Source organism: Theropithecus gelada, chromosome 13, assembly GCF_003255815.1.
Source record: "Theropithecus gelada isolate Dixy chromosome 13, Tgel_1.0, whole genome shotgun sequence".
Taxonomy (NCBI): domain Eukaryota; kingdom Metazoa; phylum Chordata; class Mammalia; order Primates; family Cercopithecidae; genus Theropithecus; species Theropithecus gelada.
Window position 1 is genome coordinate 30,014,275 of NC_037681.1, and position 101,396 is coordinate 30,115,670.

General features: G+C 43.7%; 1 protein-coding gene across 3 annotated transcripts; it reads right to left on the bottom strand.

Moving 5' to 3' along the window:
- Positions 1–26,377: 26,377 nt before the first annotated feature.
- Positions 26,378–75,152, bottom strand: YWHAQ (tyrosine 3-monooxygenase/tryptophan 5-monooxygenase activation protein theta). 3 transcript variants are annotated; one of them, XM_025405725.1, is made up of 6 exons: positions 75,023–75,152; positions 74,241–74,616; positions 33,739–33,862; positions 30,502–30,665; positions 29,745–29,840; positions 26,378–27,733 (listed from the first exon to the last, which is right to left on the bottom strand). In XM_025405725.1, exons 2-6 carry the CDS (start codon positions 74,532–74,534, stop codon positions 27,674–27,676), a joined length of 738 nt encoding a protein of 245 aa, XP_025261510.1. In that variant the 5' UTR covers positions 74,535–74,616; positions 75,023–75,152; the 3' UTR covers positions 26,378–27,673. The 3 variants fall into 3 exon arrangements, with proteins under 3 accessions (XP_025261510.1, XP_025261511.1, XP_025261509.1); XM_025405726.1 differs by lacking the exon at positions 75,023–75,152 and adding an exon at positions 74,895–75,022; XM_025405724.1 differs by having other exon boundaries at positions 27,669–29,840.
- Positions 75,153–101,396: the final 26,244 nt, after the last annotated feature.

Sequence of the window (101,396 nt, forward strand, 5' to 3'; positions counted from 1 at the left end):
AAAAAAAAAAAAAAAAAAAAAAAAAACAGAACTATATACCCCCTAGGTATATCTTTAAAGTTTTTCATCATTAATGTAGTAGTAGCAAAGTTTGAAACTTTCAGCATAAATACTGACCTTTAAAATTAAAGCTGTTGGCCGGGCGCGGTGGCTCACGCCTGTAATCCCTGCACTTTGGGAGGCTGAGGCGGGCGGATCACGAGGTCAGGAGATCGAGACCATCCTGGCTAACACGGTGAAACCCCGTCTCTACTAAAATACAAAAAATTAGCCGGGCGCGGTGGCGGGCGCCTGTAGTCCCAGCTACTCGGGAGGCTGAGGCAGGAGAATGGCCCGAAGCCGGGAGGCGGAGCTTGCAGTGAGCCGAGATGGTGCCACTGCACTCCAGCCTGGGCGACAAAGTGAAGACTCCGTCTCAAAAAAAAAAAAAAAAAAAAAANTTGGGAGGCTGAGGCGGGGGGATCACGAGGGCAGGAGATCGAGACCATCCTGGCTAAAACCGTGAAACCCCGTCTCTACTAAAATACAAAAAATTAGCCGGGCGTGGTGGCGGGCGCCTGTAGTCCCAGCTACTCGGGAGGCTGAGGCAGGAGAATGGCCCGAAGCCGGGAGGCGGAGCTTGCAGTGAGCCGAGATGGTGCCACTGCACTCCAGCCTGGGCGACAAAGTGAAGACTCCGTCTCAAAAAAAAAAAAAAAAAAAAAATTAAAGCTGTTAGGTCATTATTTTAAAGTTTTCCAATAGAGTATAAATACCTCAAAGACTTGACAGCCACAGTGGTAGCCCAGCCTCCAAGATGGCCCCCATTGACACTTGCTTCCTCTTCTACACTGAGCCAGAGTTGGTCTGTGTGACCACTAGCATGCAGGCGAAGTGATATCACTTCTGAGGTTAGGACACAAGAAACTGTGTCCTCCATCTCAGGTGCTCTCTTGCTTGCTTGTTTCCTTTTGTATCACACGCTCTGGGGGAAGCCAGCTTTCATGTCATGAGAACACTCAGGAAAGCTATGGAGAGGCCCAATAGAACAGGTCAGCAGCCACAGACACCAAGGAGCTGCCAAAGACTCTGAGTGAGCTTGGGAGGAATTCAGCCCCAGGCAAGCTTTCAGATCGCGGCAGCCCCTGACCTACAGTCTGACCACAACTAAGCTCCTCCCAGATTCCTCAGCCTCCGGAGCTGGGAGATAAATGTTTGTGGTTCTAAATCTCCTAAATTAGGGGTAATATGTCACACAGCCACTATCATCTGTTCAAAAAAATATGTAAACAAGTTGACCTGATCCTGGGTTCTTAACACCTGAAGTGATGCTTTTCATTTAGGATTTAATAAAGATAATTAAAAATATTTCTTGAGGTTCCCCAGTCCCATGCTGTGGAATGAATTATTCATAATTTAGATACTGCAAGTAAATTTAAGAGTAAACATTTGCAATTATTAAACACATATAGGCACATATGGTTCTGCAGTTAACTACCAAACCCACACAAGTATTGGTAAAACCTTGTCTAAATGACAAGAGAACGAACTGGTTCTGGCTGGGTTTTTTGTTTCCTTCTGTCTATTTCTCTAGCTCTATTTCTCTTATTAGCCAATTTTGTCTTACACCAACCCCACCAGTTCTTGTAGATGGATAGAGCCATCCTCACTGTTTCTAAAATGCTAATTATTCCTACATTTGTATGCTTTTTTGCTAATGAACAAATCTGTGTAAAGCGATCCCTTTAAGAATGAGTCAACCCACAAATAAGACAACAGATGCCACTTAATGAAAAATAGGACTTTATACAAAGTCGTGTACCAAGAACGCTAGTTTCCAAAGTTTTAGTTAAGAAATTTTAACCTATTTTAGAAAAAAAAATCAATCATTTTTTTTTTTTGAGACGGAGTCTTGCTCCGTTGCCAGGCTGGAGTGCAGTGGCACGATATCAGCTCACTGCAGCCTCGACCTCCTGGGCTCCGCCTCCCAGGTTCAAGTGATTCTCCTGCCTCAGCCTCCTGAGTAGCTGGGACTACAGGCATGTGCCACCACGCCCAGCTAATTTTTGTATTTTTAGTAGAGATGGGGTTTCACCATATTGTCCAGGATGGTCTCGATCTCTTGACCTTGTGATTCGCCCGCCTCAGCCTCCCAAAGTGCTGGGATTACAGGCGTGGCGTGAGCCACCACACCCGGCCAAAATCAACCTTTTAGAAAGATGAAAAATATGCATGGGACAAAGCAGAGACATTTGCAGATCCTTGCTGATGAGCAGATGTTTTTTGGGGGAATTTTTTTTAAATTTTTTGTTGTTGTTGTTGTTTTGTTTTTTGAGACAGTCTCGCTCTGCCACCCAGGCTGGAGTTCAGTGGCGCGATCTCAGCTCACTGCAGGCTCCGCCTCCTGGGTTCACACCATTCTCCTGCCTCAGCCTCCCAAGTAGCTGGGACTACAGGTGCCCACCACCACGCCCGGCTAATTTTTTGCATTTTTAGTAGAGATGGGGTTTTACCGTGTTAGCCAGGATGGTTTAATTGTTATAAAGTCTCTTCTTTCTTTGTTTCTTTTTTTAGAGACAGGGTTTCACCATGTTGCCCAGGCTGGTCTCGAATTCCTAGATTCAAGCGATCCAACCACCTCAGCCTCCTAAGGTGCTAGGATTACAGGTGTGAGTCACCACATCCCACCGATACGGACCACCATTGTGTGCAGAAGTACCATACATCCTACGTATTGTATGCCATATAAAATATGGAGCTGTGTCGGTTCTTTTCCTTCTTAAATCCCTGCCTCTCTCCCTTGAGATCTCAGGGTAATTGAACCACATGAATAACTGAACATAGAGGGCAGACTAGATAAAGAGAACAAATGGAAACTTGTGCTGGTTTGAAATTACCTCAGGTCTGAAGTGGCCAGAAGTCATTACTCTGGGGTTGACAGGCCCCAGAGAGGAGACTCACCAATTACCCTCCAGTTCCACAGCAGCCAGAGACCTTAATTGAAAAGCTGTTCTACTTAGGGCTCTTCAGAAAAACCCAACTCAACTGTTCAATGTTTAAATTCTGAAAATTTTACTAACATTTTAAGAATTGTACCAAAGAGATACACATTATACCTTTGGCCTCAAAGGAATTATACCTAAAAGATAGATACATATATAAGCACACAAACACCCAAATGCATCAGGACAAATAAGGATCATGGATTTTTTTCACATTAACTTTTTGGGTTTGTGTTTTTTTGAGACAGGGTCTCTGTACCACCCAGGCTGGAATGCAGTAGCATGATCTTGGCTCACTACAACCCCTGCCTCCTGGGTTCAAGCCATTGCTTGTGCCTCAGCTTCCAGAGTAGCTGGGACTACAGGCATGCACCACCATGCCCAAATAATGTTTATATTTTTATAATAGTGGAGATGGGGTTTTGCCATGTTTTGCCCAGGCTGGTCTTGAACTCCTGGCCTCAGATAATCTGCCCACCTCAGCCTCCCAAAGTGCAGGGATTATAGGTGTGAGCTATCATGCCTGGCCTACATTAACTTTTTAATATAAATTTTAGATTTACGGAAAAGTTGCAGATAGTACGGAGTTCCTGTTTCCCCCGGCTTCCTAAATGTTGACCATGATGATCATGGTATGTTTGTTAAACTAAAAAAATAACATTGGAACAATACTAGTAACTAAACTGCAGACATTTGGGTTTTTTGTTTGTTTGTTGTTGTTGTTGTTGTTTGAGACAGAGTCTTGCTCTGTCGCCCAGGCTGGAGTGCAGTGGTGCGATCTTGGCTCACTGCAACCTCCATCTCCCGGTTCAAGCGATTCTCTTGCCTCAGCCTCCCAAGTAGCTGGGACTACAGGCTTGCGCCACCACACCTGCCTAATTTTTGTATTTTCAGTAGAGATGGGGTTTCACCATATTGGCCACGCTGGTCTCGAACTCCTGACTTTAGCTGATCCACCTGCCTCGGCCTCCCAAAGTGCTGGGATTACAGATGTGAGCCACCACACTGGCCGGATTTTTTTTAATGTGTCTTGTGGTCTTTAAGAAATTATGAGGCCAGGCACAGTGGCTCATTCCTATAATCCCAGCACATTGGTAGACTGAGGAGGGATTGCTTGAGCCCAGGAGTTCAAGACCAGCCTGGGCAACAAATAAAAAAAATTAGCCAAGCATGGTGCCACATGCCTGTGGTCCCAGGTACTCAGGAGGCTGAGGCAGGAGGATCATTTGAACCCAGGAAGTCAAGGCTGCAGTGAGCCATGTTTGTGCCACTGCACTCCAGCCTGGGCAACAGAGTGAAACCCTGTCTCAAAATAAATAAATTAAATTTTAAATTGTGATAAAATACACATAACACAAAATTTACCAGCAACATTCCATACATTTATAGTGTTGTGCAATCATCACCACCATCTGAGTCCAGAACATTTTAATCACCCCAAAAGGAAACCCCATACCCATTAAACAGTCATTTGCCATTCCCCCTCCTCCCAGTCCCTGGAAACCACTGGACTGCAGTTTTGCCACTAATGTCCTTTTTCTGTTCTAGGATCGAACCCAGGATACTACACTGCATTTAGTTACATTAATGTTTTACTCTTTAGGTCAAATAAAGCTATTTTAAATATTTCATTCTCGGCCAGGCATGGTGGCTCATGCCTGTAATCCTAGCACTTTGGGAGGCTGAGGCAGGTGGATCACCTGAGGTCAGGAGTTCAAGACCAGCCTGGGCAACATGGTGAAACCCCATCTCTACTAAAAGTACAAAAATCAGCCGGGCACGGCAGCATGTGCCTGTAATCCCAGCTACTTGGGAGGCTGAGGCAGGAGAATCACTTGAACCTGGAAGGCAGAGGTTGCAGTGCCAAGATTGTGCTATTGCGCTCCAACCTAGGCAACAGAGTGAGACTCTGTCTCGAGGAAAAAAAAAAAAAAAAAAACCTCTGCAGAAGCAATGGTTAATATACTTACTTGGTGTTTGAGGAAACTGTCCAGTTCAATCCCTTACTCTCTGGTCTTTGAACTAGTCCCTCACTGCCACTCCCATAATACCTAAAGTGACTTTCTTACCTCTGCTTCCTCTCCACCAGTGCTGCTACCTGTCTTCCGTAACACCAGCTAAATGTCTCCTATCCATGGACTTTTTCTTGGTTTTCTTATAGTTCATCCTTCATTTTATCCTGCATTGTTGTCTCTTGATGGTATTTTGGTATTTTCTACCAAAGCATAAGTTCCTAAGGTAAGGACCCTTCCATATCAAATAAGTGTTCTGCATAAGGCAATTAACAGTATTTATGAAACAAATATCATTATCTGACATACAGCCAGATACCTCACAATTTCCGCCATTTAAATAAATGAGACAATGCAATGCTTATAGCAGGTAGAATTGTGTCCCCCTCCCCTACCCCAAGAAAATAAGTTTAAGTCCTAATCCCTGGTATTATGAATGTGATCTTATTTGGAAACAGGGTCTTTGCAGATGTAATCAAGTTAAGATGAGGTCATACTGGATTAGGCTGGGCCCTAAATCCAATGACTGATGTCCCTGTAAGAAGAGAAGTGACACAGAGACACACAGGGAGAGCACCGTGAGATGATGGATGCAGAGATTAGAGTCGCACACCTACAAACTAAGGAACACCACAGAGCGCCACGACACCAGAAGCCAGGCAGAGGCAAGGAAAGACTCTTCCCCTGGGTCTTCAGAGGGAGCATGGGCCTGCAGACACCCTGATTTTAGACTTCTGGCCTCTGGAACTGAGATAATAAATTTCTCTTTGTTTTTATTTATTTTTATTTTTTATGTTTTGGTTTGTTTGTTTTGTTTTTTTGAGACAGGTTCTCTCGCTCTGTCACCCAGGCTGGAGTGCAGTGGCACCATCTCGGCTCACTGCAGCCTCGATTTCCTGGGTTCCAGCAATACCCCCACCTCAGCCTCCTGAGTAGCAGGAGCAGGCACATGCTAGCCACCATGCCTAGCTAATTTTTTTAGTTTTGGTAGAGACAGGGTTTTTCCATGTTGCCCAGGCTAGTCTCAAGCTCCTGAGCTTAAGCCATCTACCCACCACAGCCTCCCAAAGTGCTGGGATTACAGGTGGAGCCACCGCACCTGGCCATTTCTCTTATTGTAAGCCATCCAGTTTGTGACAACTTATCACAGCAGCCCTAAGAAAAAACATTACAATGCTCATGGAACACAGCCTAAGGTTACCTCCCCTTCTGCCCTTCTGCCCTTCTGCCTTTTCTCCTGAAATTCCTCTTGCCTGGAGTATCTTTGCTGTATGTATCCAGCTATGAAAAACCTTCTCTGGCATCTGAACATTCTGATTTGTAGATTGCAGGTCTCCATCATTTTTTAGTAGTCTTAATCTTGTAAAGATCCCATTTATTTTATCACAGTTCTGGAGGCCAGAGTCCAAAATCAAGGTGTCAATTATGCAAATATTTGGTCCTTCAAAGCCATTCTTTGGGGTGATGGAGTCAGGTAACCAGCAGAGAGCAGGGAGACCATAAATTTACATCTTTTTCTACTCATGTCTACTTCTGAATTCTGATAGTAAATCTCTTGTGATTTAATCATTATTCTTTTTTGCTTTTGAGACAGGGTCTAGCTCTGTCACCCAGGCTGGAGTGCGGTGGTATGAACATGGCTCACTGCAGCCTCGACCTCCCGAGCTCAGTGATCCTCCCACCTCAGCCTCCTGAGTAGCTGTAACTACAGGTGTGTGCTACCACGCCCAGCTAATTTTTTTTTTTTTTTTTTTGAGATGGAATCTCACCCTGTTGCCCGGGCTGGAGTGCAGTGACGCGATCTCAGCTCACTGCAGCCTCCATCTCCCGGGTTCAAGCAATTCTCCTGCCTCAGCCTCCCGAGTAGCTGGGATTACAGATGCACCACCATGTCTGGCTAATTTTTGTTTTTTTTTTGTTTTTTTTTTTTTTAGTAGAGATGGGGTTTCACTGTGTTGGCCAGGCTGGTCTCAAACTCCCGACCTCAGGTGATCCACCCGCCTCAGCCTCCCAAAATGCTGGGATTACAGGCATGAGCCACCGTGCCTAGCCAATTTTTAAATTTTTTTTTGTAGAGATAGGGTCTTGCCTTGTTGTCCAGGTTGGTCTCGAACTCCTGGGCTCAAGCAGTCCTCCCGCCTCAGCCTCCCAAAGTGCTGGGATCACAGACATGAGCCACTGTGCCTGGCCTGATTTAATTATTATTCTTCACCGGATCCAGTTTTCTCCATGAAGTCCTGAGACCAAGTCATAGTAGGTTTAGACCCAAATGTGTGCTGCTCCTCTGCCCCAATGCTCTTTGCTTCTGTTCTTAGCTTGGGGTTCCCCCTTGTCTTGCGCCAGACATACTGTCAAGAGAAAGCTTGGCATCGGGCTCACTCCATTTAAAGAACCTTATTCTGTGAATCTGTCACAGGAAAATAAAATATAGTAACTCGTTAACAGTTTTGAATGATTTGTTCTTTGCTTTTTGGCAAATTTCAGTTTATCCTTGCTAGAGGGAAAACAATAAAATCCACAAGTAATTCCCAGTTTTCAACCTAGCCCAGCAATTTAACCTCCTCACTCACTTTGCCAAGGCTACTATCAAGTAGCTGTGTGCCTGGCCTGCTTTCCTTCTCTCCTCTCCCTGGTCCTGCCCATTGGCAGGGAGCCTCTTGCGAGTCATAAGATGACCAAGAGATCACACGGAGAGAGACTGAAAGAAAAGCAGCAAATCCTGGGTAATCAAGGCCCTAAATGGAAAATGTCAGGATCTTGGGGGAAGTGGCTTTTATATCTTTGAAACTGCTCAGTAATTTTCCAGAGAGATGTTGGTTGGGACCCAGAGGAGTTGTGCCCCGCCCACAGTTAGTGCTCAATAAGTTTATTAAGTCAAGAAACAAATTTAGGCTTGGTGAGTCCTGGTTAATGACAGGTAAGCCCCTCCTTCTTATACATGAACGGATCATTTACCCACCTGGCTTAGGAAAAAGAGGCGGTTATCAGGTTGTTAAGAATCGGGGCTGGGTCCAGGGCCAGGGCCGGGCGCGGTAGCTCATGCCTATAATCCCAGCACTCTGGGAGGCCAAGGAGGGTGGATCACTTGAGGTCAGAAGTTCGAGACCAGCCTGGCCAACAAGGTGAAACCGTCTCTACTAAAAATACAAAAATTGGCTGGGCACAGTGGCTCATGCCTGTAATCCCAGCACTTTGGGAGGCCGAGGCAGGCAGATCACCTGAGGTTGGGAATTCAAGACCAACCTAACATGGAGAAACCTTGTCTCTACTAAAAATGCAAAATTCGCTGGGCATGGTGCCACATGCCTGTAATCTCAGCTACTTAGGAGGCTGAGGCAGGAGAATCGCTTGAACCCGGGAGGCAGAGGTTGCAGTGAGCCGAGATGGCGCCATTGTACTCCAGCCTGGGCAACAAGAGCAAAACTCCTTCTCAAAAAAATAATAATAATAATTAACTGGATGTGGTGGCATGTGCCTGTAATCCCAGCTGCACGGGAGGCTGAGGCAGGAGAATCACTTGAACCTGGGAGGCAAAAGTTGCAGTGAACCAAGATTGCACCACTGCACTCCAGCCTGGACAACAGAGCAAGACACCATCAGGAAAGAAAGAAAGGAAAGAAAAAGAACGAGAGAGAGAGAGAGAAAGAAGGAGAAAGAAAGAAAAAGAAAAAGAAAGAAAGAAAGAAGGAAAGAAGGAAAGAAGGAAAGAAAGGAAAGAAAGGAAAGGAAGGAAGGAAGGAAGGAAGGAAGGAAGGAAAGAAAGAAAGAAGAAAGGAAAGAAAAGAAAGAATCTGGGCTGACACAGTGGCTCATGACTATAATCCCAGCACTTTGAGAGACCAAGGCAGGAGGATCACTTAACCCCAGGAGTTCAAGACCAGACATAATAAGACCCTGTCTCTACAGAAAATAAAAAAATTTAGCTGGGCATGATGGTGCATGCCTGTGGTCACAGCTACTCGGGAGCCTGAGAGGTCAAGGCTGCAGTGAACCGAGATCGTGCCACTGCACTCCATCCTGGGTGACAGAATACAACCCTGTCTCAAAAAAAAAAAAAAAAAAAAAAGACCCTGCAGACCCCCTGCCTTGAGGACAGTGGCATTCACATTGCAGCTATTGTGAAAAATGTCCCTAGAATTTACAGGCTACAAGCTAACAGTGGCATTCCTACTGGGAGCCAACAGGTCAGGGTCTAGGATCCTGATCAATGAGATCTGCTTATGAAAACATCTTAAAATCTAGACTACAGAAAAAAGCACTCTTGTTTCCATGCTGTTCAGATTATGTATGCAAAATGAGTAAGAACTGCCTGTCCGGTGTGCCTCTTTGCCAGTACAGGGCTTAGAAGTCCCCTAATTCTATTTTGTTTTGTTTTGTTTTCTGAGACAGGGTCTCACTTTGTTACCCAGGCTGGAATGCAGTGGTATGAACATGGTTTACTGCAGCCTCGACCTCTCGCACTCAAGCGATCCTCCCACCTCAGCCCACAGAGTGGCAGGGACTACAGGCACATGCCACCACGAGGTTTTGCCATGTTGCCCAGACTGGTCTTAAACTCCTGGGCTCCAGCGATCCTCTGGCCTCAGCCTCCCAAAGTACTAGAATTACAGGCGTGAGCCAGAAGTTCCCTAATTCTGGTATGTGTGATCACTATGCATTTCTGTGCTTTGCTTCCAAAGGACTGATCACCTTGAAGAACCAGAACATAAAGAGGTTATGTCGGGGGAACATTACCATTTATTTATTGGCTTACTCTGAAAGACAAGTAAGTTAGTGCAGAATCACAACATTGGCTCATTATTGGTATCCTGGGCAGCCTGCATTGTTTGATCATCATGTCTATCTAGTTATGTATTGATTTATTTACATTCTGCTTTGTTCAAGAAAGAATTTGAAAGCATACATCCATTAAAACCTTCAGTTAGGCTGGGCAGTGGCTCACACCTGTAATCCCAGCACTTAGGGAGGCTAAGGCAGGAGGATTGCTTGAGCCCAAGAGTTCAAGACTAGCCTGGCAACATAGCAAGACTCCCATCTCAAAAAATATTATAATAAAAATAAAAACTTCAGTTAATAACATAGATGTGTATTTGAAATATACAGAGGAATGTGGTTGCCATCTAGTCTAATGATGTTTTCAAGCCCTTATGTTCTTTTTCTTTTAGCTATAGCTCCCTGTCTGCAAAATAAATCTTTTGCAGAATCTTATTGTATAAAATTGGTCAAAGCAGAGCTATTGGGTTTGAAGTACTCCTGAACCATCTCATAGAACCCTATGTCTTCCTGGAGTTTACAGAAAAAGAGATTCAGAGATTTTGCCAAAGCATACTGCAAGTTAGGGGCAGGAATCACAGCCCAGACCTCCTGGTTTCCAGTCCAGGGCTCAGCTGCCTAAACAGTGGCATCTCTTCAGGCAGGCCCTGGCAGAGGCAGCTTAGTATTTTTATTTTACTTCTTTTTTTTTGGTAGAGACAGGGTCTTGCCATGTTGACCAGGCTGGTCTCAAATTCCCGGCCTCAAGTGATCCTCTCACCTTGGCCTCCCAAATTGCTGAGATTACAGATATGAGCCACTATGCCCAGGCTAGTTTTGTTTTTGTTTTTGTTTTTTAAAGAAACTATCTTGCTCTGTCACCCAAACTGGAGTGCAATAGCATGATCACAGCTCACCTAGTCATTCCCTAACTGCCACCTCCAGTGTCTCAATAACAAGGCATTCAAGTTGAGCATTTAAGGCAAAATTCAAAGAAATGAGACATCTATTTTGGGAGACATGAGAGGGCACAATGCTTTCCTACACAGATGAGAGCTCTTAATGCTTTGTGAGGTAGAGGGATATTTGCCCTTAAGAAAATAGGCGGATGAGGCCAGGCACGCTTACACCTGTAATCCCAGCACTTTGGGAGGCCAAGGCGGATGGATTGCTTGGGCTCAGGAATTTGAGACCAGCCTGGGCAACATGGCAAAACCTCATCTCTACAAAAAACACAAAAATTAGCCAGGTGTGGTGGTGTGCACCTGTAGTTCCAGCTACTTGGGAGGCTGAGGTGGGAGGATCACTTGAGCTCAGGGGGTGGAGGTTGCAGTGAGCCGAGATTGCACCACTGCACTCCAACCTGGGTGACAGAGCTAGACCCTGCCTCAAAACAAACAAACAAAAAACCCTGGCCTGGCGCAGTGGCTCACGCCTGTAATCCCAACACTTTGGGAGGCCAAAGTGGGCAGATCACTTGAGGTCAGGAGTTTTGAGACCAGCCTGGCCAACATCGTGAAACCCCATCTCTACTAAAAATATAAAAAATTAGCTGGGCATGGTGGCAGGTGCCTGTAATCCCAGCTACTCGGGAGGCTGAGGCATGAGAATCGCTTGAACCTGGGAGGCGGAGGTTGCAGTGAGCAGAGATCATGCCACCGCACTCCAGCCTGGGTGAAAGAGTGAGACTCGGTCTCAAAAAAACCCCCAAAAAACAAAAACGAAAAACCCCAGAAAGTAGGGGAGTGGCACAGCTTAATTTGGGTATAATATAAGCACTCTTCATCTGATTTTAACCTATAAAGGACTGAGAAGAAAATCATTAGTACCCATTTTTACCTAAGAAGTAGTATATCCCCCCAAGCAAACAGGAACTTTCTTCGCTTAGGACTGAATAGGTTAGCAATAGGCTTTCCTTCACTTTAGGGAAGCTGCTCATTCTGCTATCTGGACAGTAGGAAGGAATTCATAGCTGAAAATTCAGAAGTCAAGGGCAAGCCAAATCTTCCAAACCCTTACCACTTAGGCCTTCTAGTCATGCACAAAAGGAACCAATTCAGGCTAAGCAGAAAAAGAGCTTACTGGAAGGCTATCTAGCAGTTCACACAATTGACAAGAAAGCTGAAACGCCAGACTCAGAAAACAGGAGTCATGGGAAATGGGCAGCGGAGACTCAGCTAAAGCCGTGCCCAGTGGTCTGGAAGGACATCACCACCAGCATTGCTACCATGAAACACAGCCTTCTAGACACCACTGGACTGTCCATATCACCAAGAGCATATCCTCAAACATTCCTGCATTCTTTAATCCCTTCCCTCAGGATTCTGAGTCCTGGGTGGGAGCATCCAGTCAGCTGAACTTAGTTCACAAGCCTGCATTCCAATGGCCAGGTGATGGGACTCGGGCTCTGTCTCCTGCTAAGACTCATACAACGGCACTGAGGAACAGAAAGTTTTCAGATGTTCGGTAGGCAAATATCAGCAATGTCCACTGGAGTTCCTTCTAACTTTAAGTCTTACAGCCAATTGATCTGAAAACAGGAAAAGGATGAGAAATAACTTGAATAGCATTCCAGGGACCATGCTGTAAAGAATCAGATCCTATCTCTGGTGAATCCCTCCAACCATCTCCTACAGATCTGATTAATTTTGCCCATCACTAGCAAGGGAGACTAATGTCAAATGAGAATCCATTTCTCAGGCATTTCTTTTTGAGGCAGGGAAATGTACCAATCTAGCTTTTTTTTTTTTTTTTTTTTTTTTTGAGACAGAGGCTCACTCTGTTGCCAAGGCTGGAGTGCAGTGGCACGATCTCAGCTCACTGTAACCTCTGCATCCTGGGTTCCAACAATTCTCCGGCCTCAGCCTCTTGAGTAGCTGGGATTACAGGCACGTGCCTAATTTTTGTATTTTTAGTAGAGATCGGGTTCCATCACGTTGGTCAGGCTAATCTCAAACTCCTGACCTCGTGATCCACCCACCTCGGCCACCCAATTTATTTTAAGATGGAGTCTCACTCTGTTGCCCAGGCTGGAGTGCAGTGGCACCATCTTGGCTCATTGCAACCTGTCTCTCGGATTTGAATCTTGACTCTTCATAGTTGAGTAACTTTGGACAAGTCCCCTAATCTGTAAAATAGGCATCATGCTTCAAAGGATTATTTTAGACTATATGAGATCATTTACGCATTTTGCATGCAACAAATATTTGATTACTCTATGACAGACATTAGGCTAGGTAAACAAAACAGAAGGACCTTGTGCCTAGCACATAATAGGAACACAGTAGGTACCTCCTAAATGTACCTAGTTGTTTCATGCCTTTCTAGTATTTTAATTTTTTTTTCATTTTGAGATGAATTCTCACTCTGTCGCCCAGACTGGAGTGCAGTGGTGTGATCTCGGCTTACTGCAACCTCCGCCTCCTGGGTTCAAATGATTCTCCTGCCTCAGCCTCCCGAGTAGCCTACAGGTGTGTGCCACCACGCCCAGTTATATAAATATATTTATTTTAAAAAATATATTTATATATTAATATATATTTACATAAATATTTGTTTCACCATGTTGGCCAGGCTAGTCTCAAACTCCTGACCTCAGGTGATCTGCTCACCTTGGCCTCCCAAAGTGCTGGGATTACAGGCATGAGTCACTGTGCTAGGCTGCATAGTTCTTTAGAAATGTATGCAGTTTCTTTTTTTTTTTTTTTTTTTTTTTTTTGAGGCGGAGTTTCACTCTTGTTGCCCAGGCTGGAGTGCAATGGCACGATCTCGGCTCACCACAACCTCCGCCTCCCAGGCTCAAGCAATTCTCCTCCCTCAGCCTCCCTAGTAGCTGGGATTATAGGCATGCGCCACCACGCCCAGCTAATTTTGTATTTTTAGTAGAGACGAGGTTTCTCCATGTTGGTCAGGCTGGTCTCGAACTCCTGACCTCAGGTGATCCACCCGCCTCGGCCTCCCAAAGTGCTGGGATTACAGGCGTGAGCCACTGCGCCCGGCCCTAAAATGTATGCAGTTTCTAGTAGTAATGAGAAGTAGTAATGAGAAGACATAATGTCTGTTACCTGCTTTGAAATATCTCAGCAAAGAAAAATAAATTACTGCATAATAAAGAATTAAAGGCTCGTCGCCATGGCCCATGCCCGTAATCCCAGCACTTTAGGAGGCTGAGGCGGGTGGATCACGAGGTCGGGAGTTCGAGACCAGACAGACCAACATGGTGAAGCCCCGTCTCTACCAAAAATACAAAAATTAGCCTGGCGTGGTGGCACACGCCTGTAATCCCAGCTACTCGGGAGGCTGAAGCAGAAGAATCACTTGAACCCGGGAGGCGGAGGTTGCAGTGAGCCAAGATCACACCACTGCACTCCAGCCTGGGCTACAGAGCAAGAATCCATCTCAAAAAGAAAAAAAAATAAGAATTAAAATACTATAAAGGCACGAAACAACCAGGTACATTTAGGAGGTACCTACTGTGTTCCTATTATGTGCTAGGTACAAGGTCCTTCTGTTTTGTTCACCTAGCCTAATGTCTGTCACAGAGTAATCAAATATTTGTTGCATGCAAAATGCGTAAACAACCTCGTATAGTCCTATAACAATCCTTTGAAGCATGATGCCTATTTTACAGATTAGGGGACTTGTCCAAAGTTACTCAACTATGAAGAGTCAAGATTCAAATTCAGAGACATCTGACTTCACTTTCCTTCATAACAAGCATCTAAGGAAGTTCCTATAATTTTGGGAACTCCTATTAGCAGCTGGTTAAAAAAAAACTCCTGGACAACATACTATACGATTTGAATCATCCTACTTCTTATGCATTCCTCCAGGATGCACTCTTCTCCCATTCTGAAACTGAGAGTTCTCTTTACAGACTGTGTGTATTTCCTTCCTGGATTGCATCTGAGCTGCACCATGGAACAGCCTTGTGTTTTAGCATGTGTGATGTTTCATGTGTTCATTTTGTCTCCCCACACCACAAACTTGAGAGTCAAGGCCAGCTCTTTTATGTCTTCAAATGCTTTGCTTCCAAACACAGGATTGGAAATGGCCAACAAAGACTTAAATACTACTTCTCTATCCTTTTCACTATTCCATCTACTGGAAATTTAAGCAAGACTTGCAGAGATCACTTCAGGTTATCTGTCCCCCCACAAGAAACACTTGTTGTTTGGCCTGAAATAGTTTTCTGCTGATTCTTTCTCTACAGCCCTGAACCCTAAAAACAAATGAAATGCATCAACACAACACAATACTAAATGCCTACATATTATTTCTATTATGTCTTTAAAAAAAGAGTGAAAGCTTTTTCATGTTTGCTTTAAATCAACCACGTAGGAACTGGAGGGACTGGTGAAGAGGAATAGAGGGAACGAACTCAAATGCTCTAACTTGCAACAGGACAGTTGGGCTCTTTGACTCACCTGACCTTTACAACCATTAGCTAGCTCACAGGAAGCCCAAACAACTTGCTGAGCCTCCTGCCCATCCTCGGGATATATCCCTGACTTCCTGTCTCAAGCTTTAGGCCAGTCTCCCATCAACACTGACCTCACATGAATACTAAATGCAGATGTCTGACCTCACATTTCTCTGCCAGCCAGATCCCCGGCCTCTTTACCACAGACCTTAAGAACCAGTTCTCAAAATCATCTCATTGGCATCTTCTCACATCATGAAATCTATCTGGTCAGGATTCGAATAAAACTGTATTTTTATTTTAATACAAGAGAGTCAGCGTGGGCAGTGACGAAATAAAGGGGGTGGGTACAGAGTTAACACAGGCCTCATATGCTGTTATATATATATAACCCAATTAATTTCAATTGGTGAAAAGGAAGACCCTAGAGCACAGATTTCAACAATGTGCTGGACTCAAACCCAAAATCCTTTGACTTATTTTTATTTTTTTTAGGGATGAGGTCTCGCTATGTTGCCCAGGCTAGAGTACAGTGGCTATTCATAGGCACTATCATAGTGCAGGGTAGCCTTGAACTCCTGGCCTCATGATCCTGCCATCTCAGCCTCCCTAGCAGCTGGTAGCTGGGACTACAGACACAACCAGCCCTCTGACATATTTTTAGTACTCAGATGTGAAACTCACCCAATCTTTACTTTGGCCTTCATTATTGAGGTTTCCTTAAAGCAGTGGTTCTCAAAGTACCAGGTCCTGATCAGCAGCATCAGCATCAATTTGTTAAAAATACAAATGCTCTATGGGGCCCTACCTCAGACCTACCAAATCGAAAATCCTTAGTCAAGACTTAACTGCTGGTAAGTGACTGAGTTTTTGGTCAAAGGCATTTCCTTTTAGCACTCGTTCTCTGGGTCCTGATTTTTCTTCACTTATTTCAACAGAATGACCTTTCCCATTGTATTCCATCAGAGAGTGCTAATTAGAAGCAAAACCACGGCTTAATTTTTTTTTTTTTTTTTTTTAACTTCACATTCCCAAGTTACACAGTCATTTTCTTTTTGTGACTATGTCCTTGAAAATCTAGGGCAATAGGTCTGCTCAGTGTTGTTGATTCTCTTATCCACAAGACTCGTTTCACTTTATTAGAACTTTCCAGTTCCAAAATTAGGCTATCCTGTTAACTTCCTTCCCACTTGAGTGTTCCACTACATATATTCCACAGCCCTTTACCCTTGGAAATACTTTCACACATTGGCTTGCAGGCTAGTTAGTCTACCTTTTATCTGTAAAAGGTAAAACGGAAACTCAGTGAGATTAAAGCCATAGCTATAAAGTAGTGAAGTTTAAAGTTCTAGTACCTAGTTCAGTCCCTGACTCATAACAAGCACTCAACATATTTAACAAGTATGTGAATGACCACAGAAGCCAGATCTTTGACTTCTAGGCTGGTTTTCTTTCTCTTTTTTTTGAGATGGAGTCTTGCTCTGTTGCCCAGGCTGGAGTACAGTGGCACGATCTCGGCTCACTGCAACCTCCACCTCCCAGGTTCAGGCGATTCTCCTGCCTCAGCCTCCCAAGCAGCTGGGATTACAGGCATGTGCCACCATGCCCGGCTAATTTTTGTATTTTTAGTAGAGACGGGGTTTCACCATGTTGGCCAGGCTGGTCTCGAAATCCTGACCTCAAGTGATCCGCCTGCCTTGGCCTTCCAAAGTTCTGGGATTACAGGCATGAGCCACTGTACTCAGCCTCTGGCTGGTCCTTTCTATCACTACATCATACCATCTCTCACGTTATATAGTTGTGGGAATAGACAAGTCTAACTCCAAAAAGGGTTAGTAATCTTGTCCCATTTATTTTCCTGGCTCCCAAGTTGTGGTGTTGCCACCAGTATTAGAACACAGTGGTCTTCAAAATCTTTCCAATGAATCCTCCAAGGTGCCTACCAAGTTCCAAAATAACTGAAAGAACATCACATACACAGGCTGAGTACAGTAGCTCACATCTGTAATTCCAGCACTTTGGGAGGCTGAGGTGGGAAGATTGCTTAAGACCAGGAGTTCAAGACCACTCTGGGCAACATAGTGAGACCTCGTCTCTACCCTCCCCCGTACCCCCCAAAAAAAGCACCATGTGTCAAGGAGAATGGCATGGCGGCATGGTTGAAACACAGAGCCTTATCTAAAGACCCACAGGGCTAGAATGGAGAAAGAGCTCTCAGAACAAATTTCAGATGGTAAAAAACCTGGTAATATCAGCAGAAAATGAGAAACAAATAGTCTGGCTTCCTTCAAGGACTAAAGGACCTGAATTACTCCCATAAAATGGTGGAGAGTAGAGTCCACAAGATAACTGAATGGCAGAGATCTTTGCAATGAATGCCACTTTCAGTACACACTTCCACAGAAAAGTGAAGGTTAATCTAAGCCTAATTAAGTGCTTTAACTTGTCTACACCTCTGATAGTAGAAAGAAAATCAGGCTACACTGGAATTTAAATCTCAGTTGGACTTAAACTTTTTCTAGTTTTTTTTTTTTTTTTTGGGACACGGAGTTTCACTCTTGTCGCCCAGGCTGGAGTGCAATGGCATGATCTCGGCTTACTGCAACCTCCGCCCCCCGGGGTTCAAGTGATTCTCCTGTCTCAGCCTCCCAAGTAGCTGTGATTACAGGCACCTGCCACCATGCTGGCTAATTTTTATATATTTTTTTAGTAGAGACGGGGGTTTCACCATGTTTGCCAGGCTGACCTCAGGTGATCCGCCTGTCTCGGCCTCCCAAAGTGCTGGGATTATAGGCGTAAGCCACCGCGCCCGGGACTTTTTCTAGTTTTCAACATTGTTATCTATACATCCTCAAGTGTAAGCTGTCACAGAAAGAAAAATACATCTTTTTTTTTTTGAGACGGAGTCTTGCCCTGTCACCCAGGCTGGAGTGCAATGGCACGATCTCAGCTCACTAAAACTTCCACCTCCCGAGTTCAAGTAATTCTCCTGCCTCAGCTTCCTAAGTAGCTGGGACTACAGGTGCCCACCACCATGCCCGGCTAATTTTTGTATTTTTAGTAGAGATGGGGCTTCACCATATTGGCCAGACTGGTCTTGATCTCCTGACTTTCTGATCCGCCCACCTCGGCCTCCCAAAGTGCTGAGATTACAGGAGTGAGCCACCATGCCCAGCCAACTCTTTTTTTTTTTTTTTGAGACGGAGTCTCAGTCTGTCACCCAGGCTGGAGTGCAGTCATGTAATCTCGGCTCATTGTAACCTCTGCCTCCCGGGTTCAGTGATTCCCTGCCTCAGCCTCCTGAGTAGCTGGGACTACAGATGCATGCCACTACGCCTGGTTAATTTTTGTTATTTTTAGTAGAGACGGAGTTTCACCATGTTGGCCAGCTGGTCTCAAACTCCTGACCTCAGGTATCTGCCCGCCTCGGCCTCCCAAAGTGTTGGGATTACAGGCATGAGACACTGTGCCTGGCAAAACGTGTAATTCTTTTACATGGGCAAGTTTCTACTATTAAAAAAAAAATAACCATGACAAGGCATCCTAAGTAGCCTAGCTAGCAGTGACAGCTACTACCCTCAGTAGCACGTCATAAGCAAGAGCAAAGTAAACATCCAGATAAAATGAACTAAGCCAGCTTGCCACAGCCCAGCATTGCAAGTCTACAGTATGCAACTTCACATGTCAAATCAGCGAGAAAATTCCTAAAGTCTTTAGCTAAAATTACAGTAATTAAACAACTCTTTTGATAAGCACTTGAGTAAGAACCCCAGATATTCCTGAAGAAACTGTGTTACAGCTCAGAAGAATTTAGGAGCCTAGCGTAGTAAGGCCCATTGTATTGCATGATTTTTACTCAGGGCTCAACCCAGTTTCAAGTCTGCTTAATAATTTGTATCCCAAGAAAGCCCTTATTAGCCTCTTTGCTAGCTGAATAAATTCTAACTCCACCATGGCTTCTGTGGAGGCCCAGGCTATGATATGTTGCAGAAATAGTATCTGAGGACAAAGAACAGATAAAAAATTAATCTCTGCATAACCCGTTCAGCAATGTGTAATGAAAATATCACTCTCAAAAGTGGAAGTCTCCCCTTTCTTCTAAAGGGCATTAAGGGATACTCATGGCTCAGCGGATTCTGAAGTAGAAATAGTCACAGTGCTGTAGGCAGAAGAGACTCAACAATCCCATCATGAAAAAACCTCTAGCATTACTCACAACAGTAAAATTAGGACCAATTTACAGTCCTAGGACACGGATTGCAGAAACCTTTAAGACCATCCATAAGAAATGTCTTTCACACTTATTTGAAATCAATTTTTGACATCACAACCCACTTTTCATACATGTATAAACTCAAATTGGTTTCACAAAGTATAATTTCCTTTATAACATGCTACATATTTTCCCTCCTATTAAAAGTTGGCTGTCACCCATTAATTAAGTTTGTTACCAGTTGGTCATGACTAGAATTTTAAAAAGCACTGATCTATTGCTTTAATCTTAAAAACAAACAAACAAACAAACAAGGCAACATAACACAGTTGCTGAGAGTACCAACTTTGAAGTAGGACTGCCCAGGTTCAAGTCCTGACACCACTACTTGGCTATGAAGCCCAAGTCCTAGGTCATGTCACTAGCCTCAGTGCTTCAGTTTCCCCCTCCAGAAATCAGGAGAAACCTTCTAATAAAACTTTGTTATGAAACTGAGTTTTATTTGTGAAGATGCCTACACAACATTCCTATTAAGGAGTGAAGATGCTGGCCCCAAGATTCCATGTAGCTTGCCAGTGAGTGGGAAGCTTGGCCTGGGACCCTGGCTGATGGCCTTTCCACTATATTGCAGCATTGAGCATGCAAATAACATTGATTATATAAGGGCCTTCGGTGTAAAGCATGTAAAATAAATGTGACAAGCAATGCTGGACAATAAATGTTTATTTCCTTACTTTCGCAAAGCAACTAGAGGGCTCATGCCTTTAAAAAATAAAATAAAATAAAAACTTACCAGATAAATATGAACTAAAGCCTTCATTTTCTGAGTGGCAGGGAAAAATAAAAATGATTTTCATTGAGAATTCTTTTTAATGTAGCCAGTAGAGATTGAGATTTGGAGTTATTTGCCTCTGATTCTTGTCTAGTTTCAGGCCAAACACTAGCTAGTTGCTAGGAGCTTGGGCAAGTCTGCAGTCTCTTTGGGCTCATTTCTGGAATCGTAAGATGAGAGTTAGGCCCAGGATGGCATAGCACTGCCCCTTTCGAGGTTTTCCCCAAAGGGCAAAACTGACAGACTAAGGGGAAAGTCAAAGAAAACAAAAACAAAAACCATCTCCAAAGATGCTAGGAAAAAAAGATAAACAGCGTTATTTACTTGCTATAGTAAGGAGGGTGACGCACTCAGAGCAGGCAACAGAGACACAGAAATGAACTTGGTATGGTATCTTGAGTTCAAACTCTAGTTGGCTACTTAATAGACACATACATAAATGTTTTTGTTTTAGGACAGGGTCTCGCTCTACCACTGGGGCTGGACTGCAGTGGTGCAATCACGGTTCATCACAGCCTTGACCTCCCCAGCTGAGGTGATCCTCCTACCTGAGCCTGGCAAGTAGCTGGGACTACCGGCGTACATCACCATGCCTGGCTAGTTTTTTTGTAGAGGCAGGGTTTTGCCATGTTGCCCACTGGTCTCAAATTCCCTGGTCTCAAAAGATCCACGTGCCTTGGTATCCCAAAGTGCTGAGATTATAGGCATGAGCTATGGCACAAGACCCACATACCTAACTTTGAGCTAATAATTTTTTTTATTTTTATTTTTTTTGAGACAGAGTCTCGCTTTGTCGCCAAGGCTGGAGTGCAGTGGCGTGATCTTGGCTCACTGCAAGCTCCACCTCCCGGGTTCATGCCATTCTCCTGCCTCAGCCTCCCTAGTAGCTGGGACTACAGGTGCCCACCACCATGCCCGGCTAATTTTTTTGTATTTTTAGTAGAGAAGGGGTTTCATCGTGCTAGCCAGGATAGTCTCAATCTCCTGACCTCATGATCCCCCCGCCTCGGTCTCCCAAAGTGTTGGGATTACAGGCATGAGCCACCGCGCCCGGCCATAATTTCATCTTTTTCTGATCAGATGTTCTGTCACGTAAGGGCACTTGAGAGGATTAAATATGAACGTGCATAGTACATGACCATGTACCAAAAAGACTTCAATAAACGTTGGATCCTTCTAACTAAAAGTGCTGTATAAACATGCTAAGGTGTTATAATTTTAGGGGAAGTCTCCAGCATTTCCTCCCAGGTATTATTACTTGCCCCCTTTAAAGCGTTAGCTCTGAAGGCATAATCTTTTTTTTTTTTTTCTTTCTGAAAGAGACAGGGTCCTTGTGTTGCTCAAGCTGGAGTGCAGTGGCTATTCACAGGCATGATCATCAAGCACCACAGCCCCAAACTCCTGGGCTCAAGTGATCTTCCTACCTCAGTGTACCTGGTAGCTGGGACTACAGGGTCATGCCACTGCGCCTAGCTGGCATAGCCATTTTATTTTTTTAATTATTTATTTATTTATTTATTTTGAGATGGAGTCTGGCTCTGTCGCCCAGGCTGGAGTGCAGTGGCGCAATCTCGGCTCACTGCAAGCTCCGCCTCCCGGGTTCACACCATTCTCCTGCCTCAGCCTCCCGAGTAGCTGGGACTACAGGCGCCCGCCACCGCGCCCGGCTAATTTTTTCTATTTTTAGTAGAGACGGGGTTTCACCATGGTCTCGATCTCCTGACCTTGTGATCCGCCCACCTCGGCCTCCCAAAGTGCTGGGATTACAGGCGTGAGCCACCGCGCCCGGCCAGCCATTTTATTTTTTGAGACACGGTCTCATTCTGTTGCTCAGACTGGAGTGCAGTGGTGCAATCACTGCTCACTGCAGCCTCAATCTTTCAGGTTCAAGCAATCCTCCCACCTCAACCCCCCGAATAGCAAGGACTAAAGGCGTGCACCACCATACCCAGCTAATTTTTGTATTTTTCATAGAGACGGGGTTTTGCCATGTTGCCCGAATGGTCTCGAACTCCTAGATTCAAGCAGTCCACCCACCTCGGCCTCCTGAAGTGCTGGGATTACAGGCATGAGCCACAGCGCTTGGCCAGCATAGCCACTTTAAAATGAAGTGTGGGTTAAGCAGTAAATTGGAAAGTTTGCCCCAAATTGGATTTCATGATGATCTTCACATCTACACAGTGGTGTCACTTAACAGGAATATGTTCTGAAAAACGTCTCATTAGGCGACTTCATTGTTGTGCAAATAGCACAGGATGTACTTAAACAAGTACATAGTAGACCCTACTACACACCTAGGCTATGCAGTAAAGCCTATGTTCCTAGGCTACAAACACATACAGCACGTTACCATACTAACTACTGTAGGCAATTTCAACAACACTAAATATTTGCTAAACATAGCTAAACACAGAAGATACAGTAAAAATCACCGTTGTATATTCAGTTCTCGATAAATGTAAACTGTTCAGCTAAGTAACATTAATTCCAGAGAAGGCAAAGCTTACCAAATACAAATTCTACATGGGAGAGTCATAGAGATATAAGGCAGAATAAAACATGCAAAATTGTGGCCCGGCGTGGTGGCTCACGCCTGTAATCTCAGCACTTTGGGGGGCCAAGGTGGGCAGATCACCTGAGGTCAGGAGTTCGAGACCAGCCTGGCCAACATGGCGAAACCCCATCTCTACTAAAAATACAAAAATTAGCCAGGCATGGTGGAGGGCACCTGTAATCCCAGCTCCTCAGGAGGCTGAGGGAGGAGAATCGCTTGAATCCATAAGGCAGAGGTTGCAGTGAGCCAAGTTTGTGCCATTGCACTCCAGCCTGGGGAACAAGAGTGAAACTCTGTCTCAAAAAAAAAAAAAAAAAAAAAAAGTAAACATGCAAAATTGCCTTTATAAGTTTAAAGTGAAAGTCTTTCTAAACCATAAAGAATGATTGTTACTTTAAAATATATAATGACATGAACCTACAGTGAGACTCATCATTGGACAAAAAGTCACATCTGTTCCTGTAAAAGGCCTAATATTTCTGAATGAATGACTCAACTCCTAAAAATTAGCCCATCTCAAAATCAGTGACCAAGATTCTGCTCTTCTTAAATTTACTCTCCAGTTGTAGTTTTTATGCATCTTTAAATAGCCTTCCTAATATTTTTCACCATTTTTTAAAAAGTCTCTACTGACTTTTTAAAAAAGTCAGGCGCCCGCCACCATGCCCAGCTAATTTTTTGTACTGATACATGCTTAAGTTACAAGGTATAACTATATTCTACCAACCGTGTCAAAAGAAAACTTACTGATCTTCTTTGCCAACCAAAGATTAACAAATGAATGTACAAATATGTTGAAATAAAAAATCTGATTCTATTCTCGTCAGTGTTAGAATGCAATTTTAAAAATTTACTACTATCTATCTAAATGCCATTTTTTCTTTTTTTTTTTGAGACGGAGTCTCGCTCTGTCGCCCAGGCTGGAGTGCAGTGGCCGGATCTCAGCTCACTGCAAGCTCCGCCTCCCGGGTTCCCGCTATTCTCCTGCCTCAGCCTCCCGAGTAGCTGGGACTACAGGCGCCCACAACCGCGCCCGGCTAATTTTTTGTATTTTTTTTAGTAGAGACGAGGTTTCACCGTGGCCTCGATCTCCTGACCTTGTGATCCGCCCGCCTCGGCCTCCCAAAGTGCTGGGATTACAGGCGTGAGCCACCGCGCCCGGCCAATGCCATTTTAAAGAAAAAACTGCCAAGTAAGTTCTAACTACAAAATAGATGCAATGTTTAAACTTTCTGATCTCAGAAAGTAGTTTAAAAAGCTAAAGACAAAGCTCCTAGATTTAAATCCTCCCCCCACCCCAAAACTTTACTTACACTCTTTTCCTCAGGAAAGGCGTCCTCTCTCCTACTGAGTTCTTAGCAGTGTTCTATATCCTCTTCCTCTAGTACAAGGAAGCCCAAAAAGCAGAGTCAAAAGGAGATACCACAGGCTGAGCCTGCTTTTAAAAGATGCAGAGTTTTTCTAAAGCAAGGAGACATTTCAAGTTGGGACAAAATGTTGAGAATAATTTTTTTTTTGAGACACTCTGTCACCCAGGCTGGAGTGTAGTGGCATGATCTCCGCTCACTGCAACCTCCGTCTCCCAGATTCAAGTGATTCTCCTGCCTCAGCCTCTCAAGTAGCTGGGATTACAGGCCTGTGCCACCATGCCTGGCTAATTTTTGAATTTTTATTATTTTTTGAGACAGTCTTGCTCTGTCACCCAGGCTGGAGTGCTGTGGCGTGATCTCGGCTCACTGCAACCTCTGCCTCCCAGGTTCAAGCAATTCTCCTACCTCAGCCTCCTGAGTAGCTAGGATTACAGGCGCCCACCACCACGCCTTGCTATTTTTTATTTTTTTATTTTTTTTGGGTTTTTAGTAGAGATGGAGTTTAACCATGTTGGCCAGGCTGGACTCGAACTCCTGACCTCGTGATCCACCTGCCTCAAGCTCCCAAAGTGCTGGGATTACAGGTGTGGGCCACTCTGCCCAGCCTAATTTTTGTATTTTTAATAGAGACAGGGTTTCACTATGTTGGCCAGGCTGGTCTCGACCTCCTGACCTCAAGTGACCCACCCGCCTCAACCTCCCATAGTGCTGGGAGTACAGGTGTGAGCCACTGCGCCCGGCTAGAAAATAATCTATTTTTTAAGGCCACTTTGATAACATAATTCATTACTCAGCACATACCATTTTACTGGTCTTAAGACATGATCATTTTTTCCCAATTCAAAATGTTATTTTTACTAATATTTTTATTTAAAAAATAGTGTCCAGATTTAAATTTTGGGGTACCAGAGTCCTATTGAATTCTGCTTTTTCATTTCCCCTTAAAAACAAGTATAGGGGCTGGGCGCCGTGGCTCATGCCTGTAATCCCAGCACTTTGGGAGGTCAAGGCAGGTGGATCATGAGGTCAGGAAATCGAGTCCATCTTGGCTAACACAGTGAAACCGTCTCTACTAAAAATACAAAAAATTAGCCGGGCGAGGTGGCAGGCGCCTGTAGTCACAGCTACTCGGGAAGCTGAGGCAGGAGAATGGAGTGAACCTGGGAGGCGGAGGTTGCAGTGAGCCGAGATAGCAGCACTGCACTCCAGCCAGGGAGACAGAGCAAGACTCCGTCTCAAAAAAAAAAAAAAGAAAAAAAAAGAAGAAATAAACCCCAACAAATATAGGTCGGGCATGGTGGCTCATGCCTGTAATCCTAGCACTTTGGGAAGCAGAGGCAGATGGATCACCTGAGGTCAGACGTTCCAAGACCACCCTGCCAACAGTGAAACCCCGTCTCTACTAAAAATACAAAAAATTAGCCAGGCGTGGTGGTGGGTGCCTATAATCCCAGCTACTCGGGAGGCTGAGGCAGGAGAATCGGTTGAACCCAGAAGGCGGAGGTTGCACACCACTGCACTCTAGCCTGGGGGACAGAGTGAAACTCTGTCTCAAAAAAAAAAAAAAAAAGAAAGAAAAAAAAAAGAAAGGAAAACAAGTATAAATGAAGCCTTGTTTCATATTCACATTTTAGGATCAAGAATCCTACATAGCTATTTTTTCAGATTATCTTCTGACTTAAAAATCAGTTCTCAAGTCATTCAGTCTCAGTTATTTTTACTAATCTGAGATCGGTTAGTAAAACAGCCATTGTGATACTATAAAACCAAAATTATTTTGAACTCACTAATAGTAAGATTGAATGTTTACCAACAGAAGTATAGAGTCCCCAACTTAATTTTTTGACTTTACAATGGTGCAAAAGTGACAGGCATTCAGTAGAAAGCATACTTCAAGTACCCATACAATGAATGTTTTTCACTTTCAGGGTTCAAAATTACATGAGAAATCCAACACTTTAGTATAAAATAAGCTTCATGCTCTTTGATCTTGCCCAACTGTAGGGATAAGTGTTCTGGGCACATTTAATGTTGGATAGGCTAAGGTATAATGTTCATTAGGTTAGGTGTATTCAATGCATTTCTGACTTAGTATTTTCATCTTACAATGGATTTATCAGGGTATAGCCCCATTTTGAGTTGAGGAGTATCTGTATCTGAACTCTTACATTCCTTTTGACTATCCACTGAAGCACAATTCTAATAACAGCCAAGGCACTCACAATCACATAATTAACTCTGCTAGTTTTAAAATGTCCACTTTATTCCATATAACACTTAACCAGATATCATTTACATCTGAGGAAGAGATGGCCCATGAGACTGATCTATAGTAAAACACTCTAAGAAATGCAGTCCAATTTTATACATTTCCAGGCATCCCTAGACAAGTGTGTCACAATGCACAATGCAGAAATATAGGTATCACTACTACATTTTACATAAAAGGGAAGTATCAATAAACTTTAGAAAGTAGTAAATTCACCTGTCCCTTAAAATATGGGTATGCAATTGTTACAAAGCCATAGTAAATGGTTTATAAAATGTAATTTTATTTTCTGTTACTCTGCTGTTACATAGGGCATAACATTTTCACAAGGCTTTTTTGGGACTACAGTCAATGATTAGCAACACACAATAGTGGTCCAACTCTCTAAATAACAATCACTAGACAAACTGGACACCCTCTCACATGTGCACAAATCTGCATGGAAAAGTACTAAAGGTTTAGACTTGGACTTGTGTACTTTATTTCCCCTTTCTAGTGTATTAAGAAATGACATGCACTTTAATTTGCCAAAAGCAATGTTTGTATTCTGGCAGCAACATGCTACTTCTATCACATAGTAAAGTGAATACCAGAACTACAAAGGCAGGAGGTGTAAGTGAATTTTTATCGGGAAGGGAGGTTGGCAACTTAAACAGCAGCAAATAAAGAGTGAATAAGGAAACTCCCTGTTGCCACAGATATACAAGACCTCCTTATGTGATATAGGAGCCATTTCAATTTGTGACCCCAGCCAGAGATGGCAAGTGCTTTTCCATTCAATCTAATACTTCCGGATTCCTACTAAAAAGGAATACATTAAGAGCATGGAAAAGTTGCTTACTGAAAGGAAACCCCTGAAGAGTAAGGGAGGGAATTAAGAAGTTATGTGGAACACTGTTTAAATTGTAATTAACTACATTTTCTTATCTTCACAGTAATACAAAACACAGTCACTTGCAGAACTGGTTCAGATTACTTAAATACCAGATACATTTTTAGTCCTCTACATAAGTGTTTGGGAGTTACTTATGTTTATATGAAATGAAGCTATTAATACTTTTCTACAGCAGTACTGCACACCAGGAAGGCCAAGACAAACACAAATCAAGGAATGAAGTTTTCCCAAAGCTGCAGTGTGAAAAGACTATAAACAGTTGATTCCATACACATGAATGGGTTTCTTTGCTATAGGAAATCCAAGTGGAATAAGGAATGGAGATGTGTAAAAAGGTTTCTTGAAGGAAAGAAGGATGACACCCTGTATGGATTTAGTTTTCAGCCCCTTCTGCCGCATCACATTCTTCTCCTGCACTGTCTGATGTCCAAAGCTAGAAAAAGAAGAATCATATTAAGTCATTATTTCTAGATTAGGCCATTACACTAAGTACTACTGTCATATCAAAAATAACTACAAGAGTAGTAAATTCCTCAAACAATGGAGATCTTGACTAAGACTGAAGTTCTCTCTCAAAACCCCAAAGACCATCACATCCTTGCAGACCTTTCACTATGCATTTACAAAACGGCATACACACATGTCATTGGATATATGGTTTTATAGCTTCCTTTTTATTTAAAAAGCACTTGGCCAGGCACAGTGGCTAACGCCTGTAATCCCAGCACGTAGGGAGGCCAAGATGAGAAGATCGCATGAGGCCAGTTCAACACCAGCCTGGACAACATAGCAAGATCCCATGTCTACAAAAAATTTCAAAAACAAAATTGGCCAGGTACGGGGTGGTGTGTGCCTATAGTCCTAACTACTCAGGAGGCTGAGGCAGGAGGACTGCTTGAATCCAGGAGGTTGAGGCTGCAGTGAGCCATGATTACGAGACTGCACTCCAGCCTAGGTGACAGGGTGAGATCCTGTCTCAAAAAAAAAAAGTAACTTTTTTTAAAAAGGCACTCTACTTTCATAATAAGCAAAGTGACAGTCTTAGAATTTAATGCTGTCTCTATTCCCAGCAGCCCAATGCTCTTCTTGAAAGCACTACTGCAGTATTATTACAGACTAATAAAGCAAAAAATTTTCACAGGGAGGAAAAAGCCACAATCATGGTTAACAATTTTAAAGTGTGTGAAGAGCTAAACTATAGCAAAAGCAGACTTACTTTGTGTTTCTCCAAGAATTAAACAGAAGTGGGTGATGGAAGCTACAGAGAAGCAATGTGTGCATGTATAGACAGGGTTCTTGAATTAGACAGAATGTTAAAACTAAGCGGATCTTCCATGATCTCTCTATTTTTAGGACAGAAAGATGAAGTGAAGAAGAGAAATATTTGTTGACTATAAATGTACTTTATTAGACCAACACCAAGACATTAGTGTTAATTTCAGAAAAGCTAGAATCTTACATAATCCTTAGGTTATTATGAAGATACTAAAATAAATAAAAATAAACAAAACAAAATCCCCCAAAGACCTGTCTCCATAATAGAGAAAACAAAACTGATTAAAAGATAGTTAGCTCCAAGGTACACATCTGGGAAGAGGTATAACTGCCTAATTTGCTCTTCCTCTGCAGAACTATTTGCTGATCATCTTCCATTGTCCCCTCACAACCACAGGGACTTCTTATGGCTAGAAATGCAGGGTCTTTATTTCCCTTTCAGTGGATGCATAAACACCCTATTCAGCAAAATTGAACAGACATGGTGCTAATTTAAAAAATACTATCTAGTAAATGATAAAGCACTAAACAAGGGGGCTGAGAGGACGAGATTTATATTAAAAGATTTGTTCCCTTCTTTTTCATTCTGTGAAGTCTAAGATTTTACCTATCAAATTTACTTGAACCTACAAAAGAATGTTAAAGTAAAGCTTAAGCTGTACTTTTTCTTGATTACTTCCTTTATCAATTGCCTATCTAAGAAGCAGGGAGAAAAAGACAAACAAAACAGAGACTTTGGCCTAGAAGCAGAGAAGGAGTAAATTTAGGTACAGGTTTACTCCCTAAAAATTCACAAAGTAAACTTTCATCAGAACGAGGTACTTCATGTGATTTTAAGAAAGCCTAGATATCTAGATAGTCCCTAACTGGCTATAGCTGATTTGCCCCAAATTATTGAAACTTTAGAAGCTCTCTTTATTAACATAATTTATCAACATCTTCATCCCAATGAAACAGTTGAGTTCATATAATGTTACGTCTCAGGAAGGTCTGATAAAATGCCTATTCAACTTGAAAACCTGCCTACAAAATAATGTTCATCCCATAAAATACTAACACATATGTCATACTTTCAGTTCTTATGTATCTGCCCTAAAAGACACAAAGTCCAAAATAAAATATATTTTTGTTTCTGAAAAGGAAATAAAATTAAAGAGTAAACAACTCACTGTTAGGTTGTCTCTAAGCAACTGCATGATGAGGGTGCTGTCTTTGTATGAGTCTTCATTCAGTGTATCAAGTTCAGCAATGGCCTCATCAAAAGCCTGATAAATATTAATATCCATGGTAAAATATGTGCATTGACAAAAACTGGTTATTCTACAATTACAAACCAATTTTACAAAATAAGTGAACACCTACCTTATGTTCTACCATCAACAAACTCAACAGAACCATTCTCTCACACTCTCAGTTTAAGAACTTATGAGTATAACTGGAATTCTATAAAACTATACATTTAAGTAAACAAGCATGTCTTGGTTCTTTCACAGGACAAACAGAACAGCAGTAATGCTTAATATACTTCTTTCCAATAAGTAGTAGTAGTTATCTGTACAGCGTCCTCTTTATTCTCTCGTTTTGAGCCACTTTGAGGAGTGTGGCTAATGCACAGCTATTCTAGTAACCAAACCTGGCAGGCATGACTTTCCAGTCTTTTAAGTTTCCTTCTTAATATCATTTATCCTTCTTTGATTACTCTGCTCAGTATGCTCTGTAGATGTATCACTGCTTATAATCATAGGGTAGAGTTAAGGTGTCAGGGGCAGGAATAAGGTAATCATGATGGTAAGAAAAAGAGGAGATTTCAAAATAAACATAGTAGAAATCATCCCTGGGTAACCAAGTAAAATACCTATAAATTAACATACCTGGTATCTCAAATAACTGTAGCTAAAGTAGGTATTTCCTGGACACACATCTTACCGTTTTAGCCAGCGTGCAGGCAAGCTCTGGGTTATTAAGAATCTCATAGTAAAATACAGAAAAGTTAAGAGCAAGCCCCAGGCGGATTGGGTGTGTGGGTTGCATCTCTTTCTTGCTTATATCAAATGCCTCTTGGTAAGCTCCTTGGGAATTATCTATCGTTTCTGTGAAGAGAAAAAAATAAGTGCAATATTAAAAATAACAATCCAGTGCATAGTACATTAACAACTTGAACATTCGCTACTAGCTCTTGGTAGAACCAAGATTTTTCTCTGTATGGGTCTTTTAAAATCACGGTAGCTAACAAAAACCATTATCATGGCCAGGTGCAGTGACTCACACCTATAATCCCAGCACTTTGGGAGGCCGAGGCGGAGGGATCACTTGAGATCAGGAGTTCAAGACCAGCCTGGCCAACATGACGAAACCCTGTCTCTACCAAAAATACAAACATTAGCCAGGCGTCATGGCGGGGATCTGTAATCCCAGCTACTCAGGAGGCTGAGGCATGAGAATTGCCTGAACCCTGGTAGGCAGAGGTTGCAGTGAGCTGAGAACGCACCACTATACTCCAGCTTGGGTGACAGAATGACACTCAAAAACAAACAAATAAACACACAAAAACAATATTGTGTACTGGGTATTTAAGAACTTATTTATGGCCAGGTGCAGTGGCTCATACCTGTAATCCCAACACTTTGGGAGGGTGAGGCAGGGGGATCGCTTGAACCCGAGAGTTCAAGACCAGCCTGGGCAACATAGGGAAACCTTATCCCTGTCTCTAAAAAAAAAAAAAAAAAAAAAGCTAGGCATGGTGGTGCATGTCTGCAGCTCTGGCTACTTGGGAGGCTGAGGTGGTTTGAACCCAGGAGGTTGAAGCTGCAGTGAGCCAAGATCATGCTGCTGCACTCCGAACGTGCATGACAGAGTTTGTCACAAACAAACAAACAAAACAAAAAACCAGTTTAGAATGTTGCTTACATATAAACAGCTTAATGGAAAAAAACATGAGATATAGTAAATCAGACTTTTTTCCATCCCTAGGCTAAAACTATTTTCTTATTTTATGTCTTTTAATTCTATTACTTGGAAATGCAGCAACGAAAAATAATTTGGATAGGGTGCGGTGGCTCACACCTGTAATCCCAGCACTTTGGAAGGCTGAGGCGGGCAGATTACCTGAGGTTGGGAGTTCAAGACCAGCCTGACAACATGGAGAAACCCCAGCTATACTAATAACACAAAAATTAGCTGGGAGTGGTGGTGCATGCCTGTAATCCCAGCTACTTGGGAGGCTGAGGCATGAGCCTCACTTGAACTCAGGAGGCAGAGCTTGCGGTGAGCCAAGATCACACCATTGCACTTCAGCCTGGTTAACAAGAGTGAAACTCCGTCTCAATAATAATAATAATAATAATAATAATAATAATAATTTGACTGGAATACCCTTTCCCGAAATAATGTGAACTTTACAAAGATCATCAACACCAAAATCTCTATTTTTCTGATTTGGAGAAATACTGATTCTTAGTATCAAGAGATACTATGTGAAAGGCAACATAAAAGTTTCAATACATAGGACAAAATCTGCTCTGACCTGAGTTTGATTACTGGCCTAATTAAAATGGTACTCTCCTTTCACAAAATGTTCAGTATTACCAACACTAATCTGATTATACCCATGTTTTGAAAAGGGGAGTTTTCTGTATGAGGCCACTGGCCTATTACAGCTTTAGAGATACTGATGTAAGAGAATTAAGCTATCCCTTTATGACCTGAATCATGTTCATTTTCCTTCCTCTGAAATGGCACATTTATTGATCTAATCCTGACTGGTATAGCCCGCATGCAATAAGAAGTTCTTCCAGCCTGACAAATTAGGAGGCACCAGTGTCTCAGCAATTAGGTTATAAAGACAGCCTATCTACGAATCCCAGACTATCAGAATGTAAATGGGACTACGTGTGAGATCGGAAAGTGCCAATGTGATCCTAAGGGTTAAATCAGGTTAAAGCTACAGCTATGTCTCAATCTCCCAAATACTTCTCTTTGGCTTTCTGATACTTAAATGTACAGTTCTGTGCCAGTATCATGTCCAATTCTGCTTATCTTCATGGCAACAGAAATTACACATCAGTAACAGAATAAGTTAGTTTAGTATACAGATTTTGTTATAGCAAGGTACAACAGTTTCTCAAGTACAAGTTCTCTTTATATATGCAGTTACACTGATATTTAGGATGGCAAAACTCATTTTCAGGTCATAGTAACTATTTGTAGGGGTATATCTTTGTAGACAGGGCAAAATTAAGAACAAAATAACAAACTTACTAGAAAAAATAAGGAACTGATACTTCTATTACCTAGAACTTGATAAATCTGGTAGCAAGCACATACACTAAATTTAATGAGCTCTATCTTACACTCAGCTACCAGTATCCCAGGAGACACTCATTGCAAATAAATTCACTTTTTTATTATCAAGTTAGGCAATTTGGTCACTTTTTCCCATATCCATGTTTTCTATGATAGTCTAGGTAAATAAATAAATAAATAAATATAGGTATTTAATACTAAAATCTATGTTTATGACCACTACTTGATTAATCAACAATTCCTATGTATTCAACCTTCTCAAGTAAAACCTAACCATATGGGTCATTCAAACTTACTGTGAAGTTGGAACAAGTTATACACCAGCAATAACACACTCATTTCACCTCTCCTCCTCAGAAATTTGATTATATGTAATTAGCAGTCAATGTTATGACCCCTTAAAATAGACGATAATGAATTAATATGACAAACAGAAAAAGCACAACAACCTGTTTCCATGTTCTGTATGTAATTTCCAGTCATCTGAAGTTTTAAGGCATGATGACAGAAAGGCCATGTGAAATGCAGAATCACTCATAAAGTTTACACAAAAAACTCTGGAGCTAAAAATATGGTGAACCAAAATTCTAAAAAGCATAAAAGATTAAGCCCATTCTAAATAATACCATACGAGATTACAGAGTTCATAGATGAGCTTAATTTTTTTAAACAGCATATGATGTAAATTTATAACCCAATTTTCATTTTTGAGAACGTAAGGTAATACTAATTTTCTTGATATACACTGAATTATTTTTAAGTCACAAAGAGCCTTAAGACTACGTATACTGTCACAGTATCCCATTTATCCCCATTTCTTTTTTTTAATTCTACTTTTGCCCATATAACAAATATACTTACGTTTTCGATCATCACCACATGCAACTTCAGCAAGGTACCGGAAGTAATCACCCTTCATTTTCAGATAGAAGACCTTACTCTCTGGATTAGTTGCATTGGCTATTAAATATTTATCCAACAATTCCTGAAATAAATAAGACAGAACATTAGGCACTAAACTACTGCCTATTGCACATTATCATTAAATGATAAAACTTCTGCCTAGTGGGCATTTCAATCATTAACTACTACAGTAATACTACACCATACAAGCCTGGACTTGAAACATGTTCTTACAGCAGGGGTTAGGTTGTTGCCACTAGTTGCCCTGGGAGGCTTTAAATGATGTAGCCTATAGTTTCTAATGGTAAGGCTAGATTCTAGATTACACCAAACATTGTAATTTGAAACAGCCTGTCTGTTCACTCATCCATTCATTCAACAAACATTTTCATACCTGCTAGGTGCTATAATGGATATAGAGAAGACTTAAAATCAGGCCCCTGCCCTCAAGAAGCTCACAGTCTGTAAGTACACCAACTACACACCAAGCATTAAGAAAGATGTGGATACGGTGCTAAGAAAGCACAAAGAGGGAGCATCTGGCTCTGCTGGAGATGGCCTCCAGTTAAGACAGGATTCCCAGGGAAAGAGTATTTGAGGTGTCAAGAAGGAAAAGTAGAAATGCACCAAGCAGAAAACAGGGAGGTGCACTCATTTTAGGGAGGGGAAACAAAATGTTTAAAACATCAAGTACGAGGGAGAACAGTGCTACTCAGTGTCCTCTGCAGTCAAGTGTGCATCTAAAATGAGGTAAATACAGGAATCGAGAGTAAGAGGTACAGGATATGGTATGCCTTGGAGTATAAAAAGTCACAAAAGACAAATATGATAGAAATCTTCTTAGATTCAATTTTTCTTGATGCTAGTCATCCATTTAAAAACCTTTTTAGGGACGGGTGCGGTGGCTCATGCCTGTAATCCCAGCACTTTGGGAGGCCAAGGCGGGCAGATCACAAAATCAGGAGTTCGAGACCAGCCTGGTCAACATAGTGAAACGCCGTCTCTACTAAAAATACAAAAAATTAGCCGGGCGTGGTGGTGGGCACCTGTAATCCCAGCTACTCAGGAGGCTGAGGCAGGAGAATCGCTTGAACCTGGGAGGTGGAGGTTGCAGCGAACCGAGATGACGCCACTACACTGCAGCCTGGGCGACGGTGCGAGACTCCGTCTCAAACAAACAAAAACAAAAACAAACCAAAAAAAGTCTTTTTGTATTAAATATTACAAAGCAAAACAAAATTCTCATAAAAATGTTAAGATACTAATACCTACTTCATTGGTTTGTTTTGAGAATAAAACCAATAACAGATGTCAAAAGCCTGGAATAGTGTCACATGTTAAGTACTCAGTAAATGTTGGCTAGTATCAGCCTAGGTACACAGTTTGCCTGCCCAGGGACAGAGTTTGAAAAGCACTGCTCTAGGAAAAGTGAAACTAGTGAACGTTTTAAAGCAGGGAAGAGAGAAGATCCTTTTTACATTTTGGAAAAATAACCACAGATACAATCAGTTAATATTACATAAAAATACTATCTATGATACCAAACTGGCAAGTCTGGAGAATAAACAAGTAAGGTTGAGTCAAATTCACATAATTGGTAAAGAAAAGGAAAGCTGTTTATAAATTTAAAATAACAAAAGTTTAGAAAATACAATTCTAACCAAGAACTTTCTTCTTGTTTATCTGACTAAAAGTGGTCTAACAAAACGCAATCACTGCATTCATGGTTTTTTTTAGACAAAGTCTCTCTACTGCCCAGTGTGAGTGCAGTGGTGTGATCTTGGCTCACTGCAACCTCCACCTCCCAGGCTCAAGCGATTCTCCTGCCTCAGTCTCCCGAGCAGCTGGGACTACAGGCACACACCACCACGCCCAGCTTATTTTTGTATTTTTAGTAGAAACGGGGTTTCACCATGTTGACCAGGCTGGTCTCAAACTCCTGACCTCAAGTGATCTGACCACCTCGGCCTCCCAAAGTGCTGGGATGATAGGCGTGAGCAAATGCTCCTGGCCCGCAAGTTATTTTTAGAGAAAATAAACAGAGGCCATGTGCAACAGCTCATGCCTATCATCCCAGGAGTTTGAGATCAGCCTGGGCAACATAATAGGACCCTGTCTCTCCAAAGAATTTTTAAAAAATTAGGTGTGGTGGCACACACCTGTAGTCCCAGCTACTTGGAAGGCTGAGGCAGAAGAAAGGCTTAAACCCTGGGGGTGGAGGTTTCAGTAAGCCACGGTCGTGCCACTGCATTCCAGTCTTGGAGACAGAGCAAAAGAGACCATGTCTCTAAAAGAAAAAAAAAAAAAAACAAAAACAGAAAAACATTTAAAATCCTTTAATTCAAAAAAGATTTTAAATATCTAGATAATATACACACACACACACACACACACACACACATATATATATACACATATATATATTTTTTAAGGGCCTGAGGCCAGAGAAAGTTAAAACACGCACACATACACACGCGTGCACGTGCACAAAAAAAATTAGTATAAAATTATGTATCGAAGTCCCAGAAGTTTATACATTATAAAAGTGATGAGTATCAAAATTGTGGCTCAAGTTGGAAAGTTGCTGAGCCAGGAGTGTGGCAACAGAGGTCATTAGGGCCACACCCAAACTAAAGGCAACTGTGACAAGTGCTGTTCCAGCATCACTACACTCTTAACCGTAAAAAGAACAGACGAATCAGATTTTCAGAATTTATTGTGCTCAACATCACCAATATAATTTTAATAGTTATGTAATAAACTGAGACACCTGAATCCTAAAAAATTACATTACTTTAACTTTTTCCTCTATTACCATTTTTATGTATTATGGATGACTTTCATACTAAAAACTATTTTTATGAACTGAATTTAGGGTTGTGGTGGAAGGAGGGGGGTAGGAAGCAATAGTGAGATAGTCACAAAAAAGTTCTAGATCTCAAACTGACTCAGTCATTGGAATCTTTAAATGAGTGGATTCTGAGAAGTAATATCAAAGAAGGCAAACATAGTATTTATACCAAGAGAAATACCACCTCTGCCTGTACCCACACCAAGGAACCCTAATACAAAGTAAGATGCCTCTCACTTTTCTTGTTCCTCCAAGTGAGTCAGTCAGTTACAATGAAATTCCACAGGATCTCCAAAAAGGTGCCAGCTCTGGTGAAGATATTATTTATAGTCACAAAAAAAGCTACTCAGTACCTTCAAGACCTAGTGCTCTGTTAACTGTGGTAGATGTGTAAGAGCAGGGGCTGAGAAAAGTCTGACCAGAACAAGGGTTTAGGGTGAGGAGTAGGAAAGAGAGAAACTTCCAGTCTAGCACTAGTCTCTCCTGAGTCACGCATGCTAGATGTGTGGGTGTTCACAAGGACTGTGGACAAAGGGCCTTCCAAGCATTCAGAAAGTTGCCAAACAGCTGCTGCATTCATTACAACACAGCCACTTATGAGCTAACCTTTCCTTTCTAAAATTATTAACTTAGACTACTAATTTGCATATAGCCATTACGTATGATTTACAGTGTTGGGCTTTTATAAACTGACTTGGGCATTACTTTCATCCTGGAGTTGTTCAGCCAGGTATCATGGTTCTTTGTCAGATGCCACTAGCTCTCTGTGAAGGAAACAACAGGTACAGAATAATTCCGTCTTTCCATATACTATCAGTAGTAAAGATGTATACTTTAGCTCAACTAAAAGACATAATGGATTCTGCTTCATGTCTTACCCAAATAATCAAGTCTGTATCTGTATTATCAATACCAAATATTATTAATACCAGATAGAATATAGGCTACAAATGTGTAATCTTTTAAAATTATTGTAAAAAATACAGATCAGAGACCAAAAACCCCAAACGGACACATAACTCCCTGAAAGTCTTTCCAAATAAGGGTACTGGTAAGAGGTCAGGAGGGAGGGCCAGGTGCCATGGCTCACGCCTGTTATCCCAGCACTTTGGGAGGCTGAGGCGGGTGAATCACTTGAGGTCAGGAGTTTGAGACCAGCCTGACCAACATGGTGAAACCCCATTTCTACTAAAAATACAAAATTAGCTGGGCGTGGTGATGCATGCCTGTAATTCCAGCTATTTGGGAGGCTGACGCAGGAGAACTGCGTGAACCCGGGAGGCAGAAGTTCCAGTGAGCTGAGATATTATACTCCAGCCTGGGCAACAAGAGCGAAACTCCATCTCAAAAAAAAAAAGAAAAGAAAAAAAAAGTCGCCAAGAGGGAGCATAGTTAGAAGTTCCCCCACTGATTTCTTCTGTACATTATTCTTATCAATTAAGCAGGAGCTCTCCCTTGTAAACTCTTTAGCAAATTTTATTACCTTGGGAGTTTTGGTGGGCTAATATTGGAGATCCCTCTGGTGCTGACAGTGTTACTTGACTGAGGAGTAAAACGTGGATGGTAGTGTGTTCCTTTTTGAGAATGTGAAAACTAAGAGGTCAATGTACTACCCACAATAACGAGATGAACTAGTAATTTAGAACACTCTAGACCAAAGAAACAAGGCTAAGTAAAAGGAAAGAACGTAAGTTATTATAGAGGTTGCTTTAAGAAATGCTAAAGGAACTCAGAATAAGTTTAATCTTAGAAAAACAGGACGGGAACAATAATAGACTATAACACAAAAGCCGTAAAGAGTAAGAAATGAAACTGTCAAGAAATAACATTAATGCAAATTTAGAACAGTAACTATTCCTTTCTCCCACCCCCATATCTTAGAAAAAAAGGCTTCCAGAAGAAAAACAAAATCCTCATACGATTTTTAAGAGTTAACTACTGTATAAAACAATCCTACTTGCCACTTCAACCGCTTTTTCAAAATAATTTATTTGGTTTCAGCGGTAAAATTCTGTAACACTCAACAACTTAACCTTTTAATTCTAAATTCATTTATAAGTGATTTCCACTTTACAGACTAAGCTACTCTTGTCTCTCATTAAGCTTATTATGCTTATTTATAGGATTGATTTATTTAAGAAAGAGTAGATAACTGTTACGAAGAGCCTTAAAATACAAGCAAAATAACAGGAAGCAAAAAAAATGTTCTAAGAAGTTTCAATTTCCTAATAGTTTACTGAGGTTGATTAGCAAACACACTATTATCATGCTGAATCTCTAACTTTAGGATACAAGTATCAGTCATTATTTCTATATTATCAGTTAATCAGGATATGAATAGACCCTAAAATGGAGAGTTTCTAATAAAGATAAGGCCAAATCTAAGCTAGAGATTTTTTCCCCCCTTGAGACGGGGTCTCGCTCTGCCAACCCAGGGTGAAGTGCAGTGGCGCAACCTCAGCTCACCTGCAACCTTCGCCTCCCGGTTGAAGTGATTCCTCGGCCTCAGCCTCCCCAAGTAACTGGGATTGCAGGCACCTGCCACCACACCCAGCTAATTTCTGCATTTTTAGTACTGACAGGGTTTCACCATGGCTGGTCTCGAACTCCTAACCTCAAGGGATCCGCCCTCTTCAGTCTCCCAAAGTGCTAGGATTAGAGGCCTCAGCCACAGCGCCCAGTTTAGAGATTTAATCAGTAAAACAAAAAAGGGACAGAGTAACTCTGTGTTAGGTATCAAAATATTGAGTTTTAGAAATTAGATTATCATTTGTGGAACTTTTTTTTTTTTTTTTTTTTTTGAGACGAAGTCTTGCTCTGTCGCCCGGGCTGGAGTGCAGTGGCCGGATCTCAGCTCACTGCAAGCTCCGCCTCCCAGGTTTACGCCATTCTCCTGCCTCAGCCTCCCGAGTAGCTGGGACTACAGGCGCCCGCCACCTCGCCCGGCTAGTTTTTTGTATTTTTTAGTAGAGACGGGGTTTCACCATGTTAGCCAGGATGGTCTCGATCTCCTGACCTCGTGATCCGCCCGTCTCGGCCTCCCAAAGTGCTGGGATTACAGGCTTGAGCCACCGCGCCCGGCCTGTGGAACTTTTATACTATGGTTAGCTCTATAATCTTGTAGGAAATCACACCTTCTCAAGTGTCTGTCTCTGTAATTATGTAATGAGACTATTATGATCTAAAGGTCTCTGGTCTCAGAAACTACCATTTTATGACTATACCTGCTAGAATTAAATCTCATAAAGGATTTGCTGCCTTAACCAAGAAGGCAGTGAATCACCTAAGACTTAATCCAAGTTGATCATATAACATCAACTCATCTATGGAAATATTTTTAATCATTAAAAAAATGAATGCATTAAACAGTCAAATGTCCTTAAAATGTCCATTTTAAAATGTTACTAATAAAGAATTGTTGGGCCAGGTGCAGTGGCTCACACTTCTAATCCCAGCACTTTGGGAGGCCAAAGTGGGCAGATCACAACGTCAGGAGTTCGAAACCAGCCTGGCCAACACGGTGAAACCCTGTCGCTACTAAAAATACAAAAATTAGCCAGGCATGGTGGCGGGCACCTGTAATCCCAGCCACTCAGGAGGCTGAGGCAGGAGAATCGCTTGAAACCGGAAGGCAGAGGTTGCAGTGAGACAAGATCGTGCCACTGCACTCCAGCCTGAGCAAAAGAGCGAAACTCCATCTTTTAAAAAAAAAAAAAATTGTTAAGACTTAGAATCCAAGAATGACGAATCAACCCCATTCTGGTGCCCATGTTAAGTTCATTTTCAAAAAAACGAAGTATAGAATGAAGTAAAAACTTTGAGAGATAGAAGCAATCCTTTTATTTATTTATTTATTTATTTTTGATACGGAGTTTCGCTCTTTATTTATTTATTTATTTATTTATTTATTTATTTATTCATAGAGATGAGGTTTCTCTATGTTGGTCAGGCTGGTCTGAAACTCCTGACTTCAGGTGGTCTGCCTGCCTCGGCCTCCCAAAATGCTCGGAATACAGGCATGAGCCACTGCGCCCAGCCAGAAGCACACCTTATAACCAATGTGACTGATCCCATACTCTGTGGGATTTAGCAGACACCACACAGCAGACATCAAACTCAAGTTGCAAAGCCTAATCAGATCCTTACATCCTTGCATCCCCAAGGTTAAAACTTTTCATTGAATCCTATACCAAATTCCAAACCTCTACAACCACATTTTAACAATGAAGTATACTGGAGGAGTAAAGCAACCATGTGATCTGGCTGCCCAGGACCATTCCAGTTTAAGCCCACTGTCTGTCCCAGCAGACAGATCTCATTTTATTGTCTTTTGCAGATACTGTGGTGTGTTTTTGTAGTTTTAACCAATTGAAGGTTTGTAGCGACACTGAATCAAGCATGTCTATCAGAGCCAATTTCCACCAGCATGTGCTCACTTCATGTCTCTGTGGCACAACCTGGTAATTCTCCCAATATTTCAAACTTTTTATGATTATTATATCTACTATGGCGATCTGTGATCAGTGCTCATTAATGTTACTACTGTAATTGTTTTGGGGTACCCACATGCATGCCCACATAAGATGGTAAACTTAATCGATATATGCTGTGTCTGTTCTGACTGCTCCAACAATCGGGTGCTCCCAATCTCTTCTATCTCCTCTGGCTTACTTATTCCCCGAGACACAAAAATATTAAAATTAGACCAATTAATAACCCCACAATGGCCTTTAAGCGTTCAAATGAAAAGATGAGTTACATGTATCCTACTTTCAAACGCTAGAAATAATTATACTTAGTGAGGAAGGCATTTCAAAAGCCAAGATAAGCTAAAGCTGGGCCTCTTGTACCAAACAGCGATGTTGTAAATGCAAAGAAAGAGTTCTCGAAGGAAATTAAAAGTGAACACTACTACAGTGAACACACAAATGGTAAGAAAGCAAAACAGACTTATTGATGATATGGAGAAAACTTTAAGTGGTCTGGATAGAAGCTGAGGCCAGCCACAACATTCCTTTAAATCAAAGCCTAATCCAGAGCAAGGCCTTAATTCTCTTCAATTCGATGAAGGCTGAGAGAAGTAAGGAAGCTGCATAAGAAAAATTTGAAGCTAGGAGAGGTTGATTCATGAGGTTGACCAAAAGAAGCCACCACCTCCAGAACATAAAAGTACAGGGTAAAGGTGCAAGTGCTAATGTAGAGCTGCAGTAAGTTATCCAGAAGATCTAGCTAATATCACTGATGAATGAAGGTAGCTACACAAAGTACCATATTTCCAATGTAGAAGAAACAGCCTTATACCAGAAGATGCCATCAAGGACTTGACTCTCCAGGGCTAGTGCAGCTGGTGACTTCAAGATGAAGCCAATGCTCATTTAGCATTCCAAAAATCCTAGGATCCTTAAGAATTATGCTAAATCTACTCTGCCTGCACTCTACAAATGGAACACCCAACCAAGCCTGGATAATAGCACCTGTTTACAGGATGGTTCACCGAATATTTTAAGTTCATTGTTGAGACCTACTGCTCAGAAAAAAAAGATTCCTTTCAAATTATAATTGCTCACTGACAATGTAGACCCTGTTTACCAAAGAGCTCTGAGGGAGATGTACAAGATTAATGCTGTTTTCACGCCTGCTAACACAAAACTACATCCATTCTGCAGCCCATAAATCAAGGAGTAATTTCAACTTTCAAGTGGAATTATTTAAGAAATACATTTCATAAGGCCATAGCTGTCATAGACAGTGATTCTTCTGACGGATCTGGGCAAAATAAATTGAAGACCACCTAGAAAGGATTCACCATTCTAGATGCCATTAAGAACATTTGTGATTCATGGGAAGAAGTCAAAATACTAACATTAACAAGAGTTTGGAAGAAGTTGATTTCTACTCTCATGAATGACTTTGAGGACTTTAAGATTTCAGTGGAAATCTTCCACCTGCAGATGTGGTGGAAACAGCAAGAGAAATACTAGAATTAGAAATGGAGCCTGAAGATGTGACTGAATTGCTGCAAACGCACGTTAAAACTTGAACAGATGGTAACTTGCTTCTCATGGATGAGCAAAGAAAGTGGTTTCTTGAGATCTACTTCTGGTGAAGATGCCATTAACACTGTTGAAATGACAATAAACGACTTAAAACACTGCATAAACTCAGTTGATAAAGCAGTGGCAGGGTTTGAGAGGATTGCCTTTGATTTTGAAAGAAATTCTATTCTAGCTGAGACGCCATCAAACAGCATCACATGCTATATAGAAAAATCTTTTGAGGGATGGGCATGGTGGCTCACGCCTATAATCCCAGCATTCTGAGAGGCCCAGGCGGGCGGATCACCTGAGGTCAGGAGTCCGAGACCAGCCTAACCAACATGGATAAACCTCGTCTCTACTAAAAATACCATATTAGTCAGGCGTGGCAGTGCATGCCTGTAATCCCACCTACTTGGGAGGCTAAGGAGAACCGCTTGAGCCCGGGAGGCAGAGGGTTGTGGTGAGCCAAGATCATGCCATTTCCAGCCTGGGCCACAAAAGTGAAACTCTGTCTCAAAAAAAACAACAAAAAAAATTTTTTTGTGAAAGGAAGCACCAATCGATGCAGCAAACTTCACTGTTACCTTGTTTTAAGCAATTGCAATGGCCATTCCCAGGACCAGTCAGCAACCATCAACATGGAGGCAAGACCCTCCACCAGCAAAAAGATAAAAACTTCTAAAAGCTTAGATGATCGATTTCCTGGCAATTATTTTCTATTTAAGGTAGGTACACTGGTTTTTAGACAAAATGCTATTGTGCACTTAACAGACTACAGTATAGTATAAGCATGACTTTTATACACTCTAGGGAACCAAAAATTTGTGTGGCTTGCTTTATTGAGATAATTCACTTTACTGTGGTGGTCTAGAACAGTAATTGCAATTATTAATGCTATTTCTTTTCATTCTTAGAAATATCCCACTTTGGAAGACATTGTGTCGTCATCCTGTAGAAAAGACTTAATATTATAATTCGGGCACGGTGTGAATTATAATACCCAGCTGTCACCATACCCAGCTGCCTTGCCCAGCCTAGAAACTCCACCACAAACAAAAAATATAATTCAAAATTATTACTTCAATACTTAAAAGGTAAAAAGTGAATCATCCTGGTGTACCATTTAACGTTCACATAAAAGGTAATAAAATTTCCTCAGGCACGCACTGAGAACCACACATGTGATGCCATCCATGACTAAGAGCAGTTCTTCAGATTTTTTTTATTTTTTTGAGACAAAGTCTTGCTCTGTCACCCAGGTTGGAGTGCAGTAGTGCGACCTCGGCTCACTGCAACCTCTGCCTCCCGGGTTCAAGCGATTCTCCGGCCTCAGCCTCCTGTGTAGCTGAGATTACAGGTACCCACCACCATGCTCGGCTAATTTTTTTTGTATTTTTAGTAGACGAGGTTTTGCCGTGTTGGCCAGGGTGGTCTCAAACTCCTGACGTCAGGTGATCTGCCTGCCTCGGCCTCCCAAAGTGCTGGGATTACAGGCATGAGCCACCACGCCTGACCGGTTCTTAAGATTATTAAAAACAAAAAGTTGTCTATATATCAAATGAACAGATACTAATTCAGACAACGAACCACAGTATTAACCTCATTAATGCCAAAAAATAAAGCAACTTTCATAATGATATGTTAGAGCTTTTACTTTTTAAATATTCTGTCCCTCCTCCTCTATTCAATTATCCTTTAATATAATAACTCCTGGCCAGGTGTGGTGGCTCATGCCTAAAATCAAGGCACTTCAGGAGGCCAAGGAATGAGGATGACTTTTAGCCAGGAATTCCAGATTAGTTTGGGCAGCTAAGCATGATCTTGTCTCTAACAAAAATTAAAAAATTAGCCAGGCATAGTGCCTCACGCCTGTAAGTCCCAGCTACTTAGGTGGGTTGTTTGCACCCAGATGTTCAAGGCTGCAGTAACCTATGATCACACCACTGCACTCCAGCCTGGGTGACAGAGCAAGACCCTGTCTCAATAAATAAATAAATAAAAATAAGTCCTTTTATAATATTTTATGCCTCCTTAACTAGGTTAAAATGAAATTAGTAGTTAATAATATGCTATGCACTTTTTTTTTTTTTTTTTGAGAAGGAGTCTCGCTCTGTCACCCAGACTGGAGTGCAGTGGTGCAATCTCGGCTCACTGCAAGCTCCACCTCCCGGGTTCATGCCATTCTCCTGCCTCAGCCTCCTGAGTAGTTGGGACTATAGGCGCCTGCCACCACACCCGGCTAATTTTTTGTATTTTTTAGTAGAGACGGAGTTTTACCGTATTAGCTATGATGGTCTCCGTCTCCTGACCTCGTGATCCGCCCGCCTCGGCCTCCCAGAGTGTTGGGATTACAGGCGTGAGCCACCGCGCCCAGCCTTTTTTTTTTTTTTTAAATAGCTACTCCTGAGTAGGTAGGCGTACAGGTGAGTCCCACCATACCCAGCTGTCTTGCACAGCCAGGAATGGAGTGCAGTGCAGTAATCACAGCTTACTGCATCCTTGAACTCCTGAACTTAAGGGTTCCTCCCACCTTAGCCCTACTATAGGGACGGGCTACCGTGCCCAGCTAATTGTTTTTAAATTTTGGAGAGACAGGGTCTCATCATCTTGCCCAGGCTGGTAACTCCTGGGCTCAAGTGGTCCTCCTGCCTCAGCCTCCCAAAGTGCTGGGATTACATGTGTGAACCACCATGCCTGATTAATTTAAAAAAATACATATATATATATACACACACTTAAAAAAAGATATATATATGTTTTTAAAAAACAAATATATATTTTAAAAAACATATATATACACACACACACACATATATTTTTTTTTGTAGGGACATGGTCTTGCTATGTTACAGCCTAGGCTGATCTTGAACTTCTGGCTTCAAGTGATCCTCCTGCTTCAGCCTCCCCAAGTGCTGAAATTACAGGCGTGAGCCACCTCACCTGACTGAGGAACACTTTTAAAATGTACGTTTATCTCCTGAGGTATAAGGAACAAAGTAATTTTTAATAAAACAGTATTTTCAATAAACATTTATATACCTAAAGTACAAACACAATGTAGTTGGATATTTGCCTCTAAGAATCAACAACAATAAACAACCTTCAAATCCAGACTTACGATCTGTTCAAATATCATGAATGGCCTGACCAGTCAAGTTACAAGCAAAACAAAGTACAATTCTCCCTTCAATTTTTTTTTTTTTTTTTGAGCCGGAGTCTCTCTCTGTTGCCCAGGCTGGAGTACAGTGACACAATCTCGGCTCGCTGCAACCTCAACCTCCCAGGTTCAAGTGATTCTTGAGCCTCAGCCTCCTGAGTAGCTGGGATTACAGGCATACACAACCATGCCTGGCTAATTTTTGTAATTTTTTTTAGTAGAGACGGGGTTTCTCCATGTTGGCCAGGCTGGTCTCAAATTCCTGACCTCAGGTGATCCTCCCACCTCAGTCTCCTGAAGGGCTAGGATTACAGGCGTGAGCCACCATGCCTGGCTTCCCTTGATTTTTACACAGTACATGCATTCCTGGTTAATTCTGTATGTTATTAAAACCATAAAATAGGCCAGGCATGGTGGCTCAGGCCTGGTAATCCCAGCACTTTGGGAGGCTGAGGTAAGAGGATCACTCACAGTCAGGAGTTCGAAAGCAGCCTGGCTAGCATAGTGAAACCCCATCTCTACTAAAAATACTAAAAACTAGCCGGGCATGGTCGTGTATGCCTGTAATCCCAGCTACTCGGGAGGCTGAGGCAAGATAATCGCTTCAACCCAGGAGGAGGTCGAAGTGAGCTGAGATCAAACCACTGTACTCCAGCCTGGACGACAGAGTGACACTCCGCCTCAACAACAACAAAACCCATAAACTAAAACTTTGTCTTTAAATGTAAAGCCAAATTAGGCTTTGGCCTCACATAGCTCCCTAAGTTTTTACCTAACTGAAAGAGTAGCTGGACAATTCCTTACACAGGCCTGGACTTCTAAGTGTTAAAGGATGTGTAGCACCACTGACCTCTGTCCAAAGTCAGTGCTACCTTCCCCACCTGAGCAGAAACACTGAGAGAAAGGAATATACAAGTGTTATGGGAGCTCAAAATAAAAAATAATTATTTAGTTATGGAATTAGAAGAATTTTTCTTAAGAAGGTATCAAATGAGAGGCAGAAAATACAGGGGAAAAAGGCATGCCAAGGCAAAGACTGCCATTTGAAAAGGTTTATCTGCACAAAGATGTAGAAAGTCACTGAAGGTGGTAATCTTTATAAAAGAAAGAAATTCTAATCACAAAGAGAACTAAAGACACCAATATTTCACAGTATTCACTATGAATTACATTTGACTGACTCAGTGGAATGAGTACTGGACCAGTAATTTGGTTTAGATCAAGTTTAGATCAAGTTCCTCAGTTTCATCTCCTCTTCTACAAAATACATTTGACCCTTGAACACAGGTTTGAACTTTATGGGTCCACTTTTCTGCGGACTTTTTCCAGTCAGGCCTCCCTATCAGCAGGTTCTGCAACCACAACCAAGCATGGATCACAAACACAGTATTAAGGAGATGCAAAACCTGCATATAAGGAGGGCCGGCTTTTTGTATCCACAGGTTCCAGAGAGCTGAATGAGGAACTTGCGTATGTGTGGATTTTTGTATACAAGGAGGTGCTGGAACCAATTCCCCTCAGATACAGAGCGATGGCTACAATAAAAAATACTCTCATTTTAAGAATCTACAGGCCGGGCGCGGTGGCTCAAGCCTGTAATCCCAGCACTTTGGGAGGCCGAGACGGGCAGATCACGAGGTCAGGAGATCGAGACCATCCTGGCTAACACAGTGAAACCCCGTCTCTACTAAAAAATACAAAAAAACCTTAGCCGGGCGAGGTGGCAGGCGCCTGTAGTCCCAGCTACTCGGGAGGCTGAGGCAGGAGAATGGCGTGAACCCGGGAGGCGGAGCTTGCAGTGAGCTGAGATCCGGCCACTGCACTCCAGCCTGGGTGACAGAGCGAGACTCCGTCTCAAAAAAAAAAAAAAAAAAAAGAATCTACAGTAATTCTGAAGCACTAAACCAAAAGGGCAAACTCTTAAGCAGATGAACTCAATAAAAATGTTTCCTCAGGATTTGTCATTCACAAAATGTAGCACAGTGTCTATCACGTAGGACTCATTATTTGTCAAATGAACATCAGCCATGGCCTGGCAACATGTTGAAATGGATGCAACAGAAATGGAATTTCATACACAATACCACTTTGAAGTGATACTTGAATTATTGTAAATATTTATTTTGATCAAAGTCATAATGTGTAATAGGTAACTAACAACCACTCAAAAATTCCTACAGAAAAATGAGTTTCCCCATTCTGTTCCCTTTTTCTTTATTTCTCTCTTTTTTTTTTTTTTTTTTAAGACAGGATCTCTCTGCTGCTCATGCTGGAATACAGTGTCATCATCTCGGCTCACTGCAGCATCAACTTCTAGGCTCAAGTAGTCCTCCCACCTCAGCCTCCCAAGTAGTTGGGACCACAGGTGCATACCACCACATCTGGCTAAATTTTGTATTTTTTTGTAGAGATGGGGTTTTGCCATTTTACCCAGGCTGGTAACTCCTGAGCTCAAGTGATCCTCCCACATCAGCCTCCCAAAGGGCGGGGATTACAGGCATGAGGCCACCACACACTTCTGCTCTGTTTCTAAGCTTCTTCAGGGAGTACTTTAAAAAAAAATCCTCACTTGTTATGTACAATTCTTGCCCCCTGCCTAAGGCAGCCATCATTTACTAGTTTCTTGTACATTCTTTTTGTTGTTGTTGTTGTTTTGTTTTTGAGACAGGGTCTCAATACATCACCCATGCTGGAGTGCAGTGGCACAATCGCAGCTCACTGCAACCTCTGCTTCCCAGGTTCAGGCAATTCTCCCACCTCAGCCTCCCCAGTAGCTGGGACTACAGGTGTGCGCCACCACGACCAGTTAATTTTTATTTCTTGGTAGAGGAGGGTTTTCACCATGTTGGCCAGGCTGCTCTCCAACTCCTGACCCAAGTGATCTGCCCGCCGTGGCCTCCCAAAATGCTGGGATTACAGGCATGAGCCACCGCACCCGGCCTCTTGTACATTCTTCTAAGGATTCAAAACATTTAAAATCCATGTATGGCCCCCTCTCCCTCATGTCAGCATACTACACATTATTTTACACCTTAGCTTTTCTCAGTCCCTCTGAGATAATTCCATGTCCATATATTTAACAGCTGCCTCATTCTATGTATAACACTGTATATACAGTATTCTACTGTGTGGGTACCCTAATTATTTATTTAGCTTCCTCTGAGGAACACTTAGGTTGCTTCCGATCTTGGTATTTCCAACTATGCACCAAATGTACACTTGATCCTCAAGATAAATTGTTAAACTGTCCTCCCTAGAGTTAATTTCACTCCCATAAGCAATGCATAAATGTTCCCATTTCTCAACATCTTTCTGAATCCAGTGTGTAACAAACTTTAAACACCTTTTCCGGCCAGGCGCAGTGGCTCATCCCTGTAATCCCAGCACTTTGGGAGGCCAAGGCAGGCGGATTGCCTGAGCTCAGGAGTTCGTGACCAGCCTGGGCAACACAGCGAAACCCCCGTCTCTACTAAAATACAAAAATACAAAATACAAAAAATACGAAAAAAAAAAAATTTTTTTTTTCCAGTCTAATGGGTGAAAAATACCTTACTACAGTTTTATTAGCATCTTTCCTTATTATAAATGCAGGTGAACATCTGTATATTCTTTTTTTGTGTGACGGAGTCTCACTCTGTTGCCCAGGCTGGAGTGCAGTGGCATGATCTCAGCTCACTGCAACCTCCACCTCCTGGGTTCGAGATTCTCCTGCCTCAGCCTCCCAAGTAGCTGGGATTACAGGCACGTGCTGCCACACTGGGCTAATTTTTGTATTTTTACTAGAGACGGGGTTGCACCATGTTGGTGAGTTTATATCCTTTGCCCTTTTCCTAATGAGTTTTTCCTTACTGCTTTGTAGGAACTCTATATACTAATTAGTTCATTTTCTAGCTGTCTCTCAGATGAAACTATATGTAAACAGTCTGTCTGGCACCACAACTGCATTTAATATTTTTCTTTTTTTTTTTTGAGACGGAGTCTTGTTCTGTCGCCTAGGCTGCAGTAGAGTGGCGTGATCTTGGCTCACTGCAACTTCCACCTCCCGGATTCAAGCAATTCTACTGCCTCAGCCTCCCAAGTAGCTGGGATTACATGCGCGTGTCACCATACCCGGCTAATTTTTGTATTTTAGTAGAGATGGGGTTTCACCATGTTGGTCATGCTGGTCTCGAACTCCTGACCTTGTGATCTGTCCGTCTTGGCCTTCCAAAGTGCTGGGATTACCGGCATGAGCCACCACGCCTGGCCTAATATTTTTCTATTACTTTTTTTTCTTTCTTTCTTTTTTTTTTTTTTTTGAGACAGAGTTTTGCTCTGTTGCCCAGGCTGGAGTGCAGTGGTGCGATCTCGGCTCACTGCAACCTACGCCTCCCAGGTTCAAGTGATTCTCCTGCCTCAGCCTCTCGAGTAGCTGGGACTAACAGGCACATGCCACCACGCCCAGCTAATTTTTTTTTTTTTTTTGTATTTTTAGTAAACTGAGTTTCACCTTGCTGGCTAGGCTGATCTCCAACTCCCGACCTCCCGACCTCGTGATCCACCCCCCTCAGCCTCCCAAACTGCTGGGATTACAGGCATGAGCCACCGCACCAGGCATTTTTCTATTACATTAAATCAGATAAAACAGTACCAACACTTCTGACCAATACGAGAAACACAAGTGAATATGACTATGTGATTTCAGCACAAATAAAATACACAAAGAGGAGACTTTTAATTGAAATGCAAATCTGAATTTGTGTTTCCTGTCTACCTGACCATATGAAATGGTAACACATTTTAAAGGTTACTAAATTCTTCCTTTTTTTTTTTTTGAGACAGAGGCTCACTCTGTCACCCAGGCTGGAGTGCAGTGGCGCAATCTTGGCTCACTGCAACCTCTGCCTCCTGGGTTCAAGCAAGTCTCCTGCCTCAGCCTCCAGAGTAGCTGGGACTACAAGCGCCACTACCACGCCCGTCTATCTTTTGTTATTTTTAGTAGAGATGGGGTTTCGCCATGTCGGCCAGGCTTGTCTCAAAATCAACGTAATCCGCCCGCCTCAGCCTCCCAAAGTGCTGGGATTACAGGCGTGAGCCACCGAGGCTGGCCAAGTGTTACTAATTTTAGAGCAATAAAGAGCAGTATATCAGATTAAAACACACTGCATTCACTCTCAGTATGGAGTACCTAAGAAATCTGTGACTCACAACTTTAAAACAGATTCACAGAAACATGACTTTCTGGTTCTGGCAACATAGATTGAGCTTAAGGAGAATACCTCTTCTACTAAAAATAATCTAAATGCTAAGTAGAAGTACATAAAAATAGAAAAAACATACAGTAGAGCTTCAAAAGAAAGGAGAGATATATCCAGGCGCTAGATAAGAGGAGGAAAGAAAGCTACAGCAGTAAGTGAAAGTTTGCAACACAACAACAGTGTGGAGGCGGCTGCGGACCACAGAAAAACTCTGTCATCGCTGAGAAGCAGGCAGAAATCTACTTCCTGGGCTTTTTGTTGGGTGGGGACTTCAAGATAAAAAGTAGTAAGAAATCTATTTCCTGGGCTTTTTTGGGGGATGTAGTCTCCCACGAAAAAAAGAAACTCCAACCTATATTCTGTGCAGGTGCTAGACAAACGTTTATTTCATGCATGATGTATGAAAACACAAGCTGAAAATGTTAAAAATTGGCTGGAGCACAGTGTGCCCAGCACAAATAATCAAAACTACTGTGTAAAGAGAGAGACTCTCACAATCTAAGGTACACACGAGTGCCATAAAAAAAGCAACATCCACGCTATTAAAAATAACAGGCTGGGTGTGCTGGCTCACACCTGTAATCCCAGCACTTTGGGAGGCCAAGGTGGGTGGATCACTTGAGGTCAGGAGTTCGAAACCAGCCTGGCCTACATGGCGAAACCCTATCCCTACAAAAATCAGCTGGGCGTGTTGGCGGGTGCCTGTAATCCCAGCTACTCAGGAGGCTGAGGCAGGAAGATCACTTGAATTCGGGAGGTGGAGGTTGCAGTGAGCCGAGATTGCACCACTGCACTCTAGCCTGGGCAAAAGAGTAAGACACCAACTCAAACAAACAAAACAAAAAAAATACTCAAGGGACGGATTCTCTATCATGAGGGGTTAGCAGACACAAATAGGATGGTCAGTTCCCAAGAACTTTAAAACTGTGTATAATAAAACATAAATATGCTGAAAATAATTAAATAATCTTTTAAAGATGCTGAGGCTAGATACACAGGGTTATTACAGGACTTTCTTCACCTCAGTTTAAGTTTGAAATTTTTCCTGACTAAAACAATCAAAAAGATTTTAAAAGAAAAACAGAAGCCAGGAGAAATGAACAGTATATACAGTGGATTTTAAAAGGCAGCTTGGAGGTGGGAGAAGAGGAAGGGCTTTTAGAATTAAAAAAATGAAAACAACTTTAAACTTGGAGCTGGACAAACAAAATTAATAAAACAAAAGGCACATCTGAAGAAACTACTCAGAATACAGAATAAAGAATAAGATGAAAAAAAGTGGAAAAGTTGTAAGATACGAATAGAAAGAAAAGGTCTAAGGTAATAGCCAACAGGTATTCCAGGAGAGAACAGAAAGAACGAGGATGAGATGTTATTCCGGGATAATGGCCGAGACTCCCACTAATGGCAAAAATACCTTCAGATTGGAAAAGCACAATAAATCCCAAGCAAGATAAAATAAAAATAAATTCATACCTAGATCATGGTAAAATTGTGGAATGCCAAAGACAAGAAAATTCTTAAAAGCTACCAAAGAAATGACATATTACCTATAAAGGAAGAAACAACAGTATGACCGACAGTTGATTTTTCATCAGAAAACAATCAAGTATCTTCAAAGTGTTGAGAAAAACAACTGTCAGCTAGAATTCCATAACCAATTAAAGTACCACACAAAAACAGGTGCCAAAAAAAAAGACATTTCCAGAAAGACAGACGTTCCCACTCATAGATCATTACTAAAAGAAACTTTTTTAGAGTGGGAAGGAAGAAGTAATGGAATAAAAGAAGTCATCAATTACAGTATTAACAGTACCTAAAATAAGAGTACTGCAAAGGACTGAGTTGGCTATTAAAGCAAAGAAGCATGAAGAGGACAAGTGTTTCCCACATCTCTTTCAGAGGATTATCTAAATTTTTGAGGACAGTTACATGATTTTTTTCCTCCTTAATCTACCAAGTGTCTGCCTTTCAAGACCATACTTTCTAAAATCTGACAACTGAACTGTTGATTATTTGCTCCAGGAGAAAATGTTTCACTAGAATAATCAAGGATCCTAAATATTTCAATAGCCCATTATCCATCTTAAGGTAAATGACAAGACGACATGGGTCCATTTGAGATATTCACTGGCATGATTTAACCAATATCTACATGCTAATAACTCACAAATCTGCTCCTTCCCTAGTTGTATCTCAGTTTCTTCATCTGTAAAACAGTTAATGACAATTCTTACTTCACAGAGTTGTTGTGAAGATTAAATGAGTTAACACAAACTCTGCTTGGTACATAACCCTCAATGGCGTCATACAGCACGACACAAATCTTTCTCTTACATACCAGACCAAGTGCCTCCTACATCTGGATAGACATCTGGATAGACCATTGGAACTTTAAACTTTATTTATTTATTTATTTATTTATTTATTTATTTTGAGACAGAGTTTCACTCTCGTTGCCCAGGCTGGAGTGCAATGGTGTGATCTCGGCTCACTGCAACCTCCGCCTCCTGGGTTCAAGCGATTCTCCTGCCTCAGCCTTCCAAGTAGCTGGGATTCGGGCATGCGCCACCACACCGGGCTAATTTTGTATTTTTAGTAGAGACGGGGTTTCTCCATGTTGGTCAGGCTGGTCTCGAACTCCCAACCTCAGGTAATCCGTCTGCTTCAGCCTCCCAAAGTGCTGGGATTACAGGTATGAGCCACCGCGCCCTGCCTACTCATTTTTTAAAAATTAAATTTACCGGCCGGGCGCGGTGGCTCAAGCCTGTAATCCCAGCACTTTGGGAGGCCGAGACGGGCGGATCACGAGATCAGGAGATCGAGACCATCCTGGCTAACACGGTGAAACCCCGTCTCTACTAAAAAAAAAAACAAAAAAACTAGCCGGGCGAGGTGGCGGCACCTGTAATCCCAGCTACTCGGGAGGCTGAGGCAGGAGAATAGCGTGAACCCGGGAGGCGGAGCTTGCAGTGAGCTGAGATCCGGCCACTGCACTCCAGCTTGGGCGACAGAGCGAGACTCCGTCTCAAAAAAAAAAAAAAAAAAAAAAATTAAATTTACCTTCCTGACACGAGCTACCGTTGATTCTGCTCCCCTACTCAATTTTCTTAGGAAAAGTACTCAGGAGCCCTAGGCAGAAACCTAGGTATCACCCTACTGCTTTCTTTGGCCTCATTTCCCCTGCCTTCTATATTTAGTCACCCAAGCCCCTGGAAGTCAAGACTAATTTGGAAACTTTTCTCAGACAAGTAAGCATAGTATACTTTGAGAACATATATCTCCCTTCTCTTTATAGTCACTGAGGGAAAAGATATTTTCTTGTCTGGGTCTGATACATAAGGACACTGAAGGATCCAATATATAGTCTAAAAAAGTGTGAACCATTATCAACGCACTAACAAATCTATCCCCTACAGTGGAGACGATGGTCATTCAACATCTGAGCAGCATCCAACTCTTCTTTGGCATACCACACTTACTAAGCAACTTCCTGATTATGTCTTGATTCCTATGTGAGTCTATCTGCCTCCTGAAAGAGAACACACTGGTCATGTCAACACAGTACTGCAATATTTGTGCTAGTTATGGCTCAATGTAAATGAGTAAACTAACTTTCCTGGTTTTATGCACCAGTCACATGAGCTTGATCACTGTGGATCTAGGCTTGAAAGATGGCTCCACCCTGGTATAGTTCATAAAGCTAAAGGCCACACCATGAACTGCAGTAAACTCACAAGAGTAATGCTAACCCTCCCACTCCATCTTTTGGGAAATACCCCCCCAACACACTCCTAACTTCTCTGTAGTGTTACATGCCTGAGTATCCTTACATATTTTGAAATATATATATCTGCTAGATCCCAAACCTGTTTCTATAGCTTTTTTTTTTTTTGAGACTGGGTCTCGCTGTGTCACCCAGAGGCTGGAATGCAGTGGTGTGACGTCAGCTCACCGCAACCTCTGCCTCCTGGGTTCAAGTGATTCTCGTGCCTCAGCCACCTGGGCAGCTGGGATTACAGGCATGCGCCACCACGCCCAGCTAATTTTTGTATTTTCAGTAGATGGGGTTTGGCCGTGTTGGCCAGGCTGGTCTCAAACTCTTGGGCTCATGTGATCCACCCGCCTCGGCCTCCCAAAGTGCTGGAATTACAGGTATGAGCCACTGCACCCATCCCTGTTTCTGTATTACTTATTTCTACTAATTATTCTCTCACCCTCTGATCTCCCAGCCACCTAGGTTCATCCACACTACCTCTGAGTTTTCACTCTCCATTTCCCATTCCACCACAAGCTGCCAAAGTCCTACTGATTTCACCTTTATCACAGTATTTTTGAAAATCTATCTTCTCAGTATCATGTCTATTTCTATTACCCAAGTTAACCATATCATTTCACTTCAACTACTCCAATAATCTAACTGGTCTACCAGGTTTTTGGGTTCTTCTTTCTCGGATCCAGTTTACACCTTGCTGCCAGATTAATCTTAAATTCCATTGCGGACATGTTAACTCCTGCTCAAAACCCTCAATGGCCTGTTAAAGGATAAACTTAAAGCCAGACATTGTCCTGCAGACTCAAGGTCCTGCAGAATCAGACCCTAACCTAGAGCTTCCAGGTAATTTAAATGGTAAAGAGATATTGATCCCCTCAGTCACCACAACAGCAGGGTGAGAAATCCATTTTCCTCTGCACTATACAAATATGGTTATTCTGTGTGCCATTACACAAAAGGAGTTGGGAAGCATTGTCCTAACTGACTGACATCAACCTTATGTCTATTATGACCTTTTCTGGACCAGTAGGAGGAATGTGGAGCAACAATAAAGTGCCTCCCAAAAACATAAGTGGCACTCTAAGGAGGAACATATGTAAGTATTCTTTATGTCAGGATGCTAGGAATACAGCAGGTATTGGGAGGAAAGTTTAAAAAGCAACACTGTAAATATCTCCAGCACCACTCAAAGATAAAGCCACCTGAGCCCACGAATACAGTCTTTCAACAGTAAGGCAGCTACACTGAGGCTAGAGGCAGCACTATTAAGAGTGACTGGTCATTAAAGTCATCCAACTACAGCCTCTTGTTTATCTCTGTGTTCACCACACAATCTTCTAGTGGTAATTTGGGTCCTCCTGTACATTTACCAAGAAACAATAAACACGGTTCGATCGTGTCTCTTTGCCTGACTTAATCCTTGCAGCTCCTCTCTCAATAGACCAACAAATTAGATATGGGAGCCCATAAGGATGAGGGAGGGGACAAACCCTCAACCATGAATGTACACTACTATTTCACTCACCTAGCACCCTACTACCTCTTCCTTATCCTGATAAGAAGAGGGAAAATCCTTCAAAAATATATATTTTAAAAAATTTTATTGGGCCTTCATATGGAGCACTCATTAATGTGAATATGCCTTTCTGGATGAAAAAGGATTAACATCAGTGTGCAGACTAAAAATCATATCGCATAAAAGGTTTTCAAACTTTTGAGATTTGAGTCTAAAATGAACAAAAAAGGCATAAAACCCAACACTAGCTGGAATATTTATCAAATTAATGTCAGGAATTAAACAATAAGTTGCCATGATGTCAGAGAATATGGGCTCCTCACACTCAGTGGGATATGTGCCACTGTAGTTATAGTGAAAGCAACAATAAGTCAAAGGGTAGTCTATGCAATCAAGTGGTTTATTATTTTTGTGGGCTAAAGAAAATAAGGAGCTAAAACCGACAGGATAAATAGGCAAAACAGAAAGGGAAGCAGCAGATGAAGAAAATCCAAGATTCTAAATACAAAGCAGCATTATCTCCATGACCCAAATATTTCTCAACATCTTTTCCCAGTCCATCTGATTTCTAGCCACCACCATCCCACAACCCAGGCAAAATTACATACAGTAATATTGCTATCAACATCTGCTATAGCACAGTGGTGTCTTACAGGGAAAGGGACAGCCTTTTTGTGAGCACGGTATTATCTCGCCCCTGATCCAAACAATTAACCACGTAAAAAAAAATAAAGATGTAGTTGAGGAAAAATGTTCATCCTATCTTCCAACTCAGGTACTGAGGTGCTGTGACTGCAGTGGTGAAGATACCTCACAGAAAGATGGCAGCCTCTGACAAGTCATGGGACAATAAAGTAAGGGTATGTGTGAGCTGCAATGTGCCAATATTAGAGAAAATCAGAGTTTTTGTTATTTCACTTCATCCAATGCAGCTTGACCAATTCCCGATGCTATTAGCAATAAACATAATGTCCAGTCTCTGACCTCCTATGTTATATCCTCACATTTGAGCAGCTGGATACTGAGTGGCCATAACCGCAACATAAAATGTTCTACCTTCTACTCCAAGATTCCCAGGATGTTCAGGTTTGGAAGAAAAGTTTAATACCTCCACTGGTGACACATACTACCTTCCCAATCTGTCAATCTGCATTAAAAACAATTACACATATATCACCATCATTTAGCAACATTTCCAGGACAGTGCTACAAAAGAACCAAGGCAAATAAATGCCAATGTCTATGCATACTTTCTTCCCCTTAGAGAATTTACAATTTACTAGCATCCACGAGCTGTTTTAGCTACTGATTTGGGAAGGACATCAGTTTTAGCCATTAATCTGGGGAGGAAAAGGACAAATCATAATGAGGAAACAAAGAACTTTCCTTAAAATCGAGGGGAAAGTCAAATCTTGGTCTGGTCATAAAGTAATCAAAATGGACAGACATCCTGATATTTAATAGAAAGGATGTTCCCTCAAACAAAAATAGGTCAAAATTGCCTTGCTAACTTAGCATATATGGGTCAAGTTTTGCTATATCCTAAGAAGACTACTAAAGATAGAAAACGGTTTATACTAGCAAGGACACAATTATACTTTGATTTGAGCTTTGCCTTTTCTATATGGCAAACTGAATTAAGCCACTACTACATTATAGAAATTATGTCATTATTTACAGGCTAACTTTTCCATTTATAACTAACACATGCCATATACATTTATCTCTGCAGCTGAAGTATATACAACCCCTTCCTGCCTCGAGTCTATCAGTTCTGTTATGGGGTACAAAGGGAAGAACAGAGTCAACAGGAATTTAAGAGCCTATGGTGAAGAAAATTATTTTGCATTTACAACTAAACTTATATGAGTTACAGATCATATTCAAATGAACCTCCAGGGACAACATAAAAACCCTGGAAATGAAGTAGTGTTTAATAGTACATAGAGGAAAAAATAAAGATGAAGTCCTTATTCTTATGCCCTTACAGCTTACCAATACTGATCTGAATTGGGCATAATTTACTTTGGGGGCAGTCACAAGAGCAACTTAGGAAACCGGTAAACTCCAGACAATATGGAACTGAACTGGGTCGGCCCAGTGCAGAGGCTCATGCCTGTAATCCCAGCACTTTGGGAGGCCAAGGAGGGCAGATCACGAGGTCAGGAGATCAGGACCATCCTGGCTAACACGGTGAAACCCCGTCTCTACTAAAAAAAATACAAAAAATTAGCTGGGCATGTTGGCAGGCACCTGTATAGTCCCAGCTAGTCAGGAGGCTGAGGCAGGAGAATGGCGTGAACCCAGGAGGCGGAGCTTGCAGTCAGCAGAGACCGCGCGCCACTGCACTCCAGCCTGGGGACTCCGTCTCAAAAAAAAAAAAAAAAAAAAAGAACTGAACTTGGTCTCACTACCAAACCTGGTGAAAAAGAAGACACTATATAAACATAATCACACATTCTTATACAGGGTAGAAAATCAGAGCAGGCTGGTCCAAAGGTAATGAGTTATCTTGATTGCTCAGTCAGTTACAAATCAAACTCCTTGCTCCACTCTTCCCCCTTCTCACTACTGCACTTGACTACTCTTAAAAATAATTTTTTTTAATTCAGAAAGTAATAAAAAGGAAAAAAAAAAAAAGAACTAGAGCAAAGGTAAGAAAGTGAGCAATATAGGAGAGAATCATAGGTAGTTTCATGTGGTTGGAGGACAGAGGGAACAATGAGTGAGAAAGGAGGCTGAAGAAAAACACTAGAAGGTCTTAGAGGTCCCTCTCAGGGAACCTAAACTCCATCTTACATGGTAATGATTGAGTGAAGAAGCAGTAATTATTCCCTCCCCAAGTCTTTATGAGCAGTATCAGTATGTTAAAACAGATAAAAGGGAGCACACTGGTTGAAGGGTATATATATTTAAAGCCTAGATTCTTCCCCATTTACACACAAGAGAATTCAGATAAAGGAGGGATGATCTCAGAAGAATAGGGTCCTGTAAAGGAGGGCTCTAAAATGAAAGGCAGTAGAACTGAAAGAACACATTTCTAGAAAAGGAGAATTGAGTTCCACAGCTAACTAGCTGTGGAACTGAGTAAATGAACATGCCTCAATTTCCTTACAATGTCCTTACCCATGTCTTATCTACCCATAACTGCACACTGGATGGTGCTAGGTAACAGAATTGAAAAGTATTAACAAGCTATAATTTGTAACTATAGAATGTAATGGTACCCAAATTGCATTTCATAGGATGGGTGTGATTTCAGCATGTAGAAAGGGAGAGGAAATACATTACAGTAGAGTAATGGAAACAAAATACAGTACTGTCAACTTGACTAGCCCACAGGGAACAGAGAAATCATGAGTTTTCCTTATACCCATTAGCTCTGATTATATTTTTTGTGAGAATTTCAGATCAAGGATAAATGAATTGTTATTTCAACAAATGGTGCCAGGGTAACTGGATATCCACATGCAAAAAGAATAAAATTGGACCTTTTCCTCACTCCATATGCAAAAAGGAACTCAAAATGGACTAAAGACCTAAACACACGAGCTAAAATGGTAAAATTTAGAAAAATTTAGAAAAAATCCTAAGTATGTATTTTCATGACCTTGGAGTAGGCAATGGTTTCTTAGATCTTACACCAAAAACACAAGCAACCAAAAAAAAAAAAAAAAAAAAAAAAAAAAAAAAAAAAGGGACTTCAAAATTAACAATGTTTCTGCTTCAAAGGACACTAACAACAAGACAATCTACAGAACGGGAGAAAAACATCTGCAAATTATGTACCTGATAAAGGTCTAGTATCCAGAATATATTTAAAAAAAAAAAAAAAAAGATTACAACCTAATGATAAAAACACAAATAACCCAATTTTAAAACGAGCAAAGGATTTGAACAGACATTTCTCCAAAGAACATATACTAAAGGTCAATAAGTACATGACACCATTTCATATCCACCAGGATTGGTGAGGATGTAGAGAAATTGGAACTCTCGTACACTGTGGTGGGAATGTAAAATAGCCACTTTGGAAAACAATCTGGCAGTTCCCAAAACATTAAACAGGTACATACACAAGAGAAATGAAAACATGCCCATGCAAATTATCACAGCAGCATTATTCTTAACAGCCTAAAGATGGAAGCAACCCAAATATGTCCATCGATGGACAAATAGATTTAAAAAGTATTTCTATACAGTGTAATATTATTCAGCCACAAAAAAAGCACAAAATTCTGATACATTTTTCAACATAAACATTATGCAAAATGAAGTCAGACACAAAAAGACAACTATTCTATAATTCCACTTACATGAGGTACCTAGAGTAGTCAAATTCATAAAAAGTAGAATGGTGGTTGCCGAGGGGAATGGGGAGCTTTTGTTGAACGGGTATAGAGTTTCAGTTTTGCAAGATGAAGAGTTGCAGAGATGGATGGTGGTGATGGCTGCCAGTTGCATTGCACAACAAAATGAATGTACTTGATACCACTGAACTGTTGTAGCTTAAGAAGGGTTAAAATGCTAACTTTTATGTTACGTGTCTCTTACCACACAACAAGAGTTTTATTTAAAAAAGGTCAGGTGTGGTGGCTCACATTTGTAATTCCAGCGCCCTGGGAGGCCACGCAGGAGGATCACCTGAGCCCAGGAGTTTGAGACCAGCGTGGGTAACAAAGTAAGACCCCGTCTCAAAAAAATTAGCTGAGGGTGGTGGTGTACCCCTGTAATCCCAGCTATTTGGGAGACTGAAGTAGGAGGATCCCTTGAGCCCAGCAGTTTGAGGATGCAGTGAGTCATGATCATGCCATTGTACTCCAGCCTGGGTGACAGAGTGAGAGCCCCTGCCAAAAGAAAAAAAGAAGTTCTGATGCAAGCTTCAACACAAATAAACCTTGAGGGCATTAGGCTAAGTGAAAGAAGCCAGACACGAAACACTACATATTATATGATTCTGTTTATATGAAACATCCAGAAGAGGCAAATCTATAGGGATAGAAAGCAGATTAGTGGTTGTCAGGAGCTGAGGTAAGGGGAGATGGTGAATGACTATTAATGGATATAGAATTTCTTTTTGTGGTAATGAAAATGTTCTGGAATTAATAATGATGACTGCACAATTTTGTGAATAAACTAAAAACCACAGAATCATATTTAAAAAGGTAAAATGTAATGTATTTGAATTATATTTAATTTAAAAATATATGTAAACTGACACTCCAAGTTTTTAAATGGGACAACAAAAAAGATAGAAAGCTTCTCTAATAAGGATAGTATCTGCAACTAAGCCAAATTATTTTGTAAACATTTCTTTGAAACTTTAAGGAAAGGAGATCATTAAGTTTCCTTAGAGAAATGAATTCTAAAGAGGGAAATTATTTATGTAGCAATCATCACTATGACTTTCAAATATATGTGCCTATACTTTTTAGAGTTGTCTTTGTTTCACTTTGTTTTTTGAGACAGAGACTTGCTTTGTCACCCAGGCTTGAGTGAAGTGGCAGGAAGATGGATCACGGCAGCCTAAACCTCCTGGGCTTAACTGATCCTCTTTCCTCAACCGCCAGTTAGCTCACAGGCACACACCACATCCCCAGCCAATGTTTTGATTTTGTTTTGTTTTGTTTTTTTTTGGTAGAGACAGCATCTCACACTTTGTTGCCCGGGCTGATCTTGAACTCCTGGACTCAAGCAATCCTCCCGTGTTGGCCTCCCAAATTGCTGGGGTTATAGGTACGAGCCACCCTGCCCAGCCTGTTTATTTTAGATGTTCAAAACGACAAACAAAAATAACACCCTAGACAAAATGATGGAGAATAGGTATTAAATGAGAAATAGTTCAGGGCTTTCATAAATTTGTGACCTCCACCCCCTCCCCTTAGTCCTTTTTCTCCATAAACTCTAATTATAAATTCTACTACCACAGGAAAAAAGAGGAATACATCCTTCTGAAAGGATGTGTTAGTAGGTCCTTTAAAGACTCAACAGACTTGGGGGCTAAATATGTTGCTTTGGTGTCCTGATATAAACTTAAAAGAAAACTATAGTTTTATCAACAGATAAAATAAGTTTATGAACATCTATCAGGCCATTTTGGTTACAAGCAGAAATGCTCAGTAACCTGTCCTGGACAAAAAATAAATCACTAAGTGCTTTGTGTTATCTGCATAAAAAGGATCACCTTCCAGAGATGTACAGCTGACTGTAAACAACAAAACAGAGGTATACAACCTTAAATCCTACCTGCTGAGTTATTCAAACTGCATCAGTGTACACTACACGATTTAAAACAGCAACAAACAAGACCTGAAAAACCCTAATGAGAAATATGGTAATACCAAAAAAGATATTAAATGTTTAAATGTTATATGTGTGCTTGAGCCCAGGAGGCAGAGGTTGCAGTGAACTGAGATTGTGCCACTACATTCCAGCCTGGGAGACAGAGGGAGACCCTGTTTCAAAAAAGGAAAAAAAAAAAAAAAAAGAGTTATATGTAAAAAATTTAAAATATATTAAAAATTTAATTATGCAAAAAGTAACTTAAACAGAGCATAGCTGTATTTAACGGGATATTCTATCCTTCCAAAGGGTGATCTCTGCAATCAGGCCCCAAATAATCAAGAGTATTTTAAACCTGTAATGTAACCTTTCCAACCTCTTCACTAATCCATCAGAATCCCAAGAGGGCAAACACTAGCAGTGAAGATCTAAAAAGCATATTCCCAAATTACTGGAAATAGTACCAGGCTGAAAGATCAGAACACCTAGTATAAATATGTTTAACTGCAGATGTTCAACTGCAGTTTTTTAAAGAGCAAACATTCTGTGAGCCGCATTCAAGTAATGTTTGGTGGAATGTACAAAACAAAAGGGAAAATGGAGTACTAATTATTGAAGAACAACATCAGTAGGAGTTTATCAGGAATAAAATGTCTAATCTGATGATCCGTATAGCTTATGGCTTTAAAGCATTTTCACACACTTCTCCATTTATTTTCTCTAATCACCACAACATGACATTCACAATCTATGACCATGCTTTAAGAAAGCATTTAAATTTAAGTAAGTTCTTATCATCATGATCTCACCACTTGCACCATTATTCTTCCATTTCTCTAAGTAAAGCCTGTAGCAAACGTACAGGAAAGAGAATGTTCAAATAAGCAGTATCTTACAGAATATGTATTTAGTACCACACTGTGCCAAACCCAACTGGATACTGTAGCAAAAAATCCAGATGACAAAGAGATCATGAAATACTACTTATCTGGATAGAAAAACATGTGGCTCAAGCCTGTAATCCCAGCACTTTGGGAGGCTGAGATGGCCAGATCACGAGGTCAGGAGATCGAGACCATCCTGGCTAACACGGTGAAACCCCGTCTCTACTAAAAAAATACAGAAAAACTAGCCGGGCGAGGTGGCGGGCGCCTGTAGTCCCAGCTACTCGGGAGGCTGAGGCAGGAGAATGGCGTGAACCCAGGAGGCGGAGCTTGCGGTGAGCCGAGATGGCGCCACTGCACTCCAGCCTGGGCGACAGAGCGAGACTCCGTCTCCAAAAAAAAAAAAAAAAAAAAAAAAAAAAAGAAAAACATGTAAACTGACAATCAAAGGTTGGTATGAAGACAAGTTTCACTGATAAATACTTTGACTAAAGCTGGTTAAAAGCTAACCTGACTTACTACCTCCAAAAGCTGTGTATTTTTAAAACCTAAAAGCAACCAGCTCTGAAAGACCATTATCCATATTTTTCATGAATGTCAACTCTGCTTTTTGGTCAGGTATTGGGAGGGGCAAGTGAAGAGATTAACTTCATATTATCCTTCTCAACACAAGGAAGCAGAAAGACATTCCAACATACTAGTTCTTTAGCTGGTTTTCAAGAATTAACAGGGACTTTTATTACCCAAGGTCTAATATCAACTATTCTCCTTTCTTCATTATCACATCTGTGATTTTCCTGGTCTTCAAACCTATATTCCTAGGGATAAGATGGGGTGAAGGGGCAGAGAAATGGGAAGGGTGGGGAAAGTTTTTACAAATTTCATTATCACTACGTATGATGACTCCTCAGAAAATAAACTGCTCAATCACCCAACCACAGTAATAAAATTCTTGTGGAACAGCAGTTCTATTAACTTCAGTAATTAAATTCCCATAGAGCAAAGTATAGTCTGGGAACCCCTAGAGGTCTCCCCTATACCCTTTGGGGGGTGGAGAGGAGACAAAGTAAAATCACTTTCATAATTCTAAGATGATATTTGCTTTTTTCCCACTGTCATTTTCTCACAACTAGAGTTTTCCAGAAGCTACAAGAGGTGTGATGCTACAATAGGTTGAATGAAAAGCAATGCTGCTATTCTCATTCAATTTTTTGTTAAAGTTATTTTATTTTCTAAAAAGGGGTTCTGAGATCAAGTTTGTGAACCACTGTCCTACAGTATGGCCAATTGAGAGGTCTTACACAGCATCTGGTAACTCTATCAATCTACTTAGCACTCAATCACCCAAACCAAAAAGTGATGGTGCCAGTCATGTCTCCTAAGTGGGGATCAATACCTTTCTATACATTCTCATATCTTCAGGACAAGACACAGGCTACACTATCTTCTTGCTATATGTATTAAAGACTCTCAACCAGTAATGTGAAATATCATAACCCGCAATACATGGCAACCAACAATTACAGTGAACACCCATATACCCACCACCTGGATCCTACCATTAACCTTTTGCCATATTTGCTTTATCAGATATCCATCCATTTCTAGCAGTTATAAACTGAAGACATCAGTACATACATATCACTAGTTTTTTCTTTCAAAGTAAAATTTACATACAAAATGCACAAATCTTGGGTGCACATTTGCTGAGTTTTGATGAATGTATAAAACTCAAACCCATATCAACTAAAGAATACAATTATCCATTCTACTATAAAGACACATGCACACGTATGTTTACTGTAGCACTATTCATAATAGCAAATACTGGGAACCAACCCAAATGCCCATCAATGATAAACTGAATCAAGAAAATGTGGCACATATACACCATGGAATACTATGCAACCATAAAAAAAGGATGAGTTCATGTCCTTTGCAAGGACATAGATGAAGCTGGAAACCATCATTCTCAGCAAACTATCACAGGATCAGAAAACCAAACACCGCATGTTCTCACTCATAAGTGAGAGCTGAACAATGAGAACACATGAACACAAGGAGGGGAACATCACACACCGGGGCCTGTCGGGGGGTTGGGGGCTAGGGGAGGAATAGCATTGGAGAAATACCTAATGTAGATGACGAGCTGACTGGTGCAGCAAACCACCACGGCACATGTATACCTATGAAAGAAACCTGCACGTTCTGCACATGTATCCCAGAACTTAAAAATAAAAAAATTATCCTAGAAGCCTGCCCCTTCCCAATCAATCTCTGCCTATTCTCCCACAGAGGCCGTTATTCCTGATCTTTTTTTTCCCTACCACAAACAAGCTGTGTTTGTTCTAAAATTTCATATAAATGGAATCACACACACTATGTACTTTTTCATGCAGAGTTTCTTTCACCTAGCATGTTTTTGAAATTCATTCACGCTGTAGTATCAGTGGTCCGTTCCTTTTTTTTTGAGAGACGGAGTCTCAATCTGTCGCCCAGGCTGGAGTGCAGTGACCGGATCTCAGCTCACTGCAAGCTCCACCTCCCGGGTTTACGCCATTCTCCTGCCTCAGTAGCTGGGACTACAGGCGCCCGCAACCTCGCCCAGCTAGTTTTTTGTATTTTTTAGTAGAGACGGGGTTTCACCAGGTTAGCCAAGATGGTCTCGATCTCCTGACCTTGTGATCCGCCCGTCATGGCCTCCCAAAGTGCTGGGATTACAGACTTGAGCCACCACGCCCAGCGGTCTGTTCCTTTTTAATGCTGAGTAGTATTCCACTTGTATATACATCAGTGTTTATCAATTTTCCTACTAGTGGATTATTTCTAGTTTTCTGCTCTTAGAATAAAGCTGTTATTAACATTCTTGTACCTATGCGTCTTGGCCCCATGTATCATTCCCTCTTGCGTAAACACCTAAGAGTGGAATTTCTAGGGGAGGAAAAACTTGTAATGGGAAATTTTAAAGGTACACAGGAGAAAAGAGAATAGTACAATGAATTCCAATTGAAGCCAGCTGCAACTATATTACTTCATAGACACTCCTGTTTCATCTGTATCCCCCCAATTACTTTGAAGTCCTAGGTATTACCATCATTTTGTCTTTAAATATTCAATATGCAAACAATGCTTTAAAATCTAGTAATTTATCATAAAATATTTATCACTGACTTACCTATGGATTAAGAGTTTAATTAAAGTAGCAATTGATAAACTTGTCTTCTCTTCACATCTTTTAAATGATGCCTCTCTACCAGCCCCTTGATACCCAGAAAGTCAATGGTATAAACTCAGATACATTTTCTGTTGCCATTTGGAAACAATTAGTGCTAAATACAAAAATTGGTCTTAACGATAAAAATAGAGAACACTAACACAGCCAAGAGCCAACCAGATTTCCCAACTGCCAAACCAACACCTTGACTCAACTAATCCCATGCCATGCCATGTTCTAAATGAAACTACATGAGACTTAAACTTGCTCGTGCTGGAAAGGGTTAGAGGAAATGAATGGCCTTCTCAATCACTGCTGATGACAGCATACACGCATACCTTTTCAGAGGGCTATCTGGAAAAAAACGCAAATCTTTTGATTTGGAAATTCCACTTCCAAGAACCTAAGTAAATCCTAGCATAAAGCATGCAACAACGATCTTCTTCCCAGTGTTGTTTAGAGAAAAACTGTTTACAACCTAAATGTTCACCACTGGGTTAAAAGTCTGAACCACGGCCTGGTGCAGTGGCTCACGCCTGTAATCCCAGCACTCTGGGAAGCAGAGGCGGGAGGATCACCTGAGGTCGGGAGTTTGAGACCAACCTGACCAGGAGGGAGAAACCTCGTCTCTACTAAAAATACAAAATTAGCTGGGTGTAGTGGTGCATGCCTGTAATCCCAACTACTTTTGAGGCTGACGCAGGAGAATTGCCTGAACCCGGAGGCAGAGGTTGAGGTGAGCCGAGATTGCGCCACTGCACTCTAGCCTAGGCAACAAGAGCGAAATTCCATCACAAAAAAAAAAAAAAAAGAAAGAAAGACAGACAAGAAAAAAGAAAGTCTGAACCACATATGCCAAGCTACTATGATGGAGGGGAGTACATTTGCCCTTCATCAATTTTCACTGCATTTATAGATTTCAATATAATTGCAGTCTGTGCCAAGTTTTTAAAAGAGCAAATCTCAAGGCTTTGGAGACAACTATGAAGAGGTGGCACTTTGAAAATATAGGACCCGGCCAGACACAGTGGTTCATGCCTGGGTGGATTGCTTGAGCTCATGAGGAGTTCAAGACCAGCCTGGATAACATGGCAAAACCTCATCTCTATAAAAAATACAAATTAGCCAGGCAAGTGCCTGTAGTCCCAGCTACTCCAGATGCTGAGGTAGGAGGATGGCTTGAGCCCGGGAGGTGGAAGTTGCAGTGAGCCCAGATGGCGCAGCTCAGGCCACAGAGTTGCAGTAAGCCCAGTGGCACAGCTCAGGCCACAGAGCCAGACTCTGTCTCAAAAATAAAAACAAATCAAACCAAATCAAACAAAAAATAGGACCCACTGAATAAGTTTCAGTAAGGTGAACTGTAGAGTTTAACAGCATACACAAAATAATGACAAGGGGAAAAATAACAAGTCTAGCTAGACAAGAGGTTCAGGTAAGATATCAACACGTTAGGAAGAAATCAAAGGACAGCATGACACAATCCAACTTAGTACAGCTCATTTTATTTATGGTCTAATCCAAGGTGTTCTCAACCTTGGCATTATTGGCACTGGGGGGCTGGGTTCTTTGTTGGGGAGTGTCCTGTGCACCGCATGATGTTTAGTAGCATTCAGGCCTCTACCCGCTAGCCATGAGCAGCACCTTCCTTCCTCAAGTCTTAACCCAAAATGTCTCCAGATGTTGCCAAAATTCCACTGGGGGCAGTGAGGAGTGGGTAAAAATCACCTGGTTGGGTAACACGGATCTAACCTTAAACTTACAATATTCTATTCCACTTTTTTTTTTTTTTTTTGAGACGGAGTCTCGCTCTGTCGCCCAGGCTGGAGTGCAGTGGCCGGATCTCAGCTCACTGCAAGCTCCACCTCCTGGGTTTACGCCATTCTCCTGCCTCAGCCTCCCAAGTAGCTGGGACTACAGGCACCCGCCACCTCGCCCGGCTAAGTTTTTGTATTTTTTAGTAGAGACGGGGTTTCACCGTGTCAGCCAGGATGGTCTCGATCTCCTGACCTCGTGATCCGCCCGTCTCGGCCTCCCAAAGTGCTGGGATTACAGGCTTGAGCCACCGCGCCCGGCCTTTTTTTTTTTTTTTTAAGACAAGAGTTTTGCTCTGTCGCCTAGTCTGGAGTGCAATGGTGCAATCTCGGCTCACTGCAACCTCTGTCTCCCCAATTCTAGCAACTCGTCTCAGCCTCCCAAGTAACTGGGATTACAGGTGCCCACCACTACGCCAGGCTAACTTTTTGTATTTTTAGTAGAGACAGGGTTTCACCATGTTGCCCAGGCTGGTCTCCAACTCCTGACCTCAGGTCACCCACCTGCCTCAGGCTCCCAAAGTGCCAGGATTACAGGCATGAGCCACCGTGCCCAGCCCATTTCATTCTTTAAAAAACAACAACAACAACAAAAAACCCTGGCCAGGCACGTCTCTACTAAAAATACAAAAAATTAGTCAGGCATGGTGGTCATGCCTGTAATCCCAGCTACTCAGGAGGCTGAGGGAGGAGAACTGCTCGAACCCAGGAGACAGAGGTTGCAGTGAGCTGACATGGTGCCACTGCACCCCAGCCGGGGTGGCAGAGCAAGACTCCATCTCAAAAAAAAAAAAAAAACACCCAACTCCCCCCCTCCCCAAAACTGTTGCCTTTAAGCAGCCTACAATCTAAAGGCAAAACCCTCAACGTCAATGAGTTTTTAAATCTTATTACAGTATTGTGTGTATAAGAAAGTCTTCAATATTACAGACTGGGAGTTTTGCCCATCACAGATCTACCTTCCTTCCTCATTAGAAGCATTAATGTCTTGTATTTATTAAAATGCACAAATTCCTCAAAACAGAAATTCACACCATGGTCTTAAGTGAGCTACCATGCACTTAGGGCCTACTGTGGTCCATGTCGTAAGCAGTTACGCCACTTGGGTTCAAATCCTTGCTCTTATCACTTACTAGCTTTATAATCTTGACCACATTACTAACTTCTTTATGCCTCATTCTCCTCAACTGTGAAACAGAAATACTATCAACCTACCTTAGCGGAGCAAAGTGAGTATAAAACGCTTAAAATAGTGTTTAGTGTGCAGTGAATGCCTGGTAAATGTCAATTATGAGCCATTATTCTAACTACAAGTCTCTAAAAACAGGCACCATCATCATCAATTTACAGAAGAAAGAGAGTCTGACAGATTAAGAAATTTGCCAGTGTCCATGCAACTAAAAGGTAATGGAGCAATGATTCAAAAATTGATTCAGAGTCCATACTTTTTCCATTGTGTCAATAAAATCACATTCAGATTCATTAACTACGAAGAAAAACATATCAGTCTTACTCAAAAATAATGACCAGCATAAGACATTTTTTATTGAGATTAAATTTAAACACAACTAAATTCAAGCATATTACTCAATTAAGGTTACAAAGCTTTTACACTAAGACAACTTTCAGAGATTCTCTACATATTATTTTAACTGACTCTTATTTTTAAAAATCATAATATGCACTTTAGTTTCTGAACTTGTTTATGCATTATGCTGAAGCAATTTACTGAAATTCTACTAGAACTGATGTACAGGAGAGGATAATATGATGTTTAAGATAGAAATTATCTTGTATACATTCAAACTGCCTGGTTCTTATTCCAGGTCACTGACTTTGTAAATGACAGATTTTGTTCCCAAGTCCCAGAGGGGCTTTGTGAACCCCTCTAACTTTTTCCATTTGCCCTTCTCTCATACCCAAGTTCTTCTTAATGACTCCTAAACATCTTACCTGTAATATTTAAGCCCAGGGTTTTGGTTTTGTTTTCAGACAAGAGACTCGCTCTGTGGCCCAGGCTGGAGTGCAACCTTCACCTCCCAGATTCAGGCGATTCTCCTGCCTCAGCCTCCCATGTAGCTGGGACTACAGGCATGTGCCACCACACCTGGCTAATTTTTTTGTATTTTTAATAGAGATGGGGTTTCACCATGTTGGCCAGGCTGGTCTCTAACTCCTGACCTCAGGTGATCCACCGGCCCTGGCCTCCCAGTGTGCTGGGATTACAGGCATGAGCCACCACAGCCAAAGCCCAGTTTTTTTTTGCCTAGATTTTGCTCCTCCCAACACTCAGTAAGATCACCAATGACTTCTGCCTCACTTCTTTCTGAAGCCATTTCGCTGAAGTCACCAGTTTTCAACCTGTTATGTATTCTTCACATTCTTCAACCTGGACTTTAAAAACTCCTCATTTAAGAGGTAGAAGGATGTCAGAGCAAGCAGAATGGCTAGGACCTACTTACCCTACAGCCCCAAACTATGAGAACTGGAAGAGACTTAGAAAGTTTAGCCCAAAGTCTTCGGTTTTACAATGACACTGAGAGACAGCTCTAACTGGATGAAATCTTCTCTAACTCCTCTCATCTTAGAGAGTTTGGTCCACTTATAGTTCCTTACTCTTGGATTTTAACATTTTTTTCTGCTTCCACGGTTCAGTAACCTCTTTCAATACAATGATTATCAAAAGGGTTGAGAGTTGTTCACAGAGTTATTTTGAATACATGGTTCAAGTAATTCTGCCTCAATCTACTGTATGAAAGGGAAAGAAGAGGCTGAGAATATCTGCTCTTTTCTATCAAAATTTGGCTATCCTTCACGTTACTTCTACTAGTCTTCTATAACCACCAAGTCAAGTCTCACCTCCTCCACACCAAATTTTTCTTCCTGTTCACCAAAGGAAAAAAAGAAAACCCTGTATTAGCATGCAGGTTCAGAAATTTTAGGTTTTACTCTACTTTCCTAGACTCCTTATTAAATTACTAACTCATCAATTATCAGACTCTTGTTCACTTGTCTATCACTTCCTTGTCCATCAGTTCAGATCACAGACTGGTTAGTTAGCACTCAAACCACGAATTCTAGATGCTGCTATGTGTACAGTGGTGGCTGACATCTGTAATCCCAGGACTTTGGGAGGCTAAGTCATGAGGACTGCTTGAGGCCAGAAGTTCAAGACCCCAAGTTTTACTTATTTATTGTAGAGATGGGATCTTGTTATGCCCAGGCATAAAAAAACTCCAGTTTCCCATCAACCAAATGAAGAAACCCCCTTACTCCAACCTTCTATAAATGATCATTCCTGCCTTCCTTTCCAGGCTTGTCTCCTGCAACAACTCTACACATGAACTCTGCTCCAGCCATGCCGACGCATTGTTTCCTGAAAAAGCCCTATCCCGGATATTCAGGTATTCCTTCAGCCTTTAATCCTGACACCTCTGCCAGCCTCTTCTCTCAATGTTCAGCCCCCAAAAACCTATCTTTGTGAAGCCTTTTCAAAGGTTTCTATTTCCTTCAGACTACATAGCACTGTGTTCATTAACTGTCTGATGGGAATATTGTGTTATTTATGTTTGTGTATCTCTCACATGCTCTCTAAATTATGAATCATCAGAGGGCAAAATCCACAATTCTGTTTTGTACTTCCCCATATTGCTTAGAGCACAATGCCTGGCACACAGAAAGCTCTCAATATAGTTGCCAACTTGAAAAAGTGCTTTCCCAAGATATTTTTTTATAGGTTGGCCACCAAGCCCCAGTTAGCTTCTTATGCCATTTTATGAATATTTCATTTACGCCTTGGTGTCTCAGATTCATCAAGCTAAACTATTCTATTTCTTCTCAGTATATAAAAGAGACTGTCCTAAATTCAGGGGTTGTCCCCATTGAAATGGTCTGTATGAAAGTTCTATTCTAACGTCACCTGGTCTGTCTCTCAAGCTACATATCAACTAAGCAAAACTCTTCCCCCACTAATGTTATCGTAAAAATCAGAATTTATAAGAGCCACAAAATAAAACGAATATTCCTTCGGCTCAGAGTCACCTTGCTCGAGAAAAAGAAAAATCATGTGGTGATTCTGAATTGCTTCAAGATAACTAACTGAAAAGTAAAAAACTGAACAGAAAGAGACTGAAATATGCTGTGAGAGCACCCAAAATACATATATAGAAAACCTTAACATATGTAATTCTTGTGAGTCTTCCCTTGGTAACAGATAATGCTGTTAATAGCCATTACCATATGTTACTCAAGTTGAAGTCTACCATTACTTTCAAGTTGGCAAAATTTTTTAATACAAGCAATTCAGTCCAAAAAGCTTTTACAAGTGTTTCTTCAATGCCAAGCAGGGACTGGAAGCTAAGAGCACACGGATAAATACAACAAAGTTTTGACTTCATAAAGTAAATAATCTCAAGTTTTCTCCACTTTAGTACACACTCTGTCTACAATACTTTCTTTCCCCCTTTACCAGTTATTTCCATCAGCCATGATTTTGTCCGGATCGCCTGTCATCGTATTAGAAAAAGAGGTTAAAAAAGTCTCGTGGATTTTTTTTTTTTAAACAAGGGGTGGGGAATATATTCCCTGCCCCACCATTCTGATGACATGAAGAAAGAAGGCTTCGGGGGTGGAGGAGGGGGCCAGGGAGAAATTATTTCTTCCACTCCCTTTTGAAAAAATCGCCAGTCTACTATGCTTGTCTATCAAAGCCCACCTAAAATATGATGTGCACAAACACATCAAAAATAAGTAGGCCTCTTGTAAAAGCGACACTTAAAGAAAGGCAAACCATATCGGATTATTTCCTATTTTATTCATAGAAATGACTCTTTGCAGCACTGAAACATTTAAAAACACTCCTGGATATAATGCTGGTATTTCAATTTGAAAAACTTATCCTACGGATCAAAAGATCCGTGCAATGACAAAGCTAAAAATGTTCTCTCTCACTAATAAGGGTGAATCACAGCAGCCACCTACTCCACCCAACAATCGTCCTTGCTAAGACTGGACAGTTCAAAACCTGGAAAGCTTTCCTTGTCCGCTCCACACTAGAAACGAATTCCCTTCAACACTAGTGTTTAAGCACAGCTGTGCAACAGCAAGGAAATGTTATTAAATGTTGAAATTTACCAGGACATTGTGTTCTTCAGATAGAGCTGTGCCCTTTTCACATTTACTGAACTCCCCTCCTCTCCTGTTTATAGGGGGTGGGGGGGAGCGCAACAGATACTCTTGCTTGAAAAATAAAGTATCTGTTCAGATTTTCGAAGCAAGTTTCCATTACTGGGTTTGGGAAAAAATCCCTACTACATTGTCTGTAACAAAAAGGTGACTGCGCCTTCTTTCAACTGCCTGAAGCCATTAGAGAGCTCACAGATCTCCCCGCACAAGAAACTTAAAAACGCCTTTCAGTCTCGCAGAGACCTACTTGGATGTTTCCAAGTTCCATCGTTTGGCAGCTACCCAGCATCTGGGGGAAAGAAAAAAAAAAAAAAGAACTTATCCTTGGAAAAGCAGCCTCTTGAGTCTCTAGAACCGGAGAGACACAGAAGGCAAGTCAGGGCTCACCTGAAACCCTCCACCTCGGCAGAGTCCGGTAAGCCCCGGCTCACCTTTCTTTCAGTGCCCGCGAAACTCCCAATGAAAAGTATCGCACAAAAGGCCTCCCCTGCTCCCCGCGCCGAGGACTCACCAGGACCGTGGTGCAGATGGATCTCAGCTCGGACTCCACTTTCTCCCGATAGTCCTTAATCAGCTGCAACTTCTTGTCGGAGGTGTCGGTCTTCTGCTCGATGCTCGAGATGACTCTCCAGGCGGACCTGCGGCCCCCGACCACGTTCTTGTAGGCCACGGAGAGCAGGTTGCGCTCCTCGTTGGACAGCTCGGCGCCCTGCTCGGTCACCGCCTTCATGCAGGTGGCCATGTCGTCGTAGCGCTCGGCCTGCTCGGCCAGCTTGGCCTTCTGGATCAGCTCAGTCTTCTCCATGGCGGGCGCGGGGCCGGGACCGGGGCGGAGGGCTAGGAGAGCGAGGGAGAGCGCCGACCCGGAGCGGGAGGAGCCTCGAGAGCTGCGGAGGGGCGGGGCGGCGAGGCGAGAACAAAAAGCAGGGAGGGAGCGCCGTCAGACAATGCGGCCCGCCGCCCGCTTTTGTCTCCAGCACATGCGGCCGCTTGAATTTCCCTCTCCCCCGCCCCCGCCCCCGCCGGGCGCCCGGGGAGGCCGCGGTCCGCGGCGGGAGGAGGCGGGGGCGGCGCGAAGGCCCGGCGCGCACAGAGCCCGAGCCGCGACCGCTCCCGCCACCCCCGCCCGGCCGGCCCAAGATGGAAGCGACCGTTGGCCCCGCACCTTCCCGCCCGGAGCCGTCCCTGAGGGGAGCGGCATCGACAGCCGGCTGCTCCCGAGGGCGGCACCTCCGCCCGGCCCTCAAGCCCAGAGCGGCCGGAGGATGCCCGCGGGCCGACCCAGGTGCTCACCTTCACGTCTCCGCGGCCGCGACGCGAGTCCCACCACTTTGATATGCTTTTGGCTTTAGCTGAGGACCCTCCCGTCTCAGCCTACCCCGGAGCCGAGGGGAGGTCCGCCGCCCAATGATGCGCCGAGCTTGGCCCGAGAGTCCCGCCCCCCGACGCGCCGCTGGCCAATGAGGACCGAGCGCGCGGAAGGGGGCGAGGGGGGCGGAGCGGGAGGGAACGCGGAGGCTAGGAGGGTGGGTCGGCGCGGGGAAGTTCGGTTGGCCGGCAGGCTGCGGCTTCGGCCACGGGGTTTCCTCCAATTAGATCCAGGGTAAAAGGACGTCACTGTTGCCATGGCGATGCCGTTACCAACTCCCCTCAGCCTCCCCGCCACCCCGGCACTTCTGGGTGCGGCACGAGACCCAGAGGCGCGCACGACCTCCGAAGCGGCGACTACGTCTCCCGGTGCGGATGGTGCATTGCATCTCAAGGTCTCTGGCCGAGTCTGAACTGGAGGGTGACATATTCAGCTGTTTGGGAGCACAGGGGCCTTTCTTTCCTCCACCTTCCGATCTGTGACAAAGGTTTGGATCCCAAGATACTAAACTCAGACCTTAATCACGTTGCCATTAGGGCTGGGAATTAAGCAAACCGCATCCCTATTAAAGAATAATTGATTCCTGGAGACAGTGGCTTCAGTATGGCACGTACGTGATAAATTCAGGTTTTCAGATGGGCACCCTAAAACAAAAACTTCCCTTGTGAAAAGGTAGGTCCCAGAAGATCCAGGCGAGTCTCTGTGACAATGCCAAGTATTGTGGTTTTCTTTAAAATGGGAAATGACATTCAGCACAGTCTGCAGGAAAACACCTAGAACCACCCCTTCCCACCCCCCCAAAAAAACCCTGCCCATAACATCGCTCCCCGCAAAAAAGCAATTTTTATGTTTCTTTCAGGCTTTCCAGGTTATGCATCTAAATCCATAATTTTTCACATCATTGTCACATGCGCACACGCTTTTTGTTTCTGGTATTATTTGTCAGAGCACACTTGAAAAGCCGAAATCCTCTCCCTGGATGTCGATTTCTGATTTTCTCCTCCTGGGGAACACCCTGCTGAAGTTTCTCACCCTGCTGAGAAAGATTTCCCCAGGCCCCTCCCATTCAGGGTAATCCCTGGCAGCTCCCTTTCCTTTTAAACCACTCCTGTCTCTCCTGGCACTCCAGTCCCCTAACTCCATCCAGGTAGGGTGGCTGTCCAGCCCGTCTGGCGAGTGGCCTTTGTGCCATCTTAAGATGCGAATTGCCCTCTGGGTTCACGCTGCTATGATCCCGATTCCAGCAGGTCTAGGGAGAATGGATCATAGAAGGCCCAAGAATGCCACAGGCAAGAAAGAATTTCCCATTCTCGGTGGAGACCTGAGCGAATCCGGAGAATCTCTAGAATGGGAGATCTGAGAGTGCAGACAGATGGGAGGAGAAGGTGCCGACTTTCCAGAAATTCAGACTCCCTCTTGACTGCCCCTCCCTGTCCTGACTTGTAAAGGTTGCTTTGTGCTTTGACAGACAGGAGCGGCCTGGATTGGAAAGGGCCTGTGTCTTAACGCAGAAATGCCTTACTATGTTCCAGCCTTCTAATGGAGGGCCCTGCTGTTATTTCTGGAATCCCTGGGGCCCCACTGCAGACACATGAGTGTTTATGGCCCTGTGGGCTGGGGTGGAGCTGGACACCGAGAAATCCCAATGGAAAGAATTTGCATGTGGAAGGTCAGATAAAATGCCTTCTGTATGACCAGTGAATTTCAAGCTCACCAAAATTAGAGGCAACCCGGGCAAGGGGAGAAGCCAGTGGAGGTGGATGGGGGATAGAGACCCTGGAGAGGAAATCGTCAGGGGATGGGACCTCTGTGGTAGGGAGAGGTGCTACCAGAAGGAGCAAGCACACTAAATTCTTTGTCAGAAAGTCTAGGCTGTGCTGCCATCTCCCCCAGTGACCTTGGGCAAGTTTTTGCTGCTTTCTGTACCTCAGTCTCTGAAATTTCTGCTTTCATTCAATCAAATATTTATTGAACACCAACTCATCTGGTTGCAATCATCTGGAATCATGGGTAAAAACTGCTTCCAACCAATGATGCTGTATAAAATTGCATTTTAGGAAGATTCAGAGGACCCTCTGCATAGCTAAAGGCTTCTGTGCCTGAAAGAACTCGGGTTGGAGAGAAATAAGGCTCTGGGAACTTGAAGTCCCTGGAAACAGAAAGAACTAATGTGTGTTGAGTGATTGCATGTGTCAAGCACTATTTTAAGTCTTTTAGCGAGAATTAACTTATCCAATCTGCTTAATGCCACTACAAAGTAGGTGTTATTATGCTCACCGTCTCTATTTCACAGACAAGGAAATGAAGGCACAGGGTGGTCAAGCATGATGTACAGGGCCACACAGCTAGAGAGCGGCAGAACTTGGATACGGACCCCATGCAGTTTGGGTGCCAAAGCCCATCTTTTTAACCACTGCTGAGGCTGCCTCACCAAGTCTCCCCAGATCTCTGCTAGGTGCTGCAGAGAACCTAGGACAGATCAGACCAGCCTCTGTCTTCTAAGAGTTTCTCCCTAGTAAATATGAAACCTGTTAAGCATCACATCCAACATACTGGGAAGAAGTGCAGGGAACAGACAGCTAGCAAAGGGAGTACTGAGAAATTATTACCTTATTTATGAAGTTCTTGTTATTTTTTCTAAGTTACCTGGTATGAAGAAACTCCTGGAACAAAAAGGAGCACATTAACATGGAGCCAGAAGACCCTAAAATCCAGCCCTGCTATTTATATGTGATTTGAGCTTGGATACCTTGATCTTCTGTGAAACTCAGTTCCCTCTATCTGTAATCTGGAAAAATAATCCCAGCTGGGCACAGTGGCTCATGTCTGTAATCCCAATACTTTGGGAGGTTGAGATGGTGAATTACTTGAGCCCAAGAGTTCCAGACCAGTGTAGGCAACATGGCAAAAACCTGTATCTACAAAAAAATATAAAAGTTATCTGGGCATGATGGCACACACATGCAGTCCCAGCTACCTGGGAGGCTGAGATGGGAGGATCACCTGAGGCCAGAAGGTTGAGGCTGGTGTGAGCCATGATTGCACCTCTGCACTCCAGCCTAGGCAACAGAGTGAGACCCTGTCTCAAAAATCATCATCATCATCATCATCATCATCATCATCATCGCAACATCAAAGAGTTGTTTGGAGATTAAATGAACTGTCACATAGGAAAATGCTGAGCATATAGCAAGTGTTCAGTAAGTAGCATTTTCTTTTTTCCTTCTTTCCCTCTGCTTGGGGATGGGGTACAGCCCTGGGGGGATGCTATCCAGCTGCAAGGAACCTTAGAACTTTATTAAATGTTTAGTGAAAGCTTATCTCTTGAATCATTGTTGTAATTAGTGCAGTTAATGGTCTACAGAATGGCTGCATTCCATGTACATTTCAGAATGAATGAGACCTGGTTGAGCTCACTCTCATAAATTGTTTCAGTGATTTATTTACTCAGACCAGTGGATCGCCAGAAACTTCTTCCTTTCCTGCCATATGGCAGCTAGTTTAGTGACAAGCAAACATTTGAGTGGGACTTTTCACCCAAAATCTTCATATAATTACTATTGGTGCTTCTGTGCAGTGGGCAGATAAAGAGTTGCCCCCACCTGGCCTGTGGGTGCTAAATGAGGTTTCGCAGAGTCACAGATAGGTGGGGAAATCAAGGGAGCCTGGTCAAGGAAGTCTTTCTACATATTCCTTAGTTTGAAACTTTATTCACTTTGTTCAGGGTGATGGTTAGTTGTATGTGTCAACTTGGTGGATCACGATACCCAGATACTTAGTCAAACACTATTCTGGGTGTTTCTGTGAGGGTGTTTTTGGATGAGATTAGCGTTTAAATCAGTGGACTTTGTTGTTGGTGGTGGTTTTTTTGGTTTTGTTTTTTGAGACAGTCTCACTCTGTCACCCAGGCTGGAGCACAGTGGTGTGATCTTGGCTCACTGCAGCCCTCACCTCCCTGGTTCAAGCGAGTCTCCTGCCTCAGCCTCCTGAGTGGCTGGAATTATAGATGTGCACCACTATGCCTGGCTAATTTTTGTATTTTTAGTAGAGACGGGGTTTCATCATGTTGGCCAGGCTGGTCTTGAACTCCTGATCTCAAGTGATCCACCTGCCTCAGCCTCCCAAAGTGCTGGGATTATAGGCGTGAGCCACTGCACCTGGCCTAGATCAGTAGACTTTGAATAAGCAGTTTGCACTCCCTAATATGGGTGGGCCTCATCAAGTCAGAAGACCTGAAAAGAACACAAAAAGCATCCTTATTTGAGCAAGAGGGAACTTTCCAGCAGACTGCCGTCAGACTCCATCCGAAGCGCCGGCCCTTCCTGTGTCCCCCGCAGATGCTTTTAGAACTAGAGAGGGAACATGAGCTCTCCTGGATCTACATCCTGCTGGCCTGCAGGTTTTGAACTTGCCAGCATCCATAACTGTGTGAACAAATTCCTTTTAATAAATCTCTCTCTCTACACACATACACATACATATAAATACATGTGTGTATTCTATTGAATGCATTTAGTAACCTTTTTTTTACCCAACAAATTATATGGATATCTGTTTCTTTTCTTTGGAGCCTCACTCTGTTGCCCAGGCTGGAGTGCAGTGGCATGATCTCGGCTCGCTGCAACCTTTACTTCCCGGGTTCAAGCAATTCTCCTGCCTCAGCCTCCTAAGTTGCTGGGACTACAGGCACATGCCACCACGCCTGGCTAATTTTTGTATTTTTGGTAGAGATGGAGTTTCACCATGTTGGTCAGGCTGGTCTTGAACCCATGACCTCAGGTGATCTGCCCACCTTGGCTTCCCAAAGTGCTGGGATTACAGGTGTTAGCCACTATGCCTGGTCAGATATGGATATCTTTTAATAGCTTTTAATGTGTGTCTGCAACATACCAGTCTCTCTTCTCTCCCTTACCGGACCATGAGCCTCTTGAGGGTAAGGGGTTTTTTTGTTTTTTTTTTTTGTTTTTTTAAATCTTGTATTCGGTGACTGCTCAACAGCTGGATAAACTTAGCTATTGTAGTTCCCACTGGCTGACTAAACTGATGCTCAGAGAGGTTAAATTACCTATCCCAATTGGTAAACTTTAGAGTTAAGACTTAAAAACAGGTCTGTCTGATTTCAATCTGCTATTACAACAAGCAAGAATCTGTGCTACCTGCAATGGAAGACAGAAGCTCCAGTGTTTGCTGGCCTGGGAACAATGTTTAGTTATTTGAGGCTGGTGGGCGGCTGAATATGTATCTACCCGTGAGTCAGAGGCTGATTTTATTTTCATGTGGAAGGCTCTGTTTCTATGCTCAACACATCCAGCAGCGAAAGAGGTGCCTCCTTGTCCCTTGTCTGTTCCCTTTAATTGTCTACATGGTTCCCGTCCTCTCCCACTACCACCATCAGACTGCTACCTCCCAGTAGGAGAAGTTACATCTGACCTGCATGTCCCTGGTGACTTTACTGGGCCACAGAAGGCATTCAGTGAAGGCTTGTTTGGAGACTGGATCCAGACCATTCAGGATGCGTTTCCAATAACGCTGACCATTGGCCTTGTGTGCTTACTATGTGCCCAACCATATGCAGAGTCACTAGAATAGTAAAGCCACAGGAGGAAAGCACACAAGGCAGAGCTATGTCTTCAGCAGATGTTCCATAGATACAGGATTGCCTCTGTTCGGAAGAGTATACCCAGAACCTTGAAGCCAGCACAGAAGGTCCCTGAGCCATCAGAAAACTGTCGCAAGATCACAGACTGATGCTCACCCGTACAAGACTTAGAGGAGCATTCTCCAAGCCCTTGCTCAGACTCAATTTCCTGCTAATTCATTCCACAAAATGTTTGAAGGTCTTCCACCTGCCAGATGCTGTCCTAAGGGCTGGGGTTTCCAGCATGATTAAGACACAGTCTGTGCTTAGAAGGAGCTTGACTGAGAGCACAGAGGTGGGTGCCTAACCTGGAGGTCAGCAAAGGCAGGGAAAATCCCCTTTCTCTTCAGTTGCAAGTTGTTCAGTTCGCAGGTTTCTGGGTCCACAGCAGTCCAGAGGTGGCTACTTAGAAGGTGGGAGCAGAATTATTCCCGACACTTCCTCTGAAATCTACTCCCCATTTCCACAGATGACTTTGAGTAGAGTGATAGCTAGGGCTTTGGGGAGCCCATTTCTATGGTCTATGCAAGGCAATCAGTGGACAAGGCAGAGACGACAAACCCATAAAGAGCTCATAAAAAAGCTGGAGAGGCCAGGGCCAAATAGTGTCGAGGTACATGGCCCATATGTCCCAGGCAGGCCCTAGGTACACGGCAATTAGCCTTAATCATCACAAAAAAATGGTCATTATGTTTCGTATTTTTATGCTTCATATTATACGTAGACATATACGTTCTCTCTCTGTCTCTCTCTGGACATATATGAGAGTTGGGTTTTTTTAAGTTTTGGTACATAATCATCTCCCTAATTATGACTCATCTCCAGACAATTCGAGATAGTTGAAGAGATGAATGACCACAAAACAGCTAGAGAACAATGCACACAGGAGTTGATTGTGTGCTTCTCACAATAAGTGCTATGGGAGTTGAGAGAAGGGAGACATGAGTGTGGGCTCAGGCACCAGAAGGCTATGGAGTGAAAGGGACCCCTGTGGGGACAGCCACTGAGGTCATGCCAATCTGTGTTTCCATCCTTCCTGCTGCCCCTGGAGGGGCCCCTGGGAAGGCAGGAAGGCACAGGTGTTTCTCCTTGGGCTGGAGTTCCGTTTGGACGGGGCTGACTCCCGAAAAGGTGGATCTGGATACGAAGTTGGAATGTGACCGGCCAGGACAGCTAGGCAGCTGTGGTGCAGAGGACTCTTCTACCTCTCCTCCTCCTGCCCTAACCAGCTCAGCACCAAGCACATGGGCACTTTAACAGCCCAGGACATGCTGGGAGACTCGCTGTGCTACCCTCAACCCCTTCAGCAGGAGCAGCTCTGTAAAAAACGCAAGTGTGGGCTGGGCGCGGTGGCTCAAGCCTGTAATCCCAGCACTTTGGGAGGCCGAGGTGGGCGGATCACGAGGTCAGGAGATCGAGACCATGCTGGCTAACCCGGTGAAACCCCGTCTCTACTAAAAAAATACAAAAAATTAGCTGGGCGAGGTGGCGGGCACCTGTAGTCCCAGCTACTCGAGAGGCTGAGGCAGGAGAATGGCGTGAATCCGGGAGGCGGAGCTTGCAGTGAGCTGAGATCCGGCCACTGCACTCCAGCCTGGGCGACAGAGCGAGACTCCGTCTCAAAAACAAAACAAAATAAAACAAAGAAACGGAAGTGTGACCTTCATTTTGCTTTGTGACTTAAAACCCTTCACCGTTATTCAGCTGCAGCTCAGCATGGTGGTTGGACTCAGGAGCCAGATGACCTGGGTTCAAATCATGGCTGCACTACTCACGAGATATGTGACGTTGGGCAGGTCAGCTGGCCGCTCTGTGCCTCAGTTTCCCCATTTGTAAAATGGGGGTGATGGTAGTGAGAGTCCTAGCCCACAGGGTTGTTAGGAAGCTCCAGGGAGGAAGGCTGGTGAGGAGCTCCCTGACTCCTCTCTGTCTTCTCTTCTGGCTCCATTCCTTCTCTCTGCTTCAGCCTCTTCTGGGCTTTGCTCTGCTGCCATCTTCCCCTGGCTACCCGCTCATCTCTCAGGTCTTCGAGGAAATGGCACTTTCTCCCTGGGGTGTTCTAGGGCTCTGAGCCCCTCTCAGCTAGGTGAGCTCCCCCATCCTGGACTCCCCAAGCAGGTAGTTATTTGATGTTGCTTCCCCTGGTCCACTTGTCTAATAGCTGAAGGTATCTCAGAGAGGGGGTGCTACATCCATGTGATTTGCCTGTGTAGCCCCAGTGCCTAGCAGAGTGCTTGGCAGACACGCTGGGTGCCAAGAAAGCAATGGCCAAGTGGACGAATTCACAAAGGATGGAAGGAGGAGTCATAGGCTAGTGCACAGTACCCAAAGGACAGAGCTGAGGCTGCTGGTCAGGACAGCTTCAGGCTCTGGCCAGGCTCCAGCACACAGCTGGAGGCACCCGTGACTCTAGCTGGGAGGGGCTGGAAGATCCAGGCAGCCCCTGACCGCCCTCCTTCTCCTTAGTCATGTCCAGTTCTGTAAACAAATTCTCAACTGCACCAGAAGGCAGCTGAGAGAACCCAGTGAAGAAACCTTTTGCAGAGAGAGAAAAGAACCCTTTTGAATGTGATCAATCACCCTGATTTATTTGGATGATTTCTCTTCTGGATTTCTTTAAACCAGGGAAAACCCAGGTAAGATATTTGGGGCCGTCATTCATCTAGACAAAGGACATAAAAGCTTGTTACATCAAAAGCCACCCCTGGAAAAAAACAGAGTTTCATCAACCCACTCAGCTATTAATATGAGATGCTCTCTGCCTGGGGACAGCAATTGCTGTAATTGATGCAAACGGTCCCAGCCACACTCACTGATTGTGGTTCTGAAACTCAGAGCTGCAGTTGACCAGACTGATGCGGCCAGCCTCACTCTGAAGGATCCTGCAGCAGGCAAATTGCTGGAATGTGTTCAGACGGAATCCAGCTGCTACAACCGTCACACAAACTTCCTAGAATAGAGGACAAAAGGTAGTAACTTGTTGCTTCTTGAGCCAAGAGATTTAGAACATGAGATCAAATGAGAGAGATTAAAATAAAAAATGCAAGAAGTCAGTGAAATGAGGATTTAGCTCACCAGGCCAAAGCAGGCAGTCTTGGGTCTTTGCTGGACAGTTGTAGCTGCCATATAAGCTGTCCCTGCCGGGGCTGGGATCTGGAGGCTGATGCTGAAACCTCGGCCTGGAGGTGATGTTGATGAAGCAGGGCTCTGACAGCCCCTACACTGTCAGAGGTCTGGGCAGTGCAGATGAGATTATCACTCCAAGATCCTCAAAGCATCCAGGAAAAAAGCACATCTAGGTACATTAGCTGAAGTTTTTAGAGCACTAGTAAGCACCTAGTAGATGCTCAGAAAATGCATATTTTCTTTCCCTTTCCTGAAGACCAGGGGCCTAGCTTGGTCTGTATTAATTACTATATCAGAGTCCTTATTTGCAAATGAAAGAAACCAACTCTAGTGGATTAAAATATAAGACTACTACTTCTTACTGATGGTGAGGCATGTTGGTGAAGCAGGCTTATTGAATGAGCAGGCTCTGGGAGGGTGTGCAGCTAGAACCATGGCCCAAATCACCATGCAGACCTCTCCCAGGGAGATCCCTGTTGCTTCTGCCACTGAACAGCAGACATCACAGCATGCTGCACTGACTCCATGGCACCAGGTCCTGGAACCTGGATGCCAACACAGTCCAGTACCCTCTACTCTCATTGAAATCCATGACACCAAACCTTGCTGCTGCCCCACAAAGGAATTCTCCACAGTCCCTGCTGCTTTGGATCACTCACTCCAGATTCAAAATCCTGGCTGTGGTTTCTGGCCAGGCCCAAGTCACGTGCCATGCCAAGGTTCAAGATAAGCTAGGGGGAATAAGTATCTAGAATGTACACCTTTCAAAGAGGAAAGTGGGCTCCACTTCCCACTAAGATTCATAAAGTGGGGGACTCTTCCAACAAAGAAAGGGGCTTCAGAGGCTGGGCAGCTCAAAAATAGCACATCCCCTGCAGTTATACTTGGGTTTCCAGTCTACATGGCAGAAAAAAGAAGCAAAAGCTATGCATGGACAGTGTGCAGAAGCTGGAGCCTGGGAAAAGCCTTAGCCTGGATTTCATCTTTCTCTCTCTGGAAAAGGTTGGGGGAGCTTTACTGTCATTGATGCCCCTACCTGGAAGGCTTTTCCCTCCCCAGACTTGCCCTCCTCCAAGACCCACAAAGATCTCCCTCTTGTTGAAGATGCGATTCTACCTCTAGATTGCATCACACTTTTTAGAAATGAATTACTTCATTTATGTAGGTCTTGTCAAGCTCCCCCAGATGAGGACAAAACTCGTATTCATTAAACAGTTAACAAACATTCACTGAGTGTCTGCTAGGCCTTGGGGAGACCTAGGGCACAAAGACATGGCCTGTGCCTTTGAGAAGAAGGTCACATTGGGTGCCAAGTATGTGGAGGTGTGAAGGCTTTGCAGAAGAGGTGACTTATTTAAATGGGTCTTAAGATGTTCCCAGCCATTGGTAGAGGGAGAGGTGCATCCCAGAGAGAAGGAACAGCATGTACAGGGCAAGGAGTCATGAGAAGGCATGGCAGTTTTGGAACGGATTTGTTGGGATATGGTGTGTGTGTGGGCAGCAGGCAAGGAGGTGGGAGGTGAGGTCGCTGCTAATGATTGGGACCACATGGCCGGGCACGGTGGCTCACGCTTGTAATCCCAGCACTTTGGGAGGCTGAGGTGGGTGAATCACGAGGTCAGGAGTTCGAGACCAGCCTGGCCAAGATGGTGAAACCCCGTCTCTACTAAAAATACAAGAATTAGCCGAGCGTGGTGGCGGGAGCCTGTAATCCCAGCTACTTAGAAGGCTGAGACAGGAGAATTACTTGAACCTGGGAGGTGGAGGTTGCAGTGAGCCGAGATTGCGCTACTGCATTCCAGCCTGGGCGACAGAGTGAGACTCCGTCTCTAAAAAAACAAAACAAAAAAAACAAGATTGGGACCACATTCTTTTTACCCCAATCTTTAAAACCTGCTGGTTTTGTTTGTTTGTTTGTTTGTTTTTTGTTTTTTTTAACCCATTGAGTTTACATTTTGTTTTAACAGAGGTCTTGCTATGTTGCCCAGGCTGGTCTCAAGCTCCTGGCCTCAAGCAATCCTCCTTCCTCAGCCTCCCAAAATGCTGGGATTACAGGTGTGAGTCACTGCGCCTTGCCTGAAACCACATTCTTAGGACCCTTGAGTATCTCCCTGAGGAAAAGACATTGTATCCTGAGACCATTAGAAATCATCAGATACTTTTTAAATTGATGTTTTTATTGTGGTATATATACATAACATAAAATTTACCATGTAAACCATTTTTAAGTGTACAGTCCAGTGGCATTAAACACATTCAAAATGCCGTACAGCCAGCACCACCATCCATCTCCAGAATTCTTTCATCTTGTAAAACTGAAACTCTGCACCCATTTAACACTCACCCCCCATGCTCCCCTCACCCTAGTTCCTGGCAACCGCCACCATCCTACTTTCTGTCTCTATCATCAACACTTTTAAGCCCGAGGGCCACCTGCTGGGATTTTTAAGAAAAGTCCCCACAGCTACACTGTAAAGGATAGGTTGGAGGATTTGGGGTAGGAGGCGACTGCAGAGAACTCCAGAGGTGACGATGACAGTGGCAGTGGTTTGGGGGGTGTGTGCAGGACGGTGACGAGAGAGATTACAGAGATATTGATTAGATGCGGAAATCAAGAGGCATCCAAGGTCACTCCAAGACATCTTTTTATTTTTATTTATTTATTTATGTTTTTGAGACAGAGTCTCACTCTGTTGCCCAGGCTGGAGTGCAGTGGCATGATCTGGGCTCACTGCAACCTCCGCCTCCTGGGTTCAAGCAATTCTCCTGCCTCAGCCTCCTGAGTAGCTGGGACTACAGGCACGTGCCATATGCGCAGCTGATTTTTGTATTTTTAGTAGAGACAGGATTTCGACATCTTGGCCAGACTGGTTTTGAGCTCCTGGCCTCAAGTGATCTGCCCACCTTGACCTCCCAAAACGCTGGGATTATAGACGTGAGCCACTGTACTTGGCCCGAGGCATCTTTTTCTATTTTATTTTCATGATGTTAACCCCCACACCCATTCTTGTGTGAGACAGAGAGGCGATTATGATCGTACAGGAGTTTTAAATAATCCTCTGACCCTATCAATTCAGAAATATTTCAAAATTACAGGCTATTTAGAGGGTGAAGGACATCCTCCCATATCATTCCCATAAGATGTGTGAGAGGACTTTAGGGCAAGTTTGCATGCTCTAATCCATTTCATAAAAGAGAAATCATTTACGAAAGTAGTTTATGGTCATGAAATGTGCAATGACAATTCAGAACAGTTCCTGTGCTAAGAAGAATTATCTGAAGCTTGCATTCAAAAGACAGCTGACTAAACACAGGATCTGAAGTGATCAGAAGACCCGGGTTCCAGGCCAGTCTGCCACGAACTCGGTGACCCTGGGAGAGTGGCTTAACTTCTCTGCATCTCTGTTTCCTCTTTAGCACAGTGGTTGCTGTGAGAATTAAATGAGATGCTTTGTGTAAAGCCCTGCGCAGCATGTGACCCACAGTGAGTGCTCAGTTCACAGTGGTTGCTGTTGTCTGTTATGATAACACTGATCATCATCATTATCTCCAAGGACTCATTCAGCCCTGACGCCCTGCGCTTTGAAGTTGTTCTTTTTTTTTTTTTTTTTGAGACGGAGTCTTGCTCTGTCGCCCAGGCTGGAGTGCAGTGGTGCCATCTCAGCTCACTGCAAGCTCCGCCTCCCGGTTTCATGCCATTCTCCTGCCTCAGGCTCCCAAATAGCTGGAACTACAGGCAACCGCCACCAAGCCCGGCTAATTTTTTTGTATTTTTAGTGGAGATGGGGTTTCACCGTGTTAGCCAGGATGGTCTCGATCTCCTGACCTTGTGATCCACATGCCTTGGCCTCCCAAAGTGCTGGGATTACAGGCGCGAGCCACCGCGCCGGCCTGCAGTTGTTCTTGAGAGGGAGATGAAACTGTCCATTCCTGGTTGTTCTGAAGAGAGTGTCCCACCCTCCCTGCGGGGCCTCCCCCATCCCTGTAGGCTAAGCCTCAGCTTTTCTGGAGTGTGACATTTCCGCCAGCCTCATTCTCTTTCTTTCTCACTTCTCCCAACTTACTCCGGCCCCAAATCACCCTGTCTAGTCTTCGTTAGCAGCTGTGCTGTTTCCTTTTCTGCCCCCATGATGCCAACATCTCCTCTGAATCTGGGCGCACTAGAGGTAGAGAAGGGGTGAGACCCTCTTCTCTCTCCTCTCAGGCCATAGACCCCTCCCTGAAGCTCCTCTGCCCCCTATCTCTGAGCCTCAGAGCCTTCCTTGCCACTCGGAGCTCCCCTTTGGGTGCCCTCTTGAAAGCTATGTTCTGGGTACAGAATCTTGTCTAGAGCCTCAGATATTGGGACTTTTCCTGTGGGAGGCCAGGCTGAGGGACACCTCTGAGCTCTGAGGGGGCTGCTGGGCTGTGATTTGGTGCAGGGCTGACATCTGTATTTGAAACACAGAGTGGGCCAATGTGAACTCTATTGACTGAGAAGAGACACAGGTGCTAGAGTGAAGGTGCATGGATTGGAGGCATCTTGGAAACCCACACAATAGGAAACAGCTTTAGCCTGGACTGTTCCCACAGGGCTAAGTGCTCCCTACCTAAGAGAGAACCCGTGTGTTTTTCTTCTTCGCAGTATGTCGTTTAAAATCATTTACTTTGTAGACAACAATCCACAGGGCTAGGCACATACCCAATTGACTGGTTGGTAAGAGTCAAATATTTGTTGATGGAAAAAGCTTCAAGTTGTGTTTAGAAATTGTTCATGAAGTTAAACATCTATTTTGAAGTGACTTTGGTTGTGAGGCTTGAGGTTCTGTATCACCCTATAGTTTTAGGGTCCTTTACATTTTTCAGTGTTGTTGAAAAGCAATTTATTGTTCACCATGTGCCATGGTAGTTCCCCAACTTGAGCGCAGAGACTGTGTTTGCGTCTCTCCCAGCACCTAACAGAGTGGTGAATGCGTAGTAGATATTCAATAAATATTAATTTCGAGCATCTTTTGTAGCACACATTATTTATTCTAGATCGTTAACCTCAGAAATTCCAACTTAGTCACCTGCCAGGCCTAATTCCTTGTTTCAAGTAAGTGAGACACCACTCGGGGCTGCCTGTGATCAGTGCATGCTGCACGTTTTCATGCGTGTCTGCCCGGATTCCCGTGTAGTCAGCTGATGATGATTGAAAAGTGAGTATCCAGCAGGCATTGCAGGGACCAATGTCTCATCAGAGACCCTGTTCACATATGCTCTTCACTTGGTGAGCGGTTTTACAGGTTTCTGATGACAGCAAGTATTTGTCTGTATTTCCCGGTGCAGAATTCTAGGCTCCTGGCAGCTTTTGTGAAAAACCATAGGCAGGAAAACCATCACGTACTCCAAAGTTCTTCGAAAGTGAGTTTCATCACTGACCAGAGTTTCGAGTACAGAGTCATTCTCTTGGTTAGCGCAGAAGTAACTGTGCTACGGTAACTGACCAACAAAAGTGCCTTCCAGTTCAAAGTCGTGTTTAGTCTCACTTGAGCCCTCCGTCACTTGGATTAGGGGCCTCCCTGTCATTGCTGGAAGGGACTTCAGGAAGCATCTCTTCCAGGTCTTTACCTAAGGGCCGACGTGGACAGTGTGTGGCCCGGACAGGTGTGTGGGTTGCGAACATACTGAAATAGGCTGCTCTCGTGAGTAAAGATTGGCTGCCCCCAAGCATCATGAGTGCCCCCCTGTCGCTCCCATTCTTTCCTGGAACCCTATAAATTCTCCACACCCTGATCTAGCAATGAAAGGGTTAATCCCTGGCCCAGCCCTGGGGGTGGTGGGTGGGGGCCTCCAGCTCTGCTGCTTCTGGGACTCTGCCACGTTGGGTCTTGGGTCGGAGGTGAGGTATTTTGACTGTCACTCCTGGCAGTGGGGGTTCGGACCTGATGCACTGGAGAGCTGCATCGATGGGTTCCCAGTGAGGAAAGCTGTGCGAGGACGTGGCTACTTCAGGAGATTGAAGCTGGCTGCTTCTGGGGCTAATCCTGAGGAGGCCTCAGGAGGCTGAGAAACTCAACACATGGCATGTGAGTAGTGTTTGTGGCTCTACCTACAGAGAGCCTAGAGGTTCTGGGGGACCTAAGTAGAAGGAGAGGCAGATGATGTCACCCCCGCATGTGCACCCCTTCCATGGCTGTCCACCTGCCCAGGATAATTAAACCCCTGAGAGTGGCATCAGGCCCCCAGTCCTGGTCCTTGCCCACCTCTCCGCTGTCTCTGGCAGTCCTCCTGCTCTCCAGCCCCTCCTCCACCCTCCTCCCTCCCTGCATCATGCTCTTCCCTCTACCTGGAATGTCCTGCTCTTTGTTACTGACAAGAGTCTACTCATCCTTTAAGACCAAGGTTCTCCTCTTCTAAATTTTCTCCGACTCTTTTCCAAACAGCCCTGACCCCAGGGCCACCACTGCCCACCATAGTGCTTTTGCAAGGTTCAGGAGACATCCAGAGAAGAGGCATGGCAGAGGCAGCCCACCAAGGGTGCAGGCTGTTCTTGAAGCTCCCTCCCCTGTTCAGCCATCTGCACAGTGTCTGCCCTCGCCCTGCCCCTTGCTGTCTCATTGCATGCTGGCACCTGGTGGACCTCAGCATTGCATTTCCTGCCCTCCCTTGCAACCATAGGTTTCCTTCTGTGCTTCCTCCCACTGGCCCATGAGCTCTCCCAAGGCAGGGCCTGTGACGATGGCTTCTGTATCCCAAGTAACTGTGATAAGTAACCATGGATCCCGTGGTAAGCTGTCCACAAATGTTTTTTTAAAGGAGAAAGAGAGCTAGAGGGGAGGAGAGGGAATGGGTAGAGGGAAACTCCCTATAACCTGTCTACTCCTCCGGCTCCCTTGGTCCTCTGGGGCAGTGCTGCTTTAATGGACAATGGCAGCAATGGAGGAAGAAGAGGAAGGGTGGGCGTGGTGTGTCCTGGCTGCAAAGAGGGCTCCTCACCAGGCTCTTGCCAGCGCCCAGCCCCCATAGACCCAGCCTCATGTTTACTTGCAGGGAGAACATATCTCTGGGGAGTGTTTGGGGAAGGGATCTCCCAGATATAGGAAAGCCTGGATTCTTCAGGGGAGCAAAGCCCCCCGAGATAGGATGTCTGGCACATCCTCGGGCCTCCTCAGAGGAATAAGGTGCTGTGGGACAAGGTAGAACCATACCCATCTTCCTGAGCATGGTCCCAGGCTGGGGCCACAATGAGGAACAAGGAGTCCCTGCCCTTGGGGAGTCCCAGTTCAGTAGAGATAAAAATCAATTACAGTACAATTCTCTACACACAGGGAAAAAAGTCTCCACAGTGCTGAGGCAGCCCCAGAGAAGAAGAGAACAATGCTGTTTGGGGATGGAAACTCACTCATAACGTACAGGAAGGGAGGTCAGGAGTAAATGACACTTACCTTGGGTTTTAAAGAATGAATAAGGGTTAGGCAAGCCAGTGCAGGATGGAAGGGAGTTTTAGGCAGGAGAAACGGCATATGCAAAGACAGTCATACATGAAAAACAGCGTGCTCAGGAAGACACAAACAGGGAGATAACGTTGGGAGCTTCAAGTACCAGGCAGGGATAGTGAGAGATGGGGCAGAGGAGGTGGGTGGGAGTGAGAACACAAAAAATGGTAAATGGAGCTCAGAGGGATCTAGAATTTACCTATTACCTTCGTTCAATTTACAATCACTTATTAAGCTCTTTCTCTATGTGAGATATTTTTCTTCGAATCTTCCCAGCAATCCTTATTCCCCCTTGTCACTAAGGAATGGGCACACCTTGGACACCACACGTCATCCAGACCCACTTTATAGAAGGGGAAACTGCAGCTCAGACTAGGTAAATGGGGTATCTGAGAGCTCCCAGTTGGTTAATGTCTGAACCAAGACTTGAATCCAGATCTCTAAATTTCCCAGTCCTGGCTCTGGTTCCAGACCCTTGCACTATGTGTGTAAAGCAGGCCCTTCAGACCTGAAACCATTTCTTATTTATTGACACCTGAAGTGGTTCGTGAAATGATACTCAGGTGAAAGGAAGCCAGGATCTCTTTTGAAGCTCCGAAAATCAAAGAGACTCATGATTTGGTAAAGAGACTTCCATGACATGTGCATAAGCAGAATTTTCTGCTTGAAAAAAAAAGATGGTTTGGGGAGCTTGTAAGCACCTCCCTTTATGTTCACATGGATGCCCATTTCTGAGGCTGGCTTGTCAGTTGCTCAATAGTGGTTCTAGTTTGCAAACGGTTCACCTTCAGGGTATTGATCCCTCTCTAGTTCTCTCATTGATGTCCCTGTCATTGAGTGAGCTGTTTCAGCAGTGCTCCTGTTCTTTTTCAAAGTCACCCTCAGTTGCCATCGATTCCATCAGCATTCTTTGCAGGCTGCGGCCTTACTGGTTTGCAAGGACAGCAAATATTGGGAGTTTGGAAACAGCACGCTCCTGGCTTTCCTGGGGAGGGCTGGGCCCTGCAGCGAGGTGGGCTTTGCTGAGACAGAAATGAGTGGCAGAAAATGACTGATTGTCTCTGGGTTACAGCTTCAACCGCTAGGGCTCCCTTGGCTTCTTGGGTACAAGTCCTCCCTACAGGACACACAGACTGCATCCTTCTGCCTCCCTACCCGACCCTGCACCCCCTGAATGCCATCTTCATAACCGGAAGAAGTCATGAGCTGGAAGTCAGCAGGCAGCCCCCCTGCCCAGGCTGTGCAGGATGTGATGTTCCAAACCATGCCCAGATCTGCACCCTGAGGCCCCTGGTTGTGTGGGGTAGTGGGCAATGCCCAGGTTTGGTGTCAGACAGGCAAGGTACATACCTCAACGCTGCCATTTCTAGTTACGTGACCTTGGGAAGGTTACCTGCTTTTCCTGAGCCTTTATTATTAAAATTTTATTTTGAAATTTCATTTCAAAATGCACTGTCTAATATGGTAGCCACTAAGCACACGTGGCTATTGAACGCTTGAAACGTGATGAGTCTGCATTGAGATGTGCCGCGAGTATAACACACCTGGATTTCGTCCCTCCCCAGGTACAACAGTGACCCGTGGTACAGTAGGGAGGGCTGTTTTCCATGCCCAGCGAGGCCTGCTCAGCGCCCATGAGGTCTTTATGGATGGCCTGCCTCCCAGCTGGTACCTACCTGGTCCTGTCACAGTTTCGGGACTCTAGACCTCAAGGCAGCCAGGCGGGCGCTACAGATGGTGACCTCTCAGTGGCATGGCCTGGCCCTGCAGCAGAATGCAGTGTTGGGGGCAGGGTGAGGAATGGAGTGTGGATTGTGCCAAAACAGGAGTTTCTATGTCTAGTCCTGCCACCGACTGCACCTGCATTGCTGCGTGACCTTGACAGCTAGTCCTTCCGCACCTGAACGTCCTCATCTGGAAACTGGACTTGCCTCCTAGGGTTCCTGCAAATATAAAATGAGCTAACACCTTTGAGGTATTTGGCATTGTCCTGGCACTTGGCAAACACATGATAAATATCAGCAATCACTTGCAAGGGGTTGTGGGGTTGGGGGAGCTTTGCCCCTCTCCCGCCTCTCCAGGGCTGAGCAGCAGTGAAGAGCTTTCCGCATAGGAGAGAGCAAGAGAGATAAATAAACCCACATCTTCCTCTGAAGGAGGCTCCTGCTGGCTGGCTGCTCACCTGACCAAGTCTCCCTCCCAGCCTCTCTTCACTCTCTGGTCTGCCCTCAAGGGAGCCAGGTCACACAGTCTCAGCACCTCTTGCATGCCAATCTCTAGCTGGTGCCTTCCACTGGCTGAACCCCATAGAGGGCGGCCGGGCACCGTGGTTCATGCCTGTAATCCCAGCGCTTTGGGAGGCCAAGAGTTCAAGTTCAGCCTGGGCAACACGGTGAAACACTGTCTCTACAAAAAATACAAAAATTAGCAGGGTGTGGTGGTGCTAAGCTTGCAGTGAGCTGAGATGGTGCCACTGCACTCCAGCCTGGGCGACAGAGCAAGACTCCATCTCAAAAAAAAAAAAAAGAAAAAAAAGAAACTAGGGCCAGGCACGGTGGTTCACGCCTGTAATCCCAGTACTTTGGTAGGCTGAGGTAGGTGGATCATCTGAGGTCAGGAGTTTGAGACGAGCCTGGCCAACATGGTGAAACCCCGTCTCTACTAAAAATACAAAAAGTAGCCAGGCATGGTGATGTGCACCTGTAGTCCCAACTACTCAGGAGGCTGAGGCAGGAGAATCATTTGAACCTGGGAGATGGAGGTTGCAGTGAGCTGAGATCACACCACTGCACTCTAGCCCAGGAGACAGAGTGAGACTCTGTCTCAAAAAAAAAAAAAAGAAAAAGAAAAAGAAAAAAGAAACTAGAGGGCAAGGGATGCATTGATGTAGCTGGTATGCGCCAGCCTCTCTGGGCACAGTGCAGGGTAAAGAAGGGTGGCGACAGCGCTGGAGGAACATAGCACCTGTCCTCTGATCCAGATGACAGAGAAAGAAGTCACAGTCTAGGTGTCAGAAAACCTGAGCTCTATCCCCAGGGTTTCCCCTGACTGATTGCATGAATGTGGGCAAGCCCCTGGTCTGCTCTGAGCCTTTGTTTTCCCATCTAGAAAATGACAAAGTTGGAGCAGTGACATCCAAGTTCCCTCCAAACCTAACACACTGTCTTTTACTGACACTGCTGCAGATGAAGTAACAAGGCAAAGCTATGTTTGCCATTAGCTCTCAGGGAAATGCAAATGAAACCCACAATGAGACACCACTTCACACCCACTAGGATGCATCAAAAGACAGCTACATATCAAAAAGACAGATCATAATGTGTGGAGGGTGTGGAGGCACTGGAGCCCTTGTGTGCTGCTAGTGGGAATGTTAAATGGGGCAGACACTTAACAGTGGCTGGAAAATTGTCTAGCAGTTCCTCAAAAGGCTAAACAGAGTTACCACATGACCCTGCCATTCCACTGCTGCATATATTTCCAAGAGAAATGAGAGCACATGTACACCCAAAAACTTGCACACAAATGCTCATAGCAGCATTCATAATGCATTCCAGATAAACAAGATGTAGTATATCTACAGGATGGAATGCTACTAGACAACAAAGGAAATAAAGTACAACATGCATAAACCTTGAAGACATTATGCTACACGAAAAAAGAGCATGTTCTCACTCAGAGCTGGGACTTGAACAATGAGAACATTTGGACGCAGGGTAGGGAACATCACATACTGGGGCCTGTCGTGGGGTGAGGGGAGCGGGGAGGGATAGCATTAGGAGATATACCTAATGTAAATGACGAGTTAATGGGTGCAGCACACCAACATGGCACATATATACATATGTAACAAACCTGCACGTTGTGCACATGTACCCCAGAACTTAAAAGTATAATTAAAAAAAGAAAAAAGTCAGAGGGAAAAGGCCACACATTGTATGTGTGACCTGCCTACTTCTCTCTCCGTGATGCTTCCTCTCTGGTCAGCTCCTCTCCCTGGGTTCTGGTCATTATTTTTTTCCCTTTGTCCCTCAGGGCTAGGGGTGGTAACTGCTCCTTCTATTTCTTACCCCAGGAAACTGCATCCATTACTGATTGCCATAAACATTTTCCTCCACTTTGTGAATAGTTCTTGATTAAACTTTCCTACTGTTTCCCAACTTCTGCATCTGTATCTTGATGCAGTGCCTTACTCTCCATCCATCCATCCATCCATTCATCCATCCATCCATCCATCCATCCATCATCCATCCACCCATCCACCTATTCATCCATCTATCCATCCATCCATCCATCCATCCATCCATTCTTCCATCCCTTCATCCATCCATCCACCCATCCACCTGTTCATCCATCCACTCATTCATCTATCCATCCATCTATCCAACCTCCCACCATCCATACCCCCATCCATCCATCCACCCAATCACCCATCCACCGTTCATCCATTCACTCATTGACCTATCTATCCATCCATCCATCCTTCCACCCTCCATCTACCCCCCCATCCATCCATCCATCCATTCACTCTTCCATTCAGAAGCACAATGCAGCATTCATTCTGGATGCTTAGTACATTCAGCAAACACTGAGTCCCTACTGCTCAGTAAGTGGCCAGTGCTAGGCCCTATGCCAGGAATATAGGTAATTAAAGCACAGCCTCTGTTCTCCAGAAGTTGATGATACAGTCCAGGGATAAAAATAAAATATACATATCTCATGTCCTGTCTAGTGAGCAAAAACAAAGAAAGTGAGCCAAAAAAAGAAAGAAAAGAAAAGAAAAAGCCTTGGCAATTACTTAGCAAGATTAGCAATTACTTAGCAAGATTTGGAGACTTAAAGGGTACATTATGGGTTCTATTATTTTTAAGTTTTGAAGCAGTTTAGGAGCGTATGATTCTTCACCCTCCACAGGCTCCAAAAACCACCAGGAACTGAGCCTGCTATGAGCTGTCACTGGGCAGGGACCTATCCTGCTTTTCTTTGTATATCCGGGGCTCAGCACATAGTAGGTGCTCTGGGAAGTCAGCAGAATTTAATTAACTCTGACCTGAAGACAAGGCTCTACAAAAACGGAGACATTGGGAACAGTCTGTGTTCAAAACGTTATAGTAACAAGCAGTCAGCCAAACTGCATGGTGGAAAGACTGCTCCGCCTCCCTCTCTTCTCCATCTCTATAGTGACTGTTAAGGGAACTGGTCAAGGTCAAACATGGTCAACCAAGCAGGAATATCCCAGGGACTCTGGCAGCTGCAGCTTAGGTTTATACCACTGCGTGGAGGTCTTCTGTATTTCAGATTATAATATTTGTGCATTGTATGAGAGTCTTTTTTGTTATTGCACAAATATGATAAAGACATTAAATACATTTTTAAGAAAGAAAAATAAACCATCCCTTTGCCATTGAACTGATTGAATGTTTGCATTTCCCTTCTAGCCTTTGTCTATTTCCATATGCATTTCATCCTCCTCCGTGGTGATCACAGTGAACCTCTAATTTTGTATTCTGCTTATAATGCCTTTTTTAAAAAAAAGCATTGTTCTTTCATGGAGATTCCGTGCTTGGGGCCAATCCTCGTTGGCATATCAGTTTTCCTCTTAGGAGCACATCATGGAAAAGACAATGGGAGACGTTTTCATGGCTTCTATTTGGTGTCTGTGAAATGCTTTGTTTCCACAGACTAAGGAGTTAGCATAAGCATAGAACAGAACAGACTTTTCATACGGATTATTCGTATTGTTCGCTCAATGGGGTGTTTTATTTCCCATATAAATCAAGTGGACACAGCATGGGTGTTAGCCTGAATAACCAAGATTTTTATTCCGAGATACTCACTAACTGTGTGAGCTTGGGCCACTAACCTAAATCTCTGGTTGTCAGTTTCTATCTCTGAAAGTAAGAACAACTTCTATCTACTAGGACCGGGGAGAGGAGAGAATGACATGAGATAGAGATTGGGTTCTGTCTGTGAGACTCTATAGAACTATAGTTCTCTGAACGATACTGAGATTAACCTTGGGCAAACCTCTCTGATCCTTTGCTTATATATCCGTGAAATGAGAAAATAAAGGTCCCAGGGAGCCTGAATGAGATTATGAGTACGAAAGCGCCCTGTTAGTGAAAATGCCTCTGGTCATCACTCCACTACATCTTCCTGTCTCTGTTTTCTCTTGGCCCTAGAAAGTGGTGTGGAAGTTTGGGGGTGAGTTCTGAAGTGCATTCCGCAACTGGAAGCAGAGCAGCCACTGATTGCCTTGGGCCAGCAGTTTCCGGAGCCCAAACTTGGACCTCTGCATCCCTGCTAGGGCCCCAGCTCTAAGTACTGGGATATGGTGCTGAATGGGGCTGGGAGGTTGTCAGCTTTCCTAGCTGCCTCTGTGTGCTGCACTCTCTCCAGGGCCCAGTTCTCCAGGAGCAGGAGCAGGTATGCTGAGGACTCCAAGAGAGACAGCCTTCTGAATTGCAGCAAGTTTGTGGGGGCACCTGGGGGACAGGGTCTGGGACAGCGCAGTCCAGCCCAGGCAGGGGAGCCTGCAACAACAGCAACTCTGCTAGAAATGACATGCAGGTGTTGGCTGAAAGCCATCTACTCTACCTCCTTCCTTTTCTTTTCATCTTCCCTTTCTTTCCCCCTCTCCCTCCTGTCTTCTCTACTCCACTTTTCTCCTTTCTTCCACAGTGCTTATGGCTGCCTATGTGGTGCCAAGCATCATGCAGTATTAGCAGCCACACGCTGCTCACCCAGAAAACTGGACTTTTGTGCTCACAGGCTTTCAGAGAAATGGGGACAGCCTGGACTGCACGCAGAGGGAGCCACTAGGGCTGGTGGGGAGGTTCGAGACATGTCACAGGAGATACCTGAAGGACTGAGGCTATAGCTTGGAGGAGACTGAAAACTGTTATCATATATCTGAAGAACTGTCCATTGAAAGAAGAACAAAAAATGTTTTTTTTCTGGCTGGGCATGGTGACTCACCACTGTAATCCCAGCACTTTGGGGGGCCAAGGTGGGCAGATCAACTTGAGACCAGGAGTTTGAGACCAGGCTGGCCAACATGGCGAAAACCCATCTCTACTGAAAATACAACAAATTAGCTGGGTGTGGTGGTGTGTGCCTGTAGTCCCAACTTGGGAGGCTGAGGCCTGAGAATTGCTTGAGCCGGAGAGGTGGAGGTTGCAGTGAGCTGAAGAGCGTGCCACTGCACTCCAGGCTGGGTGACAGAGCCAGAGCCAGACCCTGTCTCAAAAAAAAAAAAAGGAAAAAGAAAAAAATTTTTTTTTTTCTGTGAAACCCAAAAGGAACAATTAGGTAGACAGTTTCAGCTCCGTATCTGAGAGTTCTTTCATAATCTGAATTGTCCTAAGGTGGAAGAGGCTTCCCTGGAAGGTGAGTTCCTTGTCACCAAAGACCCTCAAGGACAGCCGGGACCACTCGGTGGCCAGAATGCTGGAGAGGGGAATTCAAACTTCTGTTGCAGTGGGAGCGTGTCAGACTCGATGACTGTCAGACTCTGGGCTTCCTTTCGATCTTTGAGCTGAGAGTGGAAGAAGATGAAGTGTGACTCAGCTATTCAACCACACCACAACCCCAAGTGTCTTTAGTTTTTGTTCTGATTTTTATCTTCAGTAGCTGGCTGACTGGGCATGAGTAATTCCAACTCCCCAGGCTGGGTGCACTTCACAGGCACGGGTCAGCATGAAATAAAATCTGTGGCTCCAAGCCCACCTTGACTGTGGTCACTAAAGATGCTTACCCTGACCCTGGGGTAAGAAATGAGCCTTTGGAGGGTCCTGGGTGTGCCCAGACCCCACTGATGTGACTGGCAGCCACTACCACAGTCTGCAGCCCCGGGCAGGGGAGCCTCCCCTTCCAAAGTTCTAGAGGATTTTAAAAAATGTTTAAAGTCATTTACAGCAAAACAAAATCAAGTATCAAGTTTCGAGTCACCTCTCTTGCAAACAGAAACTTTTCTGTAAGAACTGCTTCTGCTAGGCTGGGTGTGGTGGCTCACGCCTGTAATCCCAGCATTTTGGGAGGCCGAGGTGGGCAGATCATGAAGTCAGGAGTTTGAGACCAGCCTGGCCAACATAATGAAATCCTGTCTCTGCTAAAAATACAAAAAATTAGCTGGTCGTGGTGACATGCACTTATAGTCCCAGCTACTAGGGAGGCTGAGGCAGGAGAATCGCTTGAACCCGGAGGCAGAGGTTGCAGTGAGCCGAGATTGCACCATTGTACTTCAGCCTGGGCGACAGTGTGAGACTCTGTCTCAAAAAAAAAAAAAAAAAAAGAACTGCTTCTACTGGGAAAGAAAACTAGGGAGAAAACCATTTATAGATTATCTCAGATTTACAAGTAAGAACCACAGGCCTGACCCCAGTTCACCTATGCCAGGGCTGAGTCTACACAGTCAACAGCCTCAGGATGCAGGGATGAGTCAGTGTGAAACAAAGACATCCCCCATCTGACGGAGCCCCTTCCCTGCTGTGCTCAGCCTGCACGGAGTCTGCCTCTAGACAACCCAGACAGCCGGAAGCCAATGCATCTGACTGAGAGGAGTGGCTAGTAACTTCCCTTTTTAAAAGCTTTCTTATTGGCTGGGCGCGGTGGCTCATGTCTGTAATCCCAGCACTTCGGGAGGTCGAGGCAGGCGGATAGACTTGAGGTCAGGAGTTTGAGACCAGCCTGGCCAACGTGGCAAAACCCCACTTATACTAAAAATACAAAAATTAGCTGGGTGTGGTGTGCACGCCTGTAGTTCCAGCTATTTGAGATGCTGAGGCATGAAAATCACTTGAGCCTGGGAGGCAGAGATTGCAGTGAGCCTGGAAGACAGAGCAAGACTCCATCTCAAAACAAAAACCAACCAAACAAAACACCTTTCTTATTGAGGGGTAGCACATCTGCCACCAAGCGTGCTTCTGATGGTCCCTCCAAAAGCCTCTTCCCCGGTCTCTGGATTTGAGTAGGGTGACAAAAAGGCTGAACATGGCTGGAGCCTGTCCTATGGCTTCAGTCCCTAGGTCCCCAGAGCTCCTCTGGTGTCTGTCCTCTCTGAAGCTTGGTTCTTCAGCTTTTCCATTAGGACTGTGAGTTCCCTCACATCCGGAGGTCGTTTCTGTTGTACTATCAAAGAACCTTGACAAAGAGAACGTACCCACTTGGTCTCCGTAGCTCCAGGGCCAGAACTTTTACTGACATACAGTAAAGTTCAAAAATGTTTAACTGAGTTGAACTGTGATGACTCCCGGCTTTCAGTCTGGGGATCAGAGACAGAGTTGCCTGGGTGTCCTCGATGGAAGAAGCTCTTCCTGATCACTTTGGCTTGAACAGCACTTGCAGGAGAACCTGCTCGGTGCCCTTGGCCCCAGGCTGGGGGTACCACGTGACTCTGTGCAAAGCTTTGCAGAAACTAATGGGACCCTCACCCCATCTTGAAAGCTTGCTTCCTCCTTCCTGTTAGGCATGAGCCCGATGCCAAGGCCCTGTGGAATTCTGACCCAACTTTCTCACTTCCAGCCTTCCCAAAACAGAGTTTCTACTTCTCTCCTGCCTCTCTGTTCAACCCCTAACCTCCCAATTCTGCTTCTTCTAGGCGTTCTCAAAACACTAATAATAATATTTGAGTGCATTAGCTGACTGAATGTAGAGGAATCTTAAGAATCAGAAATCCCACTGCACTCCAGCCTGGGCGACAGAGCGAGACTCCGTCTCAAAAAAAAAAAAAAAAGAATCAGAAATCAAATTGAATTTTATAAAAATGAGGGTTTAGGCTGGGCGCGGTGGCTCAAGCCTGTAATCCCAGCACTTTGGGAGGCCGAGACGGGCGGATCACGAGGTCAGGAGATCGAGACCATCCTGGCTAACACGGTAAAACCCCGTCTCTACTAAAAAAAAAATACAAAAAAATAAGCCGGGCGAGGTGGCGGGCGCCTGTAGTCCCAGCTGCTCGGGAGGCTGAGGCAGGAGAATTGCGCGAACCCGGGAGGCGGAGCTTGCAGTGAGCGGAGATCTGGCCACTGCACTCCAGCCTGGGTGACAGAGCGAGACTCCGTCTCAAAAAAAAAAAAAAAAAAA

Coding starts and splice junctions, on each gene's coding strand:
- YWHAQ (XM_025405724.1), bottom strand. CDS start 74,534: ATGGAGAAGACTGAGCTGATCCAGAAGGCCAAGCTGGCCGAGCAGGCC. Junction 30,666..33,738: donor ATGTGGTGATGATCGAAAAC/GTAAGTATATTT, acceptor TTCTCTTCACAG/AAACGATAGATAATTCCCAA. Junction 29,841..30,501: donor CCTGCACGCTGGCTAAAACG/GTAAGATGTGTG, acceptor AATATTTATCAG/GCTTTTGATGAGGCCATTGC.